Below are 144,179 nucleotides of genomic sequence, written 5' to 3'. Positions count from 1 at the left end.
TGTTTTTTTTTTTTTTTTTGACAACGTGTGTCTCACTATGAACATGAAGGCAACATAAAAGTAGAGCAATACATGTGGCAAAACAATAAACTCACACCGAGCAAAAATCAGCAAGGTAATACACGTAATCAGTAGCACATGAGAGATAGGATGGTGATTTAGAATGATATATCATCAATTGCCTAAATACTGTACCATCACCCAGAGTCTGCAATGGCTGGCAAGCCCTGTTTCACAATGAGGACCTGGAGAACCATTCCCAGGAAAGGTTTCCAAGTTTGCCTCAAAAGGGGGTCCAGCTATTATAAGCCCAAATCAGCAAGTCAAAGTGACCTGATTACATTTTTAGTGCAGAAACACCTGGGTCTGTTGGCATACTTCTGACCAGGTAGGGCTAGGGCTTGGCCAGAGCCAAGGCCTTAACTGGAAAGGTCTCTCTAATGTATCCTACAAACAAGCCTCTAGTAATAGCAGTTGGGCAAGTTTCTTAAAATTATACATGTCTTGCAGATAGCTACACAATGGTATGAGAAAATTTGTAAAGCAGCTGGCTTTGTCATTTATCTTTAGCTAAGTAGTCAATGGTACCATGAACAAACTGCAAGCAACCAAAGGAATGTATATGTGTAACCTCAAATAATATCTTATGGATAATGCCCCTTATAAAAAGTCAGTGAATGCATGCTATGACATTAACAACATATTCAGAATCATTAAAACATCAACAGTACCTGTCCTAAGAAGTTGAGATCATATTTTTCCACACATCTATGCATATATGACAATAAATCAAAATAAAAGCAAGAAAGAAAGCACTAAACAGCTTACAATTAATAACAGCCATAATTTGGAATTGTTACTCATTCTTCTGTGCTAACTATGGAAGATAAAACAGCAAAGATGGTTATGAATAATTATGTTAATTGACCAATGCAGAACATATGTACCCATAGAATCTTCAATTAATTTAAGGATCTAATAAATCGCATCCTCACCTATTTTACACAATTCATTATCTTATATTCTTAAACAGTTGCTTACCAATTCTTCATCATAATTATTTAAGTCAGTTCCATCTTATCTCTATAACAAAAGAACTGTATCTTGTAATTTAAATTATAGGATTTCAACAGAACTGAAACTTAACTTCATTTAAACTTAACATCACTCATCTCTATAACAAAAGAATTCTCTTGTAATTTAAACAAGCATATTTCGACAGAACTGAAACTTAACCTCACTTAAACTTGACAGAAATTAAATTTAACAGAACTTAACCTTAAGAGAACTTAAATGTAACTGAACTTCAAATTAACAGAATGTAAACTTAACATCACTTAAATTTAACAATGCTTAAACGTAACAGAACTTAACATCACTTTAACTTTACAGAACTTAACAGACTTTAAATGTAACAGAACTTCAAAGTAACAGAACTTAAACCTAACATCAGTTAGACTTAACAGAACTGAACCTTAACATCACTTAAACTGTATAGAATTGAAACATAACAGAACTGAAAATTAATATCACTTAAATTTAACAAAACTTAAGTCAGAGTTGAGAGTGTTCCTTTAAAAGTTTCAGATACATCAGAATTTAACTCATCTGAACTCCATCGTTACAAGAAAGCTACTGAAAATTTGTCATACAACAGTTAAACATCAATGAACAATATGCAGGCAATCAACTGATTTGTGACTGAAATAGCAGGAACATGGATTTACTGGAGAGATTATAAGGGTGCGGCCAATACACTTTGGTTTTTTATAATTTAAGTTTAAGAATAGCTCATCGTCACTACAAACAGCATTGAAAATACCCATTCATAGTCAGGACTTTTCTGGTGTAAGAATAACTTTGCCAGGGTATTTTAAAGTGCAGCTTTACTCAGAAAAATGACAACTGTGTATATCTTGGCAAATTGCACTTCAAACCTGCTCAGTTCGCAGATGGTAAGACAGCTTTTCAAGATTGCCTATACAATAGATTTGAGCTTGGACTATTAAAAGTAATGGGATATAAATATTTAAGGTTAAAACATCAAGGACCTAGTTATATAATACTGCCATGAGTTTTGCACATGTAACTTGCTTAGATCAGTGGATGTGTAAGACTGACACTTGTATATAAACAGCTACAAAGTCATGGTTTCAGATTATTCTTATGGAGTGAGCTACTGTTTACTGCACTTGTGGTCCATCAATGTACTTACACTGTTTTGATATCAAGTTCAATTTCAATTTATATGTGGCAAGGAAAAATAACTACACTTTAATCACTAAATAGCTGTACCTATTTGAAATGCTGTCACATGTTTCTTCATGGAGAAAGATTCACAATAAAATTACCTTACTAGAGCTGTGGGATAAAAAGCAAACAAACTGGTAACACTGGCACAATTCTGTCTGCTTTTGCAATGGAGATTCATGAGCTAATTCTATCTAATTCACAAATAGCTGCTGCAGATAAAGCTCAGGGTTTGCCTTCAAGTGAGCAAAAGAATGCCTGATTTATGAGTGGCATAGGCCTCCCCTAGCTAATTGCTCCATACAGGCAAATCATGCAATGTTTTGAAATCGGGCTTGAAAGTTAATTGATGTTCCGTTAATATCCACCCAAAGTATTTCCAAGGAGGGATGTCCCAAATTTTCTAAGGGGGCACTGTATCTTACAAATATGAATCTTTCTGTCCACAAACTAAAACATTATCCACATAGGGATAAATTGTGCTCTGAGGGTACTGACTTGCAAATACTTTTCCCAGTATACGAGTTTCTAATTTTTGTGGTAGCAGCTAACATCATTATAACTGAGCAAAGAATCAGTATTTATTCAGTGTAATCAGAATTTTAAATCAAAATTCCTGAAAAGGGAGTATACATCCCACATGGCAAGTTCTACCAATCATGCAATATATCAGCATTTCTGTTGAAGGATTTAGACCTTGCTATGCTACCAGTATGCAGGAAGATACTACATTTGCACAGACAGCCTGGAATCTCTCTAATAAACAGTCCTGGCAAAATCCACAGCTCATTGAAAATACAAGGTTAGTTTTGACAGAGTTCCAGAAATGATGTCACAAATATTGTAAGGATATCCCTCTGCATTCTGGGGTTTGAGTACGCAGCGTCACCTGTTAACTGAATGACAAACTCTCCCATATCAATCTCCGCAATTCTCTGATAATAGAATAGCCTAAGTGTGGAAGTTTGCAGGCAGTCCCGACATGGGAAGAGACGAGAATCTGACTCCATGTTTCAGAAGGCTTATTTATTATTTTATGATATATATTATATTAAAAGAAAATTATGTATTAAAACTATACTAAAAGAATAGAAGAAAGGATTTCATCAGAAGGAAGGAAAGGAAAGGAAAGGAAAGGAAAGGAAAGGAAAGGAAAGGAAAGGAAAGGAAAGGAAAGGAAAGGAAAGGAAAGGAAAGGATGGAATGATAATAAAATCTTGTGACTGACCACACAGTCCGAGACAGCTGGACTGTGATTGGCCATTAATTAGAAAAAACCACATGAGCCCAATCAAAGATGCACCTGTTGTATTCCACAGCAACAGATAATTATTGTTTACATTTTGTTCCTGAGGCCTCTCAGCTTCTCAGAAGGGAAAAAATCCTAACAAAAGGATTTTTCATAAAATGTGTCTGTGACACCTAAGATCTCTGTTTCAATGCATCCTCTCATCCTCTTGGCATTCTGACAGCAATGTGCCCGTAGCATCAGCATTCAGTGTAGGCTATTGACACACAGAATAGAGATTCCACAACCAATGGGTTTGTGAAGTAGGTATGTTTATTCAGCGCTGGACACACACACACGGGGGGGGGGGGGGGGGGGGAAGCTCCACCACAAACATGCACACCAAACAGAGCAGACATACATTAAGATCATACATTAATGCGGCTCCAGGGTTTTCGGGGTCTCCCCGAAAATGGCTGCCGTGGGTGTCCCAGACAGCAAAGTCCAGTTAAGCACAACCTGTCCAGGCCCCTCAGGCAGGCTCCAGAGCCACAGGCAATCTTAGCAAGCTCAGCTCTTAAGTGAGATCAGCTCTTTAGTGATTCTCAGCTCATTAGTGATTTTCAGCTCTTTGCTTGCTAAGTGCCTCAGCAGCAGATGCAGGGAGAGAGAGAAAAAGCACTGTATGAGGTTCCACAGAGATGTCTTTATTGGTAGCTTCTGCAAAGGGTCTCAGTGACAGCTCTTCTCCCGAACTGGGCAGAAGTAGGGGTTTATATAGGGTACAGGAGTTTTGGGAAACAGTCCAATAGTAAGGGTCGAGGCGAAAGTGACCTATAGTCTTACAGAGAGATAACAAGGGTCCAAAGGCGGAAGAGTGGCTTCTTAGGTCCACTCATCGTGACTAGGCATTTCTTATCTTAGACAACTGACCGCCAGGGAGGCCTTGCAGGCCCTGTGCCTGCTACAATACATATTTACAAAAGTTACAACATTGCCTATACATATTCATGACCTATCCTTGCCTACTCTTGCTTCATATATTAATCAGCCTTTCACCATTCTGCGTTTGCACGCTGTCTTCTGATGGTCTCGGGCAGGGGTCACTGGATGAAGTAAGTTGTCATCCCCATGGTGTCCTCTGGATGAACCTTGTCCTTGTGCAGGGTCTCTTGGTGTCTGGTCATCCTTCAAGGCCTCTGGCCACAGTCCAAATTAAAGATCCAGTTTTTACCGGCTTTTAGAGCACTACTTTCTGCTTTATCAGTCTTAAACTATAGGCGAAATCCTGTTGTTACATAGCAAAGGATTATCTGTTCTTAATACACTTGATTACATAGCAAACTATTGTCTCATAAGCTTAGTTATAAGTTCCCTATATCACTATGAATCCACCATGAGCCATGATTTATGGTTCTGGGTTCAGGAGGGTAGGCCGAGCCAGGGTAGATATCAAAGGCTAACAACTCTCGAGGCCAGCCAGTATGTCAAGAGCTGGTGGTTCGGCCAGGGGCCTCAGAGGGGGCAGGGGATCCATAGGGTCCAAGGAGGCAACTGTGCCCAGGCGGCCAACTGAGGCTGAGGGGGCTGCCACTGGCAGAGCAGCTGCAGGGGGGGCAGCTGGCGAGGGAGCTGTTGTGAGGGGAGCTGGCAGCCGAGAAGCCACTTGCGTGGGAGGCACTCTGCAGAGCAGCCTGTAGAGCGGCAGCAGTGGGGGAGCAGCCTGCTCTGCGGGGAGCCTCTCGCTCCCAGGGGGAGCTCTGGGGGGGCTTCATTAATGCCCATAATATCATGCACTAAATTGAGGATTGATCCATTCACTGGATCCATTCTGTGGATCCATTCCCTGGATCTGTGCCCGGGATCCATTCCCCGGTTCCTTATCAGTATCTTTTCTAGGACTCCCTGATGCAGCTGCACACAGGAGTTTTTAACATCAAGGCCCCTCTCATTTAGGAAAGAGTTACAGTGCTCTTTAACTCTTATTAAAAGTTGCTCCAATGTGGAGAATGTGCTGCTATATCTTTAAGCTGCACCGACGCTACTGGGACTCCTCCCCAGTTCCAGGATATTCACAGTCACATAGTTCTTCATCCAGCAAACACCACTGACCTAACCTTAAAGGCATTTTGCTCTCAGTCAGATTGTGGTTCACAAAGAAAGTCCCCTGTTGATGTAGCAGGGTCTGAGCTCTGCTTTCTGCTGAGCTCTGCTTTCTGCTTGCAGTCTGAGGGTTGTAAGGGTCTGCCTTGCTGAGTTGCAGTCCATCTCTTCATTGCAATCTGGTATACTGGTGTTCTGGGTCCATGGGCTTCGTTGTCGGCCAGTTCTCCTCCTCACTGTAATCTTATCTCTCGTTGTTCGGGCGCCAGTTGTACGAGGCAGAGTTATTAGCTGCACTCTATTACATTGGAGGTCCTTGGGCAAGGCAACAACTTTTAATGTAGGTGCAGGGAACTTTGGGTGGGCTGAGTCTCCAGAGCCCAAGGAAGCATGTCAACAGCCAGAGAAGGTCAGGCCTGTACTCCCTTCCCAGTCAAGACATCACTGAACTCTCTGGATTTATTCCCATTGTCCCATTAGAGGGCTATTCCATATTTCTGGTATTTGGCATCCTCAAGGGGTATTAGTGCAATCTGTCAGCTGATTGATATTTTCTGAAGTTATTTCAAGATCTGGTTTTGAAATATTGCAATTCTCAACAGTATTTTTCTTATGTGTCCATCATAAGGAATATTCCTCTACTATCACTGTCCAATTGGCATGGGTACTGTTTCCTTCCTTATGTGTTCCCATATTTTTCTCAAATTGTGAGCTAAGACTCCCCATGTGTCCCAGATTGCAAGGCAAGATGTATTCTGTTTGCCATCTGTATGGCAGTTGTCTTCTGTTAAGTGGGCAGTTTTCCTTATCTCTTCCACAACCACTCCTCCCCTGGGGTGGGGGGGGGGGGGCGAACACATCTGCTGATAATAGGCTACTGAATGTCACTGCATGACTGAAAAGAACTATAGCATCCCATTGTGAGATGGTCCGCCCAGAGGGAAGAGCCAAGCATTCTACCCAGATATAATCTTGAGATTCTGGAATATCAGCACAACTTCTCCACTGGGTTTCCCAGAGGAACAGCAGCTGCCTCTTCTTCCACTGGATCTTCAGAGGAAGACTACACTGTTGGGGAAGATGAAACAGGAAAGCCTTACAAATATGATTGTCTGGCAAAAGATTTTGAGAATATAGAAACTATAAGCAAGATTGAAATGAAAGCAAGCTTTGAGATCCCTTAGTTACTGAACAACGGGAAAACAATGGTGTGGCCGCTGAAGGTAATCCCCTTTTGATGAAACAACACTCTCTACTTGCAGGCAGGTCCAAGGGTCCAAGCAGACCCTGCCAGCTTGGCAGAAGGGGTCCAAAGAGTAGTTTTTAGGGTTTAAAATGTAGCACAGTATGGTAATGTAGTAATTGTTATAGGTTGTATGGAAATGCTATAGGATTTGTATATTGTACTAGATTGGTTTGTGAGAATCAGAATATTCAACACAGAAGATGATTTATTGTATTGTAACAGGAACTTAGCTCTTACCTTTTCTATACTCTTACTTTTACCTCTTGTCTCTTAGCTCTTACCCCTTTTACTCTCTTATGCTTTTACGCTCTTACCCTCTCATCCACTCTACCCCTCTCTTCTCTCGGGCCTGCTCCGAGCTGTGGCTGGCAGCTCCCAGCAGGGCCCTGCACCCACGCCCTCTGCAATAAACCACAAGTTCCACGACCTGGCTTCAGAGATCTCTCGTCTCCGTCCATCCCGACTGTGCACCCCCCGTCAGTCCTACAGTACACCCTTTTCTACAGGATTCCTGCTCCAAAAGAACCACACCCGACACTCCAGGACGACTGCAGCCAAATTTCCAATTGGACTGCTACCAACACCCTGACCAACAGGGTGTCAGGTTGTGTTCTGACTCTGTCAGTGTTGTTTTAGTTTACTGCATTGTTTATTTTATCCTTTTATTTTCTTCCCTATTAAAGAACTGTTATTTCCTGCTCCCATATTTTTTGCCTGAGAGTCCCTTAATTTCAAATTTATAGCAATTCGGAGGGGGGGGTGTTTACATTCTCCATTTCAGGGGAGGCTCCTGCCTTCCTTAGCAGGCACCTGTCTTTCCAAACCAAGACACCATGGAACTGGATTTTCTGCTGAGGTTGGTATTGATAAGCAAGCTGTTACAGAAACTCTAAGCAAAAAAAAAAAAAAAAAAAAAAAAAAATTAATACAAATTCCCCCCACGAGAAAATAAATAAATAGAAAACTTCCCAGTGTTAGTTACTCTTGTTTCCTTCATATTTTCATGTGTAAAAGATTATCCACCACTTCACAATATATGATTGCTGGCTTTACCTGTGTGTGATGAACTCAGTGCTTGATTCCTTCTTTCCTTCTACCTTGAGTGCAGTGTAGGTTACTAGGAGGACTTGTTATGGTCTCCTGGATTGGTCCAAAATTCCAGGTTCTGATCCACACTGTATGTCCTGGTTGGAAAGTATGTACATCCATAACTGTGAAACATGTACTGCAATCAAGCAGGCCAAACGAGTAAAGCCTCTGTGGTATATTAGACAGTGGTAAAAGTACAAATATGGGGAGGCCTGGCAGATCGATTACATCAGACTCTCACAAAGCCACCAAGGCAAGAACTACATGTTTACAGTGGTGGAAGCAATCACTGGATGTCTGTGCCTCACACCAGTATCCAGAACACCATCTTAGGCCTTGAAAAGACATGGCTTCCCAGAAAGAATCCGGACCACACATTTGCCCTTAAGAGAATCAAGAGTACAAGGGACACTGGGAGTAATAAAGTGTCCTAGTTGATAAGGAAGTGAGTTTTGTGGGAGGTTGGGGTCAAATCAATCAGTGCTTAGATTTTAATATTGGCACCTGGTGTGGCCACTGGAGACATGGATACACCTCTGAGAACACAGAGGGTTAAACTCTCTCTTGGTTCCGCAGCTGCAGGCTGGGTGGGAGAGGGGAAGCCATACGGCCTCGGCCTCGGTAGGCTAGAGCCTTGGACAGAGAAGGGGGGGTGAAGGCCCCTGCAGGATGGAAGGGTGGAAGAACACTGAGAGGCACTGGGCAGGCCCCTAGCGCCCCCCCCCCCCCCCCCCTTCCCGCGAGGGAGACCCTGTGCCTGTGCTTGTGCCACCTTGAAATTTGATATCTTGTGCTGGCAGCATGGCCGAAGGAGAAGGGGGTGGGGGGGGGGGGGGGTGCAGCGAGAAGCGTGGGAGTTCTGGGCGGGCAGAGCCCAGAGCCCAAGATTTTAACCCTTTTCTTGGACAACGAAAACTTTGCGGAACATTAACCCTCCTAGAAGAGAGACAGACATGAAATAGAAGGAAATGGGCAAGTGTAGTGAAGGTCTGAGCAAGTGAAGGATGTCAGAAGAAGATGAGGAAGAATCCTAGGTGGGAGGAGATGATGGAGTGGCCTTTAGCTGGACTTTTCTTGCATAGCCATAGACAGAACCAATTTCCTGTAACACAGAAACTGCATTTAGGGGGAGGCAATGGCTTCAATGGCTTGAGCTAAGAGAGTAACCTGCTGCAGTGATGCTAAGTGCAGGAGTGGAGAGAACAGAGAAAGATGAGGAGGGTGTGGTTGTGCTCTCTGTCTTCAGAGAAGAAGATCTCTGTTCTCGAGACCCCTCAGCCCCAGGGGATGAATTTGGGGGGGACTGGTGTCCTGAAAGTGAGAGACTGTTGCTTTTTTGGAACTGGGCAAAGCATCCTTAAAAGGGAAACCCTAGAAGCAATTCTGGTCCATGTGCAGTGGTGAGAGCACTGGACATGGAAAGAAGAGGTCACAAGGGCAAATGTTCTCTGGGTGGTGCCATGTGTGACATGGAAACACAAGAGGTTTCAACTGTGTTTCCTGGGGAAGCCTATGGTACAAGAGGGACTCCTCTCTCCTTGATGTACTGAAAGTTGATTATCTGAGGCTTGGTGATGAACTGAGAGTTGATTATCTGAGGGGTGGTAACTTGACTGACAATCTAAAGTTTTGTCTCACTGTGCTTGGGTGGAAAACTGGATGGGGGGAGGAAGAATGTTTCAGAAGGTTTTCATTTTGTATTTTGTCTGTGTTCCTTTTTACATATTGTAAGTTAATAAAGTTTTTTCCTTTATTCCTAAGCTGGAGCCCGCTTTGCTCTATTTCTGGTCACATCTTACATCAGCCACCGGGGAGAATATATTTTCATGGGGGCACTGGCATTGTGCCAGTGTCAAACCATGACATAAAGTTATGTCCCTTGTGGAAGGAGTCACCACTAGGAACTCAACTATGGGGAAAAGTTAATCATGATGAAACTTGGAAATACCCCAGTATGGAACTATAGTGGGATGGATTTTAGAATCCTTTTTTACTGCTCAAATATCTACCTTTTGGAACAGACTGGCCATACACAATGGAAACTTTAGCAAATGCAATGCAATTGGGGTTTACTGAAATAAATTAACAGTTGCAAGCTATGACTAAAATGGCTTTACAAAACAGATTGGCTTTAGACCTATTGCTGTTACATGAACATGGAGTATGTGGTCACTCAAATTTAAACAATACTTGTTGTGAGCACATCCCAAATGTGACTGCTAAATTGGATGATCAGATGGAGAGGATAAAATTGGTTGCTGCATCTAGCAAAGAATTAAGAGCAGGATTAGAAAGTAACTGGTTGAATAGAATATTTAAAGGACTTGGATTTTCTCTGACTGGTTGGATGGCCTTATTTCTGCAAAGTATAATTGTGATCATAGTAATAATTGTGATTATGTTCCTTGCTTTAAGATGCATAAAACCCATGATTGATAATGCAACACGAGGAACTTCTATGATGCTAGTAAAAAAGAAAAGTGAGGCTTATGAAGGCTTGAAAGACAAGCTTCACAAGCCTCAAAGGGGGGGAATGTTGCCAGGTGAAAAATTATTTGTGCTTGGTAGGTTAAATACAATGCTTGTTCTTGAAAAACCACTGGCCTATGGAACAGCACATCACTTATTGTGTAGGAAGAAGAACTGGAAAGCAACCAGCCCAGTTGTGCCAACTTTTACCAGTTCACTAAGCGGTCAGGTGTGACTTTGAGGTCACCAACCACTAGGGACCAGCAAAGAGACCCCCCAGGACAGAAGAATGCATGTGTAAAGGGGAGGGAAAATATGTTAATGAATTTGGGGAAATGATTATCATATATGTTGCAGCTTGAATTGCTGCTAGTAAAGTCCAGGGTAAAGAAGCAAAATAGGCTTTTGCATAATATCCATAGATGTTTAATTCAGCCGTGCGGTGAGATGTTTCCTTTCCGACCCACACTCCCCCCCAAGGTCCAGCTCTCTCCCCCAGGGGCCTCCTGGCTGACCTTGGTCTCCAGGCAGTATCAAGGTGAGGCTCAATCAGGGAAAAGGGAGGGAGAATGCAATTCTGTGTTAGCTCTTGACCTTTCACAAAGTACTTCTAAGAATTCATCGCTTAGGACTAAGTTCCATGAAATATAAGGAAAATGCTTAAATAACAACTGTACAAAATACTTCAACTCCTCCTCTCAAAAGCAAAAATTTTCTTGAAGAAAAGACTATTTAAGGTAAACTTGTTGTGTGTGGGTGAGTGTTGTCTCCATCTTAGCCCAGTCTCTTCCCAACACCCGAGAGTACAAGGAGGAAGGAACTAAAATTTCAAACTCACCACACTGGGGTAAGAAAATTCTCAGGGTGGTCTAGTGCAGATGTTTTCCAGGAGAAGAGGTCTCAGACTAATCTGGAGGCCCCACATTCAGGGCGCCATTTGTTGCAGCTTGAATTGCTGCTATTAAAGTCCAGGGTAAAGAAGCAAAATAGGCTTTTGCATAATATCCATAGATGTTTCCTCTCAGACCCACACTCCCCGCCAAGGTCCAGCTCTCTCCCCCGGGGGCCTCCCGGATGACCTTGGTCTCCAGGCAGTATCAAGGTGAGACCCAATCAGGGAAAAGGGAGGGAGAGCCTCAGGAACACCTATGTTCAGGCATAGGAACAGGGGAAGGAGCCAATGGGGTGTAACTTAGGAGAAGCCCCTCCAGGGCCTCCACACATATATATGTTTATTCTGGGAAAATCACTGAATATGTATGTAAAATACAGTATATAAACAGGAGCTTTTTCTGTACTCAGTACGCATAATATTTCGGAGGAGATATCCTGTGGATGTGACAACCTGGTCAGAGAGCGAGAAAACTAGATAAGTTTTCCCAGAATCAGCATGTGAGACTTTAGGGAGTTGAAGATAAACAATGATAGCTTATTATTATAAACAACCTGCAGGTGTTGTTTTCCTACTCTCTGTTTTCTTGTTTTTCTCAAAGATTGTTTATAAGAAAGGCATTTTATTAATTAACCAATCAAGTGAAATGCATTGATTAATTGACCCATCAGGTCTATCTGTACCAGAACAATGTATAAAAGAGGATCCAAAGTAAAAACGTGCTGCACTGTGCAAACCAGCCCTCTGGTGAGTCTGTGTCGTTTCTTACTCAACAGCGACAATATCCCCCCATGCATCCAGCTGACTAAAGAATGCCCGCTTCTTAATGCTACACTGGCGTTAAAGAGTCTATTTTTACCAATTTTTGGTAACAACTGTAGGAAGGGCAGGTTTAAGCAGCACTGCTGATTACCAAGGAAGGTCTCATGTTCTGTGCAGGCCTGATCTTCTCTGCCTGTTGACATGCTCCCTTGGGCTCTGGAGACTCAGCCCACCCAAAGTTCCCTGCACCTACATTAAAAGTTGTTGCCTTGCCCAAGGACCTCCAATGTAATAGAGTGCAGCTAATAACTGAACTGAAAGGAGATATTCATGAACTTTCTTCCTGCAAACAAAGAGGAAGATAAGAAGGTGTAGGTAATACACTCCCCAGGGTGTATCAGTAATAACTGGTAACATTACTGATTGACTGATCATGTGTTTTAGGGCACCATAGGGCAGTGGATGAGGTTCTGTGATTGGCTAATGTTTTTGTATCCCCATAGATTTTGACACTTTCTTTTATTCATGTGGACTCCTGCACTGAGTGGGTCATGGGTACGATGACTGTTTCTGGGTCTTGGTGATATAGCTGTGGGGGATGGAGGGATTAGAACAAACTGGAGACAGATGTAGGAATGCGCCCCTTGTTGACGGAGTGACCAAACTATCCTTTGTCTCCTAAAAGATGAAAAAGCCCAGGAGTTTCTCTCCTCAATTTGGTAAAAAGACCCCTCATAGGACCTTTGGGACTTCACCTCAAACCTAGAGCTACCCAATTAAACAGAGGCCAAAAGGTTCTGCCTAAGTAATTCACTGAAAAAAGAAGAGAACAAAGGAAATAATCACTTTTGTGGAGTGTTTTAGCAGGAGCAAGAACCTCTTGCCCCTGGCTCAGTTTTTCTCTGTAAGAGCCTTGTTATTTGCCTTTTATTAAAACTTTTCTGTTTCCAACACTACCTCAGCAGCCATCCTGCTAATTTTATGCCATTCGAGGTAGCTGGGCTATCTCGGGTGTGATACGTTCTCTGAGAGCTCATAAGACCTGGCTCAAGGAGAAAACCCATCAGACAGAGTTGCTTGGGTTGAAAATAGAAGTGATTTTTTGGCCCTTTTCATGCTCTGGAAATTCTTCCACCTGGATATAACGAGAAGGGGGTTAGGAGACTGCAGGTAAGGTAGACAGGTGGCAGCTAGTGGTAGCTGTGAGAGGCAGCTGGTTGTGCTGTGCAGGGCGGCGGTGGTGGTGGGGTGTGGTGCTGTGTGTGCATGTGCCTGAATTGTGGATGTGTGCCTGGGTGCAAGTTGGTAAATGTGAAGGGGATGGGGATGTTGGTGAGTGGTTTATTGTTAATTTGGCTATTTAACTGATGGTAGGGGGAATGGGACATATGCCTTTTGTGCATGATCTGGGAGGTAACACAGAGGTGGATCAGGTAGAGAATGGGGTGGTATCTTGCTCTCTGTTATCTTCCCCGTGCATTTCCTTGTGTTGCTATGAAGTCCTTGTTTTCCTTGCAGTCTTCTGTAGCACTTTGTTCCTTCAATTTAGTGTGTGGTGGTAGTTCAGCTGGGCTTGAATGAAACTTCCACCTGAGCAGTTGAATGGGAGGGGAGTGATGGTCGTGAAGTTTTTCATATGCATGTGTGTGTCTCAGGGGAAAAAGGTGAAAAGACAGGTCACAGGGGAAAAGCTTACCTTTAGCAAAGGTTTATATTTAGAAAACTTGTAGATCGTGCCTTACAGGGGTGTCCTGGTTTGGAATGGGAAGAAATTCAGGAAAGTGATGCAAAGCTTTTTGTGTAACTGATAGTCTGTAGAACTACTGAGAAGCTGGACACACCTCTGTGAAACACACGTTAAAGACGAAAAACTCCGGGAACTCTCTCTTTCCTTTCAGGTTGGTGGGGAGGTGGCGGGCCCCGACCCCGGCCCCCGGTCCCGGCTCCCATCTCAGCCAGGCTGGGCCTGGCGGTCCTGCCGCGGGCCGGGCCCCTTTCCCCCTCCCCAGGCCGCCCGTATTAAACTTTTAAAATTTTAAAAACAAGTGATTGGCGTTTTTCACAATTATGGTAGCAGAGGATGGTTAACACCTCGCTGCCGGTGCTTTAGGAGAGTCAGAGTGGGGAAGCGCACCCTGCCCTATTTGGCAGCCTCGATCTGTTTCCCCTGGGGTGACCGGCAGACGCAGGTTATGATCGGTGGACAAAGGGAGGCAATAAAACAAAGAGAAGGGAAAAAGGCTCCCTACAATCGCGGTAATTGGGCCCCTAAGACTAGTAGTGCCCACGAAGAACCCAGGAAGGAAAAAGGATTGGTAAGTACTGTTCGGGGGGACAGGTACGGGGGGATAAATGTGTGTGAATGAGAGGCGGGCTGGTTGTCCCAGACCTGCCAAGTGAGTGCTGAAGTCTGCCATGCTGCGTTTCCGTCTTTTCGCAAGAAAAACGGCCAGTAAAGAGATGAAGCAAGTGATAAGAGGAGTGAAAGAATTCCCCGGGGTAACTGGGACTGGGTTTCAGGGAGGGGCGGGACCCCTCGGAGGTAGGGAGCAATGTTTCCTAGCCCAATCCACTAGGAAACAGGATAGGAGGGGCCCCTAAAAACCTGCTGGGTTGAGGGATTTACATTCCAAGGGCATCCAAGAGCAGGGCTGAGCAGAATTCTGCCGGAGTGAGGATATACCCGAGAACATCCAGGGTTAGACAACACAGCTAGATTGAGGGATAAAAAAAATGCCCAAGAGCATCTGGGGTTGTACCACACTGCTGGGTTGAGGGACAGAAAAATGCCCAAGAGCATCTGGGGTTGGACAACACAGCTGGATTGAGAGAAAAATTGCCCAAGAGCATCTGGGGTTGGACAACACAGCTGGGTTGAGGGATATCCAATAGCACCGGGACTGGCCAGTAACACCTAAACTTGTAATAGGTGATGTGAAAGTAAAAGGTAACTTATAATTGTCTTGTGTGTGTGAGAGTGAGTCACACACAAAATCAGCCTCAACTTCCCGGGCGGGTGGGAAGGGGGGGGCAGTGGAAAGAGGAGTGTGTGACCCGCAAACCAGGCTATTGTTTCCCCCACGGGGTGGGTGGGGGCTGTGGCTGAAGGGTGTGAGTGACATGCAAATCAGCCTCACAGGTGAACAGGCACCGGAGGCAACCAGAGTCAGGGCTCTTCCAGGAGGTCCGGCATACTGAAACCCTGAGGCCAACCCCAAGGCGAGGGGGGGGCACAGGGACTCGTGATTTCCTAGCGAGAGGGATCAACTTTGTGTCTTGAGGGTGTGAAAGAATGTGTGAAAGTGAATGAGAAATAAAAGTGAATGTAGACGAATGGAAATATACCTAATGTAGAAGCTTTACCATATCTCCTTGGAGGGAGGTGTATTGTATTGAAAAGTAGTGTGAGAAAAAGGTTTTTTATTTTTGGGTGTGACTAGTTGAAAGAAAAGTGGTATTTAAGCTGTTAGTGAAAGTGAGAAACAGAGGCAGGGGATGAATAGATAAGATCTTGAAAATGGAACAGAAAACCAGTAAGTTGAATACAGGAAAAAACAAAAAGGGGGGGGGGGGAAATAAAAGCATACTAGAAGAGATAACTCCCAAAGGGCTATCTTGGGGGCAAGTTAGCTAACAGAAATACAACTCCTTGCAAAATACAGGGTATGCAGAAGTTGATGAGAAAAACATGCAAACTATGGAAAAAGGGAAATTAACTTTAAACTAGAAGGCTCAAACTTGTGAATTATATACTTTAAAAAGAGCACTAGAATATTTAACACAACAGAAAGGAACTATATATTGATTCAAGGTATGCCTTTAGAGTAGCACATACCTTAAGAAAAATTTTAAAAGGGAGATTACTTAATTCAAGAAGAAAAGGATTAGTACATGAGGAACTTATTTTAGAGGTTTTAGAGGCATTAAAATTACCTAAGAGAGATAGCTATAGTACATATTAAGGGACACCAAAAAGTAAAGACCCCAGAAATAAGGGGAAATAATTTGGCAGATCAAGAAGCTAAAGATGCAGCAGAAAATGGAGCTGAAAGAGTTAATATTAACTCCAAATGAGGAAAAATTGGAATTTCCAAAGTTTAGGGACGCAGAGAAAAAAGGAATTAAACAAGATAGGTGGTGAACAAGAGAAATCAGGGAAATAGAAACATCTTGATGGAAGACAGTTAGTTAATAAAATGCTTACCTAGGGAATATCAGAAGACATGCATCAGAAAACCCAGTGGGATACTCGGGCTTTGTGTGATCATTTTTTTTAAGGAACTATGGGTGCATTGGGATTTTTGGAGTAGCAAAGCAAGTAACTGAAAGATGCATAATTTGCCAAAGGATAAATAAAAGGGCGATGAGAAAAACCACATGAGAAGGTCGTGAGTTAGCTCGTAGACAATTTCAAAGTATCCAAGCAGAAGTTTGGATTTGTTAAGCTCTGGATTTATTTGTAAAAAAACGTTTAATCCAGAAGAAAAAGAATATACCACATCCTGGGGGGGTAGGGGGGAGAGATCATAAGAAAATAACATCTTTAAAAATATCAAAAACCCCCAAGAAAAAGCAATAAAAGAAAAACAGTGAAAGAAAAAGCCTGGGAACAAAAGATTACCTCCTCCGTTCCATTTCTTTCCCCACCCGTTCGCAGCTGCATTCCCCCCCCTCAGCCCCTGTTCCGGCTCCGGCACGGCACAGTCCGTCTGCCCCAGTCCCGGCCGCCTGGCCCGCGGCCGCTCCGCTGGCCGTGCCGGCGGGGGTGGGGGTCTGTCGTCTGTCCTGCCGTGTGGACCGTGGTCACCGCGCCGACCGCACCAGGGGGGAGGTCCCGTCTGTCCCATCCCCGGCTGCCCTACCTGGGCCGGCTACCCCCACAGCAGCCGGGGTCTGTCTCCGTCTTTGTCTCTGCTGGGTCAGCCGCCATTAGCCACGTGGGGGCTATCCACGCTCCAGCTCGGTCTGCACCGGAAAACCCCCTCGGGCGATTCCGGTTGCAGACCCCGCCTTTGGAGGACCGAGACTCGGCGCTATACCGAGCCCCCCCGTCCTGCCCCGAGCTCCGTTCCCTTGGTAACCACAGCTCCGGCTGGACAGGGGAACTCTCTCTCTCTAAAGGAATCACCTTATCGAAACATTAAAAGTTCAGTTAAAAGAAAGCCCTCTCCTGATTCTTCCTAAAAATACGGGAGAAAGACTATAGAAGATTAAAATCGAAAAAGAATGGGATAAAGGGATTGGTCTATTTCCATTAAGAGTAGTTCCCATAGGAGGGGGCGGGCCGGGGTTTGTAAATGCGTCTTTGACTTCGTCTGAGGTCAGAAATTTTAAGAAATAAATAAAAGGGATATTTGGAGGATCCCATAGGCATAGCTGAACAATTAGACCAATTTTTAGGTCCAAGCATTTATACTTAAGAAGAGATGTGGTCTATAAAGAAAATAATATTTTTCTTAGGAAAAAAGACAGTTAATTAGAGCAGCTAGAATAAAAGCTTGGGAAAAAAGATAATCTGCAGGGACCCCCAGAGAAGACAAAATGCTAACTGTACCTCCTGAGTGCAGTTAAAATAATGAAGAGGGGAGGAAACACATGAATAATTATTGTAATTTCATAATCAAGGGAATAAATGAGACAGCATACCAAAGGCAAAATGCACAAAAAGGTTTTTAAGGGACAGCTTTTTAGAGGGAAAAGAAGAAACTCCAACTAAATAGATAAACAAACATAAGAGAAATAGGAAAATGGTCCTAAGCAAGCGGAAGATCTGAAAATCTTTAGAGAGAGGGGCACAGAGGAGGAATAGGGAGGTCATAGATTCTATTTTTTAGGGGACAAGTAGCATCTGGAGCCTGTGATAACTTTAAAAGCGGGTCCCCAAGAAGAAGAATTGGAATTTGTAGTAGACACAGGGGCAGAAAGAACCTGCCTGTTAAATATTCCAAAAGGTTATAGTGTGAGCAAACATACAGTGAAAGTAACAGGGGCAAAAGGAGAAAGTTTTACATTTCTAGTCATTAAAGATGTGGTAATTGAGGGAGAAACTAAAATTTGGATGGGGGATGTCTTATTGGTCTCAGGGGCAGGTAGCAACTTATTGGGGAGAGACTTACAAGTGCAATTAGGAATAGGGGTTATACCAGAAGATGGGAAAATGACAGCTAGAGTTTTAAAATTAGGCCAAGACGATGAAGAAAAAAATCAACAAGGAAGTTTGGGCTGGGGAAGGAAATAGGGGAGGATTAAATATCGACCCCATAAGGGTTACAATTGAGAGAGAAGATTGTCCCATATGTGTACGTCAGTATCCTATATCTTTAGAAGGAAGGGAAGGTTTGAAGCCAGTAATAGAAGGACTAATAAAGGATGGGACATTAGAACCTTGTATGTCTCCTCATAATACCCCTATTCTCCCAGTGAGGAAACCCGATGGGAGTTATAGACTAGTACAAGATTTAAGGGAGGTTAATAAAAGAACTTGGACTTGCTACCCAGTGGTACCAAATCCTTATACTCTTCTAAGTAAAGTCCCACCCCAGCATCAGTGGTTTAGTGTGGTGGATCTTAAAGATGCTTTTTGGGCTTGCCCACTAGCCAAGGAGAGCTGAGATATTTTTGCCTTTGAATGGGAGGATTCAAAAACTGGGAGAAAGTAGCAATTAAGATGGACAAAATTACCACAGGGGTTTATGGAATCCCCAAACTTATTTGGGCAAGCTTTAGAAACAATACTACAAGATTTCCCTACTCCTCCTGGAATACAAATTATCCAATATGTGGATGATCTTTTACTATCTGGGGAAGCTGAAGTGAGAGAGGCTACTATAAAACTTTTATATTTTCTCAGGGAAAAAGGATTAAGGGTATCAAAAGGGAAACTGTAATTTGTAGAACCAGAGGTAAAATATCTTAGACACTTAATAAATAAAGGTAGCTGGAAACTCAACCATGAGAGAATTGCAGGAATTTTATCCCTTCCCCCCCCCCCTCTTCAAAGAGGGAGATCAGAAAACTACTTGGATTATTGAAATATTATAGATTATTGATTGAGGGGTACACACAGGCAGCAAAATTTGTGTATGAAAAATTGACAGAGGGAGATGATATAAAACGACCAAGGAAGATATTGTTAAATTTAAAGAGTTGAAGTTAAAACTAGCCTAAGTACCAGCTTTAAGCTTACCCTTGTTAGAAAAATCCTTTATCATTTATACATAATACAGAAAATGGAGTAGCTCATAAAATTTCAATTCACGAGTGAGGAAGAGTAAAAAACTAGTAGCTTATATATATATCAAAGATGTTAGACCCAGTAAGCCACAGCTAGACAGTATGTATTTAAGCTATAACAGCTACTGCAATCCTAGTAAAAGAAACTTGTAAGCTTACTTTTGGAAGTAAACTAGTTGTGTACACCTCGTACCATCTGAGGTGTGTTGAATCAAAGAAAAAAAAAAGTAAGAAGAGAAGAAAGAGAGATATTGAAGTAGGGGGGTGGTTAGCAGATTCTGGGATGTTGGAATGTGGAGTGATGACATCTTGGTGCTAGAAGAGAACAGAAGTGTGAATGCGGGTTTTGCATGAAAGGCAGGGAAGTGTCTTAACACATGGTTGTTAAGAGCTGAACTGGGGTCCAGAAAGGGTTTGGCAGAACAGGCCCTCCTTGATGGGAAAAGAGGATAAGTTGACTAGAGAAAGAAAAAGAATGTCAGGAGCACCTGAGGATGCCAAGTTTGGGGTTGTCAAGGTTGGGAGGTGTCTGACCTCTCCCGTACAAGTAGCGGGGTCTCGGGGGCTGCGGCAGGGATCGATTCATGGAGGTGACACGGCGGTGGTGCTGGGAGCAGATTACACAGGTATGCTTGATAGTGGAGCCCTGGAAAATGTTAAAAATAGTCTTTGAAAATATTAGGCCTTGTATTCTCTCAGATCACTGCACCTGCGTAAGCAGTATGATAAATGATATAATTGTTAGATGTGATGATTGTTTAGTAGTTAAATGTAATTATTATATAACCATAAGAAGAATCGTGAGAAACTATGTTGGAAATTTAAAGGGGGCTATGTTTAGCTGAAATCTGTGTATACAATAGAACAATATAAGTTTGATAATTATCATGAAAGTTATATAACGATAGAGTATAAAACACGTTCACCTTGAATGTATGGTCGGAATCAGATTTGGGTGGAAATCACCCCGATTCCCAGAGCTCTTCAATAAAAAGCACCACATATAATCGCTTCTGTGATTATGTGTTTTTGAACGCTAACATGCTGGCCAGGAGCGGGCTGGCTCCGTGGCAGAACTGCCGGGGTGGCTCCCAGACTGTCTGGGCCCAAGTCCAGGATGGCAGCGCCGGCCCCGGTAAGTGGGTCGAGAGAGAGAGAGAAAGAGAAGGAAAGAAAAAGAGAGAGAAGAAGAGAGAGAGAGAGAGGGTGCAAAAGGGACCCAAGGCATGCCCCCAGGGTCCCCATGCCCTTGGCTGTTCTCCCCTGCTCCCACCTGCCTGGGTCCTGCAGTGAAGTGGCAGCAGTGGGGGAAGGGCAAAGAACAGCGTTGACAGCAAAGCCGTGAAAAGGGGCGGGGGGGGGGGGGGGGGGGGGGGCTAGCACTAAAAGATAAAATCAAAGCAGAGATTGATGACTCTCCAAACCTCACAAAGTGGTTTATTTTTCTTAAGTAAGAAGTTTTTTGCTTTGTTTGCGATTAAAATAAGGGTTTTTTTTTTTTCTCTGAAGAATGGGTTTGTAAGGCTAAAACAATTAAATGTTGCCCAGAAAGTAAAAAGCAAAAAAGCAATAGATGTGATTCATCTCGTGTTAAAATCGGCCTGGCCTTTCTTATTTAACTAACTGTAACTCACTGAAAGAAGAATTTGCCTCTGCAGCTATTAGCCCAGCTGGATACAAGAAGAGGCTGCTGTGGAGAAAGCTTTTAGATAAACCCAGAAAGTTTAGAAGAAAAGCGAATGGTAAAAGTTAATGCAGTATTGTCTTTCTTTTATTACTATGCTATTAAGAAGTCATTTCCAGGTACTACTGAAGCAACAATCGGAATCACGGAAAGAGGGTGAATTCATGCCAGCAGAATCAAAGGACTTGTGAAGGAACCTGAGGAATGGACTATCACATTTAAACTGGGTGATACTGAACTGACTTTCCAATGGGGACTGAGTGGTAATAGTTTGGGAAACCCAAATGATCCAAGAAATGTACAAAGAATATCACTGGTTTCAAGCACTGCCTGAATAAAACATCTCCTTCGGGGAAGAATAATTCAGATAGAAAGATCAAGACTGTTGTTGTATTCTGACCTTAGCCTGAGAATTGTATAGGGAAGAAGGGGAATTACCATCTCCATCAGTAAACTTTATCTGATTCATTCCAATACTGGACATGCTAGCTGGGTTATAAGTAAATGCTTGAATTGTGGGAATAATTAGTATTGTAGTTCACAAAATTTATCCTCTTATTGCAAGAAGTGTTAAAGTAATAACTTTGTTTTGTGGATGGGAATTATTAGTGCCTGTTGAATGAGAGATACCTGAGGAATGGTGGGAAACCACAGTTAAGGGGTGTCAAAAACAATTTGCCTGGAAATTAGTTAGGAGAAAGTGACAAGGAAATAGAGGGCAAGACCAGATTGGCCTCTGTATTTTGCCACCAAGAAGATCAAATACACCTGCTGTGGGTTGCAACCTCACAGGCATGGGAGGTGGGAGTATAAGCCATACTGGACCTCTGTTATTCCTGTTTCTGGCATTCATTTGTTGTCTTTTCCCTTTCGGGATACCAGCAAGATCATGTCACAGATGCTACGGAAAGCATCACATGGAAAGAAACAAAAGTTCCTCTTTTATTACACACACCTATGTCAACAGCCACTGTTATAACCTCTCGGGGTCTCTAGTTGGTCAGAGTAACCCCAAGAAAAGTTAGAAAGTCTCTTTTCCCAGCCCGGCAGTCAAAGAAGGAGTCAGAGCTCTTCATTACTTGGTCTTAAGGTTGTTTATTGCATCTTATCTATAAAATTCTTTCTCCTGTCCTGCTGAGGTCTGCTCATCAAGACAGTCAGAGGCGCTCTGCCCGCCTCCTGGGTGGTGTTATCTTTTTATACTAAAAACTACATGTACAATATTTACAATTACTTTCCAATACCTATCATCTATGTTAGATAGTGAGCTTCTACTCTAAACCAATCTAAAAGTGCCAACATCACCCAGAAGATGGAGGCTAGGAAGAAGAAGGAGAAAGGCTGGTCACGCCCCAATTCCTCCATCTTGCCCCCTGAACCCCCATTCTAAAAACCCCAAAAAATTTATTTTTCACCCCGTGATAAATTCACTATCATTCTACTTAAACTTTCGTGGTTTGTAATCCTTCATATAAAGGTTGGTAATTGTTTTTTCCAAGGGCTAAATCAAAGGTACAGGGGTCTTGGGCTCTGTACCAAGGTCTCTGAGCCCCCTGATAGGGTCTCCAGTCCTCCAGGGCAGCCAGAGGAATTTCCTGGGTTCCCACAATAACCCATCCAAATTAAGAACCTGTAGGCAAAACGGAGAAAATTTTTGGATTACAAGAAACTTAGGAAAAAGTGGTAATAGATTCGGAATTGAAAGTGCAAAAGGAGAGAGATGGATTTGTTTTACATTTAATCTTAAAGATGTGGTTCAAGATTCGGAAAAAAAACCAAAACCAAATAGTAAACAAAAAGGTAAAACCAGCACAGCAATTTGACTCTGTATTGACCCCAAATTATATGTTGACTCATATTACAAGACTCCAAGCAGTTATAGAAATGATAACAAATAAAGCCGCCCAGGCATTCAAGTTAATATCAAGTCAGCAAAGCCAAACAAAAACTGTAGTGTATCAGAATAAGTTGGCTCTGGACTATTTATTGGCTAAAGAAGGGGGTGTTTGAGGAAAGTTTAATATATCAGATTGTTGAAAATTGATGACCACAGAAAAGTCATTCTAGAAAAAGCAAAAGAAATCAAAGCAAAGAAAATATACATATAATAACCCAGGTACCAGTCCAAAAATTAGAAAACAATGTTAAAACCTAGGTGGTGGGGTAATGTATTAGAAGAAATTAAGATATTTCATTTTATGTGTTACAACTGTTTTGATATTTCTTCCTTGTTTAATCCCCTGTTTTATTTTGCCAGCATAGTACAGAAGATGCAAGTAGACAAGAAATATTGCTCAAGCCAAATGATTTGCAAAGAATAAGAGTGTGGATTGTGAAAAATGCATGTATTTTATGATTGGCTTTTTGCAAATATTAAAATTAATATTATATGTGTTGTGTTAGAAAGTAATGCTGTATTAATTCTCTTAAGTAGTGTGTTAAATACAGTTTTAGGTTATAAAAAAATGCTACAATAGAAACTATGCTATGTAGGATACTGTTTTAAAGAAAGGACTCACAGCGAGATAGCAGCCACAGGACACCTAAATGTTTCAGAGAAGAAGAATTTATGGCCCTCTTATCAGAAGAAAGGAACTTCTTCCCACCTCGAAGGCGTTGTTAGGCTTGTGAGGAAGAAGTTGACAATGACCAGACAGAATCCTGTGTTTGAATGGAATTTATGCATCATGTATGAAGTGTATGAATATGCAACAGGCTATTGTTTTTAAGGGTTAATCCTTTGTTAACAGGTGTCCTTTTTCGGACTTGTGCTGCCCAGAAAAAGGTACCTCTTTGTCTTTACTGTCTCATATTGTCCTAATTCAAATTGTCCAAATTATTATTACTCTAATTGTATTACTATTTTTATAACCATTTTATTACTATTAAACTTTTAAAAATTTAAAACAAGTGATTGGCGTTTTTCACATACAAGTAGCAGTCCTGTCCAAACTTGCTGCAATGTGAGTCCCTCCCACGGGTAAAACAGTCTTCCCACAACTGTTTTTCATGGGCCATTTGGTTCATGGGGTACAGTCTTCTAAGGATGAGCTGTCCTAATATAAAAGCAAGTGTCCTTTTCCTCTGTCTCTGGAAGCAAGGGTTCTCCCTCTTTCTGTTCAAGCCTCTCACCAGATCACAGCTTCTCAGCATCCACATGCTTCAGTGTGAGTGCATTTTTTTCACAGGCTGCGGCTGAATTCTGCACTCCCCCATGCACTTCATGAACTACAGGGAAACAGTTTGTTGTATTATAGTCCTGACCACAGCTTGCAGAAGAATCTCAGCTCTGATGCTCAGGGCATCTCCTCCTCCCCCTCCCTCTTTTGCACCAACCTTAGTGTAGCCATATTGTTCTCCTCATGTGTCTTCACCTTTTCCTTTTCTCTGATTTGGGAGAGAATTGGTATCTGTAGGTTTGTTTGTTCTCAAGTTCTATCAATTGAAAAGTTTTTATAGAGTTCTGCAGTGCTGAAAAGTTGATTCCATCTGGGCTCCACATTGGAAAATTCTTCATCATGCCTCTCACTGCTAGTCACATGGCCTCTGCCAGAACTGCATGAGTTGCTACGGCCTCTGGCTTCACTCATCGCCTCTCTTCATGTGGGGCACCAAAAAGGAGAAAAGCTGCTGCCACCACTTTTGCCCTTCTGTCGGCAGCATGGCTGGCTAAAAGTGGCTAAGCAAATGAAGTTCATTGTGAGCCATGTTGAAATAGCAGCAGCCGCGTGGCACTGCTCCCAGATGCATTGTCTCGGCTGCATGGTTGGTGACATGATCCTGGCGGCTAGGCAGGAAAGGGCCCCGGCCCAACCGGGAAGAGGCCTGGCTGCCCCACTGGGAAGGGGCCCAATGGACCCCTCACCACCCCTCAGAGGGCAGGAAGAAAGAGGAATGGTGTGCCATTTTTCCTTCTTCAATATGTCATCACAGAGGTGTTGCTAACTTTTTTAATTGGGCCAGCCAATGTGTCAATTGTCAGAGCCTTTAGGAATTGTCTCTGCTGTACATAGTAGAAGCTTTGAGGAGCTTCTTTCTCAGAAGCAGCCTCTGTGACTTCCTCTGCCCCCACTAAAAGTCAGATTGTGTTAACCTAACACAGCTGGAGAGCTGAGGGGTGGTGAGCAAGACCCACTCACCCTTCAACAACCCCCTTTGGCCTGAGTGCAAGTCCGACAGAGAATGGAGATTGACAGTGGACTATTGTGGCTTGAATGAAGTGGCTCCACCGCTGAACACTGCTGTACTAGACATGCTGGAGCTCCAGTACAAGCTTGAGTCCAAGGCAGCAAAGTGGTACGCCACTATTGACATTGCCAATGCATTTTTCTCCATTCCTCTTGCAGGAAAGTGCAGGCCTCAGTTTGCCTTCACCTGGAGGGGCGTGCAGTATACCTGGAACCGATGGCCCCAGGGATGGAAACACAGTCCTACTATCTGCCATGGACTGATCCAGACTGCACTGGAAAAGGGTGAGGCTCCGGAACATCTACAGTACATCCATGACATCATTATGTGGGAGAAAACAGCAGTGGAAGTATTTGAGAAAGGAGAGAAAATCATCCAGATTCTCCTGGAAGCCAGATTTGCCATCAGAAAGAGCAAAGTCAAGGGACCTACCAAAAAGATCCAGTTCCTGGGAGTGAAGTGTCAAGACAGATGGCATCAGATATCCACAGAGATCATCAATAAGATCACAGTGATGTCTCCACTGACCAACAAAAAGGAAATGCAAGCTTTCCTAGGTGCCATAGGTTTCTGGAGGATGCACATCCCCAAGTACAGCCAGATTGTGAGCCCTCTTTACCTGGTAACCCACAAGAAGAACAATTTCCATTGGGGCCCTGAACAGTAATAAGCCTTCACCCAGATCAAGCAAGAGATTGCTCATATGCTAGCCCTTGGCCCAGTGTATTGGTTTTGCATGGCCTAGTTTTGGCAGCAGGGGGGCCACACAAGATGGCTCCTGTGGGAAGCTGCTGGAAGCTTCCGCCATGTCCAGCAGAGCCAGTCCTTGATGGCTCTGAAGATAGACATGCTGCTCACCAAAACTGGGCCAATGAGGGAGGCTGGTAATGCCTCTGTGATGACATATTTAGGAAGAAAATCAAAATGAAGTCAATGGTTTTTGCTTTGAGTCTGAGAAGAGGAGGAGGCGAGAACATGTGAGGGAAAACAACATGGCGACACCAAGGTCAGTGGAGAAGGAGGGGAAGGAGGTGCTCCAGGTGCCGGATCTGGGACTCCTCTGCAAGCTGAGATGATGACCATGGTAAAGCAGGTTGCCTCCCTGCAGCCCATGGAGGTCCACGGGGGATGCAGAGATCCACCTGCAGACTGTGGGGGGAGGTGCCCATGCTGGAGCGGGTGGATGCCTGGAGGAGGCTGTGATCGAGTGGAAGATCCAGTGGAGAGAGGGGACCCCTGCTTCCAAGCTGGAGCAGCCTGTCCTTGGAGGACTGTGCCCTGTGAAAAAAAAGACCCATGTTGCAGCAGTTTTGGGAGGACTATCTGCCCATGGGAGGGTCTCATGTTGCAGCAGGTGCAGGACTGCTGCTTGTGAGATTGGACCCAAGCTGGAGAAGTTCACAGGAAACTGTCTCTTGTGGGAAGGACCCGACAGTCTCACAGCGGAAGGACTCCTCTCTCAGAGCATGGGAAGAAAATCTTGGTGATGAACTGATGAAAACCCCCATGCCCTGTGTCCTGGTTTAGGGCAAATTTGGGAGAGAATCTCCAAAGGGGGCCCCTCCAGAAAGCAAACCCACACGGCCCCTCCCCCCAACTGGTTTGGGAAGGATTCCTCAGAGAGAAGTGGAAAGAACCTGTTTATTTAACAGGCACAGCACCCCCCAGCACACAAAATGAACAATACCGGATGACACCACTCTTTCACCGCTCTGAAAAAAGATGACAAATTCAGAAAGTCTCTCTTGGGGGTGGTCACTCTGTTCTCAGTCCCTCCGGCTCTGGGGCAGCTGCTGCAGGCCACAAGGTGCAAACTTTCAGTGTTCCCAGGTCCCAGTCCAGAGCAGGTTCGAGTAGGTCCAAAAAAGGAAAGGAGAAACAGTCCAGGAAGAAATTTGGACTGTTCAGCTAAACTAGCTAATGAGCAGAAGCAAGAGCAAGCAGAAGCAAAGCAGAAGCAAGAGCAAGAGCAAAGCGAAAAGCCAGGCAAAAAGCAAAAAGCAGCACAATGTACTGGTCCCATCTGTATGTCCCGCCAGCCATGGGGGAGTGGCTGATAAGAAACCAAAACAAAACATTCACTCTTCAGAGCCAGTCTTGAAGGCACAGAACATAATATCCAGCATAAACAGCACACACGAATGGGGATACAAGCATCCTAATGTCACCCTAGGACATTCCACCCCTTATCCCCATATCGTCAACATACTACCACCCATCATGCATTTTATTCACATAAAACTTCCATCTGTTCCCCCCCAAAATGACAAGCAATACCCATCATGACCTCATCACATCCCCACACTGGACCACTGAATCCAGGCCCCATACTACAGAGCTGCAGGATTCCCCACTTTCACTTTACTCACTCAAAACTCCATCTTTCACTTGCTCAGACCTTTGACACTTACACATTTCCTTCTATCTCATGTCTGTACGGTTTAATGTACAGACAATGGCAGTAACATTGAGACAAAGTAAAATTCCCCAGAGTAGAAATCCATTTTGATTTAGGTGAAATGTACATCTTTAAGTCTGTGTAGCCTGACTTCAAGGCCTAGGCTCAGAGAAACTGCTTCAATGAAGGACAGAGATAAGGGAGGAGAGACAGAAGGTGATAAAGAGAGACAGAAACTGCTGTGGAAGAAGGTCAGCCTGACCCAGGAATTCTTTCCGATAAAGAACTAGCGGCAGATGTCACACGAAATTCATAAAAATGAATATGTATGAACCTATTGTGAAACTGTATGCATATGTATTTGAGAGAGGGATAAAAAGGGACCTGAAGTTCCCAGAGGTACGCATGTCTTTTAAGGAGAGTAATCTCCGCATGCATCCGGCGCTGTAATAAACATACCGGCTTTACAACTTTCACAAAGTTGTAGAGTTTTTCTCTCTCCGCAAAACATTCTGGCGAGCCAGCCAGGAGGAACTGTCTCTGTCCCCTCAGAGGCAGGGGAGAATAGACGGACTCCTAGGCGCGCCCCAGGATTTTCCTGGAGGGGCTCCGCATGTCTCGACTTGCCTCCTACAAGGACAGACAAGGACCTGCTGGCCTGTGGAGGATATGGTATGTATTGAGGGACCCCTGGGGGAAAAGAGAGATAGGATGGCTGAGTAAGTCACTCAGAGACGTCTGAGTGCTTGGCCTGTAGTTGCAGCCGATAAAGCGGCTAGACCAGAGACGGGGTTCACTGCCTGATAGAGCAGCCGGTAGCGACCCTGGGGGTGGGTCGAATGAACCTGTGTGTGTGTGTGTGTGTGTGTGTGTGTGTGTGTGTGGTGTCCAGACACTGTATCATTGTATAGTTAATGCATTGTGTAGTTAGTGCATTGTGTTTGTAATCGTGCAAGTGTATAAGTGTATGGTGTACAAAAGAGAGTATATCTACAGTGCAGGGGGGTTTCTACCCGTGACTGGAGGGGCTGAGTGAGGCCTGAGGCACTGGCCGGAGCAGGCTGTGGGGGCAGGGAGCGCCTGGCAGAGAAATAGAGCAAGTAGTGGAGAAGCGTGGGTGAGGACGTTCATTGAGTAAAAGTAGTGAATTGTGGTGTAGATTGTGCACGCTTTCACCGTGGCTAGATGAACCCAAGGAGTTCCTCTGCCCTAGCTGGTTTGGACTCGACCCCTGGGTGTTTGTGAATCCTGTGAATTATTGGATAGATAGAGGAGACGAACGAGTTCATTTAGAGGAGCTTTACCGGACTTCAGCTGGTACTATAGTAAGTCTGGACTGGGAACAACCTGCCATAGAAGATTTATAGTTCCCTATAATAAACAGAATAGCCTGCCTCTGCGGGCAATTCCTGAGAGCCTTTGGTGCATCAATAGGCTGGCACGCTGCGTGGGTATTATTGCAGTGCGGAGTTTGTGAGAGATGCTGGTATTGCTGTTCTAACAAGTGTCAGAGCACATGCCCCGAGTGTAAATTAAAGTTTCCTGATCAAGCTGATCCAGAACCTAAGACCTTAAAGCTTGTGTGTAGGAAATCACATCTGATACCTGCCACCTGGAGCTGTGTGTGGGAGGAAGACTGGGAAACTACTGTGAAGCTCTGTGAAGAGAAGTTTGGGTAGAAGCGAGATAGGGTAAGGAGAAGGAGATAATGGGAGCTAACCAGAGCAAGGAAGTCCCTCGGGCTAGCCCCTTGGGGTGCATCTTGGCCCACTGGAAGGAAGTCACCACTAGGGGGGGCTCTGAGAATAAAAAGGATCTAATCCAATATTGCACACGCTGGTGGCCATTGTACAGGTTAGAGGACGGAGCAAAGTGGCCACCCACTGGAACTTTAGATTATAATACCCTACTGCAGTTAATGTTGTTTTTAAGACGGGAAGGTAAATGGGATGAGGTTTCGTATTCTGATATGTTTTTTGTTTTAAGAAATCACCAAGAATGGCAAAGGGACTGTGGGATCAGACCGCCCTTGGATCCACTGGTCTTGGCCCTTGAAAAGGAAAACAAGGCAAAGAGAGGGCAAATCAAACGTTGTTGTTCAGCATGTAGTATAGGACAACGGTGTATGAAATCAAATAAAGTATATCATTCTGAGGAGCAAGAACGAGATACACTTGAGTAGATGAAAGCTCCTCCTAAGAGGAGGGAGGTTGAGGATGAAGATGAAGGGAACTTCCCCAAAAAGGAGGAGGACTCAGGCTGGGAAGGCACATCCACTAGAATCCAACCCCCCCCCCCGACAGTCCAGTTGCATCTAGAACTAGGAAGCAAGCAGTGTTACAGGCCCCTCTGTGAGAGGCAGTGGGACCAGAAGGAAGGAGATTAATGATTAAAGTGCCATTTACCACTCTTGATTTAGAGGCATGGGAAAAGATAAGATTGCTAAAAATTATCGCGTTGATCCAATACTTACTGCCAAACGTCTACGATATGTTATCAAGCAACACAATCCAGATTGGGCTGACATCCAGTTACTACTGGATGCTTTCATTGAAACGGAAAAACAGCTGATCTTAAAGACATCAGGGACTTTGGCAGAGGATTACTGCAATAGCAAGCAGCTAGATGTAAAAGAACATTTCCCCCTCCAAGACCCAGAATGGGATCCTAATGTATCAGCAGAGGTAAAGAAATTAGCAGATTATCAAGAGTGGATAGCAACAGGAGTAGAAAGAGCTATTCCAAAAACCATAAATTTGTCTGCCTTATATTCCCTTAACCAGGGGCCTTCTGAGACTCCATCTGATTTTCTAGAGCGTTTAAGGGATGTTATGCGTCATCATACATCATTGGATCCGGGATCTGAGATAAGGATGAATCAACTAGTTAATTCATTTTTGGGGCAGTCTGCTGGAGATATTAGACGTAAATTTCAGAAAATTCGGGGACTGGAAGGGAGAAATCTCAAAGTCTTGCTAGAGGAAGCCTGGAGGGTATTTCGTAACCAGGAAGAAGGATATAAACAAGGAATGAAAAAGTTGGTAACAGTGGTACAGGAGGAAAGGCAAAGAAGATACAACCAAAGACCACCCAGAAAAGGACCACCTCGGCTGGGCAGGAACCAGTGCACAATCTGCAAAAGAATTGGTCACTGGAAAGATCAATGCCCAGAACGGAGATGGGGTGACCAACAAGTAGCTGCACACGTACAAAACAACTGAGGACAACCGGGGGATTCTGCCCCAGCGGATCCACTGGTTATAACAATGAAGCTGGGGGAAGAAGGGAAAAGGGTAGAATTTTTGGTTGATACAAGAGCTACATATTCAGTTTTAAATAAAGCTTTAGTACCTGTGGAAAATGATTATGTTGTAGTGCAAGGGGAAACTGGCCAGTCTGAAAGGGCATATTTTTGCAAACCTTTGAGGTATAAATTGGGAAAACAATGGAGTATTCATAAATTCTTGTACATGCCGAATTCACCAAAGGCACTTTTAGGCAGAGATTTATTGGAGCAGTTACAAGCATAAATTACATTCAAAAATGAAGAGGTGACTCTGGAGGTGAATGATCAAAAGTACATAGAGGTATTAAGTTTAACCTTAACAGCTACTGAAATCAAGGAAGAAATTGATGAAGAGATACTAAGTCAAGTATTTCCCGAGGTATGAGCCTCTGACGTACCAGGGAGGGCGAAAAACGCCTCCCCTATAGTAATTAAACTCAAGGAAAGGACACAACCAGTGAGAATTAAGCAGTACCTGCTAAAGAAAGAGGACAGGGAAGGAATCAGCCCAATAATTGAAAATTTTCTGCGGTTAGGATTACTGAAAGAATGCCAATCTGATTTCAATACTCCCATTTTACCTGTTCGGAAATCTGATGGGTCATACCGGATAGTACAGGATTTGAGGGCTGTCAAAGAAGTAACAGAAGATTTGTATCTGGTGGTAGCCAATCCATATACTTTATTAACTTGTCTAGCACCTGAGCTAACCTGGTTTACTGTTTTAGACCTAAAAGATGCCTTCTAGTCACCTCCCCAGCCACGAAACCAGCCAGAAAATTTTTGCATTCGAATGGGAAAGCCCTAAAAGTGGGCGCAAAACCCAGCTCACATAGTCAAGATTGCCCCAAGGCTTCAAAAATTCCCCCACTCTGTTTGGAGAGCAACTTGCAAAAGATCTGGAGTCCTAGGAAGCTCCACAGGAAGAAAGAAGGCTTTTGCAGTACGTAGATGATCTTCTAGTAGCCACTCAAACGAGAGAAGCATGTGTGGCTTGGCCGGTAAGCCTTTTGAATTTCCTAAGACTCCAAGGAGACAGAGTATCAAAGAAAAAGGCACAGGTACTGAAACAGAAAGTAATCTACCTGGGGTACGAGGCGAGTGCTGAGCAACGGACTTTAGGGCAGGCTCGCAAGGAAGCCATATGCCAAACCCCAAAACCCCAGACAATAAAAGAACTCCGAACCTTCTTAGGCATGGCAGGGTGGTGCCAGCTGTAGGTTTATAATTATGGACTACTCGTCAGACCCCTCTATGCTTTTATTGCCGATAGAAATAAAGATCTCCAGTGGACAAAAGAAGCCACATGGGCCTTTCACCAGCTACAGAGTGCCTTCATGTCAGCTCCAGCTTTGGGACTTCCAGATGTAAGTAAACCATTCTTTCTATTTTCCCATAAAAGACAGTGAATTGCCCTGGGAATACTGGCTCAAGACTTGAGTCCATACCAGAGGGCAGTTGCTTACTTCTACAAGCAATTAGATGCAACAGCCAAGAGATGGCCAGGTTGCCTCAGAGCTGTAGCAGCAGTTGTGCTGAATATTCAAGAGGCATGCAAGTTTACCCTCGGACAAAAAATGACTGTGCTAGTGTCCCACACAGTGTCTGCAGTACTGGAAGTACAAAGTGGCCACTGGTTCTCACCACAGAGGTTCCTGAAATACCAGGCCATCATGGTAGAGCAAGATGATGTAGAGATAGCGGTGACTGATATTGTCAACCCAGCTTCCTTTCTCAGTAGAAATCAAGGAGAAGCAGTACACCACGATTGCCTAGAGACCATTGAAGCTACCTACTCTAGCCTCCCAGACTTAAAGGACACTCCTTTGGACGATGCAGAGACCTGGTTCACTGACGAGAGTAGCTATGTTGCCAATGGGAAGCGACATGCTGGGTATGCAGTGACTACCTGCAGAGAAGTAATAGAATCTAGACCCTTACCAACAGGTACCTCTGCACAGAAGGCTGAGATAATTGCCCTGACCCGTGCCTTAGAAATAGCAAAAAGAAAGAGAATAAACATCTACACAGACTCGAGGTATGCATTCGGAGTCGTACGTACACATGGAGCCATCTGGAAAGAGAGGAGACTGCTGACCTCACAAGGAAAGAACATCAAACATGCACAAGAGATAATCCAGCTGCTGGAAGCAGTTCAGCTGCCTGAAAAGGTAGCAATTATGCATATTAAAGCGCACCAAAGAGTGAGCTCAGAATTAGAAGAAGGAAAAGAGCTGGCAGATAGAGGCAAAATAAGCAGCAAAAGGTGAAGTAACTACTGAAGGAGCCCTAATTCCAGATAGACAAATTTCCCTTGAAGGTAAGCCAGAATATAATAAGAGAGATAGAAAATTACTTGAAGATCAAAGAAAGACGTATAACCAAGAAAGATGGGCTACCATTGAAAAGAAGCTGGTAATCCCTTCCCATTTATTGTAGTCACTAGTAAAGGAAGAACACCAGAAAGCACACTGGGGAATAGATGCCCTATACACCTACTTGATTGAAAGAATTGTTGCTAGGAATTTATATGCCACTATTACTCAAGTGACCCGACAGTGTAATCTTTGCCTCCAGACTAACCCCAAAAATACCCCCAGGCCGAAACTCGGTCAGACTGGGAGAGGCCATGGGCCTAGACAGCAGTGGCAAATTGCCTTTTCAGAACTCCCAAGGAAAGGGGGGGTATCGGTATTTACTGGTATTGACAGATACATTTTCAGGGTGGTCAGAAGCATTCCCCACCAGAACTGTCAAAGCTCGAGAAGTAACCAGGGTATTATTACAAGAAATAATACCATGCTTTGGAGTTCCAGCCACAATATCCTCAGATAGAAGATCACATTTCATTTCCAAAATAGTGCAACAGATTAGTAGCCACCTGGGCATAGATTGAGAACTTCACACTCCATACTGCCCCCAATCAAGCGGCCAGGTGGAGAAAATGAATCATTTGATAAAGCAGCAAATTATAAGACTGGGGCAGGAAGTTAATCTACCCTGGCCCCAAGCTCTTCCACTGGCACTATTGCGAATTCAAACTAAACCTCGAGCTAAAGAAAAGTTGAGTCCTTTTGAAATGCTTTATAGAAGACCATATGGAATACAAAAGAGAATGTCCACCCACATTGGGGAGGTAACACTGGCCACCTACATGGTAGTTTTAAGCAAACAGCTCAGAGAAATTGAGAAACAGGTAGCTGGAACTCAGAGCAGGGAGCTAGATAGGCCAGTACATAACATAGAGCCTGGAGATTATGTATATGTTAAGTCTCTTTCAAAAAAGACTTCAGAACCACAGTGGGAGGGACCATTCCAAGTGCTTCTCACCACCTTCACTGCAATCAACATCAAGGAGCAGAATGCCTGGATCCATACCCCTCGAGTGAAGAAAGCCTCAGAAGCCCCTTAGAGAGTGACACCAGGAGACAATGAACTGAGACTAAAACTTACTTGGGCAAAATGAGTATATTGCGGTCAAAGGTAGTTCATACTTTGATTTTCAGAATTGTTTTGTATGTAATTGCAATAAATCCGTGGTTCTCTGGGCTAATATAAATCCAGATCCGGCTTGCTCAGGACTAAAGCCCACACGGAATTGCATAGACGGAAGATAAAAGACAAGAAGCGCTCTTTACCACGTGGAGACGAGTATCCAGTTTATTACCTTAAGAAAGGACACTTCTGGTGGCAGCAACCACCCAGGAAGCAAAGAGGCAGAACCACACCTGCCGTAGGGTTTTATGCCCCAGGTGATGGGGGCGGGGAAAGAGGACCGCGGCCAATGGGATAACATTGGGGAGGGGCGAGGGGAGGGACCACCCGCGGGACAGACCACCAAGGGAGGGGGGGTATGGGGACAAACCATGTGATGAGAAAGGAGGAATAAACGGTCCACATGACCTGACATACCCAGTAAAATTTTCATATCACCAGGGTAAAAACACGAACTAAATAAGATGTTTAGTGCACTACAACACCTCCACCTTTTCTGTTAACTAAAAGTAAAAGGAAATGTGTCGGACTATTTCTGCTGCTGATTATGAATTTGTCCACCACTCATAGTTTGGTTGGGCCTGCCAATTTGCTTTAGTCCCACAAACTCTGAGCAGTTGACTTCTGCGGTACTGGAGACCAAACCGTTGATAGCCTTTAAAAAGTATGCAACGTAGAATCCCAAATGCTAACATGACTAGGAAAAGAACAACAAAAAACAACAAAATTGTCCTAATTATAGAGGTCCACCACCCCGAGAGTCCCCAGTCCTTGAACAATCCGCTGAATCAGTCCTCAGATTCCTGCTTGACTTGTCCGATCAGGCTTTTCATTTCTTGGAGAGTTGTGTGGACGTTGGGTACTTTTGATGTTAGGTTCATGCAGCACAGTCCTTCAAATTCCTGGCACTCGTGTCCATGCAGCAGCAGGAGGAATCTAGACATTGGGTCTTTTGCTGCTGCTGTGGACCGGCATATATTTTCCTGTAGGAGTGTCTGTGCCAGGGTCACCCAGATGTTTTGGCGTGGGTGAGGAATGATCCACGCAGCTGTCAAACTGCTCAGTGTGAACAGGATGACAGCTCGGACAGGGCTCATCGTGAGGTTAGGTAGGAGGTAGATTTTCTGTTCTACAAGGGAAAACAAACATTTTTGTAAAAAACACATTCAAGTTCATGGGTCTGCCGGAATGCAGCTAATTCTCTCAGGAAGATTCTTCCTTCTTTTTCCGTCGGCGTCTTCTCTTGGAAGCGACAGCTGCTTGCTTCTTATTCCCGTCTGCTGGAGCTGGATTTTTGGGGACGAAAGGTTTTACCCACTTTTGGGGTATCCATCGAGGGCCTGAGGGGGTGGATACACACGCGTAACCATGCCCCCAGGTGACGAGCTCATAAGGACCCTTGGTCTCCCAGGTTTCTGGGTCCTTAATGAGAACTGGTGGACGCTGTGAGAACTTAAACCGATTGTTATTATTGAAATGACGTATTACTGGAGGGTTCGTGTTTTCAAATGAACAATTCAGAAAATTGATGGTAAACAATGCTTTGCAGAGCTTTTGTTGTGGAGTCATCCACACTGCAGAATTGGCCTGCCTAGCCAGGACCTCTTTGAGCGTGTGGTGGGAACGCTCAATCACAGCTTGACCTGTGGGGGAGTGGGGGATACCTGTCTTATGCTCCACTCCCCACTGCTGGACAAACTCTAGGAACTCCTTGGAGGCATACGCTGGGCCATTGTCAGTTTTAATTTCCCTAGGGACCCCCAATACTGAATAGGCTTGCAGCAAGTGTTGTTTGGCATGCACAGCCCTTTCCCCTGCATGGGCAGAGGCATAAACCGCACCTGACTAGGTATCTATGCTGACATGTACGTATTTCATGCAACCGAAACTGGGAACGTGTGTGATGTCTGTCTGCCACACTTCACAGCTCCCAAGGCCTCGGGGGTTAACCTCAACACCCAGGGATGGCACTGCTTGAAGCTGGCAATTGGGACAGGTGGCCACAATGGCTCGAGCCTGACTGCATGTTAACTGGAACTGACGGATTAGACCTGGAACATTTTGATGGTATTGCTGGTGACTTAGCTTTGCCTGTTTAAAGATGTTTGGAAGGCGTGCTGTGGAGGAATGGCTACGTGACAGGGGCCACGTTCTTCACCAAGAATCGGGAGGATGCAGCTAATCTGGGTCCCTGCACCTGCAAAACACTGTGTCCTTAAACATAGCTGTAGTACAATAACAAGTAGTGAGAGAGACATCAGAAAAGAAAGATGTAACCCCTAAGGTATGAGGAAGAGCTGATATCGTAGTATAGCCAATAGATTGCTTAGCTTGCAGAATATGTATGAGCTTATTACTTGTTGTGCATAAAAGTCTGATACTCTCTTCAATAAACGAAGCTTGCTAAACACTGATATTGAGCGTCCAAGTTTCCCTCACCGCGACAGCGTGCCATTTCAGCTGGAGCGGCAAGGGAATCTGCTTTGCGATTACCTTCTGAGATCTCGCCTGGCAAATTGGTGTGTAACCTCACGTGCATCACAAAGAAAGGGTGCTCCCGCTGTGAAACAAAATGAATTCGTCTTGACAGTAACCTGTGGAGATGCCCATCCTCGATCTCTTTGAGAACTGCCTGCTATGCCCTGGACACTACTCCCGCCACATAGGCTGAATCGGTGACCAAATTAATTGGCTCCGAGAACTTCTCAAAGGCTCTCACAACTGCGGCCAGTTCAGTAATCTGGGTCGACCCCTCCACAAACTCAACATCAGCTTCCCAATGCTGGGTCTGGGGATTTCTCCAAGTCATCACCCACTTGTGGGATGCCCCGGATGCATCAGTGAACACTGTAGGCACCTTGAGTGGCCTACGACTCCTTTTCTCAGGAGCAATGAGGTGGAATTCCTCGTTGAACAGCTTGTGTGACGGGGCCTGGACTGATACCTGTCCACTGTAGCTGTCCAGGGATAGCTGGAGACTGGCATTGCTCTGGAGCAGGTCGTTGAACCTCTTTTTGGTCAACCTCTCAGGAGAGCTCTTTCCATCCTTAGCAAGGTGGACTGGAAGGTGAATACACTGAAAGTCACAACCAGCCAGCTCACACAATCTTACTCTGGCCTTCCAGATCAGCTGAGCTATTAGCTCCTGTGGCTGTGTGATGGTTTTGGATCACTGATGGGAGAGGAAAACCCACTCTATGATTAGAAGTGGATCTTTTTGTACTTCAAACCACTGAAATATCAACCCGTGTATGTGTGGTAACTTCCCTAAATCAATGAATTCAAAAGGCAGCTCGGGCTTATAACAATGAGCCTGCCTCTTGGCCAAAGCCTTCTGCACTTCTTGGAGGGCGGTTTTTGCCTCTGGGGTCAGTTCCCTGGGAGAGGCTAGCTCTCTCTCTCCCTTCAGTAAATTGAGAAGGGGAGCTAGGTCCCGGTGGGTGAGACCCAGCCAAGGCCTGACCCAGTTCAAAGACCCACACAAGGAATAGAGATCTGCTAGGGTTTTGGGATCACTCTTAATTTCCAATTTCTGTGGAACAATGGTCCGCGCAGCGATTTGCAAGCCCAGGTAATTCCAAGGTGGCATCCTCTGAACCTTGTCTTCCTGCAGTTGGAATCCAGCAGAGGTTAAAACTTTAACCACTCGGTCAAGTGTGTCTTGGAGTATTATGTCATCGGGGGCACACACAAGCACATCATCCATGTAGTGTAGGATGATTGCCTCTTTTTTCTGGGCGCGCACTGGGGACAGCAATGAAGCCACGTACCCCTGGCAGATGGATGGACTGTATTTCATCCCTTGAGGCAATACTTTCCAGTGGTAGCGCTTCATTGGGGCTTTTCGGTTGGTGGTGGGAACCAAGAAAGCAAACCGTGGTGCATCCTCCGGGTGTAGGGGAATATGGAAGAAACAGTCCTTAATGTCTAGGACAGCCAACTGCCAATTTTGAGGGAGCATTGTTGGGGAGGGCATCCCTGGTTGGAGAGACCCCATGTCCACAATTATCTTGTTTATTTCTCTTAAATCATGGAGGACCTGCCACTTATCCTTCCCTGGCTTTTTTATTACAAAGACTGGGGAATTCCAGCAGCTAGATGTCTCTTCAATGTGTCTTTTAGCCAATTGTTCTGCCACAAGCTCTTCGAGCGCCTCTATCTTTTCATTACTGAGTGGCCACTGTTTTACCCAGACTGGGTCATTTTTCAGCCATGTTAACTTGTGGGCAAGGCGCTCCACAGTGGCCGCTTCTAAGAATCCTGGGGTGTCTTGGGGATGACCAATTTGATCCCCCACTGCAACATGGTGTCTCTCCCCCACAAGGGAGCTATGTAATTAGTAACAAATGGACAAACGCTGGCCAATTTTCCATCTGGTCCCTTAATTTGCACAATTCTCTTTGATATCTTTGCCAATGTGAATCCCCCTACACCTTGGATTTGACCAGCCAAGGGCTGCAAATCCCAATGTGACGGCCACAACCTTTCAGGTATGATTGTCACATCTGCCCCTGTGTCAAGCAACCCTTCCATGAGGAGATGTTCGGCTCCACGCATTAGGTTGCATCCCATAATGGGTTTGTCCTCACCAACCACTTCTGCCCAGTATACACCTGGTGCCTTGTCCTCTACTGAAATTTCTGCTGGAACAGGAATGGCCTGGGCTATGATTTGCCCCTTGGCAAAATAGAAGGGTGGCTGTGGACTGCGCACCAGGAGAATGAGGTTAGGTATGTTCCCTTTGATGGTCATGGGAGCCACCTCAATCTCCCTGGGTGTGTGTGCAGTGTCCCCAATAACAAAGTACTCACTGTCCAATCTTGTGCGATCTTTTGTCAAGCTATGCAAGTCCTCTGGCAGGTCCACTCCAATGACGGTCCACTGGGTAGACCTGAAAGCAAAAGCTTTGGTGGTCACAAACTTGAAACGCTTGTGAGACCACCAGATTTTATCCTGTAAATGGTTATTTTGTGTTCCCACACTCCGCTTTCCTTCCTCCCCCTTTTCTGTCTTGAAGGAGGTTTCCTCTTCAGGGAAGCCTGCTGCATTTATGTCCTGGCGCGGGTTCGCGCTGACATTGGAGTTTTTTGGTGTGAAGGGTGTCTTTTGTTGCTGGCTTTGGGGGCAGTCCTGGGCAAAGTGTCCTGGTTTTTTGCATATGAAGCAAATGACATGTTGAAGTTGTTCTGGTGACATCTGTTGCCTCCTCACTCCTGGAGATACAGCTGCCACCGTCTCTGGGTTTGTCGGCCTTGACCACGCCTCCCATGCAGCAAACAGTTCCGCCTTCCTAGCACAGGCTTCCATCATCTCTGCCAGTGTAGGTGGGGGGTTGAGAGGCAGTCCCAGGAGCACCCTGCTGCAGACTTCATTGGCATTCCTCTGTGCCATCTCTTTCACTATCTCCACTTGTGTCTTGGGGTCCTGTACTTGTCTCTCAACCTGTGCATGGAGATCAGTTGACAAACTGCAAGAAACTTTCTGAAGGAGACTGTTTAATGTCAAGGAAACTACCACTAGCTTCAGCAGTTGGTAGCTGGTTAAAAGCCTTATCTGCAGCATTTGAAATCTTATCTAGAATGAATTTTGACAACACCCGAGCTTGGTCCTCCGGCTTAGTCCACTCCCCCTCGCCGCACAGATGTTCATAAGTAATGTTATTATTTTCTAAATCTTTGGCACCCTGAGGGTTTTGCTTCAGTTCCTCCAAGAGATCCCTGAGAGATCTCTTCCAGGAGCTTTCCCACAGATCAAACTCTGACCGGGTTAGCAGGAACCGGAAAAGATCTACAATGTCAGCAGGAACAAATTCAAGGGATGTTAACGTAGCTCTCATCATGCTTCTAAAACTTTCACTATTTCTCCCAAATGCTAATTGACTTTTACATAACTCACGCTTTGAGTGATATGAGAAGGGCTCGTAGGATCTAGGACCAGCCCTACCACCTGTGTATTGAACAGGGGCTACCAAGGGGATGACTTCATCCTCCCTGTTTTGGACCTCAGGATTTCTCCCTTCAGCCCCACCCCCGTGGGACCTGGCGGGAGCACCACCTCCTCCCCCCGCCCCACTGCCTTGGGAAGCAGGCGGGGAAACACCCTTCACCCCACCCCCATGGAGACTGGGAGGGGGTACACCTCCGGCCTCTGCCCCCCCCACTCCGGCGCCTTGGTAACTGGGAGGAGGAACATCCCCTCCCCCTGCCCCACCCCCGTGGGAACCGGGCAGGGGCCCACTCCCTCAGCCCCAGCCCTTGGCCCCACCGTCTTGGAACCCGGGCAAGGGGGCATGGGGAACAGGCAGGGGGGCGGGGCAACTGTGGGAAACAGGGGCGGGGTTACAGGATGGCATAACGGAGGGCGGGAACACGAAGGGAGGGGGAGGAGCGTCCAAGGGAAGGAAGGGGTTGTGAGACTGGAAGGGGTTGGGGACAGGTGGGTAAAAGGGATTGTGGGGAGAAGAAGGGTAGGTGGAGGGCTGAAACACGTGGATGCTGCCATTTTGGGCTCCGGCCATGTGGTCAGCAGTATCCTGAATGCCAACCATGTGGTCATAGCCATTTTGGGAATGGGGGGGAGGGGGGGGGCGGTTAGAACGGGACTTCAGGGTAACAGGGATTAGGTTAGAGGCGTGCAGGGAAGGTGCTCTGTCAGCCTGCGCACAACTGCCAGGGCCAGGGTACTGGGAGAGAGGCGGGAAGCCAGGGGAGCAGTTGCAGTGCCAGGTACCCTGAAATTGCCGGAAAGCCTCGCTCATCTCTCTCAGTTTAGGGGCAGAGGATTTGAGGGGAGGGGTAGGGGAAGCCGCGGGAGGGGAGATTTGCCGTGAATGTCGTTTCAAATCCCTCTTTAGGACTTCTTTCCGAATTACCAGGAACACAGGGAAAAATTGAGACACCGTCCTATCTCCCTTTTCCGCTTTAGATGTTAACAAGGCTCCAATTTTATCCCAGAGACAGAATTAACATTCTGCTGGGTAAACTGAGGGAAATGAAAAGATATCCAGCAAACAAACCGTTTCAAAACTGCTTTGGAAACCGTAACGTTTCCACTACTTAGGGTTTCTAAAATTAGGGTATAAACGCTTCTCTGTGCCGCAGAAAACTTAGCACCCATATCTGCTTTCTGCAGCACATTAATCTGCCTTCTTTACAGTGAGCACAAACAACACTGAAAGCACTGAGTCCACAGCTCATCCGGGAAAATGTGGGCAGCTTCTCCCCCCCCCCCCCCCCCCGCTCCCCTTCTCCCCGGGGGAGAGACAAGCTGCTTGCGTAAGACGGCGCAGCTTTTAAAATGGCGAACAACAGCTGCCGGCACCCCCCCCATCACGTGGATGCCGCGTGGGCGGCTGGAGTGGGTATGCGCCGCCTGCTGTGTCCTGCCGCTGCCCAGGCACGTCCGCTCCCAGCAAAAACACAAGCCACAGACACTCTGCTACCGCCCACTCTGCCGCAGCGCCGGAACCCGCGCGCAGCACCGGGTTTAGCACGAAACCCGCCTGTGCTGTGAAATCGCGCCGCCCGCAACGGTGCCGCCGTTCTCCGGGGGCCGCGTGCCGCGGGAACATGCCGCTGGGACCCCGCACCTCCGGAAACAGCACACAGGCACTGCCGGAGCGCCGGAGCTGCTCCGCACAGGTTGCTGCACAGAAAACGCAAACCGTCTTTAGGACTGGAGTTTTCCTGCACCAGGAGCTAACCCCCACCCTCTGAGGGCCCCCCCCGGGGTCCCCCTAAGACACGTGGAAAACACTTACCCCGCTTGGGGACTTGGCTGGCTGGGACAACTGTAAAGAAGTCCTCATCCGGGATCAGTCCACCGGGCGCACGGCGGGGTCCCGACCCCACCCTCTAGGCTCCTTGCCGACAAAAACGCGACGAAGAAGTCAGAGGAAGGTGGAAGTCCAAAAGCTAACGTAATCCACGCGTGGAATTACCAGCTACTTCGTGGCCGTCGTGGGAGACGAACACGTGGGCGCCACCTGCAGTAATCTGTAGTTCTCTGGGCTTTATATAAGTCCGACCCGGATAGTTCGAACCCTTAGCCCACACGGACCTGCATGGACTGAAGATAAAAGACGAGAAGCACTCTTCCACTATGTGGGGACGAGTATCCTGTTTATTGGCTTGTGATAGGACGCTGCTGGCCGCAGCGACCACCCAGGTGGCAAAAGAGCCCGAACATTTACCTGCAGTGGGGTTTTATGCCCCAGGAGAAAAGGGGCAAGGAAAGAGGACCGTGGCCAATGGGATGCCATTGGGTAGGGGCGAGGGGGGGGGGGTGTCCATGGGGCAGACCACCAGGTGTGTAGAAAGGAGTGCAAGGTGAGAAACCATGTGATGAGGAAGGGGGAATAATCTACATGACATACCACACTCAGTACAAAATTCCCGTTACCCAGTGCAGAACAACTACTAAATAAACTATTTAGTGCAATACAACATCTCCCTATCTCTGTTCCTGTTCTTTTGTTCTTCAACAGGAGAGTCAACCTGTTTCTTTCCACTGTTGTCTGGGGAGTACAGGCTGGACAAACCCATGAAAAATTTCCTTGGTGGTGCTAACACTGGTGGCATGAAATTACTGAAGTGCAGCGTTATTTTTTCACTTAAATATGAGCCAAACATACCATAGGTTTTCATTTCCCTTTTCCTGATGTCAGATTTTACAGAAAGCTGATGATGTGCAAAAGCAGTCAGGGATGCTTGGAGAAAGAATACTGTGGTTGAGAATGGTATGTTTTTCCTGGTGACTATGTAACCTTTCAACTACATACTCCAAGGCTGCAGTAGCATTGTTTCTACCCCTGTGGTTTTCATGCTGTTGTTATCCTGGCCTTGCACCTGTGAATATGGAGATATGGTTATGTCTGTCATGGCAGTTTCTCATGGGAAAGAATTGCCACCAGAATGACAATCACTCCTTGTTCTGCACTGAAGAGTGGGGTGCGAAGAGAGAGAGACTGTGCATGAATCTTTCTTTATATCAATAAGAAAACCCTGATGACAAATGCCCTAATAAAATGGCTGTTTTAATAAGACAGAATAAGAGTAGCATTATGGATAGCAAGTAAATGTTACATCCCTTCAGATGCTGAGAACCTCATGCTCATGCAGTGTCAGAGCCTGGATGACTTTCCCATGGTACATTATGCAGATTCTGTCCATGGAGGGAAGGTCCTCCTTTTCGGTCATTTGAGCTGTTATATAATTTTCTTACAAGAAAACAACTCTATTCATAAAGGAAATTCTTGTTGCAATTCTAGATTAGGGCAAGGACACACACAGGTGGCACCAATGCTGGCACCAAGTGGGAACTTCCTGCAGGCTGCTCTGTTGCAATGAGCTGGCTGAGTTTCTCCTTCAAGCAAGGGATTTGTGCAGTGCTGTATGTGCAACACAGTACAGGCCTGTGCCTATTCTGGTTAACAGTTATGTGGATCATTAACTGCTCAATGTACAGCAGTTTTCGGATCAGAATCACTACACTGCTACCACCCCCAGTCCCTTGCTTGCAGCTTTTGGTTTACATTGGGGGAAGGGGAAAGACTAACTGAATAATAAGATAGATAATAATAACTGTGAAAAATGCATATTATATGATTGGCTCTTTGCAAATATAAAATGAATACTATAAGTGTTATGTTGGAAAGCTATGCTGTATTAATCTCTTTTAAGTAGTGTGGTAAATATAGTTTTTAGGCTATAACATAATGTTAAAATAGAAACTATGTGATGTAAGATACTTTTTGTAACTAGCTCAAGGAATGGATAAGATAATCAAGAAATTCTTCGCATAGAGATAACAGCAACAAGACACCAAGATTCCAAGAGAAAAATTATTGCCTCCTTATCGGGACAACCCAGACTTCGAGAGACCAAGGCGATTGATTTACAAGATGAAGGGGGGAAGTTTACATTAAGCAGAAACACCCTTGGTTTGAAAGGAATATTTGAATCATGTATGAGATATATGAATATGCAATAGGCTATTGCTTTTAAGGGTTAATCCTTTGTTAGCAAAATGTGCTTTTGTGGCAGAGAGCAAAAGCACCCGGATGTCCGTAATTCTTTGCTTTTTATTGTCTTTTATTGTCCTAACTTTGCCCAAATTCTTATTGTCCTAATTTTTATTACTATTTTTATTATTACTTTCATTACTTATAAACTTCTAAAATTTTAACACAAGTGAATGGCATTTTTCACAATTGGTGCCATAACTCTGATCTAACACCTCGCTGCCGAGACCTTGGAGGATTCTGAGTGAGGGAGGCACCCTGTCAAGTTTGGCAGCCTCGCTCTGTTTCTTCTGGCGTGATCGGCAGACACAGGTTCCAACCCTGTGGACAAAAAGAGACAATAAAACAAAGAAAAGGGAAGAGGCTCCCTAAAACCGCAGTAATTTGCCCCCTAAGACTAAGTGTACACGAAGACCTGGAAAGGAGAAAGGATTGTAAGTACTTTTCAGGGGGGCAGGTACGGGGGGGGAAGAATCTCTGTGAATGAGAGGCGGGCTGGTTATCTTAGACCTGCTACGTGAGCGAGGAGTCTCCCATGTCACGATCCACTCATACAAACAGATGTCGTGATGGTTCGTTAGCTGATCTCAGAGTGCAAAAAACACAACACGGAAAGGAGATTGCAGTATCAATCAAAACAAATGTACCTTTATTGAATGACCACAGCAAATGTGTTAAAGGAATTAGGAAAAGGAAACGAATAGAAAAGAGAGGGAGAAAGAGAGAGTATAGCTACCAAACGACCAAACGTAGAGAGACAAAGTCCTCGTGGTCCAGTCGATGGAGTTTGCCTAGTCACGTCGGGGTGATCTCAAAGTCCTGGTTAACTCAAGGTTCTATTATAGTCCATTGCTGAGGGGGGGAACAGATCTTGAAATCGCTGAGGGGGAAAAAAGGTATTGAAGACAGGTACAAACAGTCCATGTTCTCAGCAGGATAAGTCAATATCAGCTGTGAGCAGGACCCATTGTTTCAGGGCTGGTTTCTATGGGAAACCAGTCTAGGTCCAGTGAACACATCTGCAGGCAACACTTAGCAGGCATCCCGCTTCAGTCAGGCCAGCACCCCTGGATCAGAATTATTGGGTCTCAGTCTCAGTCCTTGGGAGGGGGCTTTAATCTCCGTCTGTCATGGTGGTAGTGGAGCAGATGAAGGCTTTTCCGTGGGGGAGGGCTACCAAAGTTGCCCCAGCAAGTTCATCTGGCCAAGAGGTGGGAAAATTTCTGGGCTATTGTCGCAAAGCAGGTGCAAGCATATAGGGCGTGTCGCCCCTTGGCAGGCCCTGCTAGAAGCAGTCATTGTAGACACAGCTGCGAACAATCACTTGGCAGGCCAGAACTTTGCTCAGGGGCCTCAGGATCTTGGCGTGCATCCACCTCAGGCAGGCCAGAATTCCGATCAGGGTCCTCCAGGTCCCGGTGTCTGTCCTTGCGATGGTCATGAGGCAAATGAGAGGAACTTCAGACCATCTTTCACACCATGCTGTGGTTCCGTTCTTTCGCGAGACAAACGGCCAGTAAAAGGATGAAGTGAGAGATAAAAGGAGTGAAAGAATCCCCCGGGGTAACTGGGCCTGGGTCTCAGGGAAGGGGTGGGACCCCTTGGAGAGAGGGAGCTGAGGGTTTTCCTGGCACAATCCACTGGGAAAGCGGGATAAAAAGTGGAGGGGGCCCCTAGAATTTTTGCTAGGTTAAGGGTCTAAAACCACACAAGAGACTCATGAGTGCCAAACTCAAGAGCACCTAGGCTTAAAAGCTGCTAGATTGAGAGTAGCAAACACTAGAGACTCAGGGGTGTGGGATACAAGAGCACCTTGAAATAGCCAATAACATGTGAGATTTTAACAAGTGATTTGAAAGTAAAAGGTACCTTATTGTTGTCTTGTTGTGTGTGAGAGTGAGTCACACACAAAATCAGCTTCAGCTTCCTGGGTGGGTGGGGGGCTGTAGCAAAAGGAATATGTGACCCGCAAACAAGCCATTGTTCCCCCGTGTATGGGAACTGTGGGGAGAGAGTCACACGCAGACAGCCTAACAGGTGAACTGGCACCAGACGTGACCAGATTCAGGGCCCTTCCCGGAGGCCCGGCGGTACTGAAGCCCAGAGAAGCCAACCCCAAAGCAAGGGAGGGCTACAGTATCGTAGGACCTTTTAGCACTGCAGCTGCAAGGGGTAGTTGTGTGGCCCATTCCCTCAAGGATACGGGGAGTGGGAAGTCCAGCTTAAGCAAGTTGTGGAGGTCTGAACCCCTGACTCTGAGGCTATCTCTAGGGAAGAGGGATAGCCAAACCTCAGGGGAGGTGGAAGGGGTCAGGGTGAGGGCCTACACGGACCAGTGATTCTCTAGCAACAAGGGTCCGCTTCGTGTAAGTCTAAGAGGTGTGCTAATGTTTCCTTCCTCTGTCCAATAAAATAAAAGGGAAATTTACAGGGTGCTGAACCTAAGTCAGTAGGGAAACTTAGGAGTATCAGTACTTAAAATTCTGGGGTGTCGAAAAAAAAGTACCTTACACAGTCCGGGTGGGCACAGCACCAAGAACCAAAAACTCGGCTAAGCAGAAGTTGAGAAGTATGAATGAATAGGCCTGAGGGTGTGAGTAAATGTAGATGAATGATAGTATATCTAATGTAGATTGTTTATTTTAAGCTTTACTATATCTCCTTAGAGGGAAGTGTATTGAATTGTATTGTGAGAGGAAGGGTTTTGTTTTTTTGTGTTGTGGGAAGAAGGTAGTATTTAAGTTGTTAAAGTGGGAAACAGAGGCAGGAGACGAATAGATAAGATCTTGAAAAATGGGACAGAAAACCAGTAAGTTGAGTACAGGAAAAAAAAAAAAAAGGGAATAAAAGGGTACTAGCAGAGATACCCCAAGATAGCCCTCTGAGAGTTATGTTAACTAACAGGGATACAAATCCTTTTACAAGGAGAAAGGACAAGGTAAAGATGATCCAATTTTGTATGATAGAATGGGCAAAGAAGGAAATAAGATCTGAGCATGTTTATTTGCCCAGATACGGGTTTTTTTGATGTTTAGATTTGTCAGAATTTATTTGTAAATTCAAAAGAACCGTTTAATCCAGAAGAAAGAGAATATGCCACATGCTGGATGGGAGATCATAGGAGAATAAAAATCTTTAAAATATCAGAAACCCCTGAGACAAAGCAAGAAAAGAAAAAAGGGGAAAGAAAAGGACTGGGAACAAGAGGAAAAAAAGAAAGATCCTTTACAGGTATTACCTTCTCCGTTCCCTCTTGCTCCCCCACCATTCGTGGATGCGCCACTCCCCCCAGCCCCCATCCCAGCTCCAGTCTTGCCGCTTGCGGCTGCACCACACGATCCAGCCCCTGTGCCGGCTCTGGTCCCGCCGGTGGATTTGTCTGCCCCAGTCCCGGCCGCCTGGCCCTCAGCCACTCCACCAGCCATGCCGAGGGTCCCTCCTGCCACGTGGTCTGTTGTCGCCATGCCGACTGTGCCAGGGGTCCCGTCTGTCCCGGCCGTCCCATCCCCAACCGCTTCTCCCGTGGCTGTCCCCACTGCCCCACTCCTGGCTGCTCTGCCCATACTGACTGCACTGGGCGCCACCACTGCCGCCGCCCTTGCCTCACCTGCTTTGTCTCTGTCAGCTGAGCTGGGAGCTGCCGACCCAGCCGCCATAAACCATGTGCAGGCCATCCATGCTCCAGTTTGGTTTCCACTGGAAGACCCCCCTCCTTTGGCGGTTCCGGCAGCAGACCCTGCCTATGCCCTCCCCTTAGAAGACCAAGACTTGGCACGGATCCCTTCCCTCACTCCCTTTCCTCTGACACTTCCATCTGTCCCTACCCTAGGTCCTGTTCCCTTGGTAACGACAGCTCCTGCTGTTCAAGAAAACTTTCTCCCTGAAGAAGAAGCACCTTATCGAAACACAAGAAGCTCAGACAAAAGACAGCCCTCCCCTAATCTTTCCTCAAAACAAGGGAAAAATCCCATAAACACAGCTGAACAATTAGACCAATTCTTAAGTCCAAAGATTTTTACTTGAGAAGAGATACAATCTATAAGGAAAATAGTTTTTTTTTCAGGAAGAGAGACAAATGATCGGGGCTGCTGGAACAAAAATTTGGGAAAGGGAGAACCAGCAGGGCCCCCCAGGAGATCAGAAAATGCCAATAGCACCTCCTAATTAGGGTCAAAATAATGAGGAGGGGAGAAAACAAATGAATGATTATCGTAATTTGATAATCAAGGGAATAAAAGAAGCAGCACCCTGAAGGCAAAATGCTAAAAAGGCTTTTAAGGGACAGCAGGGGAAAGAAGAAACTCCAACTGAATGGTTAAACAGACTTAAGAGAAATATGAAACAATATTCTAAAATAGACCCTGAGACTATTGTGGGACAAGCTCTGTTAAGAATTAATTTTGTCACTAATACCTAGCCAGATATTTTAAAAAAAAATAGAAAAAATAGAAGACTGACACGAGAGATCACTGGATAGGTTATTAAAGGAGGCTCAAAAGATGTATGTCCAAAGAGATTAAGAAAAAGCTAAAGTGAAAACAAAAATTATGGTAACCACAATGCAAAAAAGTAATTTTCAGAAGAATGTAAAACCCCCAAGCACCACTCCTAAACATGAAGGTCATAGAGACAGGGGAAAGGAAAAGAACAGAACTCTAGTACAAATCAAATCTCAGGAGCATTCTCGAAATATCTGTTTTTACTGCAGAGTCAAAAGACATTATAAAAGAAACTGCCTTGATCAGATAAAAGATCTAAAAATCTTCCGAGAGATGGGCCCAGAGGAAGAATAGGGAAGACATAGGCTCTATTTTCTAGAAGACAAATACCATCTAGAGTCTGTGATAACGTTAAAAGTGAGTCCCCAAGAAGAAAAATTAGAGTTTGTGGTAGACACAGGAGCAGAAAGAACCTGCCTATTAAATATTCCAAAAAGTTATAGTGTAAGCAAAGACACTGTAAAAAGTAACAAACAAAAAGAGAGTTTTATAGTACCTGTCACTAAAGATGTGATAATTGAGGGAGAAACTAGAATTTGGATGGGAGATGTCTTATTAGTCCCTGGGGCAGGTAGCAGCATATGAGGAAGAAACTTAGAGATGATATAAAATGGACCAAGGAAGATGATGTTAAATTAGAAGAGTTGAAGTTAAAACTGGCCTCAGTACCAGCTTTAAGCTTACCCTCGTTAGAAAAACCCTTTCATCTGTACATAAATGTAGAAAATGGGGTAGCTCATAGACTTCTAGTTCAAGAGTAAAGAACAGTACAGAGACCAGTAGCTTATTTATCAAAGATGATAGACCCAGTGAGCCACGGCTGGCCAGTATGCATTCAAGCTATAGCAGCTACTGCAATCCTAGTAGAAGAAAGTCATAAGCTTACTTTTAGAAGTAAACTAGTTGTGTGTACACCTCGTGTGGTCCGAGGTGTGTTGAATCAGAGAAGAGAGGAAAAGATAAGGAAAAGAAGAGAATGTGAGAAGGGAAAGAAGAGAGAAGTTAAAGAAAGGGGAGAGATGGTTAGCGGACTCTAAGATGTTAGAATGTAATGATGTCTTAGTGCTAAAAGGGGACAAGAGTTTGAATACAGTTTCTGTATGAAAGGCAAGGAAGTGTCTAAACACATAGTTGTTTAGAAATTGTTCAATACCAAACTAGAGTCCAAGAAAGTTTAACAGAACAGGCTCTCCTTGAAGGGAAAAGAAGATATATTAACTAAGGAAAAACAATGTCAGGAGCACCTAGGGAAGCCAAGTTTAGAGTTGTCCAAGTTGAAAAGTGTTTGGCCGCTCTCATATGAGGGCCAATTCATAGGGGTGACCCAGCGCAGCAACTCCCAGTGTTCCCCCACCCACTAGAAGCGGTGCAAAGCACAGTTTACATAGAGCACCGCTAGGGTTGAGAGCTAGTTTAGTTATACCAAGGTCCCAGAGAGCAAAAGGTTGCCAGATGCGCTTGCCAACACGGCGGCGGTGCTAGGCGCAGATTGCGCGGGTTTGCCGCCCAAGAGTAAGCTAGCTCAGTGGCAGAGCTGCAGGGGCTGGCTCCCAGCCTGCCGGGGTCCCGAGTCCAGGATGGCAGCCTTTGTCCCGGCAAGTAGGTCGAGAGAGAGAAAGAGAGAGAGAGAGAGAGAGAGAGGGCGAAAGGGAGCCGAAGCATGCCCCCAGGGTCCCCGCGACGGTAGCTGTCTGCGAGTTCCCCCCCCACTCCCGCTAGGGCAGAGTCCGCCCTAGCCAGGGCCGCTGCGGTGCAGTAGCAGGAACGGAAGAAGAATAAGGGACAGCCGTTGAATGCACTGCTGTGAAAAGAAGGAGAGGGGCCAGCGCTAAAAATAAGATTAATCTCTCGCTAGCTCTCCAAACCTCATAAAGTTGTTTATTTTTTTAAAGCAAAATTTCTTTTTTCTTTCTGTTTGTTTCTTTTCTTTTTTCTTACTGTTAAAAAGAAGAAACTTTTGTTCTGAAGAATGAGTCTGTAATGCTAAAACAGTTAAATGTTGCCCAAAGAGTAAAAAGCAATAGATGTGATTGATCGTGTGTTAAATTCGACTTGACCTTTCTTGTTTAACTAATTATAGCTCACAAAAATATGAATTTGCCTCTACAGCTGTTAGCACAGCTGGATACAAGAAGAGGCAGCTGTAGAAAAAAAGCTTTTTGCTAAACCCAAAAAGTTTTGAAGAAAACTAATAGCAAAAGTTAATGTAGTGTTGTCTTCCTTTTATCGCTGTCCCTGTGCTTTTAAGAAGTCCTTTTCAAGTACTACTAAAACAACAATCCAAACCAAAGAAAAAGAGTAAATTCATACCAGCAAAATCAAAGAACTTATTAAAAAACCTAAAGAATAGACTATCACGTCTAAACCAAGTAATATCAAATTAACTTTCAGAGACTAAGTAGTAATAGTTTAGGAAGACCCAAATAATCCAAAGAATGTACAAAAAACCACACCTAATTAAGAAATAAAGCCAAACTTACATCACTAATTTCAAATACTACCTAAATAAACCCTAAGATGCCTCCAACACCTCCTTAAAGAAAAATACTTCCACTTCAAACAAAAAAATTAAGACTATTTTAGTCAGAGTTTTCATATTCTAACCTTAACCTATAACTGTTATAACCCATCCAAATTAAGTACCTGTAAGCAAAGCAAGAAAAAATAGTAATAAACAGAGAATTGAATGTCCAAAAAGAATGAGATAAATTGGTTTTACATTTAATCTTAAAGATATAGTCCAAGATTCAATAAAAAACAACTAGTAAAAAAAAAGTAAAACTAACACAGCAATCTAACTCTGTATTAGCCCCAAATTATATGCTAAATCGTATTATAAAACTCCAAACAGTTATAAAGACGATAACAAACAAAGCTACTCAACCATTAAATTGATATCAAGTCAGCAAAGCCAAGCAAAAACTGTAATATATCAAAATAAGTTAGCTTTAGACTATATATTAGTTAAAGGAAGTGTTTGTAGAAAGTTTAATATATCAGATTGTTAAAAATAGATGACAACAGAGATGTCATCCTGAGAAAAGCAAAAAATATTAAAAAAAAAATAACCCAGGTACCAGTCCAAAATTAGAAAACAATGTCAAAAACTAGCTAGTAATGTATTGAAGATAAGATAGTAGAAAAAATTAAGATTCTTCCTTTTATATGTTACAAGTGTTTTGATATTTCTTCCTTATTTAATCCCCTGGTTTTTTTAATTACCAGCATAGTCCAAAGAATGCAAGTGTGAAATACACCAATCACTTGTTTTAAAATTTTAAAAGCCTAATAGTAATAAAATGGTTATAAAAACAGTAATACAAATTAGAGCAATAAGAATTTGGACAATCAGAGTTAGGACAATAAAGGACAACAAAAGCAAAGAATACGAACGTTCAGGTGCTTTCCTCAAAAAAAGCATGGCTTGCTAACAAAGGATTAAGTCTTAAAAGCAATAGCCTGTTGCATATTCATATATCTCATACATGATGCATAAATACTTTTCAAACAAAGGGGCTTCTCTGGTTATTGTCAACTTCTCCTCCTTAATCCTGTTGGCGCCTCAAAGATGAAAAGGAGGTGGAAGAAAGTTTGTCTTTTCCAGTAATGAGGCAATATTTCTTTTCTTGGAGCTTGTTGCTGTTATCTCTGTGCGAAGAATTTCTTGATTATGTCATCTCTTTCTTGAGCTAGTTAAAGAGTACCTTACATAGCATAGTTTCTGTTTTAACATTATTTTATAACCTAAAACTATATTTCACACACTACTTCAGAGAATTAATACATCATAACTTTCTAACATAACACATATAGTATTCATTTTAATATTTTGCGAAGAGCCAATCATATAATATGCATTTTTCACACAAGTTGACAAGAAATATTACTCAAACCAAATGATTTATAAAGAATAAGAGGGAGGATTGTGAAAAATGCATATTATATGATTGGCTTTTCACAAAATATTAAAATGAATACCATATGTGTTATGTTGGAAAGTTATGCTGTATTAATCTCTTTTAAGTAGTTCTATATTAATCTCTTTTAAGTAGTGTAGTAAATATAGTTTTTAGGCTATAGCATAATATTAAAATAGAAACTATGTGATGTAAGATACTTTTTGTAACTAGCTCAAGGAATAGATAAGATAATCAAGAAATTGTTTGCATAGAAATAACAGCAACAAAACACTAAGATCCCAAGAGAAAAATTATTGCCTCCTTATCGGGACAACCCAGACTTCGAGAGACCAAGGCGATTGATTTACAAGATGAAGGGGGGAAGTTTACATTAAGCAGAAACACCCTTGGTTTGAAAGGAATATTTGAATCATGTATGAGATATATGAATATGCAATATGCTATTGCTTTTAAAGGTTAATCCTTTGTTAGCAAAATGTGCTTTTGTGGCAGAGAGCAAAAGCACCCGGACGTCCGTAATTCTTTGCTTTTTATTGTCTTTTATTGTCCTAACTTTGCCCAAATTCTTATTGTCCTAATTTTTATTACTATTTTTATTATTACTTTCATTACTATTAAACTTCTAAAATTTTAACACAAGTGAATGGCATTTTTCACAGTAATTTGAATAGCTGTTAAGAGTTAAGGATGTTATGAAAAGGAGAGAAGGGGCAAAGAGAAATGAGAGAAGGGCAAGAAGGAGAGGTGCAGAGGAAGAGACAGAGGGAGGCTGAGACCAAGAGTGACAGGAGAGGGCAGAGAGAGAAAGGGGAGAAGGCCAGAGAGAGGGGTAAGCCTCATAGGAGAATGGATCCATGAGAAGGAGAGAGACAGAGAAAGAGGGGCAGCTACAGAGAGAGAAAGATGGATGAGGTAGAGCGAGATGGGGGGGAGGGGGTGTGTGATGCAGGGAAAGCAGGAGAAACCTAGAGTGGAATATGACAAAGAATGAGACACCAACATTGAAGAGACTGTCAAGGAGTCTGAGAGAAAGAGAACAGCAGTCAGGGAAGGAGGCCGAGACAGGCAGGAAGTCAGAAGGGCAGGGAGAGTGAGAGGTAGTCAGACTAAGGCAGAGACAGGCAAGCAGGCTGAGTAGCAGGCATCCAGAAGAAGCAGGCAGAGAAGAGAGTGAGGCAGAGAGAAAGAGATCCCAGCAGGCAGGCTGAGATATGGGGTGAGTGGGGCAAGAAGACAGAGGGAAAGGCAGGCAGAGAAGCAGATGCAGAGAAAAAAGGTGGGCAGGGAAAGAGAGAGAGAGGAAGGAAAGACAGAGAGGGGTCGGCAGGGAGGCAGAGAGAGAGGCAGGGAAACGGGCAGAGAAGGCAGGCAGGCAGGCTGAGAGGCAGAGAGACAGGAAGACAGATGGAGAGAAGCAGACAGAGAGTCAGAGGCAGGTAGGCATAGAGAGAGACAGGAAGTCAGACAGAGAGATGTAGTCAGAGAGAGAGGGGCTGGCAGGGAAAGAGGCAGTCAGGCAAACAAAGTCAGGAAGTCTGAGAAGGGGCAGGAAAAAAGGGAGAGGGGCCAAGAGTGTCAGGCAGAGAGGAGACACAAACAGAGGCAGTCAGGCAGAGAGGTGGGTAGGGAGAGAAAGAGGTAGACAGGTGTGGAAAAATACTGAAAGACAAAGCTCAGCAAGGAGTGCACACATTGGCAATAGTTCATCAGAAAAAAAGCTGTCTGCAAACTTTAGGAGCAGGAACACTGAGGGTGCTTGGTGTACTCCCCTGAGAGAGCAATAGAACAAAGGATGGAGGGGCACAGAGGTGTTGCGGTCATGCTCTGTTTAAAACAATGCAGCTAATGGGAGCTAAGCCAAAGGAATGGCCCAACCAGTGACTGAAAGCTGAACTTTCATTAACTTGAAAATACATATTGCTTTTCATGTCCCTGCATATGCAAATGAAATAAAACCTGTACAGGTTTTACATGTATGACTGAAGTCACCCCAACTCCACCTAATCATGAAATGAAATCAACTGAAACTTTATCTTTTCACCATCCTCAAAGAAAACAATATTTATATAACTTAAGAGACTTGGACAGACAAATAATATACTGACTAAGAAGGGAAAGATCTAGCTGCCCTTGGGCCCACTACATCTGCTGATAACCCAGAAAGCAAGAGGGTCTCCCTTTCCTAAATTTTATGTGACAACAGGGAGAGAGGAAAGCAGGCAGAGAGACTGAAAGGCAGGCCAGCAGAGAGAGGCAGGCTGGCAGACAGGGACAGGCAGAGAGAGACGCGCATGCAGGGAGAGAGGCAGACAGAAAAAGGAGGCAGGTAGGCAAGCAGAGAGGGAGGCAGACAGGCAGTGAGAGAGCCTGGCAGGGATGCCATGAGGAGCAGGGAGGCTAACAGGCAGGCAGAGGGGAGGGGGAGAGAAAGGCTGGAAGAGACAGAGGGAAAGAGGGAGAGAGAGAAAATAAAAGAGCCAGGCAGAGACAAAGAGACACACTGAGGCAGGAAGAGAGGGAAAAAGTCAAGAAGAGAGAATGAGATGGGAGTGCAGGAGAGAGAGGTGAACAGAGGAGGAAAGTGCCAAAGGAGGAGAGAGGGAGAGGAGCATGTAGGGAGAAAGACGGGGCAAGCCTGGAGACTGAGGCAGAGAGGAAGGCAGGGGGGCAGGACAGAGAGAGTTATGCAAGAAGAGGGAGACAGTGATAGTTTGGGGGAAAAGAGAGTTGCTGTGGTGGGTCAACCTTGGCTGGCCACCAGGTGTCCACCAAGCCACTCTATAACTCCCCCTCCATCAACAGGATGGGGGAGAAAATACGATGAAAAGCTTCTGTGTACAAATAAAGATAGGGAGATCATTTACTAATTACCATCACAGGCAAAACAGACTCAACTTGGGAAAATTTAATTGAATTTACTCCCAGTTAAACAGAGCAGGACAAGGAGAAATAAGAATAAATCTAAAAATACCTCCCCCCACCCCTCCCTTCTTCCCAGGCTCAGCTTCACTTCTGACTCTTCTACACCTCCACTCAAGTGACACAAGGTGATGGGGAATGAGGGTTGTGGTCAGTACATAATGTTTTGTTTCTGCGGCTCCTTCCCACTCATGCTCTTCCCCTGCTCCAGTGCGGGGTCCCTCCCACAGGATACAGTCCTTCATGACTACCCAGCAAAGTGGTGGAGTTACCACCCCTGGAGGTATTTAAAAGACATGTGGATGTGGCACTTGGGGACATGGTTTAGTGGTGAACACAGTGGTGTTAGGTTAATGGGTCGACTGACTCAATGATCTTAAAGGTCATTTCTAACCTTAATGATTTTATGAACTTCTCCAGTGTGGGTCCTTCCCACGGGCTGCAGTTCTTCACAAACTGCTCCAGCATGAGTCCTTTCTATTGGGTACAGTCCTTCAGGAACACCTGCTGCAGCACGGATCCCCCACAGGGTCACACGTAGACATGGTGCTTAGAGACACGGTTTACTGGTGAGCTTGGTAGTGTTAGGTTTACAGTTAGATTCTATGATCTTGAAGGTCTTTTCCAACCAAAATGATTATATGATTCTATGTCTATTATTCTTTTTGCTGTATTCCCAAAGCTGTTTTGCCTGCAATTTGTAGAGAGCTGTAGATCATTCCAGCCAGGTTCACTGCAGGGTATTTCCTACCTCTTGAGTAGTTGGAGCACAATTAGCATGAAGTGATCAAATGAACTATAGTCTGAAACCCATGTGGGAGAGAAGTTTTTCAAACAATAGGAATGTCTCCCTGTCTCTCCTTTACTATGTTCTAAGGAATATCTCCTAGGGAAAAATCCTTGGGCACATCACAGGAGTTTGAGCAACCCCACCTCTCCAGAAATTTAAGGGAGTGTCTCTGTTTCAGTTCGTTGACTCCACCTTCTTCATCCTTAAATACCTAATCTCAGCTGGTGGTGGCTGAGTAGTTAATTTAGAGCATATTCAGTTTGAACTGAAACATTGAAAGCAAAGTTTCTGCTGCTTTGGTGAATAAGCCTGGTATTTCTGACTCCCTGGAAGAAGGAGGGTCTGAATATTATCTCAGTCCCTTCCCCTGTGCTGAACTCTGTTTGCTGTGGGCGCCTTTAGCAGTTACATTCAAGGTGGAGGAGGGGTGGGGGAGTAGTTCTGCAGGACAGCACCAAAACAGTCACCTGACTCATCCCTATGCTCAAATTGTTGTTGCTCTTTTAAGGACCCCTAGAAAGGTTCCAGCTCTTTAGGCGAGGAAAAAAATCACATATGTCCTTGCATCAGGGACAGGCGACAGGCATCAGGCATCCTTGGAGACAAGGACCTCTCACATCATTAACAATTGGACTGGCTGACCCTGGGCTGTCCTTTCCAGCTCTCGGGTCGGCTGTCTGTTCTCTGCCCCGAGATGCGTGGGATGGTTCTGCGACAGCCTGCACTCTGAAGAATGAGTCTGGACTCTTCACTTTTTCGTTCTTCAGGTTGTTTATTATTTCTTATCTACAAGATTTTCTTTCTGCCCAGCCGAGGTCCACTCAGCATGGCAGCCACAAGCACTCTCCCCCGCCCCCGAGGCGGTGTCGTCTTTTTATACTACAAACTACGTAGATCATATTTACTTTTAATTCCCAATACCTATCACCTATGTTAGACAGTGCATTTCTACTCTAAACCAATCCCCAAGTGCCAACATCACAGCAGAAAATGGAGAACAAGAAGAAGAAAGAAGAAGGACTAGACAAGCCCTGATTCATCCATCTTGTCCCCATAACACTTATACCAAAAATCCTAAAATCTACATTTTTCACCCTGTGAACACCTTGTTATTACACCATTCAAACCTGTGTGGCTTTCACATCCCCATGCCAAGCTGGCAATTCTCTGGAAGGATCAAAATCAAGCCATCAGGTGTTCCGGGCAGCATGCCAGGGTCTCTGAGCCCCCCAACGGGGTTCTCGGCAACTCTGGACATCCGGAGGGATGTGCTGAGTTCCCACATCCAGCGACCTCTTTTTTATAAGCAGGATGAAGTGCATTTGTCTAATGAGGGATTTACATTTCCACTAGGTATATTATTGGCAGAGTCCAGTTATGTTTGTTCCTCTACAATTCAATGATTTCCTCTGTACTACTTGGGTCTACTATTTGGCTCTATCAGGTTTAAATATTTGCAAGATGAGGCTCTTTCTTTTCAGCTGTGCATTTCCCTTTTCTACCTGATTATTCACAAATTTGGAAATTCAGTTTGTAGACAGCTCAGCCTTAGCCTGATTCTCTCAGGTTTCCTCTGGCTTAATAGCCAACATTATTATCAATTTGATAGGTAAAGGTGATTTCTTACAGGAAGTCTTGTACAGACTCTGGTAAGCCTCTCTTTTCATCCCCCAAACTACAAATCCCAGTCACCAGTCCTGCAGTTTGAGCCATTTACACACCATATTGTCCTTCTAATATTCTGTAAACATATTTTCAGTCCAATTGATACAATTAACCCAAGGATTTATGAGCACAGGTCCTGTTTGGGTACTTGCATGAAGCTCTAGAAAGTTGGTTACAAATTTATCACTGTAGGCACATGAGCAATGGATCAGTACCCTTCACATAAGAGTTACATATCTGTAATCTCAGGAGTACTCACAACACAACAAGATTGAGTGAAGGCTATGAAAATGTTAAGGGATGTTAGGAGCACAGCTGCCTCCTCCAGCAGCCATGGTCAGAACTCTCCTGCCCAGCTGCTGGATCCCAGCCCAAGGAATTCAGAGTCTCTGCCCAAGCTGAGGGATTCAGCTGTTACTTTCCCAGTTGCAGGCTCAGCCAGCAGTGAAGCTGAGCACGTATCTGAGACACACACACACACAGAGGACATATACAGGGCATTGATACAGCCAGTCACACAGACTGCCACAGACAAGGTGTGGTTAACATCACACACAAACTAGGATTCAAATAAAACATAAACACAGAGAGCTGGAAGGGATCTAAATTCACTACTGAAAGCACACGTGCACAACCACATTTGCAGATCCCCTGAGTACCCGCATGGATGCTTCTATCTTCTCACTACCCCTGCCTGCATCTTGGACTCTTTTCTGCAACATTACAGGGGAAGGAGGAGCATTAATGGGTGTAGAAAGGGATTTCAGGAGAGAGGTTTGAACAAATTCCCCATTCTGACAGGAACCATGAGATTGGTTCCCTTTTGGAGGGGGAAGTTTCCATTGCCAGACATAACTATTTCAAATATACCAATAATGCATTTGCCCTGGGAACTGTTCTTCCAATTTGAGCTGCAAAAAAATACAGCCTATTATAATCAAAACTGCCCACCTCAGGCCACGGTTGGTTTGCAATTCCACCAATTGGAAGTCAATGTGGGCCAGGTATTCGGATACAGTTCCAGTGCTCTTTTCTTAGATAACCCACAGGTTCCATCTATTTTCACCCAACTGGTTAGCAATTCACGTAAAGGTGAACCTTTCACTATACTGTGTCTGGTCCTCATTATTATTAATTCTCACCTCCTTGCTGCAAAAAAATGATCCGTCCAAATGGTATCCCCTGCACTCAAGTTCCCCAGGTGAACTCACCTTTTGCCATCAGTGGGTCATTGACTCACAGGGGATCGTAGTGGCTGGTGTAGCCAAGTGAGTTGCCCAAGTCCCTTCTGGGGTGCCAAAACTGTTGCAGGATTCTTTATTGCTAAAAAAAGAAGGAGATGCAGACACCCTTAAGTACAGAATTGCAAAAGGAAATACTTTACTGCAATGTGCATGCAGTGACCCAGCCTAGTTCTGAGGGGCCCTAATCATAAGTAACACACAGGTTATATAGAATATACAAATGGACTATCACCCAGTTACAGTCCTAAGCTTATCTACAGTGGGCTGATCCTTTGTGCGGCTGTGTGATGAGAGACAATGGTCTGGGCTAGTTTTCATCCTTTGTTACATGCTCAGAACCAGTTTAGAACAGGTTTATTGTCAGGCAAGGTTGTCATAACTAGCTGAGCTTTTGTGCTTCAATGTCTTCCCTCCTTAAGTTCTTGGAAAGCTCACTGAAACTAGGGTAAGGTTCATCCTATTAAATGACCTAAGTTTGTACTTCTTTTCACAGTGCGCCCATTGCTCAGTGGGGCAGGGGACCCAGCGATAAAGTACATTGTGAAATCCAAGTTACTCAGTGCTTTTTTGCTTCAGTTTTAACTGGTAAGGCCTGCTCTCTCCAAGCCAATTGGATGTATATGAGTCTATGGGACCAGATGGGATGCATCCAAGCATGCTGAAGGAGCTCACCAATATAATTTGGAGGCCACTGTCTATCATCTTTGAAAGGCTATGGCAGTTGGGGGAGGTTCCTGATGGCTGGAACAGGCCAAACATCACTTCTATTTTCAGAAAGGACAAGAAAGAGGATCCAGAGAACTACAGGCTGGTCAGCCTTACCCTCTTTTCCCAGGAAGATTATGGAGAAAATCCTCTTAGAGGCCATTTCTAAAGAGATGAAAGATAAGAAGGTGACTGGGAGCAGCCAACATGGTTTCAGCAGGGGCAAATCATGCCTGACCAATTTCATTGCTTTCTGTAATGAAGCAACTGGCACTGTGGAAAAGCAGAAGGCAGTGGATGTTTTATACCTTGATTTTAGCAAGGCCCTTGATGCAGTTTCCTATAGTCTTATCTCTAAATTGTTGGGATATGGGCATAAGGTAGATGGAAAATTAGCTGGACTGCTGAGCTCCAAGAATTGTGACTGGTGGTGCAAATCCCAGCTGGGGGCCAGTAACTAGTGGGGTCCCTCAGGGATCAGTACTGGGACCAGTACTGGCATTTAATGTCTTCATTAATGATCTGGACAATGGGATGGAGCGCATTATCAGCAAGTTTGTAGATGACACCAAATTGGGGGAGTAGTCAGCATGCTGGAGATCAGGGCTGCCATTCAGAGGGACCTGGAGAAATGGGATGACTGGAACCTCATGAAGCTCAACACAATCAGATCCAAAGTCCTGCATCTGGGATGAAATAACCCTATGCAACAATACAAGACAGAGACCAACTGTCTGGGAAGCAGCTCCCCAAAAGAGGATTTGGGGGTCCTGGTGGACAAGTTGATGATGTCAGCAGAGTGCCCTTGCAGCAAAGATGACTAACTGCATCTTGAGCTGTATTAGCAAAAGTGTAGCCAGCAGGTCCAGGGAAGTGATCCTTTCCCCTTATTCAGCACTTGTGAGACTGCATCTGCAGTACTGTGTCCAGTTTTGAGCTCCCCAGTACAAGAAGGATAGTGACATACTGGAACAAGCCTAGCAGAGGTCCACCAAGCTGGTCGGGGGCTGGAGAATGTGACATCCAAGGAGAGGCTGAGAGAGCTAGGCCTGTTCATCCTGGAGAAGAGAGAGAGAGATAAGGACTGGGAGATTACCTGCCAATTACAGGCAAAACAGACTCAACATGGGGAAAATAACTGAATTTACTGTCAATTAATTGTAACAGAGCAGGATAATGAGAAATAAGAACAAATCTAAAACCACCTTCCCCCTACTTCTCCCTTCTTCCAAGGCTCAGCTTCACTCCTGGCTCTTTTACACCTCCCCCTCCCCTGCCAAGCAGCACAGGGTGATGGAGAATGGGGGCTGCAGTCAGTTCATGTTTTGCCTCTGCAGCTCCTTCCTCCTCACACTCTTCCCCGACTCCAGCATGGGGTCCCTCCCACGGGATATAGTCCTTCAGGGACTTCTTCAATGTGAGTTGTTCCCACGGGCTGCAGTTCTTCACAAACCACTCCAGCATAGGTCCTTTCCAGGAGGTACAATCCTTCAGGAGCTGACTGATCCTGCATGGATCCCCCACAGGGTCACAGGTCCTGACAGAAAACCTGCTCTTACATGGGCTCCTCTCCACAGACCACAGTTCCTCCCAAGAGCCCAGTCCTGCATGGATTCTCCCATGGGGTCAGAGCTTCTTTTAGGGCCCATTCACTTTGGTGTGGGGTCGTCCTCAGGCTGCAGGTGGATCTCTGCTCTGCCGTGGGCCTCCATGGGTCCATGGGCTGCAGTGGGACAATATGGTCTTTGCCACGGACTTCAAGGGAATCTGTGCTCCAGTGCCTGGAGCGCATCCTTCCCCTCCTTTTTCACTGACCTTGGTGTCTGCAGAGTTGTTTCTCTCACCCTTTTTCACTCCTCTCTCTCCCAGCTGCTACTGTGCAGCACATTTTACCCTGCTATGTATTCTATCACAAGCGCAGCTCACCAAGCATGAGGAGTATTTACGACGCTCACAATGACCTTCTAGAGCGAGGTCGTATCCGGGCAGCTCTGTGATTAGCTGAGGAAAAGGGAGACGGGGTGGAGTTTACTCCTCCCAGCTGCGCTTTTTCCTGGTCACGTGTAGTTGACGCGAGTCGTGTTTCCGTGCTGCACTTGCTACGTCATCGAAAATGTGAGGTGGTGAACGCAGTATCCAGTTTGGTCGGCGGCAGTGGCAACTTTTATCTCCAAATTGCGTTTTCAGGTGGTATGGAAGACGGAACAGGTGAGTCACTGGGGAGAGGGTGTACTACTGCTCGCATCTCTCTCTCTCCACTGCGGCGGGACCACCTTGTGCAGCCTCTCTCTCTCGTCTCTTATTCCTCTATCATAAGGAGTCCCGTCGGTGGTGAAGGTCGCGCTGGGCTAGACCGCTGCTGCCTCTGGAGCATGAACGTCCTAGACTATCAAGGCAGCGTGGAGAGGGGTGGGGAGCACCCGGAAAAGGCAGGGAGGTGGTGGTGTACGGTAGCCGGGCTGCATCAATTCGTCCCCGCGCTCCGGACTGGGAGTGGCGTCTTGGGACACGCTACTCAGGGGGAAACGCTGGAGAAACGTTCCGCCATGCTGCGCAGTAGGTGACGACTGGACATGAGTAGGGAGAATAACAGTAGCACGCGGCAATTTTCTGCAAGCCGCCTGGAATCCTAGCTGCTGATCCCTTGATCACTTTCTCTCATCCATGCAGGCAGTGAGCTCTCCAGTAGCTGCTGCCGAGGAGCTAGTGGCAGAGCTTGAAAGCCTGATCCTGCTCAGTACACAAACACTCAGAATGCTTCTCTAAATCCCTGCATTGTTCCTGATGCAGGCACTGGGAAAAGGCTAAGGCTAAACAAGAGAATGAAGTGGCTGCTGCCTTCCAAACTCAACATTGTGTTTAGGTGTCTTTACTTTTGGCTGTTCCACTTATTTTCAGAGAGCCTCTTCTCAGGCTAGAAGACCAGAAAAAGAAAAGAGAACAATTAACAATTCAGGTTGGAAGGGACTTCTGGAGGTGTCTAGTCCAACCTTCTTGCTTAAAGTAGGGTCAACACCTAAGTCAGACCAGTTTGCTCAGGGTTTCCTCTGGTCAGGACTTGAAAACCTCCAAGACTGGAGACTGCACAACTTCTCAGGGTCCCTGTTCCACTGCTTGACTGTCCTCATGGTGAAAACCAGTTTCCTTATAGTCAGTATGAATCTTGCTTGTTTCAATTTGTGCCTATTGTGTCATCTTCCCACTATACAACACTGTGAAGAGCCTGGCTCTGTCTTGATAGCCTTCTATTAGGTGCTCCTGTAGCCTTCCTTCCTCCAGGCTGAACAAGCACAGTTCCCTCAGCCTCTCCTCATTGTGCAAATACTCCATCACCCTGACATCTTGGTGGCCCTCTGCTGATCCTCTTTATCACTTACTTTCTTGTATTGGGGTGCCCAAAATTTGACACATCATTTTAGATGTGATCTAATGAGCACTGAGTAAAGGAGGATAATCACTTCCCCCAATCTACTAGCTGTGGTCCTGGTAATATAGCTCAGGATATAGCTAACCACCTTTGTTGCCAAGGCATGGGTCTAGCTCATATTCAGCATGCTGTTTTCCAAGATCATCAGGTCCTTTTCAGCGGAGCTGCTCCCCAGCCAGTCTGCAGATGGTATTGATGTCAGGGGTTCTTCTTCCCTAGGTGCAGGACTTGACATTTGTCCTTGTTGAATTAAATTAAGTTTGGGTCAGCCCATTTCTCCAATCTGTCTAGATCCTGCCCTTGAGTGTATTTACTTCATCCTCCCAACTCCTGCAAACTTGTCAAGAGGAAGAGGCATCACCTCCTCCAGGTGTTTGATAAGATTTTAAACAGGACAGGTCCCAGAATAGACTCCTGCAGTGCCCCACTAGTCACAGGCATCCCAGCAGACTGCAACCCATTAACCACCACTCTGAGCTCAGTCATGCAACTAGTTTTTAAACCCATCTAGTTGTCTACCCATCCAGACTATAATATCTCAACTTGGATAGGAGAATATTGGAGGATACAGTATTGAAAGCCCTGCTAAAGTCAAGGTAAATGGCATCCAATGCTCTCCATCCACAAATCCTGACATTTTATGACAGAAGGCAATTAGGTTGTTCAGGCATGATAGTCCCTTGGTAAATGCATGCTGACTGTTCCAAATCAGCACCTCCTTCACGTGCTCAAATTATGTTCCAAGAGGACTTTATGATTTTCCAAGGAACTGAAGTTCCCTGGGTTGAAACTTTGGTTTTGTTTGTTTGTTTTAAGATGAATGCAACATTTTTCCTTCTCTAGTCATCAGGGAATTCCCCTGAACTTCATGACTTTTCAAAGCTAAGAGAATAGCCCCTGTCTCTAAGAACAGAGGCCTGGGAGACCACCAGTGAGGATTTGAGGCTGAGAAGGCGTTGAGTGCCTCAGCCTCATCTATGTCCACTGTCACTAGATCACCCATCCCATTGAGCAATAGGCCCAACTTCTTGTTCAGTCTTTTACTATTAAAGTGGTAGTAGAAGCTCTTCTTGCCCTTGATCTGTGGTTGGTAGACTTCCTCAAGTTGCTTTAAGAAGGCTTTGTCTGCCTCCTTACCCTGTCTGTAACAGACTCCTGCCACAATATCACACTTGTTAGCCTCTGCTTTGATCTCGTTCAGTTCCTATCAGTTGTGAGGGTATTTTTTGGAAATTGAGACCAAATGGAAGCAAAGATATATATCTTGGAAAATAAAAACAAAATTTCCTTTATTATATTTAATTTCTGATGAAATCATACAATCAAGAAGGCTGGACTTGATGATCTTAGAAGTCTTTTCCAACCATAGCAATTATATGATTCTGTGAAATATAAACCTGTGAGCTTGTGGTAACTATTGGTTGTATGCAGAGTGATCTGTGGAGAAACAGGTTAAAGTTACGGGGGGGGGGGTGAGGGAGAGAGGAAGAGTTCACTTCAAATTTTAGTGTATTTTGTTAAGTAGTTCAATTAGCTTTGTGCTTTTTAAAAATTTGGCCTTATTTTAGTTCAAAGTAAGCAGTAACTATGCAGCCATTTTGGCACTAGCAAGTCACTTATCCCCTTCTGGTTTTACTTAGCCCTTTTTCCTTCAACACCAAAATAATTATAATGATTCTTCAGTGTGTTGATTACTTGTGCAAAATACTAGAGTGCAACTAAAAGGTCTTACTTAACAGGCCTTCACCAGTACCTATAAGAAGTATTAAGGATTCTTCTAGTATAATGAGCTACCAAGACTGAAGAATTTCTTATTTACATGCATAGCTATGTCTTGAAAAGTGTCAGACTTGAAGGTTAATGCAGATAGTTAAAAACCATCTGTAGTCAGGTTTTGAAAAATATTGTATTGTTCATGTTTGAAGTTGGTTGATATTGATTAATAATTACCAACTCAAGAGCTAGCAGGCAGTAATTAGACACTGTCCTAGTGATAAGTTATCAAACCTGAAAAATAAACAAAAACCCATAAAACCTTTTACTTTAATTGTCATGCTTGTGCTTGGCATTAGGATGGGGATAAAAACTAAATAGATAGGGCCAGCATTTCCCATATTTGGTGGTACAGGTCTACCAGTTTGCAGTATTGTTCTGGTTAACTAATTGAATAACCTGCTGTGACCTGAAAGCCATCAGGCCTTTTCAGTGGTACACACTCTATAGTGCTCAGTAGTTCAATCAAGATGGGAAACATCCTGATTGCTTGTTAGGGAATTGCCAAATCTAGCAGCACCATAGAAACAAGTCTGCCACAACTCAATATTCCCAGATCCAACCAGTAGCAAGGCTGAGAATGTATTCCCAGTAGGTACACAAATACATATATAGTGTACATATACATATGGCCAACAACACAGAACACAGATGGAAACACAGCACTCAGACAAACAGCAACAATGACCTTATCCTGTTCCCCTCTCTGGCTGATCAGGGTGAAGGTTCATTAGTGGGAAATATATATGTATATGCAATGTGGATCCATCCAGTAACTGGATTTAGACACTCAGTCTATCTAGTATCTGGCCCCTGGATCCCCATGTCTCCCTAGTTGCTCGCACCTGGGCATATGAGCCTCCAAGGCTCATAGCCCCACTCCAGTTGCTAGTACAGACCCCCTCTCACATGCACACACTAGCTGGGCTTAGACACTTGATCTATATAGTAGCTACTCTTGATCTACATAGTAGCTGGCCCCTAGGTCCCCTCAGTCTCCCCAGCTGCCCCTCACAGAAACACACACATAAATGAGTTTCTTATTCCACTCCCAGAGCCCACAGTCTCATTGGCAGTTGTCTTGGACCCTCTGGTCCCCCCAGTAGCCAATTCCTCCAGGTGCCCTACCTTTAGAGACACATGCATACCAGGCTCCCAAGCCACAACCTTCTCCAATGCGTGTCCTTCCCATGGGCTGCAGTTCTTCATAAACTTCTCCATCTTGGATCCCCCATGGGGTCATAGGTCCTGCCAGAAAACCTACTTTTGTGTGGGCTCCTCTCCACAGAGCGACAGGTCCTGCTAGGAGCCTATTCCTGTTTCAACTATCTACAGGCTGTAGCTTCCTTCAGGGCACATCAACTGCTCTGGCATGGGGTCTTCCCCAGGGTGCAGGATGGGCATCTGCTCCACCGTGGACCTCCATGGGTTGCAGGGGAACAACCTGCATCACCATGGTCTTCACCTCAGGCAGCAGGGGAATCTCAGCTCCAGTGCCTGGAGCACCTCCTCCCCCTCCTTCTTCCCTGACCTTGGTGTCTGCAAGGTTGTTTCTCCCTCATATTCTCACTCATCTCTCTCCAGCTGCTGTTGCACAGCTATTTTTTTTAATCCTTCTTCAAATAGGTTATCACAGAGGCGCTAGCAATATTGCTGACTGGCTCAGCTTTTACCAGTGGTGGGTCCATCTTGGAGCTGGCTGAAACTAAGTAGCTGTTGGACATGGGGGCAGCTTCTTGTGAAAAATGCATGTATTTTATGATTGGCTTTTCACAAATATTAAAATGAATATTATATGTGTTGTGTTAGAAAGTAATGCTGTATTAATTCTCTTAAATACTGTGTTAAATATAGTTTTAGGTTATAAAAATTGTTAAAATAGAAACTATGCTATGTAGGATACTTTTTTTAAAGAAAGGACTTGCAGCGAGATAGCAGCCACAGGGCACCTAAATCTTTCAGAGAAAAAGAATTTATTGCCCTCTTATCAGAAGAAACTAACTTCTTCCCGCCTCAAAGGCGCTGTTAGGATTCGAAAGAAGAAGTTGACATTTACCAGACAGAATCCTGTATTTGAATGGAATTTATGCATCATGTATGAAGTGTATGACTATGCAACAGGCTATTGCTTTTAAGGGTTAATCCTTTGTTAACGGGTGTCCTTTTTTGGGCTTGTGCTGCCCAGAAAAAGGTACCCGGACATCCATAACTCTTTGTATTTGTTGTCTCATATTGTCCTAATTCAAATTGTCCAAATTATTATTGCTCTAATTGTATTACTATTTTTATAACCATTTTATTACTATTAAACTTTTAAAATTTTAAAAACAAGTGATTGGCGTTTTTAACATTCTGATGTCTTCTCAGAAAAAACACCCCTGCATCCCCTCTCCACTACCAAAACTTTGCCATGTAAACCCAATACAATGTCAAATACACCCAAATAGAAATTGTTACTGTTGGGAGGGGATGTTAAAGTGCAAATAGTAAACTGTGTTAAATTTATTTGGTAAGGAGAAAACTAAATTGGATTATTTTTAGACTAAATATATTAATATGTTATTTTTTCATTTATTCTACTTAAAGGAATATTTGAAACATACTAGATTTTGATTACATTATAAAACCAATGAAAGAGAGAAGTTACAGTGAACTTTAAGCAAGCTTTTGTGAGAGGGAAGAATTCAGAGGCTTATTTAGGTGTTGCTTGGTGAGTTTTTTAAAAATTGCACTGTCATGTAAACCATTTTTAATGCTTTATTACTGGGAAGAGTAATAAAGTGGTGAATCACGATTAAAAACTACTATGTTCCACATAACTTGATAGTGATGATTTTGTTTTACAAGTAACAAAAGGTTTTGATCCCAATGTGTTTTCACTGCAAGTATACTCACATATGTGCTTTTTTAAGTGGGACAACATCTTGTTGGGCAGGTGAAAATATGTAGAGTGGCTAGTTCTTAGCTACATGTGTGCAAACTGACTATTCCACGCACTACCACCCTTTGTAAGAGGATAAAGGTTTCAGTTAAGATTCCAAGAAGGTAGTTATAAATTTGGCTCCTTCTGTACCCAGCTACCAACTTCAACAAACCTTCTAGGAATTCAGTATCTACTTAGCCCTCTGTTAAATTTGGTTGGGATTGGCCAAGAGACTCGGAAGTTAATAACTGAAGGGAGATGGATGAACAGCTGGTGAGATTCCATCTTGTTCTCCTAGGAAATCAAAACACTTCCATTTACTCTTTGTAGCTTTTATTTATAATCTATATAAATAAAAATTATTAGTTTCAGAAAATCATACTGTATTTCTTTCTGTACTGTAGGGATGCTTGCTCACCAGTAGTAAATGGTGATGTAAGTCAGTAATTCAAACATTTATTTACTAAACACACCCTCTAATAATGGTTCTTTCAAGTTTATAATCAAAATATTAAGTGAAAAAATGCTCATCCTCTTATTCTTGAGAATAAATAATTCTGACATGTGAAAAAAAGGTGTCCTAAATTTCTTTCAGGAGATATCAAGGCGAATTGTAGAGTTAAAAGCCATAACAACAAATATGTGGAACGAATCCTCCCGTAATTTCAGTGTTATTGACTTCCCAAGGCAGAGGTAGTGTCTAAGTAATTGATAGTCCTTAGCAGATTTTTCTTCCAAGAATGAATGTAGTTGCATTTGAACCTACAGGAACTTGAATGCGGTAACGAGTTTTGTAGCTTAACTACATATTGTGAAAACGTGCTTCCTTTTGTTCTGAACCTGCTAGTTTCATTCCATAGCCCCCAGTCTTAGGAGAGAGAGAACCATTTTCTTCTCCATTCAGGATTTTATAGTTTTTCTTCATATTTTGCCCTTAACATTTCCCCAACCCTGAAAATGTCCATAGTTATAAAATATTTGTAGGCAAGCAATTTGTGTATTTTGTTTTTACTTTTAGTGATCTGTGTAGTTACAGTACTAGACTGTTCCCTTTCCTGAGGTTTATCGAAAGACAGTTGAACTGAATGTCTGCTGTTTGTTGGTGTATGAATGCGAGACTCACAAGCTGAGAGCAAAATGAATCTGTTTATTGCAGAGTTAAGACAGTACTTATACCCTTAGTGTGAGAATCTCTGTTCAGTCCTTTGCACGCAAGCCGGTTGCAGGCCTGTAATAAATTCGTCAGCCTGACTGGTAGTTTTCTCGAGGTTTGCAGGCTTCGAAGAAAGAGGCTGCCTCTCCTGTTCTCAGATTGTGTGTAATCTGCTTTCTCTCGTGCTTCCCAGGAATTTTCTGCAATGTCAGGCTTTGCTGTTTCCTCACATCTCCCTTTTATTTTCTTTTTATTGGGGTCATAGATAAGGCTAAGGTAACCATGACTTGGTTTTGCATGCTTTTAACAGCTCTGATTATGTCAAAAAGGACAAGACAGAAGATTAAAAAAGATATCGTTGCCAGACAACCTAGTCCAATGAAAACCCAAACATGTAAATTTATCCCAAAAAACCAATTTTTCGTATTTAGCCAAGAAAGATCACTTTTCAGATCTGTCAACACCTTCTGTTCCTCCAGAGTTTGTAAAAGTCTGAGTTGATGTTTTAATTGAGTGTGAAGTGACTGTATATTCTGTTCTAAGTATTTATCAAAGGCCTCTTTGGAGGTGGTTTTTAACTGTCTCCCAATTCTGTTCCATATCATTCCATGGAAGAGGAGTGACACATAAAGAATTATAGATATGTTCCCAATCACAGTGCAGGGATAGATGAGGTTTTTGGGCCTCAACTCTCTTGCCTACCCATATAAGAGGACTTTCCAAAGTGTCTAATCTAGCCATTATTTCTTTATCAATGTTTTCCTGTGTTTTTAATTATTTTGTGATATTTAAGTCAAAGCCTGTTCCATGGTATGGGCAATTTGAATGGAATGAGTTAAGGCAGTGACAGCCACAGAGGCTGTGGTTAATATTATTACAGCAGAAACAATAGCAAAGATTAACCAACCCAGAAATTTGCGAACTACTTACTCATTTGGATTTTCTCTTGGACTATTCGAGCCAATTGCAAGAGACCATCCTGTCCTTCCCAAGCCCCAGTCAGATTTACAGGTACCCAAATTTCAGATCATCTTTTAAATGAAAGAAGGACAGAATAGTTACACATATCTTCATATGTTATACATGATTTGAAAACAAAAGAATCAGCGGATAAAAAATATAAACCATTTCTATAATTGATCAAAAAATCATTAGCTAAAGCAGAAATATACAGGTGTGAAGTCATTAGTGATTGTTCCTCTAGCAGAGTTAAATTAGCAATTGTAGCATTCTTCTCTAATTTTACTTGGTATATCCTATTGCCAAAAGCAGGTAACAACATTTTCCACAAATGTTTGTGCACGCAGGAGTGATTATTACCTAAATAATACTGAATTAATGATCTGCCCATCCCACCATCATGCTAAACAATACTGTGGTTTGCCTTTTGGGAGAGGAGAATGGTTGCATTGGTCCCACTTTATTTACAGATACCATGTGGTCCCCAATCAATTGCCCTCCCATACTGTAAGAATTGTTGTTGCAACTGTTGTACTATACATGATGTCTATTCCAAATGCCGTATATTGGAGATGGGTGTAAAATGACATTTGGGGGAATGAGGTGGAGTGGCATCCACAGATTTGTTGGAGGTGGACAGAATGGACGGCAATGTAATAGTCAATTTTCTTGCATTCTCTGAGTGTACATATATTAAATGCAATTGCATGGAAAAGTTAGCACAAGGTAAAGAGGTACTCGTTTGATTCTATGTTAAGCATATAGGCAGTAAATCAGTAACAAAAGTACTGTTAATACTATATGTATCTACAATATCCTGATCCAGGGGAGGAAGCCAAGTTCTTCCTACCCATTCTTGTTCCATTGTTGCTGAGGAGAGGCTCATGGATCCCACCAAGTCAGAGGCCAAAACAGTGGAGGTTGAGTGATGTGGGCCCAATAGATTCTCCCTTCCACCACTTGATGGCAGTATAGCAGAAGAAAGACTACAAGGTTCATTATTGTCCTTGGCTGGGTTCGACGTATCTTGCCAGGAGCCAATATGGTCCTGCAGGTAAAGAAACACACCCATCACCTCTCCCCCAAGCTAAGAGTGGAACTGGACCTTTCCGCTAACCGCTATGTACATCCTTGTATGTAACTTCTGGGTAAACTCCTCTATCAGCAGTCTGACCCAGGAGCCTTTTATGTGTGATTAAGTTGTCTCTAGAGGAGAGATTAAAAAAAATTAAAATATAAGTTGCTTTGTCAAGCTGCTCTTGAGGGACCATTTCTATTGGGTTCCTTGTCTTTTGTTTTTGCAGCATGTTTTTCAATGTGTAATGTGCCCTTTCCACTATGGCTTGCCCTGTTGGGGAATGGGCAATACCTGTGACATATTTGATACCCCAAGTGTGGAAAAATTCTTGTATTTTATGAGATGTATATGTGGGTCCCTTATCTGTTTTTATCTGTTGAGGGACACCTATCATGCTGAAGGCACAGAGCCAGTGTCGGGTGGCATCTCTTGATTTCTCACCCTTGTGTGCTGTTGCTACTATGAATCCTGAAAAGGTATCAATAGAAACATGGACATATTTAAAAGTCCCAAAGCCAGATATGTGTGTTACATCTCTTTGCCAAATGTCATTAGGTTTCAACCCTCGTGGGTTTGTACCTAATGTTTGTGGCAAAGAGTCTGCTGACATTGTGAACAAGTATCCACTACATCCCCTGCTTGTGGCAAATTTAGATGGAATTGTTTTGCCAGTGCTTGGGCATTTTGATGGTAGAAATAATGAGAAAGTTTTGCCTGCCCTAACTTTTGTGGTATAGTGACTGTCATGGTTAAGGGCATCCACCCTCACATTACCTTCCACTATAGGTCTAGGCAGAGTGGTGAGTGACCTAAGGTGCAGGATGTAATATTCATGAGACCGGTGAAGTAAAAAGTTGTGGAGTGGTTAATAACACAAAAAGATTTTTATTAGAGACTTCCTTCAAGAATGAGTGCTCAATTCTCTCAACGATTCCTGTAACATAAAGAGAATCATGAACAATGTTAATAGGTTCCTGTAAAAAAAGGCAGAATGCTTCTACCACATCTGCCAGTTCGACTAGCTGGGTGGATCCAGGTTGAAAGGTTATCAAATGTTCCCACTGTCTCTTATAATTTCTCCGCAGGGCGACAGCTCTGTGTCTTTCCTGATCCATCAGTGAAAACAGTCTTTGCATTAGGGATTGGAGTTTTCATTTGTAGTCGTTGTTGAAAGGGGAGTTCCTTGAAGGATTGAGCAGGGCATGTCGAGGCATCGTGTGAAAAAATTGTCCATTATAGTCTGAAAGAGCAATTTGAAATGACAGTGAATCCCTCAACAGATTCTTCAATTCTGCTGCAGTAATAGGGAGATGTATTACTGCCAGATCATGTCCTGTCAGGCTCTGGCATTGGAGTCGTCCCATCTATAGCAGCTGAATAAGCATCTCAAGCTGAGTGGTTATAGTTTTTGAAAAGGTGTGTGGCAGAAAACCCCATCCTAATAGCCAGAGACTATGTTCCTGTACATCACATTGACCAATAAGAGCATAGGGTTGGAAAGATTGCAGAATCACCAACAGTCGCAAAGGCAAATCTGGGTTTTGTGTGGCAAAGGACTTATTGATTTTATCACTTACAGTCTCTTAAGACTTTTGGGCAGTTTTTGTCACCTGCCATGGGGAAGAGATCTGGGTCCCCTTCTAACAATTGAAATAAAGGGGATAATTCCTCTGTGGTGATTGCCAATAAAGGGCGAATCCAATTAATAGTATGTTGGGGGTTGAGTTTTCTGTTCCTTCCTTATCACCAGTAGAATTTCTTCCCATTGAGTTGCTAATGGAAACTGATTCCTGGGTGCTTGAGACAAAGGGGGAACTCCTCTGGGTTTTTGGGAGTTTTCTCTGGGAGGGAGGGCCGGAGATACCGGGGATTCGGGCTGGGGGAAGGGGCTGGTCGCAGCTCCTAGCCCTCTCTGTCTTCGGAGGAGGATGGTCAGAGTCGCTGCTCTTGGGGAAAGGAATTCCACTGCTGCTGCCAGAGCCCGGCCCAGAGCTGCTTCTTCTGCCATGGGGTGAGCCTCTGCTCGTGAGAACAGCAACTGAACTGGGACCTTATTAACAATTACCTCACTAAAAGAGAGACTTATCACCGTCTGCTTGTGTGCCTGGGATCCTGAGCTCGGCTCTCCCTGCCCTGCTGGAAGCCCCTCACCCCCACCTGCTGAAACATCCTGCCGGCCCAGCTTGCTGCTGTCTGAGTCCTGCTGGGGTACTGGTGTGATAGATGAGTAATGCAGTAATCAACTTTCACAATTAATAGACAAATATCATGTATATAGGTTAAGAAAAGTTTTATAGATTTATAGTTATGTTTTACCCCCTCGCGTGGTTATCAAGGGACAGCTGGAGTTGGGACATCTGGGAGGGCCGGCTTGTCACTATGGTGACATCTGACTTCCAATCAGGATTTGAAGAAGAGATCTCCACCACTGGACAGCGAAGAAGGAGTTGATAGACAGAACTTTAGAAGGGGTTAAAGGGTTAAAAGGAGAAACCTCCATTGTGAGGGGGCTGAGCACATGGCGGGGAAAATCTTTTGCTCCCAGTGACGTAACCTTTTTTCTTTATTCAGTCTTCTGTTGTATTTTTGATAAGGTTTAATAAACCTTCCTAAACTATGAAAAGTGAGTAGCTATTTCTCACACTGGGATCAGCTGCCTCCAGGGTTTGTGAAACGAAGCCTCTCTTCCACCCCTTCCTGTCTTCAGACAAAAGCTGCCATTGCCACCTGCTCCCCGAGCCCATGCCAGAGCGCCCCCTGCAGCCATGTGGGGATCACCACACCTGCCCTGCCCACCAGGAGCTTGCCAGTGCCCTTGCCTGCTGTGACCGTAACTACACCAAAGGGGAAAGTGCCGCAGCCGAAAGGCTGTTATTGGGTTCCTGGTTCTGTTTGTTGTTAATGCCGTAGTTTTTGTTGTTTGTTTGCTTTATTATAAACACTAGTAAAGAACTGTTATTCCTATTCCCCTATCTTTGCCTGACAGCCCCCTTAATTTCATGATTCTAATAATTCGGAAGGAGGGGATTTACATTCTCCTTTCCAAGGGAGGCCTTTTCTGCCTTCCCTAGCAGACACCTGTCTTGTAAACCAGGACATAGTGCCTAATAACTTTTGCAAATCCTTCAACGTGTGTATGTCGGGTTTTAGGGTCACTGGCTGTGGGGTGACTGTTGTCTCCAATAATTTGAAATCCAGGTATTTCCAGCGAGGTTCTGTTTGGATTTTTTTCTGTGGCTACACACAAGCCTGTGCTGGCAAGCGTTACCTTTAAAGCAGCAAGACAATCACGCAATAATGAGTTGTCAGAAGCAATGTCCTGGTTTAGGGCAAATTTGGGAGAAAACCTCCAAAAGGGGGCCCCTCCTGAAAGCAAATTCACACGGCCCCTCCCCCCAACCAGTTAGGGAAGGATTCCTCGGAGAGAAGTGGAAAGAACCTGTTCATTTAACAGGCAAAGCACCCCCCAGCACACAAAATGAACAATACCGGATGACACCACTCTTTCACCGCTCTGAAAAAAGATGACAAATTCAGAAAGTCTCTCTTGGGGGTAGTCACTCTGTTATCGGTCCCTCTGGCACTGGGGTAGCTGCTGCAGGCCAAAAGGTGCAAACTCTTGGTGTTTCCCAGGTCCCAGTCTGGAGCAGGTTCAAGTAGGTCCAAAAAAAGGGAAAGGAGAAACAGTCCAGGAAAAAAATTTGGACTGCTTAGCTAAACTAACTAATGAGCAGGAGCAAAAAGCGAGAGCAAAGCAGGAGCAAAACAGGAGCAAAGCAGAAGCAAGAGCAAAGCGAAAAGCCAAGCAAAAAGCAAAAGCAGCACTATGTACTGTTCCGTCTCTGTGTCCTGCCAGCCGTGGGGGAGCGGCTGATAAGAAACCAAAATGAAACATTCACTCTTCAGAGCCAGTCTTGAAGGCACAGAACATAATATCCAGCATAAACAGCACACACGAGTGGGGATACAAGCATCATAACATCACCCTAGGACAAGCAATTAAAACATTGTCCATGTAGTGATACAGCAAAACAGATAGATATTTTTGCCATACTGGTTGTATTGCTGAGTGATCAACAAATTGACAGATAGTAGGACTCTTTTTCATACCCTGACGTAGCACAACCCAGAGATATCGTTCCATGGGTGTGTCATGATTGACAGATGCTAAAGAAAAGGCAAATTTAGGTGCATCATCAGGATGCAAAGGAATTGTAAAAAAGCAGTCTTTCAAGTCGATTATCACTAATTCCCAGTGTTCTGGAATCATTGTGGGGTTAGGTATTCCTGGCTGCAATGCCCCGATAGGTGAAATGACTGCGTTGATTGCCCTGGGATCCTGTAAAAGCCTCCGCTTTCCAGATTTCTTAGGGTAACAAAAATAGGTGTATTCTAGGGGCTGATGGAAGGAATTATGTGACCCAAACATAATTGTTCTTGCACAAGGATCTGGGCTTGCTGAAGCCGCTCATTTTTCAGGGGCCATTGGCTTATCCAGATCAGCCTGTTTGAAAGCCAAGTCAGTTTAACAAGTGGCTTTTCATCAATTGCCCCTATCAAAAATATGTTGAAATTATCAAACTCTATTGTGTCATCAGGTCCCACCCCCACAGAGTGGCTGGGATCGGGAGTACAAATGGTCACAGGGTGTCAGTCTTGCCCTCTGGTCTGATGATTTTCAGTTCCTTTGTAGACTGCCAGGGAATCTGCTGACCTCCAATGCCTGCTACGATCACAGTTGAGGGGGCCAAGGGCGACTCCAAGGGCCAGTCCTTTTGGGATATGATGGAAACATCTGCTCCAGTGTCAACCAAACCTTTAAAAGACTTAGATTCTATTTGACAAGTGAGTAATGGTTTTTGTACCCCTATGATTTTTGACCAAAATATTTGCAGAGTGCCTGTGTTTCCAAATCCTCCTGCATCTTGTTGTTGCTGTAAGATCAGTGCTGAACAAGTGTCCTGATTTAGGGCAAATTTGGGAGAAAACCTCCAAAAGGGGGCCCTCCAGAAAGCAAGCCCACATGGCCCCTCCCCCCAACCGGTTCGGGAAGGATTTCCTCGTAGAGAAGTGGAAAGAACCTGTTTATTTAACAGGCACAGCACTCCCCAGCACACAAAATGAACAATACCGGATGACAAAACTCATTCGCTTCTCTGAAGAGATGACAAGATCAGAAAGTCTCTCCGGTGGTTGGTCGCTCTGTTATAAGTCCCTCCAGTGCTGGAAAAGGCTGCTGCCCAGAATAGGCCCCAGTGGGCTACCAAGTACGGGCTCTCGGTGTTTGCCCGGGTCCTAGTCTGGAGCAGGTTCGAATGGTTCCAAGAAAAGGGAGAGAAAAACAGTCCAGGGAAAACTCAGACTGCCTCAGCTAGCTAAACTAACTAACTAAAAAGCAAAAGGAGAGCAGTGTTCTGCCCCATCCATGCCCAGACAACATCAGTGTTCCAGCAGACTGTGGAGGAGTGAGTCTAGTTCTTGATAACAAAACTCTGTGCTTCTTCTTCTCCACACCTTTGCTTTCAGTCAGTCTTGAAGGCACAGAATATAATATCCAGCAGAAACAGAACACACAATTGGGGATACAAGCATCACAACATCACCCTAGGACAACAGGGCATTGCTGGCAGCGGTATTAATTGTGCCAGTCTGCTCCCCTGTGCCACAGTACAGGGAGGATTAGGTGTCCAAGCCATGATTTTAATTTCCCCCTTATAGTCAGCATCAATGATTCCTGGTAATATAAATCGTCGTCTGTGGGTGGTAGAGGAGCGTCCCAGGAGTAAAGAATGTGTTTGAAAAAGCAGTGGCCTGCACACGGAGGTGGGTAGCAGGTCAACTGAGGTATCATTCAGGGTTGTAGTAGTGCTGATGGCCACATCCAGACTGGCACTCCCAGGGGTATCCCTTGCAAGGCTTCTGCTTGTATTTGTGTCAGATTGAGTGAGGTTCTGTTGGATTGAGGGGCACCGGACCCCAGTGTGCCCCCCTTTGAGTTTCCCTGCTGTGGGAGAAGGTTGCCGTGTTTGTCATATTTAGATCAGCATTGATTGCTCCTATGAAACCCTTTTTGGCAGTGAGGACAAGGCTTACTGGGCTTTTTATTGCCGCTTTGTCCCTTTGGACACTGTTACATAGTATGTCCTTGTTCCCCGCATTCAAAGCACTTAATAGCTGCTCTGGCCACTTGCAGTTGTTGGGCTATTGCAGTAGCAATTAGTTCTGCTTTAAATTGTTCCGAACCAATATTAGCACATCCCTTGATATAATCAGAACGTTCAACATTAGCACAATTATGAATTGGGTCCAGGGCTTTTTTACAGTCATTGTTAGCATTTTCATAAGCAAGAGATTTTAAGACAGCATCAGCTGCTTCCTGCATTTCAATTTGCCATCTAACAGCAGATTGTAATCGATCAATAAAGGTAATATATGGTTCCTGAGGCCCTTCCCTCACAGCAGCAACACCAGACTCCAACTTTTTTGTATCAGGTACCTTTTATAGTGCCTGCATGGCAGTAACAGTAGACTGATCCCACTCTTGGGGAGGAGTCTTGAGCCTGGACAGTAGCATATACGTCTGTGCCAGAGAGCTGTTATGCAATGATATTAATGGGTGGTTGTTGATTACCATTGTTCAATGCCTGAGTTTGAGCCAAATCTACAAATTCCCTCCACCAGACAGAGTGCTGTCCTCCTGTCAAAATTGTCTTAAAAAGAGATTTACAATCCACTGGTAACATAGTATATCCTTCTGCTATTGCATCCAATAAATTCATAGTAAAGGAGGAATGTAAACAATTTTCTTTCACCAATCTCCTCAGTTCCTTTACCATTTCATATGACAATTGTTCATGATGTGGGTTTTGATTATGATATACAACAGGCATAGCTTGAAAAAATTGGATAGCACCCTCCTCCAATGCTCACCTCCGGCATTTCTGTATTAACCTTTCTGGCTCAGGTCCTATAGGTGGTATTCTTTCCTCATCAAAGTCACTAAAGGAATAAGACAAGGTATAAGACGGTGGTGGAATATGTGAAACATTTGCTGCAGCCTTTTTGCGTGATGTTTGTATTTCTTCCGCGCTAGGAGCACCTGCGGCCATAGCATGTACTGGGCCTAAGGAGGACATAAATCTGGTTCTTGTCCAGATTCAATAAGACCCGGATCAAATGGATCCTTTTTCGATGCAAGTGGACCATCCGCAAGGACGCGATCTACTTCCTGAAATTGTTGAAAAGCCACACACCAAGTAATAATATCATCAGGGTGGACATTGTGATGAGAAATTTGGTGGGTTTGTAAACATTCACCAACCTTTCACCAGTGAGTAAGATCATAGGAACTATCTGATGGATACCAGGGACAAAATTGTTTGACCCATATAAGTAATTGGATGAGGCTTTGGGGTTGGAGTTTTTAACCCTGTTCCCTGGTGATGCTCAACAGACAGTCTTTATGCAGTTTTTGGGATTTTGTTGTGCCTTGCCCCATTATAAGAAATGCTGCCCAACTGTTCACAAAAGGCTAACTTGTTCTATAGCCAGCGATGAAAGGAGCTCCTTCAAGATCAGCTGAACACACGTATGCTTGATTCGGTCAGGGTACACCACCAGACCGGATCATGTCAGTAGTAATGAAGCCCCTGTAAATCGGGTGCCATTTGTTGGTGTATGAATGCGAGACTCACAAGCTGAGAGCAAAATGAATCTGTTTATTGCAGAGTTAAGACAGTACTTATACCCTTAGTGTGAGAATCTCTGTTCAGTCCTTCGCATGCAAGCCGGTTGCAGGCCTGTAATAAATCCATCGTCCTGACAGTTTATTAGTTTTCTTGAGGTTTGCAAGCTTTGAAGAAAGAGGACACCTTTCCTGTTCTCAGATTGTGTGTAATCTGCTTTCTCTCGTGCTTCCCAGGAATTTTCTGCAATGTCAGGCTTTGCTGTTTCTTCATAGCTGTTTATACCAGTGATGTCTAATTTGTGACCCACTGATTATATCTGACTCTCCAGAAGAGTTAATCTAGCATTTCCTGGATCCCCAAGATTGGAAAATGGTTTGAGACCTTATAAAGACTGCAGGGAATGGCTACCTAAGCAACTTATCACACAATTGGAAGCGAATGTTATGTGGCCAAAATGGGTGTCCCTCATTGCTAGGCATGCACCACCACATAGCTGAAATGCATGCCTTCTAGTCATTTGGTAGGGGAATGGTTGGGATATTGTTATGCCAAGATGGTGTTGACTCAGAGAATTTAACTTTAAAAATATTTAGTTATTAATTCAGGTATTGAGAAACAAAGAAGACAAATAATTAAACACTTAGGGAAAATACCTTTCTTCTCCCTTCCCCAATCTCAACTTCAGACACCTCTCTTCCCCCCTCCCTAGTCTCCACTGCCCTTATTTTTGCCATGCATTACACTCAGTCCCTTCAGTGAGGCAAGACAGTGCAGGATGTTTGGAACTGTGCATAGTGTTTTTCTTATACTGCTCCTGGATTTTTATTAATTTCCTCTGTTCTGGCATGGGCTTATTTACAGGCGGCAGCCCCTTTTGGGGGTATACCTGCTTTGTTGTGGATTATCCATGGGCTGTAGTCCCCTCAGATACATACCACCTCCTCTGACATGGAACATCTTCTGAGAGTGTCTCCAACTGTGTCCCCAACAGTGTCCCTTTCCTTGTGTCTTTCTTTCTTTCTTTCTTTCTTCACCGGTCCTCATGCTCCCTTCCTGTGTGTCCTGTCCTTAGCTGCTACCACTCTTTGTTAAATATGTTTGTGCAGAGGCATCATGTTGAAGTTTTGCTATGTGGTGGGTTTTCATCAGTTGCTGTGCTAGCTAGTTGTAACCAGCTGTGACTAGCACAGGACAGTTCATGGCCTATGCATGCACAGATCAGTCTTGCAGACCCATTCTACCAAAAACCTGCCATTTATGCTAAGTATAGATATACTGCAAGCACTTCAAGGGAATCTTTGCCCGCTGTTGCTGAAAGGTGAAGTGTCACTGAACCAAAAAGGAAAAATCAGACAATGTATCAAACTAAGCCTTTCAAAACTATAATTTTGTTATTGACTTAGCTGCATTGCACATATTTAATAACCTGAAGTATTAAAGCATTTTGCTGAATGTTGCATGTTCCGAGCACATAATATACATGTCCCAAACAAAGCTTTTTACTTTAAAAATGCTCATGTGTAAGACCTCAACTTCAATATTGCTTGGAGAATTAAATTAAATTAGCCTAGTGATGCCTTCAGGAGCCTGGAAATAAAACATAACACTTTTGAGATAATATTAGTATAGGAGGTAATATAAAGGTTGGTCTTTATTGGAGGCCTCCAGGGAGAGATTTGAAAAATGTCCGCAAAATGCCCCCCTACCCACGGGGTGAATAGTGTTTTTTAAGTTTAGCAAATTAGCATAATTGACAAAAATCACCAATTAGAGACTTAAGAGGTGAGGTAATTTCCCCCTCTCAAAATCCTCCCCCCTCAGGTGGAAACTGAAATTTGTTTATGAAAATGTGTCTTGGAGTGTTGTGTTTCAACCTTAGTTTCTAAGGAGAACCAAGATAGCATAGTATCACTGTTGAGTCATAGATGACAGTCAGATCCAAAGGCAAAGTGGCATCAGCCACCTTGTTTATTTCATCCTGTCTTCTTTTAGAGCTTAGTTCACTGCAGATGGACCTGATTGGTCATTTAATCAATACATTTCACCTGATTGGCTAATTAGCACAACACCCATTTGTAAACAATCTTATGAGAAAAACAGAAAACAGATTATTAGAAAAACACCACCTGCAGGTTGTTTTTAATATTTGACTATCATTGTTTATCTCCAGCTCCCTAAAGCTTCCCAGGGTGATTCTGGGAAAACTTATCTAGCTTTCTCTCTCTCTGACCAGGCTGTCACATCCACAGCATAGGGGTCTTGGAATGTATTTTGTCTTCCTGCCTAGGAAAATACTGAAGCTAAGTTACAGTAATAGGCTACAAAGCTACAAATATATGTGTAGAAAATACAGAGAATATATAACATTTAAAAAGGCAAAAAATCAACACAGCATAATTGCCCCCATTTTTTAGAGACTAACAAGACTCTATCTTGTCTAGTCTCTACTCTGTATTTAACCACAGCACCGGTTTACACAACCGGCTATCACACCAGCTATCATACAGATGCCAACTATAACTCTTGCTACTATGAATACTTTTTTTATCCAGGCCCAATTTGGTAACCATGAAGTGAGTGTGTCGAAGATATATTCAAAGTTTAATGAGCCTTTTGAAAGCTGCCTGATGTAGAATTTGAGTTTGCTTCCAAATTTCAACCAAATCCTTATTAATTCTTTCACTCCGATATACATAATAACAAGTATTGTTAACGTTTGTGCAGCTAGTAGGAAATTGAGAGCCATTATGTTTTGTTAAACTATACCAGAGAAATAATGGATTTCTTCTTGTAAGGCCAAAATTGCATCTGAAATTTGCTTTTCGTTATGTTTAATAACCCTTAATGTGATAAAATATTATGTTTGGAATCACAGCCGTATGGGCACAGGCCTGATCTTTATCTAGGGGCAAAACTTATCAGTCCTCATGTTCACATATCCAATACCACCTTAACAAGTTCTTCTTATGAAGAGCTTTTGGATGCATTTTGGACTAAAACCACATGCAAATTTTGGGGCCAAATCTGAGCCATGGTTACCAGCTGTGCAGATAACAGGCACAAAAAGAACAATTTTAAACCACATCATCCTGAATTGTCTCAGTTTCTGTTTTCTAGTTGTTTCAGGAGCAGTCTTAACTCTGGAGCAGTGAATTCAGGGTTCTCTGCCAGCACCTTTGACTTCAGTGAGGGTAGTCAGAAATTGGAATGGTCCTTTCCACTTAGCTTGTAAGGTCACTGTCTCACCATTTAACATAGTCTCCTGGCTGCAACGGATGAGCAGGTGTGTCCAGTCCTATTGGTCTGGGTAACACAATGAATCTCTGGAGCTTCTGCAAACTGGAACTTAAAAGTTGTTAAATACCTCTGTAAGTCAATTTTCCCCCCTTGTATGAATTTCTTCCGTAATATACACAATTTGATATTGGCTGCCATGCAATATTTCATAAGGACTTATATTGTCTCTGCCTTGGTTGTATGCGGATTCTCAGTAAGGCTATAGGCAAGGCCTGAACCTGTGGATTCTTTGCTTCTTTTTTCTGCCAAGGTCAGGATTAAATGCTTGAGAAAGTATTTCTCAGTATTTCTTGTTCAGACTCAGATGCTTATTAGTTCTTATCTATGTTACAGTCTCACAAACCATGAGTTCTACAGCACTTCACTAACAAACTACAAAATAGAGCCCCATCTCTCTCTCTACAAGGTCTTTTAAGGCTGAACTGTCCAATTAAGAACTGACATCTAAATTATTTTTACTTTTAACCCAATAACCAACCACCCGTGACCCGCAATGTGGACTTTTTTATCCACTTACACAATACCACCCAAACCCATGAAGAAGAAGGTAAAGAAGAAGGACTAGCCTCTGCTCTAAAACCTCCATCTTAGCTTTATATATACTACTATTTTCTAAAACCTTAAACTCTAAGTTTTCCACCATGTGATATTACACACTTCTATTCAAACTACACACCCATAATCCCAGTGCTGTCAATCAGTTTTGGAAGCCTTCTCCACGGCCTCAGGTCAAATGCAGTGTTCTCTTGGGGGGTCAGTGCCTGTCAGCACAGAAAGTCTAAAATTCTCAGTAATCAGGGTTCCAACATGAACCCATGTCATGGAGGTTTCTGACAAATTGTACTAATCTGTATTTTGAGGGTTCCATTCACACATTCAGTCTTACCACTCGTCTGGGGTATGTAGGGAATTTACAGATCCCAAACAATTCTCAACATCTGACTAACTTCCCTGATCACTGGGGAACCAACTCCAAAGGAACCCCAAACCTTGGAATTATATGACTGAGTAAAACTTTCCCCACCTCTTTTGCTGTGTTAGTGTGATGGGGTAAGCCTCAGATCATCCACTAAAGGTGTCAACCAACGCCAATACATACCTGTATCTTTCTTTGCTTGGTAACCCAGCAAAATCTATTTGCCAGTAATCTCCAGGAAAATTCCCTGCCTCTGGTATTTCTAACACAACTCTTTGCTCATGTTTGGGTTGTTTCTATAGCAGATTTCACAATTGCTTGTTATAAATTTTACAATGTCAGTCATTTCCCTTTCCATTACTACCTTCTTCAGATGTTTCAAAAGGTTCTCTGTTCCTTTATGGGTGCCTTCATGTTCTCACTGAGGTGGGATTAGAATCTGCCCCTCTGGTGTAATAGTCCATTCAGGTTCTTTGATTTCAGCTTTTGTGCCAGAAAACTGATGGTTTTTCTGGTCTCACTTTGGATCAAACCTTGACAAATCAATTCTCCTCTGTGGCACCACTGTTAAGATGCCTTTTTCTGCAGCCCCTTTTACTATTTTATCAGCAAGATGATTCTCTGATTTGGGGGTTGTTTCCTTATCTTGATGAGCTTTGCAATGCTTAAAAGCTGCTTCTCTAGACTCCCAAATAATCTGTAGCAGTGCATGGATCTGTTCAGTATTTTCTATCCCATTACCTAGAACAGTTTGCCGTCCTCTCTCCTTCCAGATGACTTCACTGACACACACAACATTAAATGCATATTCAGAATTGGTCCATATTTTTACCTTCTTTCCTTTGCTCAGTTCTAGATCTTTTGTTGATGTAATCAATTCAGTTCTCTGTCATTATACATCTGATAGCAAGGCTTTTGCTTTGGTTACCTTATCTGTGGTTGTCACTGCATAAACTGTCATCTGTTTGTCATCTTGCGCAAAGCTGCTCTTGTCTGCATATAGCTCCCAGTCTGGATTTTGTGGTGGCACATCCTTCAGGTCTGGTCTGCTGGAATAGGTCTCTTCTATGGTTTGTAAACAGTCATGCTCCTCAGGTACATTATCAGTTAGTGTTGGGAACAGAAACATACAAGGATTGACGGCAAATGTTTTGAGAATAACATTACCCTGTTCCAGTAACACAGCATAGGATACCTGTCGTCAGTGTTCACAGAACAAACTTAGAGTGAGTTGGATGCAACTGTTAGATGCATCAATTCTTGGCTGCTGGCTGGATGCAGCAATTCGTAGCTGCTGCCTTCTCCAGTTCCTTTCCCAGTTGCTTTCTGAATACAGTTAGGCTGGTCTTTAAACTCTCAGGTAAGACAGTCTTGGTGAGTTGGCTCCTGTTTCAGGATTCTTCCACTTAACAGCAGAGAGTCCTTGGCCTTTCTTATTTGCAGGAATGCAGGAGAAGGAATTTTTAAAACTTAAAACAATACACTCTCTTAAATTATCTATTATTTTCCTTCCTTTGCAAAATTCCAATAGATCCTTCTTTGGAGAATTTGGCAAATAGAGATACTGATGAATCACCCAGTGTTTTCCTAATCCATATTTCAAAGGTTGAAAGAAAGGTCTCATCTCTCTTACCCCTGTGGCACTGATAATACAGTATCTTGACTCAGTTTTCCTTCTAAGTTGTTCATTAAAACAGGACTCTGTTTGCTTATAGCCTGTTTTAAGGGAGCCTGAAATGTGGCTTCTTTGAACCCGATATTTCTCTCCAAACCAAAACTCATTACTATGGAAACTGCGATCCAGCCGTCCACAGTAGAAGCTGTGTTCCCACTTACAAAGGCGACATCAGCTTCTCCGAGGAGCTCAACCCCGCCTCTGCCCTTGCCCCCACCCCCCCGGCAGCAACAGAAGTGGTGCCACCCAGGGGGTTGACATCACTGCCCTCAGGTCCCGCACTCCCGGCCACCTCTCGGCCCCGTGCAGGCGGGGCCAGGGGTGGCGGGCGGGGAAGACCGTGGCTGAGCTGAGGCAGCCTCCCCACCGTACCAGGGACAAACCAGCACAGCAGTGGCCCCAGCCCTGGGCTGGCTCCTGGTGATGCTTCAGGTTTTAGCTTTTATATTTTTCAGATTCTGTACTGTGTTAGTGTGTAGTTCTGAGCTTCATATTAAGAGATGGTAAGCTCTCTTCACAGAGTAGGTAGACAAAACAATTCCTTTCCTAGTTTGGGACCAAGGAGAACCTATTCAAATTTCAGGCCTAAGAGCATAAGCAACATGGACTGCAGAGAGAAAAACAACAAGGATGGGACTTCATAAGCTAAAGCTTTAATTGGACAATTAACTCCAATATGCAAATGGACCAAAACTTCTAAAAGTGAGAGACCTCTTGACCAGTCAACCATTTTTGTGACCATTTTGGATTTATCTTGGATGCAGCCCTGGCTGGGCTCTTGTACTGCCCAAGGTGTATCCATTGAGGCCTTTTAATAAATACCTACTTCATTCTTTAACTCCATCTAGCCTCTGTTCTAGGTCAGCCTTCACAAGGCATCACTGGCGCAGATTTTCCTCCCCATCTTCCAGCTGTTGTCAGGGCGATGGTGGGGGCCACCTGTTATGAAGGTGAGAGGAGAGAGCTTAGACAAGTCCCTGCCTTTGCCCAGGTTTCTGGCAGCAGGCAGAAGCTTTATTGAGGTGGCCAGCACCCTAAAACCCACTCTCACTCTCAAGTTCTTAATAATGACTGATCGGGCCTATTACAGCATTAATTATTGATTGAACAGGCCAAGGAAAACAGACATGAGACTTTAAAGAGGCTTACTTACTACACAGGATAAACAAAAGAAAAACTACTAGTACATAAAATATTGTGTATGATAATAAAGGTACCTGTGTTACAGTGTTGGTTTGTGAGACTGTAACATTACAGCTAGCGAAGAAATAGTATAGGTTGGGAGCCAGTGTCACTTACCAATGAATGACAGTGGTGTGCAGAGAATCTCCTAATTCCTCTCAATCCCCAGGGAAGTAACTAGATGTGAAGGTCTCCACGCTGAGGAGAACTCTCTACACACTCAGAGAGAGTATAAGAGATTTCTGATTTCATGAAAATCATAGTGGTCTTTTATAGTTGTAAAAAGTGCTGTGTCTGTAGTCACTAATTTTGGTTTATACTTTCTCACCATTTAAGAGAGGATGTTTATTGCTGGCTAAGGTGGTTTTCAGCTGAGATAATTCATCATATGAGAAACCATTCTAGTCTGACTTTAGCCATATGTGACAGGGAGATAAGCTTCTGCTGTATAAGGGGGTGAAAGGTCCTGCCATGCCACCTCAGCCCCTCTCAGAGCGGCTGTTCCCCCTCTTCCATCACAGATGACGTGGCCTCCCGGCTTGCCGTGCCATCTTGTGACTTCCATTGCAATTCTGGGAGTTGTCCGTGCCCTGAAATCACAGAAAAAACACCACAAAATTCCTTCCTTGCTCACAGCAGAAGGTGGGCCCCTCTCCAAACTGGCCTGCTTCAACTGGCCAAGGTCCAGGACCTCCCTTTCCACAGATGGAATATAGGAAATAGGGGTGCCTCTCCCCTTTTCCATAATGGTGCAAGCTGGGCCCCCCCCCCCAGCCATTTCGAAAAACTTGTCCTGTTTACACCCAGGGTCCCTAGGCAAATACCACACTCAAAACCTGCATGTGCTAAACATGAAAACCTTTGGAGAGCCATTTGCTCTTCTCCACCAATAAAAAACCTCAGCCAGTGGCAAACACACACACATGCCCTGCCTCCCCTCCCAGCCGAGCAGGGGTTCGGTGGAAAAGCAGTGAAAGGAAAAAAAGCCTTTGAGAAACCACTCTAAAAGTAAATCCCCCTCCACACTACATGGATTTTCCTGAAATTGCTAGCAATTACTACAATTTCACAGATACACGATAGACATACAGATACACAATACACACACAAATACACAATACACACTACACAATGAAAAGAGCTGCCTTTATGTTACCTCCTGTGAGGTCCTGGGACAGTGGTTCCTTACCCCTCAGGCCATTGCAGGGAATTCTTAAGGTTGCCAGCAGAAAAGAATTCCTTGCAAGATGTATCCTATCTGGTCCAGAGGAAGGCTATCCGGTCCCATCCCATCTGGGTCGCCAGAAAAACTGATGCCTTCAGGAGCCTGGAAATAAAACAACACATTTTCGAGATATTATTAGTATAGGAGGTAATATAAAGGTTGGTCTTTATTGGAGGCCTCCAGGGAGAGATTTGAAAAATGTCCGCAAAATGCCCCCCTACCCACGGGGTGAATAGTGTTTTTTAAGTTTAGCAAATTAGCATAATTGACAAAAATCACCAATTAGAGACTTAAGAGGTGAGGTAATTTCCCCCTCTCAAAATCCTCCCCCCTCAGGTGGAAACTGAACTTTGTTTATGAAAATGTGTCTTGGAGTGCTGTTTTTCAACCTTGGTTTCTAAGGAGAACAAGATAGCATAGGGGGTCTTGGAATGTGTTTTGTCTTTCTGCCTAGGAAAATACTGAAGCTAAGTTACAGTAACAGGCTACAGAGCTACAAATATGTGTGTAAAGAGTACAGAGAATATATAAAAGTATAGAATATAAATCCCAATATTTCCGGGTGGGACGTGCCTGGCCGTCTGACCCTTGCTGCTGGACCAAAGGTGGCAGCTGTGGCGTTTCACCCCAGCGATACCTTTGGCCAGCTGGGTGCTGCAGCTAGGCACTCGGAACAAATCCAGGCAAAGTAGGAACTCAGTTTACCCCGGTGGAAAAGGTTCAGGCGACAGTGAAGAGAAAGGAGCGGATTCTATCATAGAGTCTTAATCCAGAGTTTTATTTCAGGGTGGTAGACCTCTGAATGTTGTAACAGCTTGCAATAGAATGCCGGCCGCATGGTCTTGTCTCCTTTTAAGCCCCGGGGACAGGGGGAGGGGAAGGGACAGGTAAGGGCCAACCAGATGGGAGGAGGGGAAGGCTCAAGGCATATAGACGCTTGGACAGGCCAATGAGCCCGGACCTGAGGGGCATCTTTTGAACTTCTGCCAACCACACGACGCCCTTGCTGGAATGTTAAGATTGATGGACAGCTCTTAGCAGGAGGGCAAAGGGGGAGGGGAAAGGTTGGCACACCTGGGGGCATCACACTGCAGCATAAAAGAAAAAAAGGCAAAAATCAGCACAGCATCACTAGTATGCTTTGTTCCTTAACAGAAACATTCATGTAATAGCTTACTATCACTAATTCTTGTGCTTTGAGCGACGCATTCACAAAAGTAATTCACACATACATTTACTGGATTCCCTAGTAGCTGGGCTTAGAAAATCTATCTAGTAGCTGGCCCCTGGATCCCCCTCAGTCTCCCCAGTTGCCTTCCACAGGAACACACATACATATGTAAATGTCTTTTAGTCCATCCCCAGACCCCACAGGCTCTTCGGCAGTGTTGTGGATCGAGTGAGAGCTTTAGACAAGCCCTGCCTTAGGCTCAGATTTTTGGCAGCAGCTCTACTTAGGTGACCTGCACCTAAATCATTCTGGCTCGCAAGTTCTTAAGAATGGCCAATTAGGTCTATTATGAGTTATTTATTGAATAGACAGAAGGTGACTGACCAAAAGCCTTAAACATAGTTACTTAGTACACAGTATAAAACAAAAGAACTACTAGTAGATTACATAAAATAGTGCATGACATTAAGCTGTCTATATTAAAGATAGCAAAGAAATAATACAGATTAGGAGTTAATGCAATTTACCACCAAATTGACTATACTATACACAGAGTCCTTTCACTCAACCCCTGGGAGAGTAACCACAAAAGGCAGCATCACGACTTTGGGGAGAAAACTCCACGTTTCATGGAATGAGCAGAAGATTTCTGCTTTGTGAAAGTATGGTGTAGCTTTCATAGTTTGTAAACTGAAGTGTCTGTCAGTCAGAAATTCCAGCTTATCTTTCCACATCTTGCTTCCACAGCAAGATGTTTACTGTCAGCGGAAAGCTTTAATTCCATGGCACCGAAATAACTCACTACAAGGCAAACTGCCCTGATTGACTTACTCCAAGGCTCATGTGAGGCTCATGTGAGAGCAAGATGATCTGAGTTATTGCACTGGCTAACAAGCAACAGACAAGCTCTCCTGTGGCAGGGGGAGATGCCCTGCTACAGGCAGTTGGCTTGGATCCCCTGGTCCCTCTGATACCCAGTCCCTCCAGATGCCTCACCCTTAGAGACACATGCATGCCCAGCTCCCAAGCCACTTCACCTACTTGCTGTCTATTCTGATTTGATAGTGCTAGCAATCATGCACTGACTTACATACCCTCACTCACTCTCTCCAGTTGCTGGCACCACAGACACATGGCCTGTGATCCCCACTGCAGTTGGTGACACCTAAATCTTTGTACACACACACAGAATTGAGAGTCTCTCATCCGAGAAATTAGTTAGAAATGGAATTTAATGACAAGACAGGACAGGTTGCGTTAGTGTATTGGGTCTAGCTGAAATGGAGTTCATTTCCCCGTAGCAGCCCTCACAGTGTCCTGCTTTGCATTGGTAGCTGGAAAGGTGTTGATAACACACCAATGTTTTGACTACTGCTGTCCAGTGCTGGCACAGCATCAGGACTGTCTCTCCAACATTCTGCCCCCCCATCAAGGGGGCTGGGGGTGGGTGAGATCCTGGGAGGGGACACAACTAGGCCAGCTGACCCACACTGACCCAAGGGGTATTCCACACCATATGACGTCAGCTCAGATATAAAAGCTAAGGGAAGGAAGAGGAGTGGGGAGCATTTGTTATTTACAATGTTTGCCTTCTGGAGCAAGTGCTGCATGTGCTGAAGCCCTGCTTCCTGGGAAGTGGCTGGACATCGCTCACTGATGGCAAGTAGAGATTTTTTTTTTCACTTTGCTTGTGTGCATGCAAACTTTTGCATTTGCCTCAGTAAACTGCCTGATCTCAACCTACGAGTTGTCTTCCATCTTATTTTCTCTCCCTTGTCTAGCTAAGAAGGGGGAGTGATAGAGTGGCTTGGTGGGCACCTGGGGTCTTGCCAAGATCAACCCACCACAGTTGGTCAGACATAAGGTATTGCCAGACAAGCATACCGACAGTCCACCTGCTCAGACACAATTGGCCTTTTTTATCCCCTTATCCCTCTCTTTTCCCCAGACTTGTTCTTCCCCAAGTCTCCTATATCCCTTTCATTCTCCACCTTTGGTTCCTTCCCTAAACATCCCATAAGTCTTGTACAATCCCAAAAGGCTCTTCCCCTGCATCTCAAGTGGTATGGAATACACTATCACAGTCACCACCCTCAGTGTGAAAGGTGCTTGGGGGAGCTGACCATTGATTCACAAGAGGGTTGAGGTTGGAAGGTGTGAAAAATGCCAATCACTTGTTTTTAAATTTTTAAAAAATTAATAGTAATAAAATGGTTATAAAAATAGTAATAAATTTAGAATAATAAAAATTTGGACGATTAGGACAATATGAGACAATAAAAACAAAGAGTTATGGATGGTCTGGGTACCTCTTTCTGGGCGAAATAAGCCTGAAAAAGGACACACGTTAACAGAGGATTAACCCTTAAAAGCAATAGACTGTTGCATATTCATACATCTCATACATGATGTGTAAATTCCATTCAAACAAAGGAGTCTGTCTGGTCAGTGTCAACTTCTTCCTCTTAATCCTGACAGCGTCTTCAGGGATGAGTGAGGCAGGAATAAGTTAGTTTTTTCTGATAAGGGAGCAATAAATTCTTTTTCTCTGAAAGATTTAGGTGTCCTGTGGCTGCTATCTCGCTGCAAGTCCTTTCTTTAAAAAGTATCCTACATAGCATAGTTTCTATTTTAGCATTTTTTTATAACCTAACACTATATTTAACACAATACTTAAAAAAAATTAATACAGCATAACTTTCTAACATAACACATATAATATTCATTTTAATATTTGCAAAAAGCCAATCATAAAATACGCATTTTTCACAGAAGGGACCTCAGGAGATCATCTTGTCCAACCCCCCTGCTCAAACAGGGCCACTGAGAGCAAGATGCCCAGGACCATGTCCAGATGGCTTTTGAATATTTTCAAGGAGGCAGACTCCACAGCTTCTCTGGGAAATCTGTTCCACTGTTTGGTCACTCCCACAGTAAGGAAGCATTTCCTTATGTTCAGAAAGATTCTTCTGTGTTTCAGCTTGTGCCTCTGGTCCTGTCACTGGGCACCACTGAAAAGAGCCTGCCTCCATCTGCTTTGCACCCTCTGCTCCGGTATATACATTGATAAGATCCCTCTGAGCCTTCCCTTTTCCAGGGTATAATGTCCCAGCTGTCTTAGCCTTTCTTCATATGAGAGATGTTCCAGTCCCTTAATTATCTTTGTGGCCCTTCATTGGACTTTTTCTAGTATGCCCATGTCTGTGGTGATTTAACCTTGATAGGCAACTAAGCGCTACACAGCTGCTTGCTCACTCCCCCTGTGGGATGGGGGAGAGAATCGAAAGGGTAAAAGTGCAAAAACTTATAGATTGAGATAAAGACAGTTTAATAAGAAAATAAAAAAGGGGGGGGGGGGGAAAGAAAAGCATAATCAAGAAAAATCCCAATTGCTCACCACCAGCTGACTGATGCACAGCTTGTTCATGAACAATGGCAGCCCCAGCTCACTTTCCCCTCACCTGGGTTTTATTGCTGAACACAACATCATATGATATGGAATATGCCTTTGGTCAGTTGGGGTCAGATGTCCCAGCTGTGTCCCCTCCAAACTTCTTGTGCACCCCCAGCCTACTTGTTGGGGGAGAGATGTGAGAAGCAGAAAAGGCCTCAAGTCCATGTCTCTGCTCATCACTAACGAAAACACCAATGTGTTATCAGCAATGTTTTCTTCACAAATCCAAAACAAAGTCTGGCAAGGTGCCTGCTGACTCAGAGCTAGCCAACAGTATTCCAATTTGCAAGAAGGGTGTGAGAGAAGACCCAGGAAAGTAGAGAGCTGTTAGACTAACCTCAGTACCTGGAAAAATTATGGAGAAGATCATACTGGGTGTTATTGAAAGGCATTTAAAGGACAATACAAATCATCAGGCACAGTCAACATGGGTTCAAAAAGGATCCTGCCTAGCTGATTTAATATCCTTCTACAATAAGATCACCTGCCTAGTGGATGAAGGGAAGGCAGCGGATGTATTTTTGCTGGATTTTAGTGAAGTTTTTGATGCTGTCCCTCACAGCATCCTTCTGGACAAGCTGTCCAACTATGACATGAGTGGGTACGCAGTGCACTGGGTGAAGAACTGGCTGAAGGGCAGGACTCAAAGGGTTGTAGTAACAGGATACATCTAGCTAGTGATCAATCACCAGCGGTGTTCCTTGGGGCTCAATTCTAGGGCCCATTCTGGTCAATATTTTTATCAGTGATCTGCATTCAGGAATTGAATGCACCCTTAGCAAGTTTGCTAATGGTACCAAACTGGGAAGTGCTGTTGTCTTGAGGGACAAGAGGCCTTGCAGAGGGATCTGGATAGATTGGAGCATTGGGCAATCATCAGTAACATGAAATTTAACAAGAAAAATGCTGGATTTTTCACCTTGGATGGAGCAATGCCAGACAGAAGTATACATTGGGAGAGGAATAGCTGGAGAGCAGCCCTGCAGAAAGGGATCTGGGAGTGCTGGTTGATGGTAGGCTCAAAGCCCCATCCAACCTGACCTTGAACACTGGTCTTCACCATGGGCTGCAGACAATCTCTGGTCTGTGTGATAATTCACTTGTGGGGAATTTTGGAAGGAATTTGAGACGGGACCTCTGAATTGTTTTTGATGATGCGGTTAGTTTTTCTTATCTTCTGGATAAGTCAGGAAGGGTGAATTCTGCTCACATCTTTACATCATGGTTCAGAAGGTCACAAGACCCTTAGTTTCAAGACCTTTTAAGGAGTTATTGACCAATAAAACACTGGCAACAAGGATATTTATGTTTTTGACCCAAACCTTAAATATTTTGTCTTATGGACCCATGCTACAGTGTAAGCTTTCTTAGCCAATCATGTTATGACACACAAACCTACAGTACTGCATTCTAAACTCCTTGTTTACCTCTGTAACTACTTTTATTTTTTCTATATCTTAAACTCTAAAACTCTAAATTTTCCTTTACTTAGCTTAACATATCTCTGATTTAAACTAAAAAACCACATTCTCACTTCTAGCACCTAAGTTTGGAAGCCTTTACAAGGTCTCAGATCAAATCCTGTGTTTAATTCTAAGCTTTGGCTTACAGGCCTAAAGTTCTGAGAGTTCCTTGTGCTTCAGATTCCAACAGGTCTGCATCCAGAGGAGGACAACAAAGCTGGTGAAAGGGCTGGAAAGCATGTCCAATGAGGAGTGACTGAGGATGTGGGGTTTGTCTAGATTGGAGAGAAGGAACCTGAGGAGGGACCTCATTTCTCTCTACAGCTTCCTGAGGACAGAAGTAGAGAGGGAGGTGCTGATCTATTGTCTCTGGTATCCAATGACAGGACATGTGGGAATGGTTCAAAGCTGTTTTAGGGGAGGTTCAGACTTGATATTTTGAAGCATTTCTTTTCTGATAGGGTGGTCAGACACTGGAACAGTCTTCCTAGAGAAGTGGTTGATGCCCCCAGCCTGTCAGTGTTTAAGAGGCATTTGGACAATGCCCTTAATAAGATGCTTTCCAGCAGAAACCAGTACATTCTCCAGCCCTCATTCCATGTAATTTTAATCATGCTCAGGTCCCACAGTATCCAATACATCATCATTAAACTCCATCCCCTATTGCAATGAACCAGGCAAGACTCCATTTTCTTCATGCAGGAAAAGCCAATTCTTTATTCACACAACTCATTTTTATACAGTTTTTACAGAACTCATGTGCAACTTAATTTGGTTAATAGCTTTCTTGCCAATTACTCTATTGGTTAGTAAAAGGTATTTTACTTGTCCATCAAATCTCTCTATTCTTAAATTGTTTACATATTTTCTTCACTGATTTTCATGGGATAGATTTAATGTTTATGCAGGTGCTAGTTGTTTTTCACCCAGGAATAGGTTGTTATGTTAACAAAGTATTCATACCAGGATTATTTTCACATGGGAACTTGCAAAGTGCTAGCTGCACTTAAAAGAAATGACAGGCCAGCCATTAATCTAACAGAGCAGGCCTGATTTTATGAGGCCTTTCTTTTATAATTCTTCTACCTGACTGCAACAACCGCCTTTCCCATCCTTTGAGATGTACACTGATATAATTCCCTTAGTGTCCCTTAGTCTATGGGCAGCCCTCTAAAGTGTTCATAAAATGCCCAATAAGATATCCATCGAATTAATTTAGCCCATGACTTTAGGCTCCATCTATTACAGGGATCACTCAGGAAAGAGGAGATAGCGTGCTGTGTTGGATTGCTTCACACTGAAGCCATTTCATGTGTCATCTCTGCACTTGACTTGTTCCTCACGATATTCAGTGTTCATTGGTTCAGTTAGGTCCTGTTATACCACCTTTGACATGTGGCAGCCACAACAGTGGCAACATACAGCATCATATAACACTGGCATCATACAGCAATGACATCATACAATTCAAATAATGAATTATTTTCACGCAAGAGTACATCTCCTTGAGGCACATGTTGGAATTCCCCATCCTTCTGCATTGCCACCAAGTGCAGCCAGGTCCTCGAGCAAAAGTAATCCCATCAATGAGTTTACCTTTTCCCAGAGAAGGAGTAACCTAGTCTGGGAGCGCTTTGGGGTCTTTGGTGGTCTTGATCCCCTTCTATTGGTCTTGCCTGCTTCTTGACTCCACTTCTGTGCTTGTGCTGTATATTGTGTGGTCATCATGGACCTGAACAGGAAAATTGACTCCAGAAAGGTGCTGCCCTACCTTTGTACAATCCCCCCCACCAATTTTTCCAGGCACATCCTGGTTTAACTTGCCCACTTGAATGGTCATCAGTGTTTGAGGCATAGAAATGCATTAACTCCTTACTGCCCAGGCTTCTACACACACATTTGACATTCATGTGCAATGGCATCATTAGTCAAATCCACCCCTCAATCATGAGCCTATTTGTAGGTCACATCCCCTCCTAAATATCCTGATGTGTCATGGACCCATCGAGCTTTGAATCGCCCACCTTTATTACCAGTCCAGATCTACCTGAGCCACTTCAATTCTAACAGCCCGATCCACTTGCTCATTGTTTTGATGTTCCTCAGTGACCTGACTCTTGGGTATGTGAGCATCTATGTGATGTAGTTTTACAACCAGGTTCTCTACTCAAGCAGTGCTACCTTGTTACAATGTGGCAGTCCAGATCGGTTTGCATCTGCACTGACAGTTATTCTGCTTCCATTGCTGCAACTACTGCCACAGGACATTTGCCACCATCCATGACTCAGTATAGACAGAGTACTGGCCACTTTTCTCATTCAGCAGTATCGAAAGCCAGCCATAAGTAAACAGGGTATATTGCCTCTCATATTCTTGTAATTTCTTATACAGTGGGGCCTCTTCAGCATGAGTCCCCTCTGGCAATAGTGGAGTTTCTGTCTTTTGGCCAGTCCATGATCACTCCCAAGACTCCTGGGTGGTCAGGGATTCCCATTTGAGCCTGTTGGATCAGTGCAACCCATTTACTCCATGTAGCATCAGTTGCATGACCATCCCTTTGAACATCCAGCTGAGCAGAGGAAATTGTGGTGCCAAGAAGATCTGTGCTTCAGTACCAACTACTTCTAAAGCAGCTCAAACCTCTTCATATGCTGCTAATATTTCTTTTTTCAGTTGGAGTGTAGTGGGCCTCAGATCCTCTATATCCCCAGCTCTAAAACCCTAGAGGTTGACCTCGAATCTCTCCAGGTGCTTTCTGCCACAGGCTCCAGGTGGGGCCAAGGTCCCTGGCTACAGTGTAAAGCATGTTTTTCATATATTATCCTGTCTGGACTGGCCCAAGGGCCATCACATAAACTCTCCCCCACTTAATTTTTTCAAAGGTCTGTCACTGCTCAGGGCCCTATTCAAAACCATTCTTCTTCTGTGTCACCCAAGAGAGAGGGCTTAATATCAAACTAAAACCTGGAATATGCATTCTCCAAAAACCCGCAACACCTAAGAAAGCTGGTGTTTCTTTTTTGTTAGTTGGTGGAGACAAAGTAGTTATTCTATTGATTATATCCATAGGAACATGACAACAACCATCTTGCTGTTTTATTCTTAAAAACTGGATGCTCTGTTGATAAGACCCAGATATTGGGCTTATCCCAGAGCGATGCAGGCTAATCCGGATAGCTCAGTCCCTCTGGGGGACAGAGTGCCCGAATACCCAGTCAGCTCGTAGCCGCCGGCCACCCTTAGCAAGCTTAGTGATTTTAGCTCTTTAGTGATTCTCAGCTCTCTTAGAGATTTCAGCTCGAGCTTGCTTGCTAGGGCACCTTTGGCTGGGGCAGAAGCAGACGGACAGAGAGGAGAAGGAGAGGTCCTGGTGGTTCCACAGCAATGGTTTATTGAGGGATCTGTGAAGGGTTCCAGCGACAGCTCTTCTTCTGCCGAATGGGCTAAAACAGCCCCTTTTTATAGGGTATAGGGGAATCCAAACTTGTCCAATAGTAAGGGTTAGGGAAAAAGTGACCTATGAGGTTACAGAGATAAGCTATGGGTTGAGACAGAAGACAGGAGCTTATTTTGCTGTCTCATCATGACTCAGCAGTTCCTACTGTTAAGTCTCAATCCTCCATGGAGCTCTCGCAAGCTCCATGGAGTCTGCAACACTCTGTGCAAGTCCTTTGACCTTACTTTGTTTTATGGCCAAACCAGCTTTCCAAAGAATCTGGATTACTCTTTTCCATTTCTCAAACACTCCCGCCTCTCTGTTGCCACACAATGAGGTCATCGATGCATTGCAGATGTTCAGGGGCTTCACCCTGTTCTAGTGCAGTCTGGATCAGTCCATGGCACATGGTAGCACTGTTTCCACCACTGGGGCAGTTGATTCCAGGTGTACTGGATATTCCTCTGCATGAAAGAAAACTGGCCTGCACTCTGCTGCCAGATCTAGATCAAGAAAAATGCGTTAGTGATATCAATTGTGGCATATCACGTGGCTCTCTTCAACTCTAATTCACACTGGAGCTCTAACATGTACAGTATAGCAGCACTCAGTGGTGGCATGACTTTGCTCAGGTCACAGTAGTCCACTGTTAGCCTCCACTCTCCATTAGATTTTTTCACTGGCCATATGGGACTATTAAAGGTTGAGTGAGTCTTACTGATCATTCCTTGGCTCTTCAGTCTAAAACAACATATAGATGGGAACCAGAGTGTCTCAGCTAGTGCAATGTTGTGGCTGGTGCACTGCCATGGTAGCAATTGGTATCTGTTTTAATTCAACTTTTAGCAGCTCTACAACAGAAGGATCATCTGCGAGACCAAGCAAGCTAGACATCTCTTTAATCTTCTCTGTACTCAAGGCAGCTTTATCAAAAGCCCACTTGGTACCCCTTTGGTTCTTTGAAGTACCCTCTCCTAAGGTAGTCTATGCTAAGGATACATGGGGACACTGGGCAAGTCACAATAGGATGCCACACATTCCCTGTGTCTTGGTTTGAAAGACAGGTGTCTGCAAAGGAAGGTGGGAACCTCCTTTTGAATGGAGAATATGACCCCCCCTCCCTCCAAATTATTATAACTTTGAAATTAAGGGGGTGTGAAAAACATGTTCACTCTCCTGTGAAAATTTTAAAAGTTTAATAAAGGACAATAGGAGACAAGGACCATAGAGCAAAGGTTATTATGGCCAGGTGCATCTTAGCATTCAGCCAAGAGCACATCGGTCACCTTCAGGGATACCCCTTAAATACCTTTTCCATTACATCAGCCTGTTGCATATTCATAGACCCTTATGCATATCCATAAACTAGTTTACATATTCCAGGAACTATTTTACATGGCCCCTCCATGGGTCTGCCTTTTTAGAGCATGCGTGTTTCTTGGCTGTGGTTTTGCCTCCTTCTCTTTATCACTTCCACTTTGGGCCTTGGTCCATACTTTCTTCAGACGGTGAGTGCTGATACTTGGCACATCTGTAGCAGGTGTCTTCATCCTATGTTCATTGGATGTTATCCCATCCAAGCAGACATTTTAATACAAGCATAGCTATTTCACTACTATATCTAAGCTAAATTAACAACAGAAATAAAAACTATATCTTTATAACAAAGTTACTTTAACATCACACATAAAATCCATTTTAATATTTGTGAAAAGCCAATATTATAATATGTATCTATTACAGGGGTCTTTCAGGCAAAGATATGGGTAAAGGAATAACAGTTCTTTACCAGTCTGTGTATGTATAACAAGCCAAACAAACAACAGCAATGGTAACAACAACAAACAAAACCAGAAAACCCTACAAACAGTCTCTTCACATTCTTTAAGCAATTTCCCCTTTCGTGTAGTTACGGTCACAGCTGGCAGGGCAGGTGCAATGACTCCCCCACAGCTGCAGGAGGCGCTGTGGCGTGAGTTTCGGCCATCTCTCTCCATGTGGGCAATGGCGGACGGGCTCGGCAGAAGGGATGGGAACAGGGCTTCCTTTACGGACCCCCAGGGGCAGCTGATCCAGGTGCCCCCTCTGGATAGCAAAAGGAGCTGTAGGAGGGACCTTGGAGTAGCAGGCTGGGAAGGCAGGGATGAGCAAAGTCCCGGAGTGGTAGATGAGATGTATCAGAAACTAGGCAACTGTAGCTGAACCGTGGGGCAGCCAGGCAAGCAGGGGGTGGAAATTACAGTGTAGCGAAGAAAACTCGGATCAGTGTGTTATAAATGATCAAATCAGTAGCCAAATTTATGAAAAATTTAACAAAGATTTATTGGATCGATAACAAAAAAAATAGAATTTCGAAAAACCACCACAGCCAAGACAGCGTCAGCCCCAGGTGCAGGCGCTGGGTGAACCAAGGGTCCGACTGACAAAGTGACAGCATTTCCCCAGGGGTTCACCCCGAGTGCTTCAAGCAGCTAGCTTATATACAGTTTATTCTGCCTGAGGCAGGGATGACTACACGTTTCTTTGTGTCTCTTCACATGTAGAACTGGATCCATACATGTGCAGGAACAGACAAAGGCAGGTCCAAAGTTCCAGAAGAATGTCTGAGCATCTAGGCAGATTCTGTATTCATATGTAGTAGAGTGATACGGGTTCCTGAGTATGGCTTGATGAAATCATCTCAGGCGCAGATCTTGTGAGCAGCTGAGACATTCCAGCAATCATGGCCCCTGAAGGTTTAGATGCAATCTTCCCAGGCGCAAATGCCAGGGAAGTCAGCAATCCTGGCCCAGGATGGTCCCATTCATACGTTAACAGACCTGATATTATCTTAACGTTGTCCAGGAACTAATTGAATAAAAATAGGGCTCTGTTCCCAACCAGAGTGGTCAAAGACATAACATTGGTTTTCACTATATTTTATACACATATATAGCATGAATTATCTCTACCATATACTACAAGTGGCAAAAAATTGGCAGCCAGGCTCCCCAGCATGGCAAGGGAAAGTCTCCCTGGCAGGGGAAAGGGGTCGGGATCCTGGGGTTTTACCCTGAGTCATCTGAGCAGATGGTAATGAAGCAATACACGGAATAAATAGACTCCACAACCTGATGTAGCTATGAAGTGGGTATATATTGTCAGCGGCCGGCCGGCACAAGCAAGATAGCTCTCCTGAAAGCTTGTGCCCCGAGCCCTGGTCTGAGCCACATCTTTATTCACGAAGATGTTCCATATGCATTACATGGCACAACCTTTCCATGCATATTCAAGCCCTGGCCCTGCCTGTCCTCACCTTGCATGGTAATTAGATCCATGCCGTTCTGAGTATGCGTTGTTTGCTGTGGTGGTTGCACGGGGCGTCTTTGGTGTTCTCTGAGGCTGAAGATCGTGGTCTTCTTCATGGCTGAACTTTTGAACTTTTCTCCTTTGTGCCTGCGCTTCTGGTCCCTTGGTGCTTATCTGAGTACGTCTGTCAGTCTTGATGAGCTTGGAGACAGAGAAGCCCCTTTATCTGGGTTTCTTGCATCCCTTGGTCTTTTCCCAGTATTGTTCTTTATGCCAGAAGCTTCAGAAATTTGCATTTTCCTATGCCCTTTGTACCATGGCAGAGGTTTCTTAAATAAAAGGGTAAAATTCAACACATAATTCTACAAGCTAAAATTTAAATGCTTAATTCATATTGCTAACTCAAGTGAACTCCAAAAATCTCTATTTCAGTGAAAGTTCTTTTTTAGTGAGGTAGGGTATTAACAAGGTCCCAGTGCAACGGCTACTCTTACGAGCAGAGCTCCACTCACGGTAGAAAGCAGCAGAAAACAAAACCCTGCAGTGGTGGTGAATTCTTCCCACGGCGACTGCAGCCTCCTTCCTCTCTGAATGCTGAGACTGCAAGTGAGCCTAGGAGCTGTGCCTAGCCCTTTTTTCCCCAGCCAAAATCTTGTGGTATCTGTGCCCCTCAGAGAGAAAAACCTCAGATAAGAGAACAGTCGGCCACACCTTTCCCGGGCAACTTCCTTTGTCCCTCTTAAGTATTGATAGTTATTGTTTCCTAGCAACCTATGGGACAAAATTCCATGAGAGAAAGGAACAAAAGGACAAATCCTAAACCCCAATACCCTGTTAGAATCACCTCAGCCTCCTACACAAACTGTTGAGATCTTCCTATCACTACAGAAATACAGATTGGTTCTGCCCCTTTGTAATCTGACAGCATTAGGGTATACTGTACACCAATGCTGACCAGAGCCTTATACTCCTGTGGGTCTGATGTGTCAGGCCATCAAACCCACATAGTCCAGTAGACCCAGTCTTCCCTTTCCTCCACCTGCCTAGAGGCAGGGCCCTTTTATTCCTGGACAGAGTATTCATTACTTGATTTTTGTAACTGCAAGCCAGAAATCCCTTTATTAGGTTTTCAAGTAAAATCTTCCCTTCTACTCTGCTTCATACAAATTGGAGCAGTAAATTTCCTAGATGGATGCCTTTCGGCTGTTGTTTTTTTACTGCAATTCCCATACCAAATCTTCTAGTGTCCAGGTAGATTCACCATTCCACTTCCTCATGTCCTCCTATGGTTGCACAGATAGAACTACAGGGTAGTACATAGTGTGTCCCACTGGTACTGTTTTGCTTGAGCAGAATAAGGCTGACAGTTCAGTATGGATGAGTGTTATAGACACATATTATAATATTGGCTTTTCACAAATAATAAAATGGATTTTATATGCGTGATGTTAAAGTAACTTTGTTATAAAGATATAGTATTTATTTCTGTTGTTAATTTAGCTTAGACATAGTAATGAAATAGCTATGCTTGTGTTAAAATGCCTGCTTGGATAGGATAACATCCAATGAACATAAGATGAAGACACCTGCAACAGATATGCCAACTATCAGCATCTGCTGTCTGAAGAAAGTATGGACCAAGGCCCAAAGTGGAAGTGATAAAGAGAAGGAGGCAAAACCACAGCCAAGAAACACGCATGCTCTAAAAAGGCAGACCCATGGAGGGGCCATGTAAAATAGTTCCTGGAATATGTAAACTAGTTTATGGATATGCATAAGGGTCTATGAATATGCAACAGGCTGATGTAATGGAAAAGGTATTTAAGGGGTGTTATAAATGATCAGCCAGAAATCCAAATTCATAAATGCGAAAGATTTTATTTTCGCGACCAAAATACAGTCCTCAAAAACCCACGGCCAAAGAGATGGCGTCGAGCCCAGGATCAGCGCTGGGTGAACCTAGATCCGACCTCTATCGCATTGGACCCCCCTCTGTTAACGCATGCTGCTTCCAACGAGGCTATTTTATACAAATTTTTATGCCTGAGGCAGAGGTGCCCCGATTTCTTTTGTAACCCCACATATGTATGAAAGCTTCTTTCACTGTGTGGGGCTGGACAATTGCTGTTTCCTGAGTAGAGGCAGGCGCTGATCATGTCAGAGGAAGTTGTGTATTCAGATGTATCTTTCTTGGCAACTTTGGTTATCTTGATTGATGGTATCTATCAAGTGATGATCACCCTTGGGTGTTTCCTGATGGCCCTGGAGGAAGCCCATCATCACACTGGCCACGTCTATTCATTGGAAAATGAGGCATTATTCTCCTGATGCCTTCAGGAATTTCGAAATTCAGGAGTGGTTATCTGTCCCTGGGCTGCTTGTGGTCAGAGACTCGTTGGATTTTACAATTTTATAACATACATTCTCTCCTTAAGCATGAATTACTTTATAGCAGATATTACAAGGGGTTTCCCCGAAGGTGACCGGTGTGCTCTTGGCTGAGTGCCAAGATGCACCCGGCTGTAATAACGTTTGCTCTATGGTCCTTGTTTCCTATTGTCCTTTATTAAACATTTTTAATTTTCACAGGATAGTGAACGTGTGTTTTTCACAATGACAAAAAAGACATAGTCTCTTTGAGTTGCTGGAACTGTTGGAACAATCTCTCCACAGCTGAGATGCAGGCCCGTAGGGAGGAACAGAGATTCTCTTCAAATTGCTGGAGGTGGCTGGCCAGTCCAGACAGTTGGTACCTTCATATCTGTCTAGCTCATTATTGCTAGGGTGCTGGTGTACAGGGGTGCACTTTGTATAAACTTTCACCATATGGACTGCCTGTACTGGATTTAATCTGGGTCATTGTATGTCTGGTTATTGGCCTGGTTGCTATTGTCAGGAAAATTCATTCACAAACATCAGAGATTTATGTCCAAAAAGGAGACAGAGGAGTCCTTTTACTTTATTTGAATAAAGGGAGAGGCCACGGGGCATTCCCCTGGGGTCTCTCAAATTTTTGGAAGACACGGCCTCCTTTTTATCCTAATTTCCCGGCCACATTTCCCTTCTCTCTTTCCCCATTGGCTGAGGTACTTGAGAGGTACCGACTTCCCGATACACCTGATAGCGAAGATTTCCCTATAATGTATAACCGTCCCTTTTAATTTTTAATCCTTATGGAATTTAGAGTTTTTCCCCATTGTTTCTTTCATTTTTCAATGTCCAATTTCATTTATCAGCAAACCTAAAGTTTGTTTGTAAAAGCAAAAGAAGCAAATATCTTTTTCCATTCATCAATCAGTGGAATCCTTCCTATTGTTTATCTCTCAGTGCTAGTTTTATCTACCAGCAGACCCACAGCTTGTTTTTAAAGACAAATCCATCATTCCTCTCACTATAGATCACCTCCACCATGCCTTATTTCCTTGGTGGTGGTCCGCTTGCCTCTGTAATTTACAAGTTCTTCCTTGAAGGGATTCATGTCCTTTACACTTGACAGAAGGCATCTCCAGAGGCTGAGGACTCCTGCCTTTTTTCCAATTCCTTTGCCAATGGCCTTATCCTTAGCAAGGAATCTCAACTGCTGGGCTTCCTTACGTTCTGATTCCTGACTATTGGCCTGAATATCTCAGCATCAGAGCAACCAGCTGATAATTTGCTTGCCTGATTGATGGCTAAAATCTTTTTACAGATCTCACAGTTCACTCAAGAATAGGGATTGGGTGGTTACTGACTCATTTATTATTTCAGTCTCTTCCTCCTCCTTTTCTTGTGACTGCTCTGCTGCAGAACAGGCTGCCTCTTCTGATTCTTTCTCCCCCTCCCTCTTAGTAAAACCTTCTTCTTCCCTTACTAAATGAGTTGACCTCCATTTCTATTATTTCTTCTTGACTATCTGAGCAACAGATATATTTGATGGCTGAGTATCTAGTTTGAACTACAAAGTCTATTTGTATGTCTTCATCCAGAGACCCTCTCTTGTCCTTGAGGATTCTGAATAGTGCTGAATAGTGCTCAGTAGGCATAGGCTAGGCCCCAGCACAGTGCAAGAAGTTGTGTCTCTGGCATAGCCAGGGCCAGGGCATCCTCTTTTCGAACATTCTATCACTTTATCAGGATCTCATACTTTTTCAGGAGTGAAGTTCCAGACCATCAGTGACAACTGTTCTAGATACCTGCCCATATTCTCCCACACTCCTTGCCACCCATAACCATACTGCCTTGGGGCATATCCCTGAGTGATAGTCCTAAATAGTTGGTTAGCTTTAGAAAAAGAAAAAAAAATCTTGGGAAGTATTGATAGGAGTATTTTGGTTATGGATGTTCAAGACAGCAAAGAGTTATTGTAAAAAGGGAGAAAACATCTACCCCATAGGAGAAGAGGATGGTGCCATTCTGTGTTTCCTACACCAAATGCCTCTCAGAGAAGAAAAGGGAAAAAGTGTAATTTTTGTTAATTGTCTCCATGAGATGGTTCCTGAAGTACAGGTAAGGCATCAATTCAGGGCCCAAATACCAGATTAGGCTCAAGGCCAGTGCTTTTATCTTAATGCTTCCAGGCAAAACACCAACAAGCACTGCAAACTGTAAAAGCTAAAACCAGCCTTTAACAAGCTCTCCAATTTAATGTACAGTAAAAAAGGGAGCATTGCATGGATTAGATAAAGCACTGTTGAGAACACATAAGCCAGCATCATGACCAGCACCTGTTAAATAGATATAATAATTACAAGTTCCCTTCAATGCACTTCGATCAAATCTGTTGTTATCTCAAACCCTTTAAGCCTCATGTTGGGCACCAAAATAAACTGTCAGTGAGATGGGGAAGAGAATCAGAAGGGTAGAAGTGTGGAAACATGTGGGTTCATATGACAGTTTCATAAGAAAAAAACCCAAACAAACAAAGAAAAGGAAAAACAAGTGACAAAAAAACCCAACAGTTGCTCACCACCAGGCAACTGATGTCTATCTGGTCTCTGAGAAATGGCCGCTCCAGCAAAACTCTCCCCTAGGTTTTATTGCTGAGTATGATGTCATGTTGTATGGAATGTTCCTTTGGTCAGTTGGGGTCATCTTGTCCATCTGTGTTCCCTCACAGTTTCTTGTGCACCTCTAGCCTACTCACTGGTGGGGCAGTGTGAGAAGCAGAAAAGGCCTTGATTCTGTGTAAGCACTGCTCAACAATACATAAAACATCCCTGCATTATTAACATTGTTTTCATCACAAATCCAGAATTTAGAACCATAAAAGCTACTATGAAGAAAATTACCTATCCCAGCCAAAACCAGTACAATCTTGTACTAAGGAAGCCCAGAACTTGACAGAGTACTCCAGGTATGGCCTCAATGGGCTGAATAAAGGGGAGGGTTCACATCCCTTGACCTGCTGACAATAATTCTCTTCATGCAGCCCAGAAGACAATTAGCCTTCTTTGCTGCAAGGACACATTGTTGGCTCATGTCCAACTTGATGTTTGCTAGGACCCCCAGGGTCTTCTCTGCAGAACTGCATTCCAGCTGCTCAGTCTTCAGCCTGTACTGGTGCCTGGGGTTGTTCCTTCCCAGGTGCTGGGTGTGACACTTCTTGCTGAACTGCATGAGGTTCCTGTCAGCCTGTTTTTCCAGCCAACTGAGGTCCCTCTGGATGGCAGCACAACAGTGCGTCATCCACTTCTCCCACTTTAGGGTTATCTGTAAACTGAGGGTATACTTTGCCCAGTCATCCAGATCATTAATGAAGATGTTGAACAAGATCAGGCCCGGTATTGACCCTTGGGGTACACCACTAGTTATTGGCCTCCAACTAATCTTTGTGCAACTGATCACCACCCTCTAGGCACGGCTGTTCAGCCAGATTTCATTTCACTACATTGTCTGCTCATTCAGCCCATACTTCAACAGCTTCCCTATGAGAATCTTGTGGAAGATGGTGTCAAAAGCCCTACTGAAGTCTACATAGACAATACCCACTGCTGTCCCTTTGCCAAGCTAGTAGTTTCGTTGTAGAAATGTATTAAGTTGGTCAAGCATGATTTCCCCTTGGTGAATCCATGCTCACTACTGATGATTTTCTTGGTCTTCGGGTGCCTGGAAGTCATTTCCAAGATTAGCTGCTCCATTATCTTCTGTTAGGAATGGAGAGGGGAGAGCTTAGACAAATCCCAAATCCCTGCCTTTCCAGGTTTCTGGCAGAGGATAACAGCTTTACTGAGGTGGCCAGCACCCCAAGACCCACTCTCACTCACAAGTTCTTAATAATGACTGATCAGGCCTACTACAAAATTAATTATTTATTGAGGAGACCAAAAAACAGATGTAAGACTTAAACAGATTTACTTACTACACAGGAATAAAACAAAAATAACTACTTGTAGATAAAGATACAGTGCACAATAATAATAAAGGTACCTTATGTTACAGCTAGCAAAGAAATAGTATAGATTAGGAGTCAATGTCACTTACCAATGAATGATAGCAGTGTGCAGAGAATCTCCTAATTTCTCTCAATCCCCTGGGGAAGTAATTCGATGTGTGTTGCAGCTTAAATTCCTGCTAGTAAAGTCCAGGGTAAGGAAGCAAAAAGGGCCTTTGCATGGTATCCACAGATGTTTTATTCAGCTGCGCGGTGAGATGTTCAGAGTCCCCAAGCACACACAAGTGGAGGGTCCAGGTCTCTCTCTGCCGAGGGACCCTGGGGGTGAACCTGGTTTTAGGGCAGTACAAAGATAAGGGCCAATCAGGGAATAAGGAAGGAGTGGCTCAGGGACATAGGAACAGAATAATGAGCTAATGGGATCATAACAGCTTTTTGAGGGAATCTTCTTGTGTCTCCCTAAACAAGGGAATGCCCCCCAGGGTCTCCATAGATGTGAACGTCTTCGTCATCAAGGAGAACTCTCTACACACTCAGAGAGTGTATAAGAGATTTCTGATTTCATGAAAATCATAGTGGTTTTTTATAGTTGTAAAAATGCTTGTGTTCTGCAGTCACTAATTTTAGGTTTTCCTTTTTCACCATTCAAGTCAGGATGTGTATTGCTGGCAAAGGAGGTTCTCAGCTGAAATAATTTGTCACATGACAAGCCATTCCAGTCTGATTTTAGCTGTATGTGATGGGAAGATAAGGTTTTGCTGTATCAGGGGTAAAAGGTCCTGTTACATCTTCCCAGGTATCAAGGTGAGGCTGACCAGCCTGTAGTTCCCTGGATCCTCCATCTTGCCTTTTTTGAAGATAGGACTGATATTTACTTTCCTCCAGTCTTCAGGCACCTCTCCCAATTGCCATGATTAATCAAAGATTATTGAGACTGGCCTTGCAATGACATCAGCCAGCTCACAGCACTCATGGGTATATTCCAACAGGACCCATGCACTTATGTATGTACAGATTGCTTAAGTATTCCCTAATCTGATCGTCTTCCACTACAGGTAAGTCTTCCTTGCTCCATCTTTTTTTCCCTGTCTGTGGGACCTAGGATCCTTGAAGGGTGGTCTTGCTAGTAAAGACTGGGGTGTAGAAGATAGTACCTCAGATTTTTCCATGTTCTGGGTCACCAGGGCCCCCATCCACATTCAGCCCTAGCCCACATTTTCTGTAGTCTTCCTTCTGTCACCTATGTACTTATAGAAACCCTTCTTGTTGTCTTTAACATCCCTGGCCAGATTCAATTCCATTTGGGCTTTAGCTTTCCTAACATGTCTCTGCATGCTGGGATGGTGTGTCTTTATTCCTCCCAGGTTGTCTGTCCCTGCTTCCACCCTCTGTAGGCTTCCTTTTTGTGTTTGAGTATGTCCAGGACCTCCTTGTTCACCCACAGAGACCTCCTGGCATTTTCACCTGACTTCCTGTTTGTTGGGATGGACTAGTCTAGATCTTGGAGGTGGTGATTCTTGAATATCATCAACCAACTTTCTTGGCCCCCTCTCCCCTCCAGGGCCTTATCCCATGGGACTCTTCCAAGCAGATCTCTGAAGAGACCAGTCTGCTCTCATGAAGTCCACGGTTGTGATCTTGGTTTTTTGGTTTTTCGCCCCACTCCATCCCCTTGAGGATCCTGAACTCCACTATTTCATGGTCACTGCAGCCAAGGTTGCTTTTTACCTTCATATCCCCAATGAGACCCTCTTTTTCTGTGAATATGAGGTCCATAAGGACACCTCTCCTCATTGACTCCTCTATCACTTGGGTTGAGAAGCTGTTATTGATGTTCTCCAGGAATGTCCTGGATTGCTTGTGCCCTGATGTGCTGTCTCTCCAGCAGATATCAGGGTGGCTCAAGTTGCCCATGCAGACCAGAACCCGCAAAACTGAGGCTACTTCTAGCTGTCTGTAGAATGCCTCATCTGCTTGCTCTTCCTGGTCAGGCGGCTTGTACAAGACACCCACTATAATGTCATCTTTACCTGTCTTCTCTTTAATCCTTGCCCATAAGTTTGCAGTTAGCTCATCATCAATCCCCATGCAGAACTCCATGAATTCCAGATGCTCTCTTACATAAAAGGCAACTCTCCTTGTTTTCCCAGCCTGTTTTTCCTAAAGAGTATGTTTCCCTCCATTGCAACATTCCAAATACAGGAGCTATACCACCACATCTCCATGATCCCAACAATATCACAGCCCTACAACTGCACACAGATCTCTTTCTCATCATGTTTATTCCTTATACTGCATGCATTAGTGTACAGGAACTTCCAGTTGATGAAACTGAAAAGCCACAAGTCTATGATGAGATGCATCCCAGGGTCCTGAGGGAACTGGCTGATGTAGTAACCAAGCCAATCTCCACCATATTTGAAAAGTCATGGCAGTCAGGTAAAGTCTCTGGTGACTGGAAAAAGGGAAACATTGCTCCTGTTTTTAAAAAGGGGAGAGAAGATCCAGGGAACTGCAGATGGTTGAGTCTCACCTCTGTGCCTGGGAGGATCACGGAGCAGATCCTCATGGAAGTAATGTTAAGGCACATATAAGATGAGGAGGTGATATGAGACAGCCAGCACAGCTTCACCAAGGGCAAATTGTGCCTGACCAATCAGGTGGCCTTCTATGATGGAGTGACTGCAAAGGTTGATAAGGGAAGACTGATCAATGTCATCTACCTAGATTTCTGTAAAGCCTTTGACACAGTCCCACACAACATTCTTATCTCCAAATTGGAGAGACATGAGTTTGAAGAGTGAACTATTTGGTAAAAAAGTAATTGGCTGGATGGACACAGCCAGAGAGTTGTGGTCAATGGTTCTATGTCCAGGTGGAGGCTGGTGATGAGTGTCCCTCAGGGCTCTGTCTTGGGACCGGTGCTCTTCAATATCTTCATCAATGACATAGACAGTGAGATTGAGTGCACCCTCATCTAGTTTGCAGGTGGCATGAAGCTGAGAAGTGCAAGTGACACAACAGAAGGAAGGGATACCATCCATACAGACCTGGATAAACTTGAGAAGTGGGCCCATGAGAACCTCTTGAGGTTCAACGAGTCCAAGTTCAAGGTGCTGCACCTGTGTTGGAGCAACCCCAGACATGAGTACAGACTGGGAAATAAACTCACTGAGAGCATCCCTGCAGAGAAGGACTTGGGGGTGCTGGTGGATGAAAAGCTGGACATGAGCCAGTAATGTGCGCTTGCAGCTCAGGCAGCCAACTGCACCCTGGGCTGCATCAAAAGAGGTGTAGCCAGCAGGTCAAAGGAGGTAATTCTTCTCTACTCTGCCCCCGTGAGACTCTACCTGAAGTACTGTATTCAGCTCTGGGGCCCTCAGCACAAGACAGAACAAGTCCAGAGGAGGGCTGCAAAGATGATCAGAGAGCTGGAGCACCTCTCCTATGAAGACAGGCTGAGAGAGTTGGGGCTGTTCAGCCTGGAGAAGAGAAGGCTCCAGGAAGACCTCATTGCAGTCTTCTGGTACTTAAAGGGGGCTTATAAAAAAGAGGGACAGTCACTTTTTACATGGGCAGATAGCAATAGGACAAGAGAAAACAATTTTAAAATAAATGAGGACAGAATAAGATTAGAAGTTAGGAAGAAATTCTTTACTGTGAGAGTGGTGAAGCACTGGAACAGATTGTCCAGAGAGGTAGATGCCCTGTGCCTGGAAGTGTTCAAGGCCAGGCTGAAGGGGTCTCTGAGCAACCTAATCTAGTGGGTGACTTCTCTGCCCATGGCAGGGGACTTGGAACTCAATGATCATTAAAGTCCCTTCCAACTCAAGCCTTTCTATGATTCTATGAAGGGGATAATAGTCAAAGGGTCTGACAAGCTTCAGCAGTTTCTCCATTGCATGTCAGATTCACACCTCCAGCAAGCAGCAAACCTCTCTATATGACCATCAGGTCAGCAGATTGTTGTCTCCATCCCTCACAGCAGGCAGTCACCCACTACCACCACTCAGCACTACCTCCTGGTAGATCTTGCATGGTTTAGAGTCAGTTGGCCAGGTAATTTGCTTGAAAGCACACATAACTCCTTCTCAGTTTTGAGGGCAGTGAATCTGTTCCATAGTTACAAGCCTTCTGGTGGAGCTGGTAGCCTTCTCCTTGTTGCCAGAAGTAATTTTTCACCTTTCCCTGCGGCTGCACCTGACATTCCTGCTAGGGACAGACTCTTGCCTGTGTTTCCACTGCAGCTGGGGTACAGGGCTCTTAAAGCTGTTGTATCTCTGAGAAGATCCTGATTCTATATGTGATGCTGCACAGCCTGCTGACTTTCTTGTCTAACTCCTCCACTTGATGACTAAAGAAGGCTGTTAGTGTTCAGGAACACATAATCACGGAATGATTATATGCAGGTGCTTTTATTGAAGAGCTCTGGGTGTCAGGGGTGTACAAACCCAAATTGACTTCGCCATGGGTTCGAGATGAACATGTTTTTATATTTTATCGTTATATAACTTACATATTAATTATTAAGCTTACATTGTTCTATTGTATACATTGATTTCATCCAAGCATGGGTTTCTCGTGATCCCCCTCAAACCCTTGAACATAGTTTCTCATGATTCTTCTTACGACTAAACAATAATTATATCAAATTACTAAGCAATCATCTCATCAAACAATTATATCATTTATCATATACTGGTTACACAGGTGCAGTTTCACATGATCTGGCAAACACAAGGCTTAAAATTTCCCAGGGCCTACCCTTAACATTTTCCCAGGGCCTACTAAGCCTAACTTTCTTTCTAACTCCCCTGAATATACCATGATTTTAGAAACATTTTATCCCTATACTATCAAGGCCACCTCTTCCATCCTTGGGGAAAGGCCCCAGGCACTCCCTACAGCCTATGCTTACAAGACTGTATTCACCATCTAAAGCTCTATCTGGCAGAGATAGCTAGTCTAATACCTGCTGAGGAATATGGCCTATGACATGTCACCACCATACCTGAGAACATATTGGCTGGTTTGAAATGTGATGAAGATACCCCTCTGCAACAGCTGTTGCCTCTGGGAGGCTGTACTCCAGGCCTGGCTCCTTTATAGGCCTTTCCTTAGCACCAGCTAAAAGAGAGTTTGACCCTCTCTAATCAGCAGGTAACTAACAAAGGCTCCAGGCACCATGTCAGGGGTAGCTGACTATGCTTTTATAAGCTGTTAGAGCTTCCTTGGGCCCACATCCTCATAGCTTCCCTTAGCTTGTCTTTAGTTGATAGCAGCAGGCATCCTCAAGTTTCTCAGAGGGTTCCCAGGATTTCCCCAATGATCCTGGACTCTGTCCTCAGAAGCTCCCAAAGCAGAACCCAGAGACTGCTGTGCAAACTGCTGCATCTGTTTGCTGCCTCTGTTACCTGTACTCATCTTGATGGATATTGCATCTGGATACTGGAGCTGAGGCTCTCCTGGTGCAGTCCTGGGAGGGACCCAGACAGGGTGCCTGTTTCTGAGTCCCTAATTTAGGTTGCTCACCTGCCTTTGTACCTCTGCACTCTTCTGGGCTTGTGGAGCTGGACCTTTGATAGGCTGATAGGTCTCCTGTGATGGACCTGGGAGGAGCCAGGGTAGGATATTATTTAAGCTCCCCCACCTCCCATTTTTTCTCTGTTCTTTTTTTGTGGTGTGTAGATAAGCTTTTTACCACATAGCATAACATCTGTCACCAGTGTTATGAACACAGAAAGATAAAGGGATGTTTGGTACAAAATATTTTTTTATTTCTTGTGGCTAGAATTTTGCCATTCTGAAACCCATGATAATTTAGGCAGGTAATTTTGCTGAACTCTTAGTCTTCTTAGAAGGACTAGATATTATATACCACAGGATGGTATGGAAGTGATAGGAACCTGAAAGGATGGACCGTGGATCAGGGAATATTCTGGACTTTTGTTCAGTCTCTGGCTAGATTACTAAAGACAGCACAACTACAGTCTAGATCAGTGGTCTCTAAAGTCAGTGTGCAAGACAATCCATTGAGGTATGGGAAGAGAATATTTTGGCAGTGTTAATAAATAAAAATTATTTTAATACGGTATTTATTACATCTTTATCTCATACTTTTTAAATTCTATTTTTGTGCATATTAATAACACATAATAATACAATAGTACATGTGTATAATTTATAAATAAATATACATATATTCAGGGTGCACGTTCAAAACATTTTTACGATGGGGTGCATGATTAAAAAATTTGGAGACCACTGGTCTAGATGATCTTCTTGTTACATGTCAAAAATAGAATTGTCTATGTCCCCCTGTAGTGTGTTCTAAACTGGGGGGTGGGGGGGAGTGGGGTGGACTTCTGCACAGAAATTAACTATTGTGATGACTGCAGAAACTTGTGCATATTGGGAACACAGGTGTCGAAATACGACACAAAATGAATGACACTCGCACTCTAAGAGGTCCAAGGTAAAAAAGGGGGCCATTGATTTCCCAACCTCGATATTTATAGAATTCCAAAAGTGACCACGGATTGGAGGATGAAATTGCCACCTCTCCAGTCACACTGGTCAAACCAACAGTCCATCAATTCTTTCCTCCTCCAGAAAGGAATGCAAAACAGTAATTATTTCCATGAAAAGTGTGTGAGAAACTCCATTACAAAAATGTAAACATCAGAAGGCTTAGAAGAACTTTAGAAGAACAGGTAATCCAAATCTTCCAAGAACTGATTCCCCTGTAATAAACTTTAATTTGGAAGCAGCTCATGTACTCCTACACTTGTGGTCCACGACCCACCCCTGTAAAATGTCCACAAAACATCCACAAAATGTCCATTGTGCTCATTTAGTCCACCTGTTCTGGTGGTCACTCAGGACAAGAGAGGTGGTGTGTTGTGTGGAGTTACTGGGCACCAAATGTAGCTCAGATAGGGTCACTGCTGCACTGCAACTGCTTCTTGTAAGACTTTTCCTCCACTGGTTTGGGTGGTTCCTGCTATAGTAATTCCTCTGGCTTAGACTTATCCACAGACTACAGTCACTTTGAGGTGCACCTGCTCCAGCATGGCCTTACCCACCACTACAGTCCCTTTGGAAGTAAACCTTTTCCAATATGACCTTACCCATGTGTTGTGGTTTAGAATAGGAGGAAAATTTAAGGAAGTGATGTGGAAGTTTTTTATGTAATTGATAATTTATCAAATTATTAAGGAGTTAGATATGTTTTTGTGAAATATATCTGTCAAAAATAAAAAAACTTGGGAATTTTTTTTTTTTTTGTTAGGAGTGAAGTAATATGGTTGGGCAGGTTCTGTTTCTGGCTGGGTTTACCGGTCTTGTTGCGGGGTTGGGTTCTTTTTCTTTGGGTTGCTTGCTGGTTCCCTTTCCTTTCTTTTATTTACTTTTAGGTAGGGAGAGGGGGTGTTGTGGGCTAGATAGAACTAACTTTATTAACATCTAACGATTTTCTACAAGTCCATAATCCGAAACCTAGCTGTACTTGTTACACCCCGGGAGCAGTCCTGGGTTGGTACCGGGATCTTACTCTGTAGAAGTTACTTATAACTACTAAATATGAAAAAAAAAAAGACTACCCCCTCACCCCTCAACCCCGGTGTACTACTACTAAGTTCTAGCCTAACTAATTAAATCCAAGCCACTTCCCCCAACTACCATCTAAAGTACCCAACTCAACCAAGGATCAAATAACCATTTAAAGGGCCCAAGCGTAATAGTAACCCTTTCAGTACTTCAATCTTCCCTCAAATAAAAGAAAAAAACAAGATACAAACAAAAGAACAACATAAAAATACCAAAATCAGTAAAAAAAAGTTAAATCCCAGATAAAAAGCATAAAAACCCCCTTGTTTTTAAAACTGAAATCCTCTTATAAACTACAGAGAAAAGATTCTTTTTTCCTATAACACATAAAACTATGGGGAAATGAAAGTGTTCAAATTAATGTTGAAGAAAAGCCTCCATACTAAAATAAGTAGATCTTAAAATAGCTGTAATCCCATGAAAAGTTTAAACAGAAAAAAAAAAAAGTAGTCCTTTACTTCCAGGAAAAGAAAAAGAAAACTTCTGTTCCCAGAAATAAAGATTATTTTAAAGATAAATAATAAAAACTTCTACCTTTAAACAACGTATCTTTAAAACAATACCCCATAAGTCGACATGGCTATGAGAGAAAACTGCTCACTTTGAAAAACTTTTAAAAGGTTTTTTAAACCTTAACAAAAGTACAACAGAAGGACTAATTAAGGAAAAATTAACAGCACTGAGAACTGCCTTTGTGGCTGCCTACCACATGGCTAGTTCATCTTCAAGATGGATGCTCAGTCTTTTATACCCCTGGGGGTTGCATCAGCCAACCCTAGCCCCTCCCAAAGTCTGTCAGTCCGCTCTTCTTTGCCGTTTACTGCTGGAGACTGCTTTCTTGTAACTTGATTGGAGGTCAGGTGTTGTCATGCCGCACCCCCTAAGCAACAAGCTTTTCCATTCCCAACTGCCCCATGCAATGGGCACGTGTGCATGCCTTCTTTCTACCTGTACTAGACAATCCAGGCTGTCTGATGGCAACAATATAGAGGGGGGTGAAAAAGGGAACTATGGGGAGAACAGAGGACATCTAAACTACAATAACATAACTATACATCACTAAAGCTTCTCTTAATAGTCACACAATATTTATCCCTTAATTGAGAGAGCCAGTCATCTCATTATCCAACTATAACATGGCCCATCAACAAGCTGTGAGAAGGCTTATAAGAAAAACTTCACAATAGCAGGGTTCCCCAAACAGCTGTTATTTGTAACAAAATTAAGAACCACAAAAAAACTATTTTTCCCTCTTGTGAAGAAGTCTCCGTAACCTTAACAAGAGAGACTTCTCTCCCTAAGTAAACTAAAAAAGAACTATTTTAAAAGTAGTAAACTAACTAGAAACCTTAGATTTAGTTTCTTTACATTATCAGTAAAAAAAAAAGTTATAAAGGGAGAAAAAGTATTCTAAAGAGTTTATTTTAATTCTTACTACTTTTTCCCTTTAATTACTTTTAATAAAATTTTCTTTATACCCTTTTAAAGTTTTGAACTTACTTAACCTTTCTCCTTATCCTATCTCACAAGAAGTAAATACCTTAATAATTATCCAACACTAAAACCCACCACACTCATCAACACATTAACTGAAAAATCTCAAAATTAAAGAAATCTAAAATTAACAAAACAAAACCACTACACAAAATTGGTACTTCTGCCCGGTTTCAAACTGAAACCACCACATCTTTTAGGAAAAAATACAGGCAATTTATAAACGCTGTGAGATGAAGAATTTATTTAGAGAAATAAATAGTGAAGCAGGTATTAAATAATAAAATTAAGTAGAATGATAGTGAAAAAGTTTTATTGTAATTATGGAAAAAATCTAGGAGTGGAGGTTAGTATAATTTTTTTTCCCTTTACTTAATTTAGTTAGTTTTATTGTTCTAGGTAGAAGTTATACATGGAATGTAATTTTAATAATAATTCTTTAGCATGTATATTTCACAGATGCGAAAGGTAGAGTGTTGTGGTTTAGAAGAGGAGGAAAATTTAAGGAAGTGATGCAGAAGCTTTTTGTATAACTGACAATCTATTAAACCACTAAGGAGCTAGACACAGCTCTGTGAAAGACACATGTTAAAAACAAAAAAACCCGGGAACTTTCTCTTTCCTTCCCGGTACGGAGCGAAGTAACATAGCTGGGCAGGCCCCGTCCTGGGCCGGGCCAACTGGCCCTGCCGCGGGGCTGGGCCCCCTTTCCCTGGGCTGCCTGCCGGTTCCCCCTCCCTTCCCCCATCTACTCCCAGGCAGGGAGAGGGGATGCCGCAGGCCAGATAGAACCAACCTTACTAACATCTAACTACTTTCTACAACTCCCCAACCCGAAACCCAGCCACACCCGCTACACCCCAGGAGCAGCCCTGGGTCAGAACGGAGGTTTTACCCAGTAGAAGTTAGCCACAACCATCAAACATGAAAAAAAAAAGACCACCCCACCCCTGCCTGCAATCCCGGCGAACTACTACTACTAAGTTCTAGCCTAACTAATTAAATCCAAGCCACCTCCCCCAACTACCATCTAAAGTAACCAACTCAACCAAAAATCAAATAATCATTTAAAAGGCCCAGGCTGCAGTCCCTCCAGGGGTGTACCTGCTATGTCATGGGCTTATTCATGGCCACACATTTTGAGGTCCTCCAGTATGACCTCATGCACAGCCACTGATGCTTCAAGATGTACCTGCTATGGCACAGACATAACCACAGGCACATATGCTTTGAGATTTACCAGCTCTGGTATGGATTTATCCATGGCCACAGACACTTCAGGGTGTCCTGTTCCTGTGTGGACTCATCCACAGTCCCTTCAACTTGAATTCACACTGGAGTTCTAGCCTGTCCAGTACAGCAGCACAGAAACAGCAATGATGCCCAGGCCATCTGCCAGCGCATGCACATGGCTATTGCTGTTATCCAAATGTTCCCAGGCACAGCAGAGTAAGAAGATGAGCAGATGAGCAGCACATCGAGCAGCAAAAAGCAGCCATGAGTAATAGACTCTGATATACAGTTAGGCAAGCAAGCCCCATGGCAAGTACAGGAGCCTGCCCATTGAAAGCTAAAGAGCACTGATGCCTTGAGAAGGCTGACCTAGAACAGAAGCTAGACAGAGTTAAAGAATACAGTAGGTATTTATTAAAAGGCCTCAATGGATACAGCTTAGGCAGTACAAGAGCCCAGCCAGGGCTACACCCAAGATGGACCCAAAATGGTCACAAAATGGACAACCAGTCACAAACTCTGGTCCATTTGCATATTGGAGTTAATTGTCCAATTAAAGCTTTAGGTTATGAAGTTCCATCCTCCTTGTTTTTCTCTCTTCAATTCACCGTTGTTTATACTTTTTGGCCTGGAGCTTGTAGCGGTTGTCCTTGGTCAAGCTGGAAAAGGATTGTTTTGTCTACCTACCCTGTGAAAAGACCTTGCTAACACTTAATATGAAGCTCAGAGCTACACACTAAAGCAGCACAGAATCTGAAAAATATGAAAGCTAAAACTTAAGGCATCAGCACTAACAGATATAAATTCCATCTATCACATCCCAATCAAATCCATCATTATCCTGAACCCTTTGAGCCCCTCACTGGGCACCAAAAAGGGCTGTTGTGGTTTAACCCCAGCCAGTATCCAAGCGCCATGCAGCCATTTGCTCACTGACCCACTGAGTGGGAATGGGAGGAGAATCAGAAGAGTAAAAGTGGGAAAACTTGTGGGTTGAGATAAAGACAGTTTAATCATAGAATCATACAATGGCTTGGGTTGGAAAGGACCTTAAAAATCATCTAGTTCCAACCCCTCTGCCATGGGCAGGGAACCTTCCACTAGATCAGGTCGCTCAGACCCCATCCAACCCAGCCTTGAATACCTCTAGGGATGGGGCATCCACAATTTCTCTGGACAACCTGTACCAGTGCCTCACTATCGGTGCTATGATGCCAAACAGGTAGGAAGAATGATGCACAGAACTCCATGATATCAGAAGGCTAATTAATTACTTTATTATACTATAACTATATTACACTATATTACACTAACAAGAACTATCACTAACTAACTAACTAGAAAACCTGTGACTCTCTGCTTGAGAGTCCTGACACACACACGGATCTAATTGGTTAATGAATCTAAAACACTATCACTAGAATCTAATTAAGCAATCACTTTGGGTAAACAATCTCTAGAACACATTCTACATGGGTACAAACACAGGGGCAGTAAATGAGATAAGAATTGTTTTGATTATTATTTTCTCTACTTCTCTCACAGCCTTTCTCAGGAGAATCCTGAGAAAGCTAAATCTCTCTCTGTTCAGAGGGCATGTGAATACCACACCTCACAACTCTCACAGTAAAGATTTTCTTCTTAGCATCTAATCTAAACCTACTCTCTGACAGTTTGAAGCTATTCCCCCTTGTCCTATCACCACATGCCCTTGGAAAAAGTTTCTCTCCATCTTTTTTGTAGGCTCCCTTCAGGTACTGGAAGGCTGCAATTAGGTCACCCTGAAGCCTTCTCTTTTCCAGGCCAAATAATCCTAATTCTCTCAGCGTTTCCTCATAGCAGAGGTGCTCCATCCCTCTAATCATCTTGGTAGCCTCATCTGGACTTGCTCTAAGAGCTCTGCCTTCTTCCTCTGCTGAGGACCCCAGGGCTGGATGCAACACTTCAGATGGGGTCTCATCAGAGTAGAGGGGTAGAATTCCCTCCCTCACCCTGCTGGCCACAGTGCTTTGGATGCAGCCCATGACATGATTTGCTTTCTGGGCTGTGAGCACACATTGCTGGCTGATGTCCAGCCTCTCATCCACTAGCACCCCCAAGTCCTTCTCAGCAGGGCTGCTCTCAATCCGTTCATCCCCCAACAGGGATTAGTACCAGGAGTTGCCCCAACCCAGGTGCAGCACTTGGCACTTGGTCTTATTAAACCTCATGAGATTCCCATGGGCCCACTCCTCAACCTTGTCCAGGTCCCTCTGGATGGCATCCCAACCTTCAGGTGTGTCAACTGCACCATTCAGCTTGGTGTCATCTGCAAATTTCCCGAGGGTGCACTCGATCCCCTTTGTTTATGGCATTGATGAAGATATTAAATAGCACTGGTCCCAATACAGACCCCTGAGGGACACCACTTGTCACTGATCTCCATCTGGACTCTGAGCCATTGACTACTGCCTTCTGGATGTGACTGTCAAACCACATTCTTATTCTTTTAACAGTCCACCTATCCAATCCATCTCTCTCCAATTTAGAGAGAAGGATGTTGTGGGGGACCATGTCAAAGGCTTTACAGAAATCCAGATAAATGACATCTGTAGCCCTTCCCTTGTCCACTGATGGAGTGTCTCCATCATAGAAGGCCACTAGATTGGTCAGGCAGGACTTGACCTTGGTGAAGTTGTGCTGGCTGTCTCAGATCACCTCCTGTTCTCCATGTGCCTCAGCAGAGCTTCCCAGAGGATCTGCTTCATGATCCTCCCAGGCACAGAGGTGAGTCTGACAGGTTGCTAGTTCCCAGGGTCCTCCTTTCTGCACTTTTTAAAGATGGGGACAATGTTTCCCTTTTTCCAGTCACCTGGGACTTTACCTGACTGCCATGACTTTTTGAATATCATGGAGAGTGGCCTGGAAACTCCATCAGCCAATGACTATGGGATGCATCTTATCTAGTCCCATAGACTTATGTACATTCAGGTTCCTCAGGTAGCCATGAACCTGATCTCTTAGAGTGGGAGGGACTTTGCTCCCCCAGTCCCCATCCTGCTGTCCATCCATTCAAGAGGTGTGGGGAGAGAGGTTGCCATCAAAGACTTGAGGCAATGAAGTTAAGCACCTCAGCCTTCTCCTCATCCTTTGTTACGAGTTTTCTAGTACTGTTTATCATTACACCTTCTTTGACCTTCCTTTTCTGATTAATGCCTGTAGCAGTCCCCCACGATAATGTCACCTGTCCCTGCCCTCCCTTTAATCCTGACTGATAAGCTCCTAGTCAGCTCCTCATCCCTCCCCAGGGGAAACTCCACTCACTCCAGCTGCTCATTTATATAGTCTGTTTAATGTACCAGTAGAAGCCCTTCCTGCTATTCTTTGTGTCCCTTGCCAGGTTTGGTTCCAACTTTGCCTTGGCCTTCCTCACCCCATCTCTATACAACCAAACTTTATACTCTTTCCAGGTTACCTGTCCTTGTTTCCACTGCCTGTGCATTTGCTTCTTCCCTTTGATTTTACTCAGCCATGCCAGTCTCTTGCCTTCATTGTCTGATTTCTTGCTCCTGGGGATTGCTGGTTCTTGTGCCCTATGGTAAACCAAAAGCCATGCAAGCAAAGCAAATCAAGGAATTAATTCACTACTTCCCATCAGCTTTATATCCTAAACATGATGTCATATGGTATGGAATATCCCTTTGATCAGTTGGAGTCAGATGTCCCACCTGTGTTCCCTCCCAGTTTAACTGTATCCCAGCCAAAACCAGTGCAGTGATACAGCTGGGTCTTGCAAAATTAAAGCTGAAAGCAAAGGTTCTGTCATAAACACATCTGAGAAAAATTGCATTGCCTGATTATTACAAGTTCTCAAATCATAATAATGACAACTTACTTAAACTACATGAGAAAATATGTACCTTATAAATCTGAGTTAGAGCTCTTTTTTTTTTTTTCTCAAGAGAAATCAGAAGTGATATTGGCCAGAGGTTGCTATTACCAACACAACTGGTAACTAGTCAAAAGTCTTATGTATCCTGTGGTTTGGATGTATTACTGAATGACACATTTATCCAGAGTTGGTTTAACTCTTAATATAAAAGTGGGGTGCCAGATAAGACTGTGGCTTAGTTGTGGGTGTGGCTATTTTACTATATGCAGATAGAACTAAGTTGATCCTAGAAACAATACATATTAGTATAGATGAAGTGGTACAACCTCCCTAATGTGAATTCCTCACTACTGGTATGACTTCATATCAGGGTGTAAGTCTCTGTCCGAAGTTTCCCTCATCTGCCTCATGATCGTCATGAAAGGGACAGAGATTGGGACCACTGAAGAAAAAGGACCCTTGTCTGAAATTCTGGCCTTGTTGGAGATGGTCACTTGCCAAGACCCTGAGGCCTGGGCACAGCCTCTGGCATTGCTAAGCTATTGTTCACAGGTGTGTTTGCTGTATGCTACACTGGGCCCAGTGAAAGGTAAAAAGGGGCACTCTGCCCTTTTTTGCAACAATGGCCCTGGAATTTCCCCACATCTCAGCTTGGCTGGACTTCTCCTGAGGAAGGTTTTGGTGGTACCCACAGAAGACCCCTCACCTTTTTTACAACCACATTGACAGACAGACTGAGATGGGAGAAGCCTCTCCATCAAGGACTGAGACATGAAACCCCTATGGAAAAGCTCCCCCTCCTCCCAAGGACTGAGACTGAAACCTCTAACCTGAGGAGAGGTGTGTGGGGGAGGTAAGCTGACCAAACCAAGATGTTTGCCTGCAGGTTATGACCACTGGACCAAGAAGACAATGGCTCTCACTTACTGCTGAGAACATGGACTACCTGTTACATCTATTCTTTATTGTATCTGTTTCCCCCCCTCGCAATTTTCAATAGAGTTATCATAATAAAAACCTCTGAGTTAGCTAGAGATTTCGAGATCTCCCCAACATAACAGGCGGATCCTCAGCTGGACTGGACCAAAGGACTTTGTCTCTACGTTAAGTAGCTATATCCCCCTCTCTCTCTCTCTCTCTTCTCTCTCTTTCTCTATCTTTTTCTCTCCCTTAATCCCTCTATCGCATTTGCTGTGGTCATTCAATAAAAGGTGCATTTGTTTATGATTATTACTGCAAATCCCCTTGCTGTGTCGGTTTTTTGCACTCTGAGATCAATTAACAAACCATCATGAAACCCGTTCGTAAGGATGGATCGTGACACAGGGTAAAATACTTAACCTTTGTAAATGACTTCTATGGTGCTGTTCCTTGGAAAACATTGAAGAGTGTAATATTATGCAAGTGGCAGATAATGTATCACCTATTAAGGACTAATTATCAGTTTTATTTAATGAAACTCTTTTCACTGTGTCCTTCAGGACCATAGCTCTAGCAGAGCTCAATGTATTCTTTATCATTTCTATATTATTTTACTACTCTATAGTAAACGAATGCTGATTATTAAATTCCTATTTAAATTATTCATTGCTGTCTACCACAGGGAAATACAGGCAGGAACGATCAGAATTTGTAATGCTGAGCTGTGTGTAGTGTGTGTGTTTTCCAAAAGCTTGGTAACTTGTATTGTATCTTACTAGTGTTAGAATAGATCATTCAGTGTTTGAATTCCTTGGCATACTGTACTGGCAACTTAATGGGCAAACTTCCTATTTCTCCCTCACATTTTCAGTTGTAAGGTGGCACTGGAGGGGTTCATATGTCTATTTGTTTTAATTTAGTTTGGTTCTAATCAACAAAACATAAAGGGAGGAAAAATATCTAGTTTTTCAGGCCCTTGGATGTAGTGTAGAAAATTGTGCATTTTGCATCATCTATCAGTTGATGACAGTTTGTCACACTGTTCCACTGAATTTGATGAATTTTCTTCAGGACGTAAAATGCCGCACAGTGTGATGTTGAACAGTGTAAACATGATGTGTGTATGTAAACTAAAAAAACTGTCACATGTCATTTTGTTCACATACTTTTTTTCTTTTTTTGACATAGGAAAAGAAATCTAAGATATATATTGAGGGGGAAAAAAAGATGGATTCACAAGATTGTGTCCCAACAAATTCAAAGCAAGATATGAGCCATCACATAAAGGGTAACGCTGGTAAACATTATCTTTGTGGCTATTGTGCAGCCTTCACCAATATAGTAGTCACCTTTCCCATCCAGAAGGTCCTCTTTCGACAACAGTTGTATGGCTTGAAAACAAAGGATGCAGTACATCAGCTGCAGAAAGATGGAATTCGAAATCTCTATCGTGGAATCCTTCCTCCATTAATGCAAAAAACAACTACCCTGGCTCTAATGTTTGGCTTGTATGAAGATTTCTCCTCCTTGCTCCATAGTCATACAAGTGCACCTGAACTTCTAACTTGCAGCATGGCAGCAGTGCTTGCAGGGACCACAGAAGCCCTTCTTACACCTTTTGAACGAGTCCAGACTTTGCTTCAAGACTACAAACATCATGACAAATTTACAAACACTTACCAGGCTTTCAAGGTACTAAAAGTCTATGGGATTAGAGAATATTATCGGGGTTTGGTGCCTATTCTGCTCCGGAATGGAAGCAGTAATATCCTCTTCTTTGGCCTACGAGGACCTATCAAACATTGTCTGCCTGAAGCAACTTCTCATAGCACTCACTTGGTCAATGACTTTATCTGTGGTGGGCTGTTGGGTGCCTTACTGGGATCCTTATTTTTCCCAATGAATGTTGTAAAAACTCGCATGCAATCTCAAATTGGTGGTGAATTTCAGTCTTTTTCAAAAGTTTTTGTGACAATATGGCTAGAACGTGATAAAAAATTGATGCATCTTTTCAGAGGAGTCCATCTGAATTACCATCGTTCTGTCCTGTCCTGGGGCATAATCAATGCAACATACGAATTCTTGCTAAAGCTATTATGAGAAATGTTACCTTCCTTTGAAACACCTCTATTCACTTGGGTATTTGTACATTTTAGATCACTTTGTCTCTGGAAATAGGTTAATTTATGGAACTTTTTGTAAATAATATGTAGTACCATGAAACTTGAAGAGAATTCAAAGCAGCCATTTCAGTAGAGAGATGGATGATATTGTTAGTGGCTGCTTAGTGTGGAAGGTAATTAGTCTTATGAACAACCTTGAGTATTTATGGGGTAAATAGCAATATATCTAAATCTTGATGCAATTCAATATACTTCTAAACAAGTTAAAGTATTTATATATTGGTGGATAAATTTACCCATAGTGGAATATCTAGAAAAATGCAAAGTAAAAAAATATCTGTATATTGGTCCAGTAGCTTATTCTATAATTTCAAATATTTCCCAATACTCACAATAATCAAATTTTATGCTGCACATTGTATAATTTGAAAATAAAGAAGGAGCAAATGAAAGCTAATTCTTTTGTTTGAAACACTACAGAGGGTTAAAAACTGAGCTTCCAAATGTCTTGGGGCTCTAAATTATCTTTGGAGTTTAAACAGAAGCTGCCAATTTTTGATTAGGATGACTTTCTTTCTGAACCTCAAGTTTTAAACTGAGCCTACACAAACTATTTTGTCAACCATATTACCACTCAGCTTTAACATGAGCATTATCTCATTCATCAATAGCTACTGAATATTAAACTTCAGTGTAAAATGACCAAATGCAAAGTGGGATTGTGCCTATGTATGAGTGTGCCTTGAAATTAAAAGGTGGAAGGAGCAAGACAACAATTTTATCTCAAGCTTTAAAAGTGTTCCTTGTTGAAAAACCTATTTGCAAATTTAGTATACTCAAGTTTTCTGCTTTTGTATTGCTTTGTTTCTGTTGCAAACAAAAAACTGATCTCACTCAAATGTTCAAACAGTAATACATCTTCCTTTGATTAGCAAGCTACTTGATTTACAGCTTTTTTTTTTTCTTTTGCAAACTGTTTTTGTTTAATTTGTGCTGTGACAGAATTTTATATCAGCACTGACAAAGTGAGATTTCTGGGTATAAGCATTTAAGGCCTTAAAGGGAAAGCAAGCATAACTACCCAACAGGTGACTGTCTTAATTCTTTCTTAGTTCTTTTTTCTTTATTTGGGGGTGTGTTATTCATGAAAAGTTTATGAAGCATTCTTTGTTTTGGATTTGGGGACAGGAAAACTTTCAGAAACTATTTTTAATTGTTCTTTTCCTATTTTTTAGGCCCTGTATAACTATCACTGGTAATACAGTAAAACAATAAAAGGAGTTGTGTGGCTAATAACTTACACTTCAAGCATTTGTAATTTGGTTAATAGGTAACAATATGCAGTAAAGACAGGGGTGTGGTCAGCTGCTATGCATGAAGGTTACTTGCATGTTTCATTCACCAACAAAGAGAAAGGTGTAAAAGGGTATTAGCAAGCATAAACATGACCCAAATTGAATCCTAGAGTGAGGAAGAAAACAACCAAAAAAGCCGTCAACATGAACATCATATTCCTCCTGGCCATGGAGAGCAGTAAAAGAGCAAGCATAACACCAGGGAAAGGAACAGAAACTAAGAAGGGTGGGGGTGGAGGTGTGTGGGGGTGTGTGTATTTCAATTTGAAATACATGTTTTTTTCTTTTCATGTAACAATTAGATCCAGACTAATAATGATTAGACTCTCAAGTTTTCAATTACACTAACAATAAATTTTTTGTTTTACTTATACATATCAATGCCTTAAAGAACCTAGAAATGAAACAACACACTTTTGAGATAATATTAGTATAGGAGGTAATATAAAGGTTGGTCTTTATTGGAGGCCTCCAGGGGCAGATATGGAAAATGTCCACAAAATGCCCACCCCCACACAGGGTGAATACAGTTTTATAACTTTAGCAAATTAGCATAATTGACAAAAATCACCAATTAGAGACATAAGTGGTTAGGCAATTTCCCTCCAGTTCAAGTCTCTCCTAAATCCTCCCCACTCAGATGGGAAATAAACTTTGTTTATGAAAATATGTCTCGAAGAGCTGGTCTCAACCTTGGTTTCTTGTATCAGGCACAGGACCTGCAATGCCTCCATGGTGTTCAGCAGCCTAAGATATGAAATGCCTAGTCATGATGACTGGACCTAAGAAGCCCCTCTTCCACCTTCGGACCCTTGTTATCTCTCTGTAAGACTATGGGTCACTTTCCCCTCGACCCCTACTATTGGACAATTTCTAAAACTCCTGTACCCTATATAAAGAGCTACTTTTTCCCAGCTCAGTAGAAGAGCTGTCCCTGAGAACCTTCTCAGAAGACTCCAATAAAGACATCTCTGTGGAACCTCACACAGACTTCTCCTCTCTCTCCCTTTGTCTGCCAAAGGCACGTAGCAAGCTAAAGAGCTGAAATCACAAATGAGCTGATAATTGCTAAAGAGCTAGTCTCACTTAAGAGCGAAGCTTGCTAAGGTAGCCTGCGACTGGGAGCTGCCTGGGAGCCCAGGCAGGCTGTGCTGAACAGGACTGCGCTATTCAGACCTGCGACAGCCAGCCGAGGATATCCCAAAACCCAGCCGAGGCGTGCATTAGTTCCCAGGAAGAACCAAGATAGGACTGAGGCCTATGTGATTTGTCTTTCTGCCTATCAGGGTTGGAAAAAGTACTGGGGCTAGCTAGTAATTATATAACTACACAACAATAGAGCTAGAATATATGTGTAAAGAATATAGAGAATATATAAGCAAAAATCATTCTGGCAGCATTCCCCCCTTTAGTCTTGTCTAGTCTCTACTCTTTACATTGAACCACAGCATCGCATCATACGGCCAGCTATTATGCAAAGACTAACTACAGATATAAGTAGCATGAACTGTTCCTTTTATCCAGGCCCAGTTCAGTAACCATGAAGTGAGTGTATGGAAGGTATATTCAAAGTTCAATGAGCCTTTTGAAAGTTACCTGATGTAAAATTTGAGTTTGCTTCCAAACTTCAACCAAATCCTTATTAATTCTTTCACTCTGATCTGCATAAGAACAACTAGTGTTAATGATTGTGCAGAATGTGTGTACCAGATAAATCATGGATTTCTTCTTGTAAGGCCAAAATTGCATCTGAAATTTGCTTTTCAATATGTTCAATAATCCTCAATATGATCAAATATTATTATGTCTGGAATTACAGCCCCAAGGGCACAGGCCCAATCTTGATCTAGGGGCAAAACTTACCACACCTCATGTTCACATATCCAATACCACCTTGACATGCCATTTTTATGAAGAGCTTTTGGATGCATTTTGGACTAAAGCCACATGCAAATTTTGGGGCCAAACCTGAATCATGGTTACCAACTGTGCAGATAACAGGTACAAAAAGAACAATTTAAATCACATTATCCTGAATTGTCTCGGTTTCTGTTTTCCAGTTGTTTCAGGAGCAGAGGTCTTCTTAACTCTGGAGCAGTGAATTCAGGGTTCTCTGCCAGCAACTTCAGTTTTGGTAAGGGTAGTCAGGACTTGGTATGGTCCTCTCCACTGTTCTTGGTTTGATGCCTATATAACTTAGGTCAAAGTTACAAGATGCTTTTATAGGTTGAGTTATAAGATATCTATGTAACCTGATACCTATACAACCTGAATCATAGCTTTTTATACCTATATATACCTGATAAAAATAACTTTTTATATGATCTAATGGCTAAAATACGGTTAACTAGTTGCTTAATGCTGAATAGACAAAAAAGAAGAAAAAAACTCGCCAGGTGGATAGCTTTAGAGATCGATAAGTATAGTACCAATGAAAAATTGGCAAGTGCAAAGCCAATTAGTCACAAAATAAAGAATTTAGACCGGTTAGGACCAGACAGACCAAGGAACACCATAACTGTGCATGCTCCTGAAGCGATACACGGAATAAATAGACTCCACAACCTGATGTAGTTATGAAGTGGGTATGTATTGTCAGTGCCCGGCAGAAGCGAGATAGCTCTCATGAAAACTTGTGCCCCATCTTTTATGCACAAAGGTGTTCCATATACATTACATTGCACAACATTTCCATGCATATTCAACCCCTGGCCCCGCCTGTCCTCGCCTCACATGGTAATTAGATCCACGCCCTTCTGAGTATGCGTTGTTCACGGTGGTGGACTCACCCCCCCCCCCCCCCGTGTCTTTGGTGGTGTCTGAGGCTGAAGGCCTGAAGGCCATGGTCTTCCTCATGATTGAACTTTTCTTCTTTGCGCGTGCACTTTGGTCCCTTGGTGCTTATCTGAGTACGTTTGTCAATTTTGATGAGCTTGGAGACAGAGGAGCCCCTTTATCTGGGTTTCTGCATTCCTTGGTCTTCTCCCTGTATTGTTCTTTATCGCAGGAAGCTTCAGAAATTTGCATTTTCCTATGCCCTTTGTACCACGGCAGAGGTTTCTTAAGTAAAAGGTTAAAATTCAACACATAATTCTACAAGCTAAAATTTAAATGCTTAATTCATATTGCTAACTTAAGTGAACCCCCAAAACCTGCATTTCACTCTGAAGACAGAGTTGAAAAGTTCAAATGCGAAGAAGATCTTGGAAGCCTTCATCAAAGACCCCCGATCACCCCCAAATTGGGAAGGTGTAAACGCGGTGCAAAAGAATTATCTAATAACCATGAGATCATAGTACGTAAATTAGTTCCAGTGTGTATATGATGATGTTATAGTGACACAGTAACACTAAGCAATACTTACTGTATAAATATACCACAGCACTTGACAAAGGTGGGTGAGTTAGGTGGAACTATCCCCCTGTGAAAAACAAGTTTCACTCTTTAGAAATTTTTATAAAAGTTTAATAAGCAATAAAAGGGATAAAATTCAGCGCTGGGGTGCTTGGCTATCTGCCAAAAGCACACTGTTAGCTTAAAACAATGTCTTCTATATATTGTTACATTACAGAGTGTACATGCATATTCAGAAAAGTTTACACATATTCTAACAGTCTTGTGAGCTTAGGTGTTCCATGAATTTTTGCTTGGTTTTAACCTTTGACTTGTCTGCATGCCATCTTTCAGATTAAATCAATATATTTTATTTCTTCTCATGGTTTCATCCTGTTGTTTTTACACTCCCTGATAACAAGGAGTCATTAAATTGGGTTCTGGTTTTTGTCACCATTATATTATCACTCAGATAGTCTACAAATGTGAGGAACTACTTAATTATCTTACACCAGTCTCTGAGTTAGTTACATAAAAGCATTTTAACATCACATAGTTTCTATTTTAATATTATGCTACAATGTAAGATATATTTATCATATTACTATTTACTATTTATATAAGCTATATGGTGCATACATAAACTCACAGATTATACTATACTAAAAAGCAGTTACAAGGAAATATAAATTGTACCATAGTAACATTTTTGTGATTAATAATAATATGCAAAAGCTAATACATAAATGCAAAAGCCACTACTATATTGTCATTTATAACACCCCTCACCACCAGCGCTGTAATAAACAAATACCTGCTTTATAGCCGTCATCTATGAGGATATATTTACAGCCTATCTTTCGGGCATTAGGTTTTTCAGTGAATTTTCTCCCACCTGCTTATCTGGAAGCAGGTCAATGCATTTCTTGAGAGTCAAATGGGGGCAATTAGGAAACAAAATATGTAGCTGGGTGTCACACCATTCCATTGAAATGGCCCTGGCTGGGGGCAGGTTGCAGGTGATAAGGGGAGAAAAAAAAAGGTGAGTGGGCTACCCCAGAGGTTTGGCTGGGTTTTTGGGGAGTCCAGTTTCCGGGTTCGGGGAGGAAAGTGTTGTTTGCCATTTTCCCTGCTGCCTGACTGCTCGGAGCTCAGGACCAGCCCACGTGGTGCCGAAACATCAGGACCGGCTCTTGCCGGACCCTCTGCCCGCGACGCATTGCCGTGGCCACTTACGTGTGTTGTACTCCGAGATCCCACTCTGCTGCGGTTTTCCTGTGCTGCAAGTCTGCTTAATTCTTTTTTTTGTTTTTTGTCCATTTGGGGAGGTCCAGAGCCAACATGTGGGGTGTCCCCATATGGGTCGCCTCTGCACCGTAGCCCGGCAATTAACCGTGCGGTCTCAGAGGTGGTGTCACACGCCCCCTGCAGCCGCGGGGAATCATTGCACCTGCCCTGACCGGCCAGGAGCCCACCAGCGCCCCTGCCGGCTGTGACCATAACTACACCAAAGGGGAAATTGCTTAAACAGCGCTAAGAGACTGTATTTTGGGTTTTTCTGGTTTTATTTGTTTGCCTTGTTATACATACACATACTAGTAAAGAACTGTTATTCCTTTTCCCATATCTTTGCCTGAAAACCCCTTAATTTCTAAATGTTATAATAATTCGGAGGGTAGGGGTCATATTTTTCCATACCAAAGGAGGTTCCCACCTTCCTTGGCAAACACCTGTCTTTCAAACGAAGGCAGATTTTGGTGCCCAATGGTGGGGCCTGAGGGCATAGACAGGAAAGGGTGAAAAAGGAATAACAGTTCCTGGATAACCTAATTTTTTGTGTGCTGAATATAGAAACCTCATTAGGTGTCACTATGTGATCTAGCTTACCCTGTTTTGGGTGGCACATGGTTGTGGCTATATTTTTCCCATTTGCTGCTCCTTATCAATACATGGGTCCTATGACTAGGGCTACTGTAGCTGTTATCCAGTTTGCACAGTGGGTCAATAAGGTGAGGAAGTAATGGATTTTTAACTTCCTGTGTTGTGGTTTGATACACTGGCCAAATACCAGACACCCACTAAAGTCGCTCCCTCACCCTGCCCTGCCACAGCTGGGCAGAGGAGAGAAAAAAAATTAAATAAAGGCCTTGGGAGTTAAGGACTGGGAGAAAACACTCCAAGGGCAGAACCAGCTCAACTTAGAGGTTCAAAGTGAGTTTATTACTAACAAAATCAGAGTAGCATAATGAGAAGTAAAATAAGCCCTTAAAACACCTTTTCTTCCCCCAACCCCTCCCTCCTTCCCACCGACAGTGCAGGGAGACAGGGCATGGGGGTTTTGGTCAGTTCATCACCCAAGATTTTCTTCCACTGTGCAGGGAGAGGAGTCCTTCCTCGTGAGACTGTTGTTGTAGTGCGTTTTTATACTTTGTAATACTTTGAAGTAGTTTTGTTTTGTATCCCCATATTTTTCCCAAATGGTTTATCCCCCTCCCTTTACCTGTGTTATCCCTCTCCCTGGATGAGATCATCCCCAAACCCCCATCCTGGCTCTCTGTCCATCACTCAGCATCCCATCCCCTCCATCCAGAAGTTTCGGTCCAGGTCGTCGAGTGATTAGCCAGAGGCTAGGGGTCAGCCCCCCAAGCCTTTCCCCATACGCCGTCCTATATGTCTATCCCCCAGTACCCATCTCTTAGGGTCACTTATTGGTTAGTAAAATGTTATCTACTTTTGGTTTCCACCTCCCTTTAAATGTAACCTTGGCACATCTCCCAGGGGTCTCAGCAGGAGGCTCCCTGAGGTGCAGGAGCTCTTTTGGGACTCCTAATAAAACCTTGGATTAACCTCTGCTAAGAGTCAGCCCTTTATCTTCTACCGATGTCTCTAGTGTCTCTTCTGCTGCAAAGGCGACCAGCCTAGGTGCCCTCAGTACCCTCGGGGCACGGGAGAGTGTCTCCCCACGGTCGGCCGTGTTGGGGCTGCCCCTCCCCCCGGTGTCTGCCGACTCGGGACTGGCCAAGGGTTCCTGAGAGGCTCACAGAGGGACCGAGACAGACCGTGGGGTCTCTCCCATGGGAGACAGTTCTCCGTGAACTTCTCCAGCATGTGTCCTATCTCACGAGCAGCAGTTCTCCCAAAACTGTGGCAATGTGAGTCCCTCCCATGGGCAGAGAGTCCTCCCAAACTGCTGTGGCATGGGTCACTCTTCCACGGGGTGCAGTCCTCCAAGGACAGGCTGGTCTAGCCTGGAAGCAGGGGCCCCCTCTCTCCACTGTCTCCCACTAGATCACAGTCTCCTCCAGGCATCCACTCGCTCCAGTATGGGCACTTCCCCCACGGGCTACGGGTGGATCTTTGCATCCCCCAGGGGATCCCCACGGGCTACAGGGGGACAACGTGCTTCACCATAGGTTTTACCACAGCCTTTGTTTTGGCACCTGGAGCACCTCGTCCCCCTCCTCCACTGCTCTTGCAGTTGCCATGTTGTTTTCCCTCACATGTCCTCACCTCCTCCTCTTCTCTAGATGGAATTAAAACTGCGTGTGTACTTTGTTTTGATTTTCTTCCTAAATATGTTATTACATAAGCGTTACCACCATCTCTAATTGGCCCAGACTTGGCTGGCAGCATGTCCATCTTCAGAGCCATCAGGAATTGGCTCTGCCGGACATGGTGGAAGCTTCCAGCAGCTCCTTACAGAAGCCACCTCTGTTGCCCTCTCCCACTATCAAAAACCAGGCTGTGCAAAACCAACACACTCTGGAAAGTAGGCACATGGCTACATGGCTAATACAGACTAAGTGTATGTTTTTGGGGTTTCGTCAATAATGGTACCCATTGTGAGGAAGTAACACCCGGGGAAGCTTTCTCCCAACCTGCTGGTTTTTGGCTTCCTTTTTCTACCTCTGTCGAGGCTGGGATTGAAGGCACTTGAGACGATAGTTCACATTCAGATTCAGGTGTTTATTATTTCTTATCAATGTGACAGTCTCACAGCAGTGAGTTCTGCAGTATTTCATTAGCAAGGCACAAAATGGCTAACTAGCTCGTTACAAGGTCTTTTAAGGCTAAACTATCCAATTAAGAAATGACACCTAAATTAATTTTCCTTTTAACACAATAACTAATCCCTCGAAGTCCGCACTGTGGACTTTTCTGTCCAATTACACAAAACCACCTAAACTCATGAAGAAGAAGGAATAAGAAAGTAAAGAAGAACAACCAGTTTCCACCCTAAAACCTCCATCTTGCTTCATGTTTATTACTATATTCTAAAACCCCAAACTCTAAGTTTTCCACCCTGTGATATTACACACTTCTATTCAAACTACACGCCCATAATCCCAGTTCTATCAATTACTTGTGGAAGCCGGTTCCATGGCCTCAGGTCAAATGCAGTACTCCCCTGGGGGTCGGTGCCTGTCAGCACAGAAAGTCTAAAATTCTCAGCATCCAGGGTTCCGATACCAACCTTGTCAGCACCCAGAACATCCCTCTGGCTGTTCTGAGCATCTAAGACCCCTGTCAGGGGTCTCAGAGACCCTGGTACAGAGCCCAAAATGCCTGTGGTTTTGATTATGACCCATGGAGCAAGTTACCAACCTTAGATGAAGATCTGCAAGCCATGACAAATTAAGTAGAATGATAGTGAATTTATCACAAAGTGAGAAAGTAGATTTTGGGGTTTTTAGAATGGGGATTCAGGGGGGCAAGATGGAGTGATCTGAGCATGTCCAGCCTTTCTTCTTCTTCTTCTTGGCCTCCATCTTCTGCTGTGATGTTGACACTTTTGGATTGGTTTAGAGTAGAAGCTCACTGTCTAACATAGGTGATAGGTATTGGAAAGTAATTGTAAACATTGTATACATAGTTTTTAGTAAAAAGACATAACACCGCCCCGGGGACAGGCAGAATGCCTGGACTGTCTTGCTGAGCGGACCTCGGCAGGACAGGAGAAAGAATTTTATAGATAGGATACAATAAACAACCTTGAGACCAAGAAATGAAGAGCCCTGACTCCTTCTTCAAGCGCTGGGCTGGAAAAAGAGACTTTCTAACTTTTCTTGGGGTCACTCTGACCAGCTAGAGATCCCACCAATTTGTGTTCCCTGGCTGGGCTCCAAGAGAGCACTCAGAAGGGCTCTTGGCAAGCAGCCACGCCACCAGCCATCAGCTTCTGAAACTCAGCCCGTGAAGAGAACAGGCACTCTCAAGGAAAAATCCAGGAAGAGCATCTTGACCTCTGCCAAGACGACTTGCTTCAGGCTCAACCAGGAAAGGAGGGGAACCAGAAGCACGCCTGGAAATCCTCACCTGTGAGCTGCTGGACAGTGACCAGGGCAATCTCCACACCGACCTTGCAGATGATTCAGCTTTTGGTAAGAAAGGTCAAAATTGAGAACATGGGGGGTACATGCTCCCAGGAACAACCCAGCATCTTGTCAGCCCTACAGGGCATGGCAGCCACACACCCTGTAAAAATCTCTGAAAAAAGATAAAACGGCCTTGAAGCTTTTATCCCCAGCAAGGGTAATGTTAGAGGCAATTTCGTGGAATTCCGCGGGGTGTGCCAGCTATCAGCAGGCAGCAAGTATTCTCTCAAGGATGGGGGAAGGGAAGTCATCCTGCCATCAGCAGGCGGCAGTTGCCCTTACCGACCAGGGAGGGGCAAAAACAATCCCTACCAAACAGGTGTGGGAGGAATTGGCATCATCTTTAGAGTCCCTGGGGTCCCATGGGTCCCCAGAATCCCCAGAACCTTCAGGGGCCCCTGACACTGACTCAGTGAGGGGGAGCGGGGCGGAGGGGGTCGGGGAACCAGGGGGAGAGCTGCTTCTCGGCGACTGGCGAACCCGTGCCACGGTGGCGCCAGCCGGCCAGAAGCCCGGGGGGGGCCGCAGAGGCGGCCGTGGGGGTTGCGGAGGCTGGCAGGGGGGCCACGGGGGCAGCGGGGGGGATTCGAAGAAAAGCAGCAGTGGAGGCGATAGCGCGCACGACGGTGCACGCGATCGCAGCAGCGGGCGGTCAGCAGCCGTCCAGGGCATGCCCAGCGGCTGCGAGAGCAGCGCCGGGCGGGGCCGGGCCGGGCCGGGCCGGGCCGGGTAGAGCGGAGCGCGGGAGCGGGCAGCGCAGTGCCGGCGGCGGCGGGCGCGGGCGCATGCGCGATGGCGGCGGCGGCGGTTTCACACATGGGGTGTCAAAGACGCGCGCGAAAGGGGACAACCCGCGTGACTGCGTTGGCTGGCAATCAGCAGCCACCCGGGGAAAGCACACGGTTCGCAGCAGCTGCGCCGGGCGGCACTAAGCCAGCCGGGACGGGACGCAAAGTCACGGGAGCCGAATACACGGCCGCGACACGCGCAAAGTCCACGGTGGCCGCCGCGGCGAGACGCGATGAGGACACGATGATGACGCAAAGACCCGGAAGTCGGAGCGGGGAGGGTTTTTCCCCAGTTCGCAGACGCGTCACGGGCACTGGCCGAGCGGGTACCGCGCGCGCACCGATTGCGAGCGTTGGCACGGAGCCAGAATGGGATCGGGGCAGCGTGGGTGTCGGTCACAGGCAGAGAGGGAGTGTTTCCCAGATCGCGCCTGTGCCAAGACGAGCACAGGGGAGGCGCGGTTGGGGCGGGGACGTCCACACTCCCGTGACGGCACAGGCAGAGACGGGGCGTGGTCAGGGTGCAGAGGGTGCCCAAGGTACCACCCCTTCTCCGGTCCCTTGGCAGCGGGCACGCAGGCAACCGCAGCTGCCAGCACACAGTTTCAGCCTCCATCAAAATCTCAAGTTAGATATTTTTCGCGGGTGCAGCACATGTTGTGTGAGGCAGTTCACCGAGCTCTTCAACAGACCGGTCTCACAGAAGTGACAGAAACAGCATTTGGCAGATGATCAGGCTTCAGATGTGTGAAAAACGCCAATCACTTGTTTTTAAAATTTTTAAAAGTTTAATAGTAATAAAATGGTTATAAAAATAGTAACACAATTAAAGTAATAACAATTTGGACAAATTAAATTAGGAAAATATGAGACAACAAATACAAAGAGTTATGGACGTCCGGGTACCTTTTTCTGGGCAGCACGAGCCCGAAAAAGGACACCCGTTAACAAAGGATTAACCCTTAAAAGCAATAGCCTGTTGCATAGTCATACACTTCATACATGATGCATAAATTCCATACAAATACAGGATTCTGTCTGGTCATCGTCAACTTCTTCCTCCGAATCCTAACAGCGCCTTCGAGGGGGGAAGAAGTTCATTTCTTCTGATAAGAAGGCAATAAATTCTTTTTCCCTGAAAGATTTAGGTGTCCTGTGGCTGCTATCTCGCTGCGAGTCCTTTCTTTTAAAAAAAGTATCCTACATAGCATAGTTTCTATTTTAACAATTTTTATAACCTAAAACTATATTTAACACACTCCCTAAGAGAATTAATACAGCATTACTTTCTAACACAACACATATAATATTCATTTTAATATTTGCAAAAAGCCAATCATAAAATACATGCATTTTTCACAGATGCAAAAGATGGACATGTGAAAAAACGGTCCAAAATCAGAGTAAAGTGAGAAAGCACCAGGCTTTTGCTCAAGATACAGAAAAAAGGGGAAATCAATGCAAATCTGTGTTATTCCAAATATGATGTAGATGGAAATCTTCTATTGTAAAAAATGCCTCTCAGGGAGGGAAACCACCATATAAAGATAGAAGTATTAGTAATGATTCAATTACCCGAAATGTCTCTGAAGACAGAGCATTTGAGAAACATCAATCAGATCCTATTTGTGGGGTCATCAGCTGATTCTCAAATGGTTCAGAGTTTTAGGGATTGTTGTTATTGAGTTTGTAACCTTTAGTATTTTTGGATTTTATAGGTGATATTGATAAATAAGGATTGTTGTTAATGTTATATGAATACTTTAAAAAAGTTGTCCTAACCCCTTCAAACACTTCATATTGATAAGTTGATTATATAATGAGAATTCCTGGAATTTGTGATAAGAATTATTATCAAGATATTGTAGTATTTACAGCCAGCTTTCATGTGTTTCACTATCTCTTTGTGTGATCATCTACAAGACACGTGTCTCTTCAGGATCCTGTCTTTTTATTTCCTAACTACTCATATGTTTTTGGATTTCTTTTAAATCCAGATTGCCAGTTTCATGGTTTTCTTCAGTTATTATTTCTTCAGTTATTATAGAGGTACTCCAGCCAAGAATTCAAGAGGTTTGCTGTGTTTGAAGAATTTCTATCCTGACAGAAGTTTTGGAGGCATTCAATTATTTAATGGTTTGATTGATCTTTAATCCTAAGGTTTCCTATTCATAATTGCTGTTTTTAAGAGTCTTGTTTTAAAATGTGTTAAGTGATATCCATCAATTAGAGTTCGGACTCTGGCCAAGTTCTAGCTCTACTTGAATGGAGTGATTGACAATCAGCCCAGATGTTTTCTGCATAAAAAAGTATTCAAGTCCTTTTGGCTTGGCAATTTGACTATATATGATAGCTGAGCCTGTTTTCAGAGGGAGTTTGGAGAAACATGAATCCAGACATGAGTTCTCCAGTTCTCTGTTGTTTTAAGGTTCATCAGCTGTCGCAGACTCTGGGATGACAGTTCAGTGTTGTAGTGCTTGATAATTGTATGATTTCAGATGTGTTATTGGTTATGTGTATTATCTGATTGATTCTTAATTGCTGTTATCTTACATTTCCCTATGCAATATTGCATAGAGAGTGAAACAGAGCCGATCAATGTTTTATTTTCATATCAGGGCCCATTCTTCACCTCTAGGATTTTGAGAGAATCCTCCAGTCCCTGCGGGGACGGGGATTTGTTTGTGTTTTAGCAGGTGCAAAAGTCCAGGTGTATCTCAGTGAAGAATGTGACACTCCATCAAGTGCAAGAGAATGCTGACAAGAAGCGCGGGCAAGAAAACACTGACCATTCCACAAGCAGAGAAGGAGACACACAGATATGGACTGCACAGAGATTCTAACCCTTGTGCTTTGCCCACAGAAGATTGTGGACTTTGGGTTACTTCATGGATGAGAGCCACACAGTGATACCTACTGGTGTCACTGGAACTTCGCCCAAGAGACAGGACTTTTTAATAATCGGTAAGGACAGAAGCAACATCCTTGGACTTGTCATTTACTCCTCAATCGTCTTGGCAAATCAGAATGAACAGCTGACAGTTTTAGCCAAAGCTCTTCGACCACCACTAACTGTTCCAGAGAACACCTCGGTAGCCAAAGCTATCGCTTTGCCACCACATGCAGCGGAACAAGCCATGCAGGTGTTTGATCAGCAGGACTTTCCCTCTGGAGACCATGTGGAAGTACACGCTTCCTGGATAAAACACATAGGTTGGGATCGACCCACTGTCACTTGTCAATTGACCTGTGGCGAAAGGTCAATCACCATCAGAGGGATGCTCAACACAGGGGCCGATGTCACAGTCATATCATATGTCTTTTGGCCCTGGGAATGGAAGTTGGTTGCTCCCTTGGGTTCTCTCACAGGCATAGGGGGGAGTTCCCTGTGTCTGCAGAGTGAGAACGCAACTGTTGTCACAGGACCAGGAGACAAAACAATCATACATCCTTTTGTTGTGCAAAAGCCCATCACTGTATGGGGAAGGGACCTTTTAGCACAATAGGGCACGAGATTGGAAGTGGATTTTTAGTAGGGGTCACTGCAGTACTCACCACTCTGAAATTAACTTGGAGAACAGACATTCCTGTCTGGGTGGATCAGTGGCCCCTTGAATGAAAGAAATTGAGTGCTCTGAAGGGCCTGGTCAAAGAACAACTGCAAAAAGGACACATCAAACCAACGAACAGCCTATGGAATTCTCCAGCGTTCGTCATTCGAAAGAAAACATTAGGCTCATGGAGACTGCTGCATGACCTCAGGAAGATCAACAAAGTCATCGAGGACATGGGACCGCTTCAACACGGACTTCCTTCACTCTCAATGATTCCCAGAGATTGGCCACTTGAGATCATTGATCTCAAGGACTGTTTCTTCAGCATCCCGCTGTTTTGCGGAGATAAACAAAACTCCACAACTTTTGTGAAAGTTGTAAAGCCGGTATGTTTGTTACAGCGCTGAACGCATGTGGGAATCATTCCCCTAAAATGACATGCATCCAGTGCTGTAATAAACATACCGGCTTTACAACTTTCACAAAAGTTGTGGAGTTTTGTTTATCTCTGCAAAACGTTATGGTGAGCCAGCCAGGAGGGGAATGGGTGTGAATGGGTATACCTTTGGAGCCTGAGTCCTTTTCCCTTTTGGGGGGAGTCCTCCTTATCCTCCCTTACCTTAGGAGGCGCCTTTAACAAATCATATGTACTCATTTTGCAAGTTGTAATCGCTTTGCGTTTCAGCATGATAAACTTTGTCTGACTTCATACATTGCTATCTTATGCTGCATGCAGAACAACATTTGATTTGCCTTCTCTTTGCTTTTTCTTTTTCAAGATCTAACACCAGTAGGTCAGAGGGAGCTCTGAACCCACAGTTACTCTGCCATTCTAGGTGATTTCTTAAAGCAAAAAAACCACATCAGCATACAGGACCTTATCCCATTTACCTTCTCATTTTAAAACAGAATTAACTGCAATAAGGTATTATAAATCTTTTTATTTTCTGAGCCACCCCTACTGGCAGCCTTCTCCCAGTGAGCCCCTCCCAAGGGGGCTAGTTCAGGAACCTCTTTACTCTGGTTAGTTCTCATTATCTCCTTCTCCTTATACTATCTTGTTTCCACCCAAGCCTCACAGTGTCTTTTCTCAGTTTTTCCTCACACACAGACCTCCAGGTGGCAGGTATCAGATGTGATCCTCTGCACATAAGATTCAAGATCTCAGGTTCTGAATTGGCTTGATCAGGAACCTTCAATTTACACTTAAGACACAGAACAGCAATACTAGCGCCTCTCACAAACTCTGCATTGCACACAAGGTGCCAGCCTCTCAATGCACCAAAAACTCCTGGGAATTGCCTGCAGGCTATCCCGTTTATCACTTCGGCGTTTATCACTTAACCTCTATGGCGGGTTGTTTTCAGTCCAAACTTACTATATTACCCACTGAAGTCCCATAAACTCATTCATCTCTTCTATCTAAACTCTGTTTTACAAAATCTCAGTCTTTTCTAGTTCTCTTCTTGCATAATCTAATTAAAACATTGTTTTTACTGACAGTCACTTTACTGCCATGCAAAAGGCTGTGCTTGTTACAGCAAAAACTCTGATATGCCTACAAACAGACACACACACACCCTCCCTATCTCAAATTCACTAGAGCCAGGGCTTGAATTGCTGGGGGGGGGGGGGGAATTCTTGGAATTCCTTTAATTTGCTTTACCACAGTTAAACATAAATCACCATACCATAGTTCTTCTGTGTAAAATGCTACACTTGTTACAAACAAAATCCTAAAATCTCCACAAACACCACTATACAATCCGAGAATCAAATTACCACAATGCGGGGGAAGAACCACACAAACTCACCGGGAAAGGGCATATCTCTCAAAGTGCCCACTTTTCTCAACACAACCCAGCATACAATACTTCAGCATTTACCCACATCAGCTTTCTCTGGTCCTCACACACTCTGGACACAATCAAAATAACAGCACACAGTAAAATTCCAGAGATCAAGTCCAAACTACTAGGGCAAAGGAACTTCCTGAGCTCGTACTCACGGTTAAAATGTGCCAAATCTACACAAATCGCCACATTTAAACACAATAAATATCCCCACTGACGTTTCTCCACTTGTTCCACTTCTCCGCAGGGCACTCCCTGCCCCCATAGCCTGCTTCAGCCAGTGCCTCAAGCCTCACTCGGCTGCTTCAAACATGGGTAGAACTCACCCCTCGCGCCATGGGTGAACTCACTTGTTTGCTCTCTCTTTCATATGCCACACACTCGCACGACTACAAACACATTAACATTAACCACACAATGCATTAACCATACAATGTCCGGACACCACACACACACACATGGGTTCACTCAACCCACACCCAGGGTCGCTAGCAGTTGCTCTATCGAACAGTGAACCCCCGTCTCTAGTCCAGCCGCTCTATCGACTGGGCTGCTGCCTGCAGGCACTGGCTGAGCACTCAGACATCTCTGAGTGACTTATTCAGCCGTCCTATCTCTCTTTTCCCCCGGGGGCCCCTCAATACATACCGTATCCTCTGCACACCATCAGGTCCTTGTCTGTCTCCGCAGGAGGCAAGCCGAGACGAGCGGAGCTCCTCCAGGAAAATCCCGGGGCGCGCCGCGGAGGTCCGTCCATCCCTTCTGCCCCTGGGAAGACAGAGACGATCTCCTGCCTGGCTTCGCCATAATGTTTTGCGGAGATAAACAAAACTCCACAACTTTTATGAAAGTTGTAAAGCCGGTGTGTTTATTACAGCGCTGGACGCATGTGGGAATCATTCCCCTAAAATGACATGCGTACTTCTGGGAACTTCAGGTCCCTTTTTATCCCCCTCCTGGCATACAATTTCATCCAGAACTAGGAGGTAACAGACCCCTCTGCGAGAGGCAGTGAGGCCAGAAGAAAAGGGTGGAATTTTAGTTGATACAGGGGCCATATATTCAGTTTTAAATAAAGCTTTAGTACCTGTGGAGAATGTTTATGTTGCAGTGTGGGGAACAACTGGCCAGTCTGAGAAGGCATACTTTTGCAAACCTTTAAAGTAACATGTGTACTTAGAAGCTTTTGTATATGCCCAATTCGCTAAACATTCTCAAATGGGGAGGTTACTCTGAAGGCAAATGATATAAAGATGTTAGGCTTAGCATTAACAGCCATTGAAATTAAGAAGGACATTAGTAAAGAGATATTAGAATAAGTAAATAAGTATTTTCGGGGGTATGGGCCTCTGCTGTACCAGGGAGGGTGAAAAATGCCCCCCCATAGTAATCAAGCTTAAGGAAGGAACAGAGCCAGTGAGAATTGAGCAGTACCCCCTCAAAAAGAAGATAGGGAAGAAATCAGCTGAATAATTGATAGTACTGGATTGAGGGCTGTCAATAAGATAACAAAGAATTTATACTCTGTGGTAGCAAATCCATATACTTTACTAACTTGTTTAACACCTGAGTTAACCTGGTTTACTGTTTTAGACCTGAGAGATGCCTTCTTTTGCCTCCCTACCCACGAAGCCAGCCAGAAAATTTTTGCATTTGAATGGGAAAGCCCTAAAAGCGGTGCAAAACACAGCTCACATGGTCCATGTGCCTGAAGGCTTCAAAAAAATTCCCCCACTCCGATTGGAGAACAACTTGCAAAGATCCAGAGTCCTGGGAAGCTCCACAGGAAGAAGGGAAGCTGTTGCAGTACGTAGATGATCTTCTAGTAACCACTCGGATGAGGGAAACGTGTGGCCTGGACGGTAAGCCTTTCAAATTTCCTAGGACTCCAAGGATACAGAGTATCAAAGAAAAAGGCACAGGTAGTGAAACAGAAAGTAATCTACCTGGGGTACGAGGTGAGTGCTGGGCAACAGACTTTAGGGCAGGCTCGCAAAGAAGTCATATGCCAAACCCTGAAACCCCAGACAATAAAGGAACTCCGAACCTTCTTAGGCATGGCAGAGTGGTGCTGGCTGTAGGTTTATAATTATGGACTGCTCATCAGACCCCTCTATGCTCTTATTGACAATGGAAACAGAGATCTCCAGTGGACAAAGAAAGCCACACGGGCCTTTCACCAGCTACAGAGTGCCTTCATGTCAGCTCCAGCTTTGGGACTTCCAGATGTAAGTAAACCATTCTTTCTATTTTCCCATGAAAGACAGGGAATTGCCCTGGGAATACTGGCTCAGGACTTGGGTCCATACTGGAGGGCAGTTGCTTATTTCTCCAAGGAACTAGATGCAACAGCCAAAGGATGGCCAGGTTGCCTCAGAGCTGTAGCAGCAGTCGTGCTGAATATTCAAGAGGCATGCAAGTTTACCCTGAGACAAAAAATGACTGCGCTAGTGTCCCACACAGTGTCCACAGTACTGGCAGTAAACGGCAGCCACTGGTTCTCACCACAGAGGTTCCTGAAATACCAGGCCATCATGGTAGAGCAAGATGATGTAGAGATAGTAGTGACTAATATTGTCAACCCAGCTTCTTTTCTCAGTGGAATCAAGGAGAAGCAGTACACCACAATTGCCTGGAGACCATTGAAGCTACCTACTCCAGCTGCCCAGACTTAAAGGACACTTCTTTGGAGGATGCAGAGACCTGGTTCACTGATGGGAGTAGCTATGTTGCCAGTGGAAAGCGACATGCTGGGCACACAGTGACTACCTGCAGGGAGGTAATAGAGTCTGGACCCTTGCCAACAGGTACCTCTGCGCAGAAGGACGAGATAATTGCCCTGACCCGTGCCTTAGAAATGGCAAAAGGAAAAGAGAATAAACATCTATACAGACTCGAGGTATGCATTCAGAGTCGTGCATGCACATGGAGCCATCTGGAAGGAGAGGGGACTGCTAACCTCACAAGGAAAGAAGAGACAATCCGGCTGCTGGAAGCAGTTCAGCTGCCTGAAAAGGCATATTAAGGCACACCAGAGAGTGAGCTCAGAATTGGAGGAAGGAAATGAGCTGGCGGATGGAGAGGCAAAGAAAGCAGCAAAAGGTGAGGTAATTATAGACAGATTTCCCTCGAAGGTAAGCCAGAATATAATAACACTAATCAAAAGGGACATACAACCATGAGGGGTGGGCTACCATTGAAAGGGAGCTGGTAATCTCCTCCCATTTTTGTGGTCACTAGTGAGGGAGGAGCACTAGAAAACACACTGTGGCCTAACTACTAAAAGCTTTCATAAAGTGTGGCTCCTTTCCCAGAATGACCAAGGCTGCCAGTGATACAGAGTGTATCGAAATGAAGTGTTGACTTTTAAGTAGTAGTTTCCACAGGCTTTCTAGAACACATATCTGATTGAAAGAATCATTGCCAGGAATTTATATGCCACTATTACTCAGGTAAACCTACAGTGTAATCCTTGCCTCCAGATTAACCCCAAAAATACCCCCAGGCCAAAACTCGGTCAGATTGGGAGAGGCCATGGACCTGGACAGCAGTGGCAAATTGACTTTTCAGAACTCCCAAGGAAAGGGGATATCGGTATTTATTGGTATTGACAGATACATTTTCAGGGTGGTCAGAAGCATTCCCCACCAGAACTGTCAAAGCTCGAGAGGTGGCCAGGGTATTATTACAAGAAATAATACCATGCTTCGGAGTTCCAGCCACAATATCCTCGGATAGAGGGTCCTATTTCATTTCCAAAATAGTGCAACAGATTAGTAGACACCTGGGCATAGATTGGGAACTTCACACACCATACCACCCCCAATCAAGCAGCCAGGTAGAGAAAATTAATCATTTGATTAAGCAGCAGATTGTAAGACTCGGGCAGGAAGTTAATCTACCCTGGCCCCAAGCTCTTCCACTGGCACTATTGCGAATTCAAACTAAACCTCGGGCTAAAGAAAAACTGAGTCCTTTTGAAATGCTTTATGGAAGACCATATGGAATACAAAAGAGAATGTCCATCCACATTGGGGAGGTAACACTGGCCACCTACATGGTGGCTTTAAGCAAACAGCTCAGAGAAATTGAGAAACATGTGGCT

At 44.0% G+C, this 144,179-nt stretch overlaps 1 protein-coding gene across 1 annotated transcript; it reads left to right on the top strand.

Annotated features, from left to right (window-relative positions):
- Positions 1-62,175: 62,175 nt before the first annotated feature.
- LOC129132423 (mitochondrial nicotinamide adenine dinucleotide transporter SLC25A51-like) lies at positions 62,176-125,124 on the top strand. The gene is made up of 2 exons (XM_054651494.1): positions 62,176-62,294; positions 122,882-125,124. The coding sequence occupies exon 2, from the start codon at positions 122,921-122,923 to the stop codon at positions 123,791-123,793; it is 873 nt and encodes a 290-aa protein (XP_054507469.1). The 5' UTR covers positions 62,176-62,294; positions 122,882-122,920; the 3' UTR covers positions 123,794-125,124.
- Positions 125,125-144,179: the final 19,055 nt, after the last annotated feature.

This window comes from Agelaius phoeniceus, chromosome W (genome assembly GCF_051311805.1).
Source record: "Agelaius phoeniceus isolate bAgePho1 chromosome W, bAgePho1.hap1, whole genome shotgun sequence".
Classification (NCBI taxonomy): domain Eukaryota; kingdom Metazoa; phylum Chordata; class Aves; order Passeriformes; family Icteridae; genus Agelaius; species Agelaius phoeniceus.
Note: the sequence above shows the minus strand (reverse complement) of the source record. Positions and strands in the feature narration are given on the sequence as shown.

Bases quoted from the DNA above. Each gene is read 5' to 3' on its own strand.
- LOC129132423 (XM_054651494.1), top strand. From the start codon at position 122,921: ATGGATTCACAAGATTGTGTCCCAACAAATTCAAAGCAAGATATGAGC.